The sequence below is a fragment of the Mugil cephalus genome, chromosome 19 (assembly GCF_022458985.1).
Source record: "Mugil cephalus isolate CIBA_MC_2020 chromosome 19, CIBA_Mcephalus_1.1, whole genome shotgun sequence".
In the NCBI taxonomy this organism is placed as follows: Eukaryota; Metazoa; Chordata; class Actinopteri; order Mugiliformes; family Mugilidae; genus Mugil; species Mugil cephalus.
The window spans coordinates 17,122,510-17,266,688 of NC_061788.1; the positions used below are offsets into that span (position 1 = coordinate 17,122,510).

Sequence of the window (144,179 nt, forward strand, 5' to 3'; positions counted from 1 at the left end):
CATGAATTGAAGTGAGGTGAGAAAATTACATTGACTGCAACATTTCACCGATATTCATAATGTGTGCACTGTAAGAGAAATGGACAGAACATAACACTGAGACTAATCAGGACTAATCAGCAGGAAGGTGTCCAGGTTGCACTTATTTTCTTAAAAAATTGCATTTAAAGGATAGTTAAATCTTAACTTGATCTTAATTAATTCTTTGCTCTAAATAAACAAAGAAAATATCTGAAGTCTCATTATTTATAGATTATGCTGTTATATTACTGGTCCGGCTCGCTTGAGATTATATTGGCTTGTATGTGGCCCACAAACTAAAATGAGTTTGACACCCCTGACCTAAAATGACTGAAACCATCCTTGACACCTGCTTCGGCTTCTCTTTCTAGGAGCTGTTCCGCCATCCACCTTTATACTGTCTATGGCTTTTACAGTCATCTGAATTTTTGCTGCCTTTTCAGTTTTTTTTTTTCTGGACTATCAGTTCCAGTTACGCTCAATTGTTAATTGTCAAAACATCTAAAAAGAGACACATTTACACCATTAACCACTGAAACGAAGATTGCGTTACAGCGCAAAAATAGTGAGAAAGGTTACATGTTAATTCTGTTTTTAAACGGAGACTGGTCATTCCAGGTCAGACATGGTACAATGTGCGAAAAGAAAATGCCAAAGGGAACAAGAAAAGAGCTCTATTTGACCATCCATGGAAGGCAGCCATTGTGGATACATTTTCCTCCAGCTGGGTACCGACTGTGGTGGGAAATGGAAAAGCTGGTGTAGGTTGTATGAGGAGAAGACCTTTTATGTCCCCTGGGAGCTCCATCACTTATAGTGGACATAGGCCTAAATATGCCATAGAAATCTTTGCCTGCTTTTAAGAGAGGGGGCAGGTTGAGAGAGGTAAAAGGAGCGTGTGGGTGTATAAGATTGTATCTCAGGGTTTTGCGTGTGTTATGTCACCATCCTAGAGTGTCTCAAACAGTCTCCACTCTCCTCCAGTGGAGAGTTTTCAGCCCCACACCACCATTACACCAAAGGTCACTGAGAATCAGGGACTGCATACTTACCAAGCCTCCAGTCCTGCAATCAACCACAAGCCACAGGCCTTGTCACACAGACTGAGACAAGGTGGGGTGTGTGCAATCAGCTGAAAGAGGCTGACCCTTCAGCCATGCCAGACCTTTTTTTAACCTTTCAGATAAGGTGTGCCTTTGCTGAGGAAAAGCTGGTGCCCTTCCAAAGCACAGCAAATTGGTGTATTTTGATATGATGCTGATCACAGCATTTTCTGTTCATATGAAACACACAGAAAACGAGTATATTTTAAGACAATAAAGCACACACAGGTCACAATAACATCTGCTGAATTGCCTTCTTTATCAAAGAAACTCTTGTTAATTACACAGGACCTTTACTAATGGTCACCTTTTAATGTCCTATGGATAAATACAGTATAATTGCCTTATGCTTGCGTTGACTTTACTCCAGAGGGGGTGTGATCACTGGAGGAGAAAAGTAAAAGATAGCAAGACCTCAAGTCCTGAAAACCGCCGTGAGCTGGACTGGGAGCGGGCCTGTCATGTTCCCCCAAGGCGGTGACGGCGTGATGTGTGCATCTGTAGTGACAGGAGGCTGAAGCAAACAGATCTCTCATCTCTGTGACACTCACGGTTCTCCCTTTGCCATGGGTATTTGGTTCACCCCCAACAAGTCGGCTGCACCCGTCAAGTTTTGCTTCCTGCTTGTTAGTACGCCATCCCCATCTCCTAAAAGTTGGTAAAATAAAACATAGGTTATCTGGTAGCTGTCTTTGAATTTTTATTTGTTTAGAGTTTCTTTGTCCTGTTTATTATTTTGGTGGCTCACTCAGCACTTCAGTTGAAGGAGAGCCATATTTACAGGACGGCCATTGGCAATGCAATGGGGTTTACTGCAATTTTTATGTCAATGCTGACTGAATTTTGCTCCAAGAAGTACCTTTTTTTTGTTTGTATTGATGTCGAGGTGTATTCCAGCTGCAGTAACACAAAACAGAAAAGGCGAAGACTCCTGTAGGTCAGCAAAAACAAGACTTTCAGATAATGTTTAGTTGCTCTGTAAAGTGTATGTCAAGATGAGCATGTCAAGTTTGGGTGTATTCAGAAAATATTATGGATTCGCTTACTTAGTCAAATGAAGCACATCATTAGGGTTACAAACTGAATAATTTATCATATCAAACTCATGACTGTGCAGATCTGTAGCCACAACAAAAAAAGGGGGGGAAATAAAGTATGGTCAGCAGTGCACATTAAGCACCTTGGGAGTTGAAGTCCACTTCTGTGCTTAAGTCACAAACCAGCATGGAAACCTCTTGCATGTAAGACGTACACCGTAAAACTTTAGTTTGGTTTAGTTTATTGCATGTTATTACACATGGTGTAATCTGGCTGAAGGAACGCCAACCCCTGTTTGTAGCCTTAAACCATCCCAGGTGTCATTTAACTGCCTAAACTGACATGTGAAAAGCTGGCAGTGGCATGCTGTTTCGATTCCATTAGACCGTACAGCTGCATGATTTGCTGTGTGATATTTGAGAATGATCCCGCTAGGTGCAATGACGACGGCGCAATTGCTGTTTGCTCCATGGCATGCCTAAAGTCCCAAGCTGGGAAGTTGTTTTTCCTGCGTTGTGACTTTTAAGACTTAAAAGCGGTGTCAGGCTGCCATTAGAGTTCAACATGCAGCTTGCAAGTAACAACACTGTATTATCTAGCGTGGTTAAGGTTCAAGCGGAGGTTACTTGCGGCAGCCTTGTTTCTGGAAATGTGATGCGGGCAATTTGCATACCAAACTTTTTATAAGTAGAATTAATCTTTTTTTGATCCCTCATGGGAAAATTGTTTCTTTACACTGGACCCATCCATTCATTTACACAGTAAGGTATACACTCAGAGCACTGAGCTGCCAATTGCGTAGTACCTGGGGATGCTAGATGCTTGCCCGGGGCACCTAAGTCAGGAACACAGTGGGATGTGAACCTGTGACTCATCGCTCCCCTGTTTGCTGACTGTCCTAGTTACGTTCTTGATCCAGCGGCGCATAAATTTAAACTTTAGAATAATTCCGGCACCATCCATATGCGCTGTTAATATAAGAACATTTTTTGCTCAGTATTCCTCCCACTTTTACTGGGTGTGTTAAGGAGTTGCATATGTCAAACGAGTGCCTTCTCTGGCTAAACTGCTTAGTTCCTTAAGCTCGGTGAAAAGCACGCATGGGACTAACAGCAAAGCCGTGTTTCCGGTAAGCAGACCACTGATGAGCCCGAAGCACCGTCTCAACATGTTATCAAAAAACACCAGCGTATTGAGCACAATGGATGACGGCAATCTCCTCACCCACTGGTATTGTCACAGTGATCAAAGGCCACAATGTTAGACACACTGTGGCCTGTGTTTCCTTGTTCTTTTTGGTGCTCTTTGTCAATGGTGTTGCTATTTTGAGGAAACCCCAGTCAGGCTAACCACAGGCTGTCAAGGCCTGTTGCAGTGTGATTTCGTCCTCTTTCTTTGAACCTTGTGATTGCAGTCCCGCAGGTGGTGAAAGGTCTAGATTACACTCATTACTGTGAATTTGTTTGGGTGAGTGATCGTTGCGACTTGTCGGTTACAGTGCAGTCCAGCAGAAAGTGTGTGTGTGTGTGTGTGTGTGCGTGTATATTTCTTTTTTCTGTGGACATCTTACCATTACTGACATTTTGGCACTGTTTTCTTGGGGAAATCACAGATGGCAAGGATGCTAGCAGGCAAAAAATGCTTTGAAATGAGCACTATGGATTTCCTATAAAACATAACAAAAAAAAAGTTCTTGTAAAATCCTGCAGAGGGAACAGGAACAACTACAACTGACCTGATGAGACATTTATTTTAACAGCAGTATTTTCAGGATGAATGATCAGCAAATCCTGATTCTATTATTTTGTTTAATATATATATATTCTATTTTATTTTTGGCCGAACCAGAGGAGAATGTCGTCTCTAGAAAAACATTGGACTGCTGCAGTTCCATCGTTACTGTGTTCGCATGCTGGTTAGTGCCCTCTTATAATTAGAGAACCTTTTACTGCAACCTCACGAACAATATTGTAATGGAGTGGGTAACATTTGCTGAGCTGTTGTTGTTTTATGTTCAGTTCTGTTGTTGTTCCATTAGTTGACATTGTTTCCGCAGCTGGAGAGTGTTTTTCCATGCGCCTAAAGACAGTAAATTCACCATGCGAGAGATGTTAGATATGAGAATTGTATTATTATTTTTATTTTTTAATCTGAGACAGAGCTGCATTGTTTGTTTATTATTATGTTTATTTTGCTAGCGTAGGCTTCGTTCGGCAGTTGCGTGTGTTCAGGTTGCAGTAAACTCGCAGAGAATTTCTCGTAGCTTCAGTTTTCTGAGATATTTTAAAATGAACAGGACACTAAAAACTCCCATCTTTAGATGTTTATTTCTGATATCATCATCAAAATTTTTACAAAACATTTTCTGACAATAATATACTCAAAGAAGAGCCATATTTTTGCGCTTGGACCAGGTCTCCACAAAAATGCTTTAGGTCTGAATACAGTAAAAATAACCCAAATAAGAAAATAAAATTAAAAAAAATCAACAACAAACCAACTACCAAAGAAAACAATGCAGCGCATATTTACACCCTACAGAAAAATGGTGCTCTCTGCAGGTACAGTAGTTGATGAGAAGGAGACAGCGGGGATCCCGTGGTTTATGTGTGGAAAGCTTTAAAAAAAAATAAAAATAAATAAAAAAATAACAAAAAGAGGCGGCAACAGAAAATGTAGGGGAAGTGCTTGAGCCTGTGCTTTGAACAAAGGCTAATTCAGATATTGCTTTCTGTCTGTTTCCCTCTGATTCCTCCATCGCCGCGCTCTCCGAGTCATCAGCAGGAGACGAACGCGGCCCCATTTACATAAAACCCTTCCTTTCTTCGGTGCTCACATTAAATCCAATTAGGGCCGTAAACGGGCTTGGTCAGACAAACGAAAAAGTGTGTTTCCCTGACAGAGGTTAATGATCACGCGTTCTCTCACTGTGTCCCCTCTGACATGAGCAATGGCAGAAAAACAGAGTCAGGACAATGCGGGTCAGGGGTTAAAGACTTCCTGCTAATGTGAAACAGCATGGAACAATAACAATCAATGGGGACTGGGCTGGCCTGAACATCAGTAATGGTGACATTGGTTCAGAGGAGGTAGAGGAGTAGGTACTGCTATAGATGCGCGGGCGCACACACACTTACGCACGGGGGCCACCTGGGTACATGCGGGTTAGCTACAATAACTCACTAGCAATGCTTCCAGTCTCTCTTTAGCACGACAGTGGCATTAATTCTTACCATTTTCAGTCAGTGCACGCACTGATGACGCACTAAACTCAAATTGGAAAGTGGCAGATGAAGAGCTTTTTCTACTAAGCCCATCCTTACCCATATGTGCTGACTGGTATGAAGGAGTCATGACTGCAAGGGCTTTCCCCGGGCGCTGCCTGCTGGAGAGACACAGATGTATAGCGAAGGGAAGAAAAGCTGCAAATCCACGTCTGGCTTGGAATTAATTCTTCACATCTATTTATCAGGTAATGGATTAGAACCTACTGAACTGTCACAGATGGCCTTGGGTGAACTGGAATGGATGGCAGTGTCAAAACCTGCAGTACTTTATAATCATTTATCAAGGAACGGGTGTGTGTATATATTTTTTTTCTTGCCTGTGAATGCATTTATGCATGATTGCTTCTGCAGTTAAAGACAAGTCAACAGTGGATTCTGGGTGCAAACTATAATTTTGTTTCAAATAAAGAGTATATTTGTATGAGTGCATGCATAGTACATACAGTTCAGAAGATGCAAGTAAGTTTTCAGTTTAACCTGTGTGCCGTACGTGACTCTACAGACTATCTGTGTTAGCCAGAGCTTGGCTGAGCTGTGTGTCATTTCTTACAGTGAAAATTAAGTTGCCGGGGACATACAGGGTTCTAACAAAGCTTTCATTTTAAGATTTAAAATGTCCTCGCGCCTACCCATTTGTCCTTTACGGTTGCACAGCATCTCTGTCTCCTTGCCCCTATTCTCCAAAGAGATGCACATTTAGCTTTTCCTTTAAGCATAAACACTAAAATATGAAAGTTTTCGCTGCAGTTCTTCAGACCTTTATTCACCCCACCCGAAGCAAAAAGCAAAATAGGAGAAAAGAGAAGAAACGTTCCCAGCGGGTACTTGAGCCCAAACTCAAAGAGTGTGGAGGGGTGGTTGGGGATCACGGGGTATACAAAACCATAAACAAACATAGTGGAGGGGGAAAATCAAGCCTGTTGGCATTGCGGGGCTAGCGCAGACGGTCCTGAAGTTCAGCTCGAACATGCATCATTAGCATGCAGCGCTTGTGCTTCCAGCTCTCTGATGGCAAAGGAAATGGACAAAAGACAAAATAACTACTGGCAGCAGGGTTCAGACATTCTGCTGAACACATCTGATCTCATCAGGGAGGTAGTCATGATAAATCAATAGATTACTAGTAACTGACTTAATTGTGAACATACGGAGACTTTATTATCATTTCCCAATTACACATGAAGGGCAAAGTAGCTGTGATTTGTGTTCAGGCTGAATTGAACTGTTATCATTGCTCTGGAAACCTGAAGTAATTACCATCTATGGGATGCTGGGCTTTAGCAGGAGACTATTAAAGGGAAAGTCTGTCCCTGGAGTGGATGCCCAACGCAAGACTCTTTCTCTGTTTAACGGCCTACTGTGCCAGAGGACTTTAAGGTGAGGCAAGAGCCGGAATGGGTCGGCAAACAAAGATGCCTTTTAAAAAACGCATAGTCGTCCATGGCGCTAGCTGTTGGTTCTAGGGCACTCAAGACAGGAAATGACTCCAGTACTGTTTGTCTCCGGTTCAGCGCTCCTCCCTAACCGGGCATAGTTTCCCGAAATAGCATGCGGACAGAAATAGAACATCATTAAACAGGTTCACCCGAGTCACCGAGCGGCAGACATGAAATTCAGGCCAAGGAGTTATCAGGGGGTGATACAGAGCAAGGCAAGACAATACATGGATAGAATTGAGAGAGCTCCCATTATAAAGACATTGGCACAGCTGCTATTACAAAGTAAACTCCACCAGCACTATTAAGCAACTGTACTGAACGAATCCACTGCTTATTATTATGTTCTTTTTTTTTTTCAATGCAATGTTCTGTACATGAAGGGGACCAAACCCTTCTTAGTTGTGATACAATGGAGACTTTTGGGTCACTTGTTGTTTTTGGGTCTGGTTTTTGGTAAAACACTTAACAAAATAATGGCACGTCAAAAAGAAACCCTCCACACGTTTAACTCTTGGTATAAAGAACAGCACACCGCTACTTCTTCTTCCCCGAGCAGACCTTGAAATGGCAGAAATACTTGAACGAGAGGAGCGGATGGGGCTGTAACTGACAACAAATCATGCAAACGCCACCTGCGAGACGAGCTCTCGAACACGTCTGAGTTCAGAACAGAAAATATGGATCTCTGTGAGGTTTGGCTCCTGACGTTGGCTATATCATAATAACAGGGCTCCCAATCTCCCCCCTCTCTTTATGTGATTAAGTAAAATGATCGGGTTTGACAAATAACCTCGGTAACATAATCTGTGTTTCAATGGCAGAGTAGTGATGGGAGCATATAGAAAAATATTTATCATTGAAACAACAAGAGCGTTACAGTAGGAACTTCCTCACCGAGTCATCTTGGTAATATATTCCCACTGGAAAGTGAATAAGGCTTCTCTTCTGTTCACAAGCAGTTTGTGTGTCAGAAGAAGTGAAGTTCATATTTTTTTTTCTTCTTCTTCTTCTTTAAAGACTCATTATTTACACGATAAATAAGTTCTATTTGATTTTGTCCTTTGATTAGTCTTATAGAATGTCTTGACATCATCTTTGAACACTCAAAAAACTGTCTTTTGTTTCAAGCCGGAAAGATAACAAAAAAAAACAAAAAAGCCAAAAAAAGTTCTCTTATCTTGAGGATATGCCCACTTTTGTGGGGGGAATTTTGGCCCCATCGCAGTTTCATCTGTGGACCAATCAGTCGCTCTGCGGGAGGACCGAGCACAGCTTCCACAACTCCCCGGAATACATGACCACTGACATGTAGAAACTGACCTTGGTGCACTGCTTGGATTTAGCCATAGATGATATTTGACAGGCCATCGCGGGCCCTATCTGAAGTCCTCAGTAGCTCCACGAGTCAGTAAGTAGCAGTGCTTAACACCGTAGCCAAAGTGTTGCTGGGTGCAATAAAGTCCAGTGCTGCAGGCACACTTTCCGGAGGGGGTGGGGAAGGAGATGCCAGGCAATATTCCCAGTACAGTCCATGGGATCATATGCAGGTCGAAGAGGAGTCAACGTGCTGGTTCGACATGTCCCCACTAGGCACCGTTGTTCTCTGTAGCTGTGGGGGAGACAGCAGCACATGGCTTGAGCTTTGCCAACCCAGCAACATGGTGCTCTTCAAATAGTCCAGTGAGATGAAAGTCAAACATTGACTCGACCATGCTTCAAATGACCGTTTGGGGCAGTGAGAGTGGTTTGACCTTCAGTAAAGTAGACCTCTTCGGTAATATGTACAACACTTTTCATTCAAATGTACTTATTTTCACATGAATTCCCCATAATTTCCCCCTTTTAAAGCATAGTGAATCATACAGCTGGGATATAATGTTATACAGTACTTTCTTGTTCTGCCGTTTAAAGGGGCCTCTGTCTGTTTCAGAAATTCATGGAGCACTCTGTTTATGCCACTGTCATGTTGTTCATAGTATAACTAAGATCATGGACAACAACTGACCTGATGTTGGGAGGATCAGGCTAGATACATTATATTATGATGCATATCTCCTTTAAAATTTCAGTTATATTACCCCCCTTGTAGGTAACGCTTGAGTACTTTGCTAATCTGTGAGGAAAGTCCCAGTTCATATGAAAATACCATCGCGTTTGATGGTAATTGTAAATGTGAGCTGGCAGAGGCTAGTTTAGTAGCAACAGCTGACATTTTTAAAAAAAAAAAAAGAAAAAGAAAAAAAATCCACTTACATAAAATAGCTTATGTGCATTAAAGAAAAATATTAGTAAACTCTTTGGTTTAACATGCACATTAATGGAATTAAGTACAACATCTAAAGAAACAAAAGAATCCATGTGTAATTGTTCCTCTTTATGAAATAATATACTGTATGTTCACCCTTTGCTGACAACAGATGAGTAGAAATGTGAATAATAATCACAGTAAGAAGCCTCCTGCTTGGCACGTGATGTCTACCTCCATCTCTTAGATCTCTTATGTTACTGCTCCCACGGTTTGTGATCCAGAACTTGTGTTTATTGCACTTTCCCTTTTGACTCAGCTCGCTGCGAAAAGGTGCCCCAGACCAGATTTGGAAACAAGGTAATAGTTTTTGTCATATGCTGAATTACGTCCCATGAGTCGGTTGGTAATGTTTTTTTTTTTTTTTTTTTTTGTTTTGTTTTTTTGTTTTTGTTTTTTTTTTCTGTGAGGTGCTTTGGAAAAGAAAAACAAAATGGTCAGCAAGGTGTGTCTCACCCTACTGTACACTGGTGAGACTGTGTGTTGTCAAATCCCTCCAGGCATAATTTGAAAATTTCATCCTCCAGTTCATGTATTCATGTTGTAAAAACAAGGCCCCACTGAGTAACCAGCTCGCCTGCCCCTTCATTTCAAAGTCACGGCGAATCAGAGACCCTTGCCCCCGCTTCAAACAACCGAGGCTCGCTAGCGTCCAAATTTGAGTGTGCCGGTGCGCTCAGCGGGAGGAAAGGGGCCGCTGCTGGGACCTTCGGTCGGTGGTCTTAGGGGTGGTGGAGGAGAGCGAGGCCCTGGTACAGGGGCGCCCATGCTGACGGCAGAGGGCACGGCAGGCAGCGCCACTGTCTGTATAGTGCCCCTATCGCATGGCCCCAGGTCCTCCAGGCCTTCCAGGCCCTGTGGGGGTCCTTCATAGCCCATGTTGAGCCGCAGGGGTTGATGGGCCTGGCAGTAGTCAACAATCGGCTGTTCATAGCGGTAGAAGGTCAGGGCACCCATCTGGTGAGGGACCTGTTTGAGAGGACAGAGAGCAAGGAGGGAGGCAGACAGACAAACAGGGCGAGGCAGGGGATGAGAGTGTGGTAGGAGACACAAGGATTGAAGAAGGGTGAAAGAAAGGAGGGAACAAAAAGGAAACAAGATTAAAACCAAAATAGCCATAAGGTTCACATCGAGCTGTGTATGTCTATGTATAATAACCCTAAAATTTAAAGGATTTTCTGGCCATGCTGATGTTTTTGTGAATCAAGTCGTTTGGATATCGACTGCTTTTTGACCCTAAATGGACGGATGCGAGCCAAAAATCCATTTGTGGCATTCAAAGCATTAAAAACGTGCAACACGTCTTTCCAGAAATACTGCCCTGATTACTCGTTTGAATGAAACGATGCTTAATTTTCCCAGTGCACTCAGAAATGTGGAGAAATTACATTTTTAACAGAATTTGTGTTACTCTGAGCCCACGGCTCGGTTAGTTTGGCTAGCCGTAATCATCCTCATATGGTGACCACCTGAGCCCCCACTTGCCCAAAAGCCGAATTGGTGCAAAGATTCTTTGAAATACGTGCTTCTACATGTTGTGTAGAAGTCTCAGGTCTCTTCCCGCCCACGACATGTACCGTAATGCTCATCGTGACTGGCAGAAAAAACTGAGGCACGTATGCATGTGTAGATAGGTGTGAATTTCACACAAACCTCAACCTTTTGTACAAGAGCTGGAGCATAATCCCATGCTCTCTCTCACTCTCTCTGCTGCTATGTCACTCGTGTCATAGCCAGGAGAACTCATCACATCTGGTCCATGTGTCTGGCTTTGCGTCCCCCTCCACAGACATTAAAACGGTGCCAAACAAACAGATGAGACTCTTGTAACACTCTGTCACAACACTTATTCGCCAATTAAAAGATTTCTAACAGGCCGTGAAAACAGCGGGGTAAGGTGGCAGCTGACCTGGATTAAACACCACAGCCTGGCAGAGAGACAGCCCATCGGATGTGTGTGCGCGGGCGACAAGGAACACTCGGCAACTACAGTTATGACACCAACACGGGAGACATAAATAATACAGCCGCAGACTCTTGAGGAAGCAGAGCAAGTGTCACAACTGCACTATATCGCATGCTCGTCCTTGACATTTTATTTTTAACCTTCACTCGTGATTGGGACCGGATCTTGAGAACAAGATCTCAGCCAGGGCTTGGAAGAAAAATGTCATTTACATACCATATCGCACATATTTCCTTCTTACTCCTAGTGGTATCCAGCTTTTAGCAGATAGTAGTGGTTATAGGTTGGTGCTACCATTCTATACAGTGAAAGCAAGTTGGATTCCATTTTTATTTCGCCAAAGTACTAAAATCTGTCAAATTGTATCCAAAAGGAAGACTTAACAATAAGAGTCAGTGGTACGAGCAACTTTGAAAAATGTGTCTCAAATATCCTTGTAGCTGTTTTTTTTTTTACCCTTATCACATAAAGAAATTCTGAAAAGGGAAACCATATTTGAGGTAACAAGAGAATTTAGGACAGAGATTTTAAAAAAAGACGGCCGACTGTGTCAATTAAATGCAGATATATGCTGGCGGAGGGAGGTGCATGTGTGCGTGCGTGCGAGCCAGCATAGATTTCAAAGTCAAATAGAAATGGTCCAGGCAAACTCAGCTTGGCAGTTCAGGAATTACCCTGCACCACAGGCCTAAGATAAAGCCACTCTGAAAGCATTAACACCATCTCTGTTTTAGATAAAGAAAAATAGCGTTATTTGCAGCCTCAAGCTTTAGAGTAACACTCTTTCATGATGTAGTGCAGCATTACAGTTGAGCTTACTGCACAAAGTTCTAGTCATGTATTCACATTAAAAGGCTTCTGAGAGCTGGCTCGTCTGGTCCGCTGGTAATGAAGTTAGTGGGATTTATATTTTTCACAAACCACCTTTCAGTCTTCCAACCCAGCTTTCCTTTCAGCCACGCCCGTGCACCTCCACTAACGCCACCCTTTCTAGTTTCTATACCTCCTTCCTCCTTAAATGGACTCCATTAAGCGAGGCTGACTCATTACATTATGGGCACTCAGTGGATTACTCCCCTCATTCCCCTTTCAGTTTAAACCCTTCACCAACCCTACTGCCCCCGCTGCCACCGCCACCACCTCATCTCCCGTCGCACACCTCAGTTCACTTCAGCTCTGCTTAACGCTCCCCGCACGCTTTCAATGAATTAATTAACCAATATTAACTCCTAACCGTTTAGGTGGGTTCTATCAAATTGTCAGGGCATAAATCTGTCCTTGTGTGGGTGTGAGTGCACACTTTTGTACATCCGCGCCTGTCTGTTCCATCTGTTTGTGTCGCCAGACAGAACAGTGTTAAAAGTTTCCGTATACAACGATCATGTTTCCCCCTGCTACTTTTCCTTTCTTTTTCATTCAGTGGTTACGAAGGATTGAAAGACTGCTTCCCAAATGATCTCAGACCTTACGTGGGAATGAACACAACATCAAAATGCCAGTTTGTTGCGATTCATCCAATAAGGGCCATTTTACCCATGATCCACTACTGACATCCTGTCCTACCTTCCAGGGACAATTAAAATGGTTTGACCCCTGACTGACAACAAATCACATCTAAATTATAATTAGTAGCTTTGAGGTTTGAAGATCTGCAAGTCATGATCACTCTATATATACCACAGGTCATATCATTATGTCCCTGTTAACACGAAAGCACCATGATATTTAGAAGGCAAAACAATTAGCCTGGCATTTATGAATTATGGATTTCAATGTAAGACACACGGCAAGACGGCACTAGCAATTGTCCTCTTTCTGACATCAAACATAAGAGTGATAAAGGGTTTATAGAAGCTTTTTCATTATTTTTGCCCATCGCCGGTCAAATTCAGGTTATATTATGGACAGCTGGCATTATATTGAAAGGTCACCAGTCTCGCATTGACGGATCTGGTTCCACAGTGCTGTGTCATAGCTGGAGCAATGGCCTGGCAGTTCTCATTATCAGTTTATTATGTGGGAAAAGGAAGTAGGTTGTTTTGTATTTCTTTAAACCAGTCACAATGTCCTTGGACAGCGCTGGGCCCAGCATGCAGCGGGCATGCCCTTGCAATGCAGCATCAAGTGAAATATTTGTGTTATTGGTAGGCAAACGCTGTCATTAAAATGACTGGTTCCCGCAAAGAGGAAACAAAATCAGTGAAAGCCGTGGGTGGGCTGTGTGAAACAAATATGATCTGATGTTCGATGCCCTAGGGTCGAAGTTGCCTATCCTTTGGATCCGGAGAAGCTCACTGGACTCATTAAAACCACAGATCTGAAACAGATCTGGACATTGGTCAAGTCAATAAGCGTGGCATGCTACTGCCAGAGGAAAAAGAAAATCATTCCAAATGACAATGTCATGTCAGGAAACATACAAACATATTCTTTGTAGAACTTCACAACTAAAGGAACCAAGCGGCTTACTGCACAATCCAAATAGTCTTTGAAATCTGCCAGTTTCTACCTGAAAAGCTACCTGAGGCTGTTTCTCGTAGCAAAGGGAATTGACAGGCTTTATCCCAACTGTCTACATCCAGTGAGTCAGATTAAAAGGTCACTGCTAACCGCATGGAAATGGATATATGCCCAGGTGTGATTGCTTCCAGGTCCGGGATCTCCATAGAAAACTCTACAGAGAGTCTGGTGTATGATACCCTTGTTTGGTGCAGTTGCCACCTTCATTGTATAGTGTATACGGTGCCTCCTAACTGTCAGAATGTATCAGTATAGAGGAACAAAAATTACTCTCAACCCCCAGTGCTGCGCTGCGCTGCTGGGGGATTTTTTGCTTCTTTGGATCTATGCCACCATCACCTGCTTGTATTTCAGTTGACAACACCTGGCACCCTGCCTCTTGGTGGATCTGGATCTCTGTGCTGGAGGTCAGCTCAATGTGTTCAGGCTTACAAAGGCTTTGGCATGGGGACATTTAGCCAGTGACTTCAGTGTCACCTTTGCATGACCCGCTGTTTATTTAATTTGAGTGGTACCACTTTGAAATGTCACTATATTTTTTACCACAGTCAGAGACTTGATTGAACATTTGCAAAAAATGTTTGCAAAAACATTTCCTTCTACATTACTCTCACAAGAGCTCCGATTGGTAAAACGACTCATCAGTCACTCTTAAAAAGTGAATTTGTGGGGATTGTTTTTTTTTTGTTTGTTTTTTTAGCGCCCCTTAGAACTTTTGTTTCTTTTTGCATCTGTGCTTTTATGAGCAGCTAAGGAGGCAGTAACAGTGCCACAGGCAGACAATGCTAATGCCTCCCTGGGCTTTAGTAGCATTACGGTTCAAAAGTCTTACGCTTTCCTAGCCAAACACTTTGATCCTCTCAAGTCACTGTATTGTGGCACAGAGAAGCATGGCAAAGTGAAGAGGAGGTGCAAAAGACTCCCACTAAAATGATGCTCTGGCTTTACTCTTTCTTCTATTGAATTTCAGCTTCTTCTCATTATTTTTGTTTCCATAAATCCTCGAACTGTGTTGGGATTTTTCAGTTATTGTATCTGTCTCTGTAAATGATTTTTTCTTTTCTTTTGTTTTTTTGTTTTCTTTTGCTTTTTGTCTACCTGTTTAAATAGTGCTCAAATTAAGATTTAAAGCACCGCAATTTGTAGAATTACTGAAAAGCATCATCGCCCTCTTCTTTGTCTCGTCCTTATCCCTTAAGCCTCCTTTGTACAAGTCTGGAAGTATATTTGCCACAACAGATTTTTAGCAATATTTATAGCTGGCCGTGATGCACATTTGATGTGAATGTTCAGTGTATATGCTGGATCTGTTTCAGTGCTCTACAGTACTGTGTAACTGCACTACTTACTTATATGAGAAATGGAATATTATTCTCAGCTGCAGTAACTGCAAATTGAATATGTGATCAGAGAGTAATGCTGCAGATAAAATATAATGAAGGCTGGAATAATGAGTCGGCACAGTTACCGTGTTATGCTACTCTCATCACATTGGCTTCAATCCAGTTCTAACCTCATTAAGTCCATGCTTAATGTTGCAGGGGCAGTAGTGTTGGAATTTGTAGTAGTTGCTGGGGAGTTTGTGGTAATGGTACGGGTATGTAGTCGCATGAAGAGGAATAGTCAAACAAAGGGATTCAATAATCCAGTATTGTTCAGTCAGCACACTGCATTGAGTAATGCAATAAGGAAATATCAATTTAACACTTCATAAATGTGTGTTTTTGTCATGGTGTGTAAATATGTCCATACAATACATGTGCAGGTGTGTTGATGGGTCCACGGGTCCAACTGTTACGCTCTGAACACCGTGACTGTGTGAAATAACACACCTGCAAATGAACTCCTCAATTACTTGAAATAGCTAAACCGTAATCATGTGGTCTCCATGACCCTTTGCGCGTGTTCAAGGCAGCGTGTGTGCACGTAGTTGTCAGTATGCGCGGCAGCACCTAGGTGTCCGTGCGTCGCCGTGTGTTCGAACACGTGCTGCTCCGGCGTCAAGTGCGGGGGTAGTTGGTGTCAGCGCAGATGTTGCTAGGTGGGCGTCAATTGACACAGGGCCCACCAGTCAGGTTCTTTTTTTTTTTTTTTTTTTCATACAGTCAGGTTTTCAGCAGAGCAGTGTGCATGGACGTGTCTGAGGAGGTGTGAAGCTAAACACCATCAGTTTGTTTTCAGACAGCACATCCCGAGAGGAAGACTTCCCAGCTGCATGCGTGAGCGCTGTGTGTGTGTGCCTGTCAGTGTAACAGACTCTTCTGTGTGTGTGTGTGTGTGTGTGTGTGTGTGTGTGTGTGTGTGTGTGTGTGTGTGTGTGTGTGTGTTTTTTAATAGTGCAGATCAGTGGTGTTAACATCTGGGATAATTAACATAATCAAAGGCTGCTCAAAAAAAAGAATCCCCACAATAACATCCATTAGTTTTGTGACAGCAAAATAAGTGTTTTTTTTTGCACTTAAAGGAGGAATCTCTTTCAGTTCTTTTTGTTTTCAGGTTTTTCAAACAAAAAAGCCCAGTTAACTGTTAGTAGAAAGCAGTGATATACGTAGGTTAGAGTACACTCACTTCACACAAGCTACTGCAGTTGACAGGGTTGGTTTGGAAACCTATTTTACCATATATTTGGAGTAAGTAAATGCAATATCCACCCACCGGCACTGGACAGCTTAGCGCAGTCTGAGCCGTACGCTAACTGCGCTAAATAAGGCCGCTTTAAAGGGACCCACAGCTCAAGCATTGTTGAATAATTAATATGAATATTTGAAAGGGGCGCTTGTTGATTGGACAGTGTAGGAGAAATACCTCCCTCCCTCCCAACCCAGAAAAACATTTTGGTCAAAAGAAATTCGACAGTAAGCGGATAGAAATGGTGAAAATAGCATCTGAAGTTGTCTGTTTTTGGATTGCGTGGTGTGTCAGCACACCGTGCTGGTGATCCTTGGGTTTGTAATCTGTCAAACAGATTTTCATGATCTCACACAGATGCGTTCTGTTGCGTTTACCCAAAAAATCTATTAAAAAAACAATGCAATTTTCAACACTCTTCTGTGTTCTCTTGAGACTCTGTGTGCTTGGTACAGAAAACCATCTTTAAAGAGATAAAATGAAATTTCGGAATGGTTTGATCATTTTTTTTTTTCACAAAAATTACATTCCTCATATTTCATTCCATTTCTACAAAATGTGTCGCTTTGCAGAAGTTCCAAATGTCGTTTTTACTGCCTGAAGATCAATGTCTATTCCCTGAGTTTTAAGGCCTCTCAGGACTAGTTTTAAAGTCATAAAGGGTCAGTACACTTCAGAGGCAGAATGTTAAACCTTCACATTCCCTCATAGAGCTGTGCGAGAAAATGAGCCCACATGTCCACATTTTAAACCAATTCATTTTCTAAACAAGCCGTTAGCCTCCCACTAATTCCTTAATGACTGGAGGTCCCTTTATGTGCAGTGACTCTTGATTACAGGTCTGACACCACACACACACACACACACACACACACACACACACACTAACAAATACATACTGTGCTGGTTTAGAGGGTGGAAAAAAGTGAGGGAGAAACCTAGGGAAAGACAGAGCAGGAGAGAGCAGGATCGAGGGCCCCTTCACGCACCAGTGAATGCCCACTGTCGGCTCATCACAACCTCCTCCCACGCTACGGTACGTACAGTACAGGATCTTCGGCAGACCACAGCAAATGGGCCATGAAATGTTACTCAATGCCCAACACGTTCCTCAACCTGGTTGCTTTCACACACACATTCAGCACAATACACAATTACAACAACTAATTAAGAGGGGGTGGGGAGTGAGGGAGGGGTCTCTGCAACAATGCAAATGAGACAGAATGCTTGCAGCTCACTGATGCTTTTTAGAGTCTCATCACTTCTGTCAATGCAGATTAGGACTGCAACTAACAGTTATTGGCGCTGTTAATTAGTTCTTCAGTCATCAAAAAAGATTGGTAATAAGATTGTATCCTAAAGTAGAATAGGTAGGAGAACCTAGCACATTCACATGCCAATATAGTCCAATCCCACATTTAGCCAAGTCGTAGTAGCGCATATGAATCACTTCCACGTAGAGGTCTGCATCTCATCACTAGTCTCATGTAACAATAGCACTAACAAGCCTTCTAGGAATAGGACAAACTTCCAGGCTCTCTAGACATCCTTTGACTCTGGTCAGACCTGATTATTTGAATGCTTCCTGAGGGATCGCGATGTAACCAGATGAAAATATGTCCTTGAGACCTGAGATTTTAAATTCGTCACACGTGAATCTCAAGAGGAAATCGCATTTTCACAGTAGAATGTTGTAACAGCTGCTCTCTCTAACAGTTCGCTACCTGTTGCTCTATCGGAAACGCTAACAGTGCGGTTTGTTGCGTGTGCATCGCGGCATGGGGACTTGGGGACACAACGCTAATTTTCAGTCAAGCTGTATAGCCTTTCTCACTCATTTATTTCATCTTTAAGAGTGTTTTTATGTGCAACTAAGCTACTGTGACCAAGCAATTTCCCTTTAAAGTCTCTCTAAGTCTAATTCTAACCTGTTAACCTGCTTAAGCTCCCATAGACACAGTAATCTCACTGCTGTGCTGTTCATAGTGGTGATTTAAAAATCTCAGGTGATAAAAGTGAATTAAGACACAGGTTATTGTTGAGTGACTTAACACCACATGGCTACTTTTCATACATCACTGACACCCCCACCATTAAAGTCCCCCATCCTTAAAGACTGAACAGAACTAAAGAAGCTACTCGGATGAGTGATATAAATGCTATTTGGATTACCATGACTTGGATGACTGAGAATCTTCACAGACAACATATCAACACATTTTATGTGTAGAAATTACAGTGTCCAATTTTACTACTACATGGGAAAAATATTCTTGGCTCTTAAAACTAATGAGACAACAACACCCATGCACTTTTATTTTCAGACATTGACAACAGTGTTTGTTTGTTTGTTTTGTTTTTTTCAAATCAGAATGAGTCAGAACTCCTGTGGTCCTTAATATGACTCAGGATCCATTGCTGCTACCAACTTTTTAGACCAAACCTATGCTCTCTGTTGTGGCCTAATGTAGAGGTGAGTTGTGCAGAATTTAATAACTTTTGTAGTATTTTTTGCTTTGGTTAATTCAATTGCAAGTTAGCACTCTGATAAAAAACAAAAAACAAACAAACAAACAAAAAAAAACAAAACATGGGCCTTTTCATAGTCATCTTCCGGAATTCAAACATGCCAGAGAGCGCTGAATGAACTCCCATCCTTAAAGTCCTGCGGGGCTGGTCAATGAAACCACACAGGAGACCACTGGCTAATAAGACAGGATCTGTATGCCCCACTACTACTGGACTATGGCTGTGAAGGAGAATGGAAAGTATACTGAAAAAGAAATGTGCTACATTTTATAAAACTGGTGATTTCAATTGAAGTCATCAATCACCCCTGTTATAATGGGCACAAATTAAACATTATTCTCATAATCAGAATAATTTCACTTATTTACTGCCAAGGATTCAGAAAAGGAAGACTTCCAAGTAAATCCAAAAAGACAGCCCATCACTGAAATTAAATCTGGGTGGTGTAATATAACATAACCCCATAGCCGGAACTCCTAAAACCATCTATGGCATTTTAGTTTTATGTCATCAATATACATGCAAATGATTGGAGTCAGGACACGCTGATGTTATTTCATGGCCTAACAAACAACCCTCATATGCTTTGAGCTCCATTTTATGCAGTAAATCTCCTGCACCTACTGAAGACTGCCCAAATGCATATTAAGAAGGCAGAATGGCGGGTTGTGTCAAAGGAGAACAATTTGTAGTTTAATTTCAGCTGTCCTATAATGAATTCAGAGTTCCCAAATCCCTTGCCTGGTGCTGTCTTGCACTATGTGCTGCTTCCAGTCATGGCGGCGCTGGCAGTGTGCCTGAGTAATGAGCATGACCCAACATAAACGCTGTGTGGCCAGCTTGGCTCTACACTGGGAGCGTCAGTCGCACTTTAATCAGGGATATTGGGGAGGAGTATGCCTGGGAAAGCAGGACGAAGCTTTTAAAGACCTGACTAATAAGACATGTCAAAGGGAGCTGGGCAGCAGCCAGAACTGATATGCAGACCTTCCCTATCTGCTTCCCATCCGGCCTCACCACGCTCAGCCTCTACGGCATTTGGAAACAGAGGGCCTTTTAATAAAGCTGCATATCCACTGGTGCAAACAAACAACTCAAAGCGTCTTGTGGCCTCCATGGTTAAAAGTTTTCTCTATTTCTCTCTTGGCTCTCCTTAAATATATATTTTCACCGTTCTCTGTATGTTTTAAAAGTTCAGATGAGGTCACTTAATTTTCCTGACTTCTCGAACACTCCGTGTCGGGTTTGAAAAATCAATACATTCTGTTTATGTTTCTGAGATGTGTGAAGAGATAGTTTGTTTTAATTATTGCTTGGCAAAATACTCCTTCTCGCTCACTAATCAGTCTCTGGACGATTGCATAAATAAGAGGGAATAGCAACGAGGGCGCTCCTTTGATTGAGTAGGTATTTGATTAGAGGGAAAGACGGTAAATAAATGAGGACAGAGAGAGAGAAGAGGTATAAGGAGATGTACACTTTGTTCATTTCAGTCTGTTCTACTATACAGTATCAAACAAACTGTATAGTAGTATGCTAAATAAAACAAGATGTATTATAGGATGGACAGGACCATCAGATATACAGTGTAATGTTGAATGCTGCAAGAAACCAAACCATTTACAGTCAAGACTGTAGAAATAATTTGCTGGTGTAATACTCCAAACGATATCTATATTTGGCATATAAATACAACCATTAACCCTTATGTACCCTCGATCGCTGTATACTTTATATACTGTGTGTAATCTCACTACAGTTTTTGGTACGCATGTGCGCAGACACCCAGACATCCTTCCGAGCCACAATCACAACCCTAAGTTAAATTAAAGCGATAACAATAAAATAAAACAAAATAATTATTTGGCAGTAATTATGATAGATTGTGGAGGGTTGAATTGATGAGGGGGCGTAGGTTTTCATCTGAAAAGGTAATTAGCCACAGGGCTTTAAGTAATCGCGCGAAAATCCAGGTCGTTACAGGCAGTCCCCGAGGGCACAGTTTTGCATACACTCGCAGCGGAGCGAATCCCTCGAGAAAAGCGCTTCACAGAGAAAACTTTGACCTGACAGTTCCTTTGAGGCTACAGCATCTCTAGAATTTTAATACGAGGCTGCACAGTTGGAAGTGAAATGCGTAATTCAGATAACTTGTGGCAAATTACTTATTTGATCATGTTACCATCGTTTCACGAGGGCTGCAGTCTGGTGCCTGTTTCACCCATTTACTTTGATAGGAGACGTGTAATTCTATATCGAAGACTATAAATATATCTCTGTCTATGTTTGTAATGTTATTATTAGAATAAAATGACGTGACTTTCATTGTGTTCCATCAATCATTTGTTTTGTGAGGAAGGAGAAAAGAGACTGAAAGGGATGGGGAGGGAGTGGAGATCAGTCTTACTCGCCGTTATTGCTGCAGTGGATTGTTACTCTTGCTCTGCTTTCCTCGTTCCCTCCAACTGTTGCAGAAATTTAATTATGGCTGACTGCAGTCTACTCCTATCACTGGTTCTACGGCCCCTCTGTGCATGTAAGCCTTCTTTCAAAGAGGGGGAAGTTGAGGGAAGGAGTTTTTCCCTTATCTCAATTGAGGGCCAGACAATAAATCAGGTGTCAAACTTGTGAAGCTCCCTGAGAAAAACTGGACTTCACATGACTCTTCCCTGTTGTAGCTAGACACATTACATAATTAACAATGTAAGTGTGCACAGCAGCCTGTGCTGCTCCTTATGGTGCATGTTCTGAGTGAAAGCCATCTTCAAATGCACTGTCAGAATCAGAAATCTCTGAATTGATTTCTAAATCACTCTCATACTGGGAGACAGCTTCCTCTTCCACCTCACAGTATGCCTGGCTCTCCTCAGCTCTTATACCCTCTGACATCTAAATCTTTTGGTCATACTCAGGGTGGATGATTCTTGACTGTGATGTTGTGGTATTTATCATTTTGCCCCACCCCCTTGATGTATAGGTGCGTGTTATATAGTGCAAGAAAATGTTTGACGTGTTTGACAAAGAGTGCGGGAAAGTGAGAGCAGACATCACAGAAAATAATCTAAGGCAACTCAATTTCAGGTAGAAAAAAATATGTAATTGTCCTAGTATATTGTAACTCTTGTGTGTCATCATAGCTTGTAAACGGCAGTTAGCATATCTCACTGGACTATTTTTATGGATGAAGAACATACACTAAAAAAAATACACCACTCTCCGAGACTGAGTGTTGTTTTAAAAGGTTGACTCCAACTGATGGGACTACATTCACCGACTCACTGGATGGACGATTTGACCAGAGGAGGACATAGAGGGCACCAAATCTGTCTGTCTTTATCAAGTGAAGCCTCAACGATATTACGAAGAAGTAAGTGGAACCACTGTGAAGGGTAAAGCAGCAAATGCAACTTCTGCTTGGACACCCCTGAAACATGCAAGTAATGCTGCGTTAGCGTGGTTAGCAGTAACAAGTAACAGTAACAATCCCTCAAATAATGATTAATTTGATGTAATTGTCATGGCCATTTATATGGACCACGATTTAGGCTAACCCGTATCTTTTTCCAGACTGAAACTGAAGATGCATGACATATTAATCTGATCTGATGAGCAGTGTGCACATTGACGATTGAAAGAAAGGATTGGACTGAGACAATCAACAAAGCCAAACAAAAGTTGTCTATGGCTGGCAGTGGCTGGTATGTGATAAAACTTCAAGTTAGTGTTTTTGATTTTTTGGTTTTGGCACCAAGAGACACAGAAAGACAGCATTTTCATAGTGGAAAGTGACAGTGTTTGCCTCAAGCGTCCCTCTGTTTTGCCTCCAGCTAACATTGTGACGTCACAGTGACGTAGGCCATGAAGAGGTCTGTTGGTACTGGTAAATGCTGCATCAAGTTAACAACTAATGAGATCTCTGAGGATGATGAATTCTACATTTGTACCCGCTCACAGACAATAGCTCATATGGGCTGACTTTAACACCGACCAGGCATTATGATGTTGACCTTGCATTGTCAAAACATGGTCAAACTTTTGGACCTGGCACCTATATCTGTGGGATGCACTGAAACAAGCCTGATCCACAGAGACCCAAAGGCCCCCACTAATAAGATTCTGTTGCCAGACATGACAGGACACCCTTAAATGTCCATTCTCTGATCAGTCACAACTGTTTTGAAGGCAGACACACAGCAAATCAATGTGTTGCCTCATCCAGTGGCATGACAACAGTCAAACTGCGTGTAATACAACACCTCCGTCAAGAACGTCTCCTTTCAACATGCCCTGTTGATTGCCGCTTGAAGCAAAGCCAAGCATTTGGCAGAACAGCCATTCAGATTGTTTAATGAAGACAAAAACCAACATGTTTCCTTGGAGAGTTAACCGTGTTCTCTGACTCATAATGCACGCTGAAAACAGAGCAAAACATGATACTGTGAGCAGAGACAAGCAAACTCTGGATGAGAAGACTGATGGCACCGTTGTAGTTTGTGAGCTGCCTGTTCAGCAAATGGTAATTATAACCGCCTCAATCCTCAAATCCCAGATAAATATTTCATCAGGTGGCTCTTGGTAATTGCCATTGTAATGGATCAACAATATTCATTTTGCCTTTAGTGAAATTACTGCATCGCCCCTATCAGCAAGCCCTCCTCCTTACAGTTCTTCATGAGTGCACGTACATATGGCAGCAAAAACTTGCATTCATGCCCTGTACATGTACTATGCCTACATGAACACACCGACACAATGAACAAGGGCACTTGCAATGCTTGTGAAAAAATATACATTTACAGATCCATTATTTCAAAAGCAGACAATTACACATTTGATATTTTTAGAATTTCGATTAGAGTAAATGCATATTTAAATGAAAATGCCAACAAAATAAACATCCTTTGACTAAATATTCAGACGCACAATGCAGGATTTTCATTCAAATAATACAAGTATGATCCTGATGACATTTTCAGATTGACATCATTTTGTTTTTCCTGAAAATGTAAATCCTTGCCCTCATGCAGACTGGGACAGGTAGGTAAATGGTGTATCAATAGATATTGTACAAAGTAATGCACAATGTACAAGCATAAATAAACTCTCCCCCACACATTTTTACTTGATGTAAGAGTTACACTCTCAGATGCAAAGCATAAAATGACTCTTGTACCACCTGAGGAGTCTGGGCCAAGGGCACTGCAGGATCTCAGAGCACTTCTGTTAACAGATGAGGTTACACAACCAGAATAGGGTGATCCAGAGGGAATCCAAACCTGACAGACTTTTTTTCACAGCAAAATACCCCCATCTGGTGCACTTTGACCAGAACGTCTGTCCAAGCCTACAGCGATATGTTTCCATGCACTGTCAGGCTGTCACTGCCAAGTGCTTCTCTTCCCTCATTTGTACCTTCCTCTGTCATCTTGTCTTTTTTCTTGCTCTGTTCGGGGCGCACAGCTGAACCAGAGGTGCAGTAAAAACATTGGTAAAAAAAAAAAAAAAAGTTTGCGAAGCTTTAAAGATGAAGCACATGCTTAGCATCTTGTTGTCATCTACTGCAGAATAACACGTTTTGGATTAGAAATGTGTTACGTATCAGTATTGTATTGTATTGTAAGGGCCTCTTATATCCAAGATAATGCAAGGGAAGAAATGGGCCTAATTGTAGTTGTTAGTTTTTATAGCTGCATTGTGGGTTTGAGGTTCATCTCACAAATATTTAACCTAACACATTTCCTCATGCTTTAAAATTAACTAGTTTTGAGTTGAAAGCATAGTTTCATGTTGAGACAAACAGATGTGGTGATTTCATTTTTCCCAACTTAAGAAATTGGGGCCAAACCTGACAAGCCTGTCCTCCAGTGACTGTAGCTGACTAATGAGGTGACAGAGAGCTGACACACCAGACATATTGCTAAGAAACCAAAAGAAACACATTTCTTAATGGTTCTAGTTGTTCACAACTTGTTTGTTGGGAAACAATGTGTGGTTGAGCTGCAGAGCGTAGTCCTTTTTACCTTCCAGCCAAGTCAAGTGTCAGTCCAACTAGTGCTCCTTAATCCCGCTTGCTTATGGGAGTAGTTGTCATGCAAATAAACCAAAAAATGGCCATTTATTCATTTGAACTTCTAATTCCTCCTACAGATTTATGCACTGTAACTTCAAATGTTTTCTGATAGGGAGCTGTGTTTGCTGACATTTTCAGAAAGGGTTGAGGTGCATGTGAAGTTGATATATTGTGACATATAGTTGCATAGAGTTTCCTTCATAACTTTGTGCCTGAGGAAAATAAAATTTTTCCCAGTGGGCTTGTTATTTCATCATGGCTTTCCAACATCATGTCACAAACTGTTAAAACGGCAATTGTAACTTGCCACTTGCCACACTTGTAACAGTGTGTAGAGGCCACCGAGGCTAACAACTTATGGATAAGGTTGACACTTCAACGGCAAGGATTTTATGTACATGACTTCCCATGTCATAATCACAAGCTCATGAGCGCCATTTGAAGGCATCAAAATGTTGTGCTCACCACTTAGTGATAGGGGCAGGTACTGGCGTAGGATTGAGGCTATGAAATATTGTACTGACACCACAAAATGACAGCATGGTTCAAGACTTGTTCTGTTAATCACATGCCATTAGAGCAGACCACAACATTCAAGTGTGTTTCTGAATTACTCAAAATGACACGTCAATGATTAGCAGATCCCCCAACTAAAAACAGAGACAAACCAAGCTTGATCTGTATCCTGGCATGTACCTCAACAGAATGTAAAGCTTTGTGCAGAGCAAATCGATGGGAACGGCATTCATAACAAAACAGCCGACAAAGGTGGCAGAAATCTGGAGCTAAGTATTAAAAACCCCAGGGAACCCTCGCAGACTCGCTTATCTCTCTGCAGCGGCATCATAGACAGATTCTTCTGTGTATGGGTGGAGAGAAATAAAGAAATTCATTAATACGGTGAGCTCCGTCTCAGGGCATGATGGTACTGTACTTGAATACTAATACACAGCTTCATTCCTTATTGAGACTTAAAAACTTAAACGACTCTCGCAGGTGAGAGATAAGAAACTGCTCACATAGGAACATTCAGAAACATCCCATTAAGTTTCATATAGTCTTAACGCTAAGTAGAAGTCTTTGTAAGGGAAGCTACAACTTTGGGCTCAACCTGAGCTTGCTGGCTTAAGAGAAAGGCATTGGGCTTCAAAGTGTGGCAATCACACTGAGACGCAAATTGATGAGAAACATGCGATATAGACACCTTACATTAAGAAACAGAACAGTGTCGTTGGGAATATATGAATAAAAATCAGTTGCTATGAACAAAAATGACAGGATTAGTCAGTACCAGATCCTACATGTGCTCTATATTGTACATAAAAAAAAAAACATAAACCAAATCCAGAACTAAAACTGATAAGTTCTCCAGCAGTGTGAGTGTGAGAATTCCACAGTCATCACACTGTCTGGCAGTTACAGCCTGCCAACATGGATTAAACCTGATATAGAAAAAAAAACAAAAAAACAAAAACAGACTGAAGTGAAACAGAGGTATGCACTAAGGAGTTACAAAGGTCCGCTCTGTGATGTGAAAGCTCCAAAGACAATCTGCTCCAGAAAATATCATCAGCTGGACAGAATGTGTCAGATTCCTGGTAGATGTGCCTCTGCATTTGAATCAGCACCCTTATCAAATGACAGATACCGACTGTATGTGATGTGTAGCACACTGGTGTACATGACAAGCAGCCTACTGATGATGTTAAGAGTCTTATCCTATCTAAAACCCTCAAAAATGCAGCACACTCTGCCACACGGAGAGATCAAAAAGGAAACAATGGATCAGGGAAGCTTCCTTCAGCCTTCTTCATGCATGTTAGTGCAGACATGAAAGCCGCTGCAAGGTTTCTGCATTTATGCTGCATTTTTCCAGGGTAATTGCCATTTCTTTCTTACTTTTATAGTCCTGACAGCCCGCCTAAGCTAAATGACAGCCTAGAGGTAACTGAATTACAGGGAGACGAGGGAGCCAAGAATCACCTTCCTCTGACTCGATTGCTAAGTGGTCTGACAGTGTGGCCATGTCCCGGGCATTGACACAACCCCGTTTCCATGGCGATTTCTCCAGGCACATATCAAAAAGTTATTTGCGCAAATTGATTGAGATCTTCTTCATTTCTTTTTAATTCCCTTCCATAATAAAATAATTATTTTGTCGTCACCACACAACACACAAACTTTGGATACCACTTTTTTATTATTATTATTATTGTTCATAATGAAAGATGACACTGATGTTATTGTTACTGGCACATGTTGTACATTGACTTTCATTTCATTTCATTGCAGTTTCATTTTAATATTCAGTTATTTTATTATTCTTGTTAATGTTGTGTATATCGACTATTTCCAATTTAATTTTAAATGTATTTTTCATTTATTTATATTTTTTATCTAACTATGTATGGTATAATACTTTTTTTTTTCATTCTTTTTATTCAGTCATTTGTGCCTGAGAAATGCCATTTTGAACAAGAGAATCTAGTGCCCTGGAGTAACTGTCATTGTTACACTGTTAATGCAGATTAATGCAAAGTTTTGTAAATGTCCCAATTTCACTGTGGCATTTTTGGAGATCAGGGAGTTTAATATGAGACATTAGGTCTTCACATTACCCGCAATATTTGGCTCTGTGTATGAGGCATTTGAACTGACATGGTCTGCATTTATCTGTATGCTGTTCAAACAATGCATTTTATATTTCTGATCAAGGTGATACTGATTAGAGAATGTTGCTTATATCTTCTTCATGTGTATATCTACACATGAAGGAAAGGGAGAGAAACAGAAAACACATTAAATGACACAGTGTCTGTGACACAGCGTAGCTAACATTCGAAACTTGAATCCATCCATAGTAGTATACAGTGAGCTTAAGGAAGTATAACTGTATGTTACTGCATCATATCAGTAGTGGAACAGTCAATGTGTAGTACAGTAGATATTTGACTCTAGCTCAGGGGTGTCAAACTCATATTGGTTCGGGAGCCACATACAGCCCAGTCTCAGGTGGACCCGACAAGTAAGATAATAGCATAATAACCTATAACTAAGGACAACTCCAGATCGTTTAGTGCAAAGAAGTAAATGAGGACAATGTTTACATTTATTTTTATTGAAGAATTGTAGACGATGTAATTTTTGCACTTTCATGCTGCAGGCCTGTTTAAACCCTCTGGTGGGCCACTTTTGGTGCCCGGGCTGTATGTTTGATACCTGTGTTCTAGATAATTCCACCATTGGTTCCAACAGGTTTTGGCTGCTCCTCTCTACTTGAGTACCGCACTGTGTGTTAAAGTCTACCGTAAATGTCCTGTCTGTGACAAGAAGGCTAACACCACAACTTTCCACAGAGCACTAGCCATCTTATGAAGACATAACTGTTAAAAGTGGTTTGATATAGTGTCTATGGCTAATACCGTTCAGTCAGTTGTTAGCTTGATGAAGTGTTTACCAGGGACTGACAAAGCAACACTAGCTTTCTTTATTATTTTTAAGACTAAAACTATGTTAACTGACATAGCCAAGTGGGATGGGATGTTGTATGTCTGGATGTTGGGCCATGGTTCTTTGCACTAGGGGGATAATGAACTGCGAGATAGACTTTATGCAGCAGCAGCTTCTGCAGTGTACTGTGAGGTGGGAGCTGAACCAAATGATGCATGTCTCTACCTTGGTCATCAAGTGTGGATGATGACCGAAAGAACAGGATCACAAATGCAAGTGGAAATGAGTTTCCTTCACAGCAGAGATACACTCTGAAATTAAGTTCAGAAATCTGTGAGAGGCACAGATTAGATTGCTCCGCCACACTGACAGGAGCCCATTGATGTGGTGTGGGAACTTGATATATGCCACTTAAGTGGATCTGCCAGGCTGGATCAACTGCGTATAGGCCCAGAGTTTACCCAGGTGTCTCTGGAAGGAATCTCGCAGCTGACCTGAGAGTAGTTCAGGAAGTAGCTGGAAGCAAGGAGGTTTCTGCTCTCCTGCTGATGTTACTGAAGCCCTGAATCCACTTTGCAGCGTGGGGAATTAATTAATGAACAAACAATGACTTTGTGTCATATTTCAAAAACAATTTATTCCCTGCTATCGGTTCTTAACGGAGGAAATGGTGCAATGGCGATGTCATGGGGGGGTCATCAGCTGGGGACCGTGAATGAAGCTAGCAGGTCAATAATTGTCGAGATATTTCAGTGTAATCCGATGGTTTACAGATTGACATTATGACCCATAAAGCCTCACACTTGATGATTCATTTGGGAGGAAGGAACAAGCATATGCATAAATCCCATCACATAACTAATTTGTGCCTCTCGGCCTTACCGTTTGCGATGAAATATTAATGTTAGCAACGGATGTCTTCCATTGTTTGTGTAGTCTGTTGTTATTTCTAAAGCGCTGCATGGACAAAAGTGTCTCTAACAGTTCTACAATGCATCAGCGCTGCCGGGCATATTGGAAAACTGGATTTAAGGTGTACACGTGAGAAGGATCTTTCTGAGTTGCAGTGCAGCTTTTCTCTGTCCTCTGCTTACTGGTGCCATATGGAAGATCTGACTTTTTCATTGTCTATATGTCAAAGTTGATTATCAATTATAGAGGGTTTAAGTTGAAAGGTCACACAGAAACCAGTTCTTCTGGGAAAGATTGCAAAGGAAATTACATCAGCAGTGGTCACGTTTCTTCTCTTTTTTTTTCTTCTTTGTCCATCAACCTGTTGAGTTAATACATAATGAGAGATTTGTGTATTTACAAGAATATTTCAGGTGAACTTGTTCGATTTGGTGTCTGGAGGATTCCCTGCTGTTTTTCCCCCCTTCTATTAGATGGGAAATCACCATAAAATATCACTAAGCTTTGTGTATGTGTCTTCACAAAATCTTAAGCTACATTTAAGTGTCACACTGTCCGCTCTCCATTGGTTGTCAGTATACAACTAAAAGGTTGGCGGTTCGATTCCGCCCTGTCCCGAGTCTGTCTGTTGTGTCAGGCGAAACACTTAACTGCCTTCCGTTTCCGTCAGCCTGGCCCAGGGCAGCTGTGACCACTGAGGTAGTTTACCACCACCAAGATGTGAATGTGTGAGCGAATGAATAATGCATTAAAGTAAAGCATCTTTGAGTGTCTATGATAAAGCGCTATATAAGACCGATGCATCATTATTATTATTATTATTGGTCCCCAGCTCTGTAGCCAGCCCTCCAGACTTTAATTATCCGTCATTTGCTTCGCCTGTATTTATGTAAAACTAACTGTTTGAAAGCAAACGGCTATATTTCAAATGTGGAGCTCCTTTAAGGGACATGTTTCATTATTATTGTTATTATTCTTATTATTATGCGGCACATATATATTTCTAGTGCGGAAGAAAATCAAGCGAAATTATATTAGGAAACCGAGAACATTTGAAGATTAGAAGGGCATGCCAAAAGCGACAACAATGAAATTGAAACTAAAATAGATCAATTTCTTTGTGGCTTTCAGGTAATTTTCTCACTTTCTGCTGTGTTTTTTTCCCTCTTAGTTGACGTCTGAATAAGCTCCTTCTTGTCTCATATAAACATAGTTCAAATCCTCCGCGCTTAATGAAAGCTTTATTGTACATCCCCGGGAACGTCACAGTATATACTAAATATGCAAAGACCGGCGGCCAAGAAAATCCTCTCTAATATCCAAAACTGTACCTGTGTTTCTGGATTACAGTAAACCTCCAACGTATGCTTCATGTAACAATTTAGCATGTAAAGGCATCTGGAAACGTGAACGCGAATCAGGACAAGGAGATTCTGTGTAGGTGGAAGAGACTGATACGAAGACTAACACATATAAATGACAACGGAGATGGGGAGCGGGAGAGAACAAGTGTGAACGAGACAAAAAAAAAAGATAAATAGGGAAAGGTGAAGAGAACAAGGGAGGGAGAAATACCCGGAGAAGGAGAAGGGAGAGAGGACACATGAGAGCACAGGCATGCGCCCACTGAGCCGTAGCGCTCATGGCTGGGCTGTGGCACTCATTATTGATGTAGTAGAAAATTTGCGCTGACAGGAAACGAAGCTGCCAGCTGTCCCCCTCCCACACCCTACCCCCATTATGACATTATCTCAGAAGGCTGGCAGACAGCGCTAGTGTATCCTGCCCCCACTCCCAATGTCCAGAGGAGAGGTGGATTGCAAACTTACACATGTATACACACACCAAGGCACCAGACATCCATTCACAGATGGACAGAAAAAAAAAAAAACATTCAGTGAATTCCAGCAGTATTAAGGAGGATGTCCCCACATGACGGTGCCAAACGAACAATACATGTTGAATTAGAACAGATTGTTCTGCAATGCGGGATGTGACATGAAGCCCAGTGAAATACTATTATTAAAATATGAAGCTTAAGAAAGCAGAACAGAACATGCAGAACATAGCAAATTTGCCACATCTAATACGCTTAGTCTACAATACTCCTCCACTGTTCATTGGATCATGCCTTATGCTCGTGGTTGCAACATTGTGACAATACAGAATAATGCACATTGAAAGACAATAAGACCAGGTGTAGAGGAGAAAACTCAAGACAAACCTCCATTTATTTCTTGTTTGGAGCTAGTCGTATGTGCTTCCAAATTTAACAAATCAGATGTTGTTGGGATGAACTGGATGGAACACAGACCTCAAGGATAATTACCTTCACAGTGCATGCCACTTTCATACGAAAGAGACCACTTCTTTGATCCCTCGTAATTCTCATTCCGAAAGCCGAGGCCTTTCTCTTTCTTTTGACTGGGATCTTTCACTCACTTTAACCATGTTAACCTCGGAGATGACAGGTTGGAAAATGCTTGCATGGTCCCCTAGGGATCAAACCATTTTGACATTTAAAAAAAAAAAATCTTGATATGGAGTATGTTGCACATTTTCTACAATGATTACTGGCACTGGAAAATTGAGAGAATGTATGTCTATCATTCTGGCATATGGTATAAGTAATATTAAGGCATCCAAACAACTACAGGCTCACTGCAAATATGCTACCATGATGTTCAGATAAAGCCCGTAACCAATTTCACATAGGTATTCCCTGAAGGTGAAACAGACTGATAAAAAAAGCAGGTTTACATACATTTTAATACTACGTATTGAATACATTGTCCGAGGAAGGAATGATATGCACATAATAACACCACCTTGGATGGAGGGACAGCGCACTATTTGTACATCTCCCTGCCACCTTATGTTTTATGCACATACTAATGAGCTTCCTCACGCCAAGATAGTGGAGGTGATGTGTCTACTTATGGGACGGTCTCATTAAAACAGGAAGAGAATGGACTTTTCTGGTAGTGTCTTGGCAGCTTTTGCTACAGTCCTGCACACACTTATAGGTAGAGCTGACATGCTGCCGAGGAAGAGCCACTCCAATATGTGCCACAACAGACAGCAAATATATTTGAACTTGGCCTGGCAACCAGCAGGCACTGCAGATACCTGCCCCAAGAGTGTGCTAAACTAGTGGACACACTCCCCTCGGGCGCCGAAAGTCTCCACCAAAAAGGACAGATGGAACAGGACTGACATGAGTAAGACCTCCCCCGCACCAGCTTTCCACTTGAACTCTACAAGTGCTACGAAGATTATTCTTGACTTTTCTCCTGTGCAATAAGGCCCAGAAGGCTCATATCCAATTTTTCAGCGTTTCTTGTAAAGAAATTGGGAACAACAGCTTTTGGCCCCTGCTGCATTATTTTTGTGGCTTTGACTGCCACTGAGTCATCACCCAGGGAGATGAGGAAGCAGTTTCTCTCATTAAAATTTCTCACCACATCTACATAGTCATGCAGTGACTCGTCAAAATACATTCAGAGCGCTGAAGTGCTCTTAAGTGCAAAATCTGATCATCTCTGGGCTAGGGAAAGTAGTCACTGACCTATGCAGTGTGAACCCCTCCGATGGTTGCAATACAAGGCTGTCGGCCTTGTTTACAGCACAAGAAACACTGCGACACAAGGTGTCTCTTTACCACATGCCCCACCATGCACACAGACACATACACATGGGTTCCATTCATAAAAAATAAGGTGTGGGTCACTCCAGGTAAAGGTTTAGTTACTTCAGTGTGTTTCTGACAACAATATGACCTTCCTACTATTGTGTAGATCTCCCTTGTGCCTTCAAAACAGTTGTGACTCATCAGAGAATGGACAGGGCCTTCTGAGGGTGTCCTATAGTGTCTGGCAACATAATGTTGTTAGTGGGGGCTTCTGGGACCTATAGATTGATGGGAGGGGCCTTGGTGGATCATCACACAGATACTTGATCAGTTTGGGATGTAGGGGATTTGGGGGCCATGTTTTTTCTTCGTTTTTTTCAGATTTTTTCAGATTTCCTGCTATTAATGAGTGTCTAACGTCTTCATTTATTCAATTCCCAGTGCAGACATGACCAAGGCAGTTACCCAAACCAAATTTGTGTTTTTCCTCCGAGAAACCAATTGACTAATTTAATGTATTTCAAGGTTACCAGAACCATGCTGATGACAGCTTCATATGAGCAACACAACCAGACCATAATTTCTAGTGCTGCCTGCCAATGGTTTCCCATGTTACATTGCCTGATCAAGGTAAATGCCACATTAGATGTACTGCAAGTGCACAAAATGGCGATTGGGGGTCATGTTTGTTCAGGAAATAGATACAGTCTTTCAATGTGGTCTTTCAGCCACCAGCATGAGTATATTAACGCTTTGCTTCTAATGGGATGTTGCCGCCCCTCACCCCAACAAAAGAAAAAGAAGAAAAATAGCCAATTGATCAGCAAGGCTTTCAGATCTCTTGTATAAAGAACTATTTCTTACTTTTCTCACTTTTTTTCACCCTGCGACTGGGGTTTCACATGGACTGTTTTCGACTCCCTTTCACCCCCACGTTGCACAAGAGTGCATTCTGGAGGTCCAATGAATAAAAATGCCATGTCAACGAGGAAAGAAGAAAGAAAATCTCCACTCGGAGCTGTCAGTGATTTTCGCTTCTTGCCTTTACTATGGAAAGCTAGTAAAAAGTTCACCTTCCTCACATAAATTGGCTGGGAGATTTATTTCTCCCCTGACATTCTCCCTGGAGATGCCACTGGGAACCTGGGTATCTGCTCTTTGGAGGGAGATGACAGGGCTATTGTTAGGGGCGGCGGTAGTCGAAAGCTATTCTCTTGCCTCATCCCCTCTGCCCCTTTTTCTATTTCTCTTTTTCTCTTGTTCTCTTTCTTCCTCCTCGTGAAACCTGTCAAAATGCAGTGACAGCCACTTAAAAGGCAAAGGCCAAGGCTCACATCTGTCTATTTCACCTTATTAATTTCAATATCATTCTGCTTTATCAAATTCAAAATCCACTGAGACAATCCAGCCAAGTCATTGGTGTCGAGAAAGAATCTGCATTATGACAGATGGTAAGTGTGACACTCCCAGGGGTTTCAAACTAATCTGAATAGTAATGCTCTTGCTCTGTGTAACGCCAGCAGCCTTCTTTATGTTCGCTAAGAATAGTGATATATATAGATGAAATGTGAGAGGAAGAACCATATGTAGCATTATAACTATAATTTAGGAATGCAGAGAGATAAGTGCCAGGCTTTCACTGACTGGCTATTGTAATCAACAATCTGGCTGACCGGGTTCAATCTGCGACCGTGACTCCTTCAAGGCAGCAGAGGCCTCTGGGAAGACGGCGTGGGCGTCAAGGCAAGTGGGACTCGTGGGCCTTCACCATCAGGGCCAGATTAGGGGAGTGTGACAGGGCAGACCCCTAATCCATCATCCGGGAGATTACAGGAACATGACACAGCGTGCCACCAAATCCCTTTAATCATCTAAATGTTCCATTCTCAGTCAGTGGTACTTTTAAAATAACAATAAGAGCTCAGGGGAGAGGAGCTGTGGCAGGATATGTTCTCCCCAGGCCTTCCTGGCTTGCCTTATGACACTCACAAGCAGCTTAGGTTTCAGTAATATGGAAGAGCTACTCTGTGTGGGGCAAGTCAATTAAGCCAGACTTGTGTTTTTACAAGAAGGGATGTTAAAGAGACAGAGGCTACAGGGATGAGGCGACGATGCTTGTCTTTGATGTCCCATGGGCTCTTACAAATCCCTCTGTTGCGAGAAAGGGCAATTAGTCTGAAGAAGCGGATGTGTCATGTGAGTCAATCTTATTACACCCTGAGAAAACAGACTATCTCAATCATTCTCCTGCAAGAAAAGATAAGGTTTATGTGTTACTTCAAAGCGGGGCAATGCATTCCCCGTGATGTGAAGGGAAACAGGAAGAAACACAGACAAAGGCCAAGAGAGACTTAAGTTTTCAATCATGAATAATAAAACACTGTTAACATTTAAATGTGTACAAGCTACGGCCGCCATGTTTCTTGGAGCTTGAATTGTTTATTTCCTGCACAAATTTTGTGCAGCGGTGGTCAGGGTGCATGACGATCAGGCAAACAAGTATTGAACGTGCCACAATTTTTCTCAGTAAATGTATTTCTAAAGGTGCTATTGACATGCAATTCACACCAGATGTAGGTAACAGAAGTTCATAACTTAAGTTAGGTGTAAAAATGTGAAATGACACGGGGGAGAAAAGGTTTGAACACATGAAGAAAGTGAGGCGCAAACAGGAGTGGGAAGCCAAGACACGAACTGAAATCTATCACTAATTAGAAAGCAGTCCTGCTCCTTGTCAGTGCAAACTAATATCAGCTGGTTCAGTTCCAACTGATGGCCTATAAAAAGGTGTCTCATTACCAAGGTGTCTCACAAGGAACCAGTCATGATGAGTAAAAGTGAAGAGCTCTCCCAAGACCTTCATTACCTTATTGTTGCAAAACAAGATTTCTGACAGAGGAGTGAAAATAATTGTTGCAAGAGTTGTCCAAGAGCCAGGGGCCATTTGTAGAGAGCTTCAGAAAGACATGGAATAAGCAGGTACAATTCTTTCAAAGGAGACAATAACTAACGCACTCTCAGCTGCTGTGGCCTGTATGCACACTACCCACACAAAACTGGTGAAGAAAAAACATGCTGAAGCTCGTTTAAAGTTTGCTGCACAACATTTAAAACAATCTCACATCCCAAGAGAATGTAGTCTAGTCAGATGAGACCAAAACTTAAATTTTGGAAGCTGGGACACACGGCAAACAACAAGTTTGGAGGTGGGAACCAACTAAGACATTGTCAATTTAAAAAACAAAACAAAAAGAGAATGAGAAAATACAGCTGGCCCTTCAGGCAGCTCTATTTTTCAGCTGAATCCAAATCTTGAAAAATTGAATCTACAGAAATAATTATTGATCAGACTTCCCTGTGCTGCCCACAGAACCTTCAAGATATGAAGACTGGGTGGAAGAATGGGTTGAAATCACACCTGAGCAATGCATGTCACTGACTTGTCCATACAGGAGCCGTCTTGAGGCAATCATTACCAATACAGGCTTTTGGACAATGTATTAAATACATTTCTCTAAGCATGATCAATACTCCTTCTCTGTCATTCCATTTTATTACACGTAATCTGATTTATGGATATTTATGATTTGATTTATTTTGCTTGTGCGGACCACTTGGGCTGTCACTGGTGAAAATGTCATGTCAATATCACCTTGAAAAATATATTTACCCGCTATATTCCAAAAGGTTACCAAGGAAACCAGAGCCTAGAATGTGCACAAGTAGCCAACGGCCATCTACAAAGCCATGGGCGATGACACAATCATGGGACGTGAGGGCTTGCATACACCCATTTGCGTCCACAGTCATTTGTGTTTTCAGGTTTAGGCAACAAAATCAAGTTGGTCATTGGTCTTTTTAGCAAATATATTTGTGCCGCTGACTGAAGCATGTATAATTCATATGTTAACTGCATTAGCCTGATTCTTTTCCGTTTTTTTTTTTCTTTTTCTTTTCTTTTAGACTTCCAAGAAAGAGGGAGAGAAAAAAAGAATCTAAATGAACTGGGTCCCAGTACCCTTGCTGCAGGACATGTGGTTCAGCACTGAACCATGGCAACCTCCCCAGTGCCTCGTCCATGGATTCAGGCTGTCTGTTTAATTGCAAAGCCATTGACTTAAAACTAGTTTAATGTCCCTTTTCAATAAATGGTGGCCTCAGAGTAGCTATCCAACTATGGGCTTATCCGCAGCCATCATCTGTAGAACATAAATTTGATCTATGCTCCCCAGCAGCCAAAAGTAAATTGTCAAAAATGAATAAACCAAATACTCTAATGGAATCATGAAATATTGTATAGTTTTAATCATAATTCAGTCCCTTTATCATATGCTATTATCTTAAGTGAAGTATTAAGTGATGAATGTGTCGACGGTAAATACTGTTACAATGCCTTTATGGAGTTATCACTCTACATCTAGGTTTTTCCAAATATTGCACTCACTGCGAGGATCCTAATTCTTTTGCATTAACATATGAAACCCTCCTGTATATTGAAATGATTCTCTCCTCTATATGTGCAGTAGTTTGATATACAGAATCCTGTCTACCTACGTTTCAGCACTATTTTTTCAGTGTGTACCTCAGTCAGTAATGAACTCCAGGCACAGTCTTTCACAGGCTCATCTCTAATTCCACACCCACAATCCACTCAGCTCTGCTACGAATAATATGAATGATGTATTTGTAAAGCAGTGGGGTGCTGTCATAAGGTTAGTCAAATTAACTGCTAATGTTTGAATATTATTACTTGTACAGCATTTCCTGTGATTTCTCTTTTTCCCCTGCCTTTAGTGAACAGACAACACCAATAATGCTTCATTTGTGTTAATTAAATGAATGAATAAATAATAATTACCATTTCTGACTCCAACATCAACATGTCTGAATATGTTTTCTGGCCATTTGGCCAAAAAAATGTTAACTGAAATAACACAATGGTGACTGAGCCTATTGAAAGGCAATATTGTGTATGCATTATTGCAAATTGAGTGTCTGTGGCGATTTTTGACAGAAAATAATGCTGTATTAAGTTACTGAGGAAATCATTATAAATCACACCTGGAAATAAATGCGTCTGAATGGTTAGCAGATGCTGGCCAATCTCCCGAGATTGCTGCTATTGCAAACACATCGTTTCCTACTCCTGAAGCATTTAACTGGCAAAACATAACTTTTTATTGTGAAGTATCCATAACAAATGCCATGTGTTTGGGGTGGGGTGAGGTCGTGCCTGGAAGCTTTCTCCCTCTCATGCAATATGCAGCATATAATCCGTATCAAGGATCCTCCAAGAATTATGAGAAAGAGGTGATTTAATGGCTAATCTTTTTCTTAACTGCCCATGATACTGATATGTATATTTACTTTTTTCATTCAAGCTGACCTATGAGAAACTAGTGCATCAAGAGGTTAAAACTGCATTTCCCATCAGTAAAAGTGCTATTCAGGTACGAGACGACACCATTTATTTAGTGTGAAAACACACAGGTCTGCATTTTTGTAAATAAATGGACACCATTTATTTAGTCTGAAAATACACATGTTTGGGACCTCACAAAACAAAACCAAAAAAAAAGGTAGTGAGCCCCCTCCTCAACATGTCTACCTTTTGGCATATTTAGCAATGATAACCATAACCTCTTAAAGCCTACGAAAGCCATAGAGTTAATTAACAATGCTCCACCTGGACTTGGGGGATAGTGGACATACGTACAGGTTTGCTTGGGACCTCCGGGAACCTAGGAAAACCACTGACAACACAACGGTTACAGTATTGGTAGACAGTCAGCTACACACTCATAGTGACACACACATACACACACACACTGTCCACGTAGACAAGCTGGAACCAGCTCAGAGTGCAGTCCTGTTCATGAATGGCCAAACACTTCTCTGCAGCTGTGATGCAGGAAAATAGCACATTGACCTTTACTGCTTTTTCTGAGTAACAGAAGAAAGTCCTAAAGCCAATGCGTGATACGGTAGCTTCAATATGAGAAGGCAAAAAGAAAGCAATGACAGTGCAGACTAGTTAGTATTCCATGTTGGCAGACTGACTGTTTACTGGAAGGATAATTTTTCAATCAAGTCTGGCTCTAATCATCAAAAATGTGAACACCATCAGGCATCCATAAAAAGTTTTGTTCTTGGGAATATATCTTCTTCTTTAATATCATAAAATGACATGACTGATTGCCAGTTTTTAACATTAAACCTAAATTGCAGTATTAACAATTAACAGTTGGGGACTTTGGTATCCACTGGTTACAAATCATTTCCATTGCAGATCTCGTCAAACTTGAAATAAAACTGTACAACCGCCGCTTTGAACATCTTTGGCTGAGTCACTGCTCGTGACGGGCTAAATTTGCCGCGCAGACAATCAACTTGACACCGCAAATGACTTCACATTCTGACACACACACAAATCAATAACCCCTACGTAAATCTTTAAGTAGGATGTTAAAAGAAAATCAAAGGCAGAAATAAAGAAATCAGAGTCGACCTTTTTTCTTTTTCTTCTTAGTGGCGCAAAGCTGCTTCCATGAGAGTAACTACGTTCATCTTGATCTTCGATATATTATATTGTTATTGTGAGATACATTTAAGACTTGACAACAACTGGTTTGACAGCTGCTGACTTATTTTTTCACCTTTTTGACAGTTGGGCATTTTATTCATTTTTTTTCCAGGCACACTCAGAAATGTTAGATTTCTTGGTTCTATTCTAGGTCATCTGTAGAAATATATATATATATATATATATATATATATATATATATATATTCTACTGTGAAGAAAGTACTGTAAAAGTCAATTTCTTTATTTTTCCAGCAGAGCACGTGTTTCGTGTCCAGCCGCAAGTCAGGTTTTCTTGACGTACTTGCTTGGAACTGTCGGCGGGGACCAACATACATGCTGCCGCTGCTGCTTCCGGGAGCGCCAGCGTGAAAGGAGAAATGCACACTCCACCGTGCTGCATACACTCGTTTCCCAGGAAGCCGATGCTCTCAGCTGCATAATTAACCAAATGACACATCCATGCTGTGACGCATCATTGTTTTACTGTGAACTTTTGAGTCATATGTCACGAGGCGTGAAAACGGCACCCAGTCAGTTCCGGCTGCCGAGATTTTGTGCCTCTATTCTCACGTCAGTGGCAAGTTGTGAACTTTTTACAGAAAAAAAAATAAATAAATAAATAAACACAGATGAGATGGTAGTGAAAAAAATGCCTGTGTATTGTTACTTTAACATTTCCACATCTAGTGTGCGAAAGCTGTGTCACACTTAACTGACGAGACGGTCGGCTTTTAGTTTCAAAACACTGTACTCTCAAAATTAACTGCTGAGGTCTGAGGAATAAGGCATCTAGAGAGGTGTGTGTCTGTCTGTCTGTGTGTGTGTGGTGGGGGTGGGACAAAAGAGAAAACGAATTAAATAGGACTTGTGATAGACCAGAACTGCGCTTTAAAAGCTGCCTGAAATGTATCTGACGTTGATATACAATAGTCTAATTTGTGGGAGCTTTTATTTATTTATCTTTTGCTTTCATTTTTTTTAACCACATGCAATATATATATAACTAGATTTGGTTTTCAGGCTGAGAAATCAGAGGAGAGCAGCAGGGGAAAAGAAATTAAATGCGTCTTGCTCTTGAGGCACAAGCGTTGCCACAGTTGGTGGAGGAGAACAAAGTGCGGGCGCTGAAGCACCCTGACCTGCCGACGGAGCCTCGCATGCGAGGGCTGTGATAACGGCTGCGTCCGTCTGCCCTCTCTGGGCCAAGCTGGGGGTCGGTTTTTGGATGGCTTTAAAGCCAAAGCACGTTTGTCACTGTTCCCTTTCCCCCCTCAATGCTGCTGGACAATGTGGTTATGTAGGCACATGTTAGAGCGTGGAAGTGAGAGGGGAGGAGAGCGAGATGCAGACAGAAGGAGCAGGAAAGTGAAAACAATCAAGAAAGGAAGTTGGAGATGCGCACTTAGCCCTATGGACGATTTAATCGACAAATATGCTGTACAGCTAGGAGCAACGGCAGCTAAACAAATGCAGAAATATGGTGTATATGTGTTAATGTCAGTGTGTATATTAATGGCCTGATGGTGGGTTAGCTAACAGGGAATGGCGCGTGTGGTCCCCGCAGTGCCATGTGACGGGGGACAATCTGCACACCTGTGCTCTCATCTGCTCCGCCGTGGGAGGACTGATATTAAGTCATTACTGCAGGCGCTGCCAGCACACTCCAATTGCGTACATGGCTGCCAGGGTGGGTGTATGGCCATTGGATCATGCAGCCTGCCTTTTTCAATAAGCCTGGCCTCCTGAGCAAACAATAAAGAACACAAAACTGCTGTTGTGTGCACTTACAAAATGCACCGGCCCTTTGGTAATGGAAAAGCCAGAGAATGGTATAGGGCTCTATATTATCCCTTTTATTTGTTGTCCATATTTCTTGCACAAATGGGGAAACGGTGGAACCAGGCAGCAGGGATTTATTTACAAAAATGCACACAATATCTTTAAAAGAAAAAAAAAAAAGGCATCTTATTGCAATCACTTGATTTGGACTGAATCGCATTGCAACAAGATGCAATCAGGCTCCTGGATTTTAAAGCTGCGAAGGGTACTTATAGAAGTGGGATCATTATTTGCTGAGTTATGAGAACAGCACATGCCACCCAGAATACTGTAGCAGTCGCAAAGGAAATGCCACCCACTTAGTGCAAAAGAAGAACAAAAAAAATTGTTGCTCTCAAGCAATGCGGCGTGTGTTAACCGCACAAAACAGTGCACTGGGAGGCACACTCCACCGCTGCAGAAAAAGAAGAAAAAAAACAACAACTCTGCAACACAGCAAGCAATATATGCTGCCTTCAGGCTGAAGATTCCAAGGATCATGATGACGCCACTACAATGCCATACCTCTTCTCTCAGATAGATTATTCCTCTGAGACGCAATCGCATTTTGTTTCAAAAAATGTTTCGAACGAGTTCAAGATGTCGGAATTGTTTCCAGCGGAGATAGTGAGGTTTATTTGTGAGCAATGACAGGCCTGTACCATTCACGGTGAAGGTTTCAAAGTAAGCATGCAGGAAAACATTCATGCAAACAACCCTACTGCCTCCATCCCTCCTTTGGAGAGATTCACCTTGGGTTTGCAATAATTGTGCTTCCTGTTTCCACGAGCTAACCTCTGGCCATTCCTTTGGTTTATTCATGAGATGAATGTGGGCTTGGAAGAGGGATGGAAAAAAAACACAAGACATGAGATGGAGGAAGAATTCCTAATAGATATAATAAAAAAAAAGTAAACACAATCTCCTACAATTTGACTATCAATCAGGCCAGCATGTCTCTGGGAGACGGGGCCTAATTACGGCCCAAATGAACATTGACTGTTTTCTAATGGAATTATTTAGACAGCCTGTGTTTGTATACGCCGGCAACTCATTTGCTATTCCCACTCATTAAGACTGCACATTACACTTCGGTGGTCTTTGGCAAATAAGATTTTCTTTTTCGAAGTTCAGAAGCGAGATCAACCTCAGAGAGGACTCAGCCCGTCACTGCTCTGAGTGGCTCGGCAGGAGTGGCTACTGTTAGCAGCAGCCTGATGAGTTAGGCCGAGGATGTCTGAGACCGTCTAGAAAATAAATTTTAAAAAATAGTGAAACATCCCCAGACAAGTGGGTTTTTGTGATGCTTCACGTAACAGGGCTCGAGCCTCTGAGGGTGAAGTGAAACAGTGGTCAGAAATCCTCTAAAAATAGGAGCCGAGCGCGAGTCTGGGAGGTCTGTCGGCGGGAGAGAACGGCAAGTAAGCTGTCTGAACATTAACGAGCTGAGTGGGAGTTGCAATCTGTGAACTTCTGCCGCCGCCGCCGTAAATTGTGCTTAGAACCGAACCTGAAGGAACGTGTTTTGCGTGTGTGCATAAATGACGAGGAGAGGAGGAAAAGGCGAACGCAGTATCCAAGGCCTTGTTTGTGCTCCAGGAGTCCTCGGGCCATTGCTGCCGACTGAGCACATCCATTGTGCATACAGTAACTTTGCTCTGCAAAAATGACCTCCATTTGAGTTATTTGAGGAGCAGTGGTATAGTTCAAGGTGGCTCGAGGCCATGCTCCAGTTAGTCTTTTGGGAGCCTTGCTCTCGTAGCTGCAGCTCAGGGTGTTGCGTATGTGGGCTGAAGAGACACTACACAGTGCCGCGACACGGCATCCTCGCTAGGAATCGGCGGGGCTTTTGTGAAGCTTGATGAAAGTCATCATTAAAGTTGCATAATGCCTCTTGACTGCCAACGACAATAACTTATGACATCTGTCTCAGTGTTTCATGTTGGCTGTCACAAGCAGTTAAGAGCCAGTTCTTGCGGTAATCACTGCGAAGATGGATTACTGGGGATTTTGGAAGCCACTCCTACATTGTTTGCTGTCACATGGCAGGAAGACTTTAAATGTTATGAATAGGAAGGTGACACCGTCAGCTTAGCGAGATACTAATGATGGCAGAGGGTGCTAATACATTTTTGAGCAGGCTATTTTCACACATTTCCAGCTGAGGTGTACACGTTTTATCGGCATTTTTAGCATATTTTCGGTTTGTTTATTGCTGCTTGTGAAACAGATGGAGCAAAAGAACAACTGTTCCCGTCGCCTGATGGCGATTACGTTTAAATGGGACCAAACATTGATGTCCGTCTGCTCGGTGCGGTCTCAGGTTAAGAAGAAAGCCTGGATATTCAGGGATGATTGGGGAGGGGAAACATATGCAGAAAAGACTTTGCTATAGGGAACGGTACATCTATTTACAGCAGCAATGCCTTGGAGATGGAGGGGGAAGAGATTGGGAGCGTGAGGGCTTCAGGAGAGATTTGTACAACGTATAAGGAAAACAAAGTGAACGCCGAACGTGGAGCTTCAAAGGTTGATTTTCAAAAAAATAATTCTATTAATATATTGTATTCTGAAGGACAAGTTAAAAAAAATAATAAATAAAAAGCAGCAAAGTGGACCACATGATGAAGCCAATTACACCAATACTATCACTTTTTACTGAAATGATGATGTTAATTAAACAGACGGCAGCGAATCATATAGCTATCAGTGATAATAAGGTGGCTTTAAAAATATGGTTAGCGGAATTCATATGCAGATAAAGCACGCGAGAGGCACTTAGTTAAATCATTGACACTCGATGAAGAAAAGGCCTGTAGCTCACTGACCGAAATACAAATCATTCGGCCTCCCCTGGAAATAATTAAGTACTGTCACATCCATGAAGATGAATGGTACATTATGACGCTGGCAGGGTTATGGCCTGAGAGAGCAGCGTCTGCCCGCGTGTTTTTCTCCCAGAATCCATGGCTTCTCTCAAATTCCTTGCTCTCCGTGTACTGGTTTTACAGGCCCTTATGTTTCATTTTAGCACCTTTCAGATGTGTCGGACCGAGTGTTGTTGATACAGTGGAGTTGTCCTCTTCTGTTAGCCACACACCCTCTTAACACACATGGCTTGGCAAATTGGGTTCGGGGGGCTGTCCGCGATTTCGCTATGTCGCACAGATAAGAACCGGAACAATCGCAGCTTCTAGCATTTCCAATCTTGCACCCAAATGGCCCGGGCTCTTTCGTGAAGCACCTATGCGAGAGGTGCCCCTCCAAGAATTTTGCAGGATGTCTTATTCAGAATCCATCAGCGAGTAATATCCCAGTGCAACTACTGTATATCTGATAACTGACGGTGCACAACCCCTGACTTCCTCCTCCATTTCCTGAGAGGAAACCTTCAGAGGGAGCATTGCAGTGCTGATAAAACTCACACAGCCCCTTTATTTGCCCGGTTAAAGATTGCCAGAGCAAAGAAGCGCCGTGTACGCTGATGGCTTCTCCGGCACTGTAGCAGATGTGAGATTTCTTTGCACACCTGCAGGGCAGGCCGGATGCTGTGTTTTGTTTTTTTTTTGTTTTCTTTTTCTTTTTTCTTACAGAAGCATGGGTGAAAATAATGGGCTGGGATCCATCTCGCTGCCACGTTTTCATGACCAGAAAAACTCACTTTTTACACACCTGAGAGTGCCACAGCCAAGTGTAAAATTCACAGCATCGCGGTGCCAAAACACAGCCAGCGAGATACAGGAGCATATTCTTTTTTTGCGTGCCGTGCTTTCAAGTACACAAAGCGGCATGAACATTAACAAATTTAATATGCATCCACTTGAATTGTCATCGTCGCCTACTGCTGTTTACCATTTTACAGAGGTCTCTTGCAGAATAGATGGCAGTCGTCCGTGTGCATAGAGCAGAGGAACCAATTTTAGATGAAAACCCACACAGGGCATGGAGGTTTCTATTTTTTTCTGTGGGCTACATTTTCCTTTGACATCTTAAAAGCCATTAGTTCAGCAATGCACACCAATGCTGTACACAATAGGACTTGGAATGCTGCCTTTTAGACATTATATGGGGACACGGAACGGAGTGGTGGCATAGAGGGATGCACATAAAAGACTACAAAACAGAAATATAGTAATTCAGAGTGGGGCGATTGGAGCACAAAGTTAAAAAAAAAAAAAAGAAAAAGAAAAGAAGAAGTGAATCTTTACAATTACAGAATCTTCAGAGACTTGTCCTAGCCAGACAAATCCATTAAGCTTTAATAAAAAAAAGAACACAGCCCAGGCAATACACTTCATGGAGTCTTTGAACCATTGCACACATCACTTTGTTAAACCATAAAAAAAGTACATTGACTCCTTTATAATCTTTCAATTGAAACGTTTATCAAAAAGAAAATGTTACGTGTCAAATGTGGACACATTTGCCTGCTCCCAAAACACAAACCTGAACCCAAAACCTTTTGAGTTTTGACACCTGCTGTGTTGTAAAATCAAAGTGTAAATGGTTGGAGCTAAAGGTATCATTTCTTCTGCTCCTGTACAACACCAAATGACTGCCATGTTTGTAGAACGACCTTCAGCAGCATTATCTCAAAACATCCGTCATTACGGCCAGTCAGATGTCACCCATTCCTTTGACTGACCTACTTAGGAGCTGCATTATCAGCCGCTCTGAAGTATCCTGCACTGTCTACAAAATTCACTTCCCTTTTGAGGTTTTTCTTTTTGCTCTCAGACTTTCAAATAAATAATCTTCTGTTAACTCCCCGACACTCCGTTTCTTCCCGTCTCTTTTTTTGTGTCTTTGTGAACAGATGCCCCAGATAAGGATGCATTTCTTGTTCCACTTACTGATACCGGGTAAGTCAGCGCGGCGTGAAAAGCTTCGCCTCTAAGGTTTCAAAACAAGAGTTGCAAAATCTCAATTTTTGTCAAATCGAACCAGACGGAATTTCAGCTGAGAACCATTGCAATTACACTCATGTCATAACTGAGGGTCATTACAGGAATTTGTCTGCAACATTTTAAGCCCAAACTGCAGACTGATAACAAGTCTTTTATTGAGCTTTGCAGACAATTTCCAGTGACCAGCTCCAAATGGGCTCAATTATCCTGGATTGTTCTTTTTCTGGTGAAAGAGGCATAAAGTAAAAGGATTTCGAAGTGTAGACAGTATTTAAAGATGCACAACAACAACTTTCATGCAAAGTACATCAGTGAACACTACATAAAACAATGGGTACAGAACACATTTGGATTCAGGGCATGCACAACGCAGCATCCAGCAACGTTTACCAGCATTGACCAGGCGGCATCGTTTGATCAGGTCTTAATGACACTTAACGCAATCGCTTCAAGACAGCCCTGCTTATTAACAGCAGAACAGATGTTTTACCAAAGTGATCTCGCACTTTTAATTAGCCATTGATACTAAATGCATTAGCAGCCGTAAACAGTGCAGTGTGAAATACAGCTTGCATGCAAGGGGGAGTCACGGAACTGAAAGGTGGGGATGAGTAAAGGAAGACCATCAATGGCGGTTGTTAGGAGAGCAGAAATTGTGGGGTGCTGTCACAAACAGTGATTTGACCATATACTCGCTCTGTCATCCGCGGGTTGAGTTGCAGTTAAGAGGATTTATAGCCGAATCTGCAGCGCGGAAACATCTGGTGGTTTATCTATGGAGTGGGCCCCATGCTGGGCCTAAGGAGAACATCTCGAGGAAGGAAACAATCTCCATCTCTTTCCCCATATGACGCTTCTTAACAGCACAATATTGCACCAGCCGTTATTCATTCAAACAGGTGCACTCATGAGCCCAGTGCGAAACTCAAGAGTACAGATGGCTGCAGTTGGGAGAATAAAATACAAGTATCATTAACTGCAGGATTGGAAACCTATATCTCAGCGAAAAACAATTTCAGAAGCCCATGACACTACGAGGAGCAATACACTCAAAACAATCAATTTACACTTGAGAATTATTGACTGTTCTTATGCTTGACACTGGGACTTTATTCTAACCGCAGCGCATTCTGGGCAATGTCTGCTGCAGCTATAATACCAGTCCATCTAAAGCAGCACGCGCCAGCTCCCATGAAAGCAATTCTCAACACCATACACAATCCCCTTCTCTGACTGATCCCCTCTTCACTACTACAGGAGTGTGTGCATCATGCTCTAAGCACATGTGCGCACGCAAACCAAGGGGGCACAGGTCTGATTGCCTTTTGTCCAGCGCTGAAAGGCTGGCCACCTCGATCGTGCTCACCTTCAATGAGGTTCATTACGGCAGCCGTGCAGCCACCCAGCTACCTGCTTAACTTTAAAGACACAGATCTGTCTTTGTACCTCCACTGGTGGATCTACTGCACTAGTAAGTGCCCTTGTGCTGCCCTGTCACACCACGGAAAGGCCTGGTTGTTTCTATTTTTACCCCCAAGGCCACATCCTCAAGTAACATCCCAACAATAGCCAATCCTCCTCCCACTCTGAACCTCTTGAGCCCGGTGTCCGTAAATTATACATGGCCGACGCAAACCACTCGCCTACTTTAACAGTGGCGGCGATGAATCCCTTGTTAGAGATTACTGTGGCACGTAACAACCCTTGAGCAGCCCGGTTTAGAGGGTTTAACAAGTTTAAATGAGTGCACTGGGACGGTTAAGAAACGAGAGGACGGGGGGTCGGCGGTGGGATGGGACGGGGAAGGGCGGGCGGTCTGAGTTTTCATGTCTGAATTTAAAAACGTGATGATGCATCATGAGCCTTTATAAACTCATAAACGCTCCCGCTCGCATCGCAGGCAGTAAAGGCAGAGCGACAGGGGAAGGACAGTAAATGCGGCACAAACAGACTGCGGGGCCGTGCTTGTCTCAGTGTAAAAGCAGACATAATAGAAAGCTTTTAAAAGGAAATGTCCCCACTTAAACTTTAATCTACCCAGGCATCCTATTAACCAGATCTAGTAATGACCCAAACGGCGTAATGCACATCCTAAAATCGCAGCATGAACTGGGTTCACTCAGTGGTCGGTGGTCATCACAGTATTTATTTTTTTTTTTCTGCCTGCTCACAGGGATTAGAATACTTAAACTTGACTGACAGAAAAGAAATGCGGATTTGAATTTGCATTTTCTCATGCGGCGTAAACAGACAACATACCTTGACGATCCAGCAAAGTCTCACTGTTTTTTTTTTTTCTTCTGTCTTCTTAATACACACGCAAAACGCACACACAAGCGCAAAGATACCTGCCGTCCTTTTCAGAGTTATTTTAAGCAAATATTAAGGGATTTTTTTTTCTAAGAAAACCGCGCTCGCTCACGGGCTCATTTCCCAACAGGAGTGTGAAAAAAATTAGCCTCCTCTCGTAGTCTCGCCGTCACATCCTTTAAACTGAAACTCGCACAAATATTCACGGGTGCAAATTTATTTGTGCGTGCCATTTAAACTGAGGTCACCAATGTGTACGCGCAGGAAAAAACAAAACAAAAAAAAAAATCGATATATTCAATTTAGATATGATGCATTGATTTTGGTTCAAACTGTTCAAAAAATACAGTTCAATACTACAGACGCTCATAAAAATATAGGCCGCAACGGCACGGTTACGCATGCTGCTTTTCGATCATTGTCATTGCCTAAACAGCTGGGGTGGACGCCATGTTAACATGAAGCGCAAGCCTGCGTAATATTGGACAAAAACATAGCTGGAGTCTAGGTGTGTACGTGCTTGAACCGCATGTGTCTTACTCTCCACCAGAGTGAAGGAAAATGCGGACTGCATCTTTGTGTGTGTGTGTGTGTGTGTGTGTGTATTTGATGGAGACAGTGATTGTATTTTCCTTTCTCCTGTCCCCTCAGGAGGTGACATGTTTGGTATTGTAATTCCACTCTCATTTCCTACGTTGCAGCGGCGACTGCAGGCTTGTCACTCAGGAGCAGCAGAGAATAGGCCTGTCAATCAGTCAAGGAGCCATTACCAGAGTAGCGCCGGAAAAGGCTGCGTTTGTCCCGCTCCTTGTTAGCACTAAATTTAGTATAATAACTAAATTTTAACACTTAGTCCGTGTGCGCAGACTATGATTAGCGGAATGGGCTACTGCGAGGAAATAATTGTTGGTAGAAAACAGAGCCTAATGGAAAAAAGGAAAAAAAAAACATGAAAAGGGTTTCTTATATTGTCTTTGTCCAAAGACAGTAGGGCACAGAGAGCGGGTTATGTTAAACTGCAGAGGAGCTTTGGGAGTATAAATAAAATGTAGAAACCTTGTGACTCAACAAGCTTTCAGGTTTTCTGGAGGACAAAAAAAAACTGCCCCAACACAGCTAAAGTGAACACACGGCTGCAGAGCTAGAACAAGGCTGCTTTTTGAAAAAGGAGAAGCAATGAGAGAGGACGTAAGTGATGCGGGGCGACGCGAGCAGGGCGCGGCGCCTGACAGGTAGAGTGGGAGGCGGCACAGTGCATCTGCACCCGCTGTGTGCCTTTTAAACAGAGAAAGGCTCTAACCAGAACACCATCCATCACGCAGTCAGTCACAAGTGTGACATGACAGGCGAAACCGTTCCCTGTCAAGGCAGCAAAATAGTAGGGACGAGCACGGGGCAGGGATGAGCTGAAGCCAAAATAATAGAATATGAGGAAAGGGAAATGATGATTGAAAGGAGCGGGGGTTGCTTGGAGGAGGCACGGGTGCAGGCAATCAGAACCCGGGTGTTTGCAGTGATCTGGAGAAATAGGAATGATTACCTCAGATGTGAGCGTCAGTTCTAAGTGTCTTAATTTATTTTTTTTTACCCCTTTACGCCACTTTAGCTTGTTGATTTTCATGAATCATTCAGCCCTTCGCTTGTTTTTTTCTATTTGTACAATTCACCACCAAAGACAAATTTTGAAACAAGCTTCTGTTGAAGGTCAGACATCCACTAACAGATCAAGCCTTTTCTTCCCTTTGTTTCCGACATGGTGGGAGATCTAAACTATTTACGCCCAGCTGTGTCTCCACGCTGATTTTGTGCATCTAAAACGTGCTGACCATTCTGTCTGAACGCCCATTAAGTGCCACTATGTCCTGATTTAGTCACACAGTCGTACAGCATTAAAGCAGAACAACCAGAGTCAATCTAATGGCGGGTGTTTAGAATCCCCCGACGTAAACCAATACGAACCTGGGAGAGAGTAATCGCTCCGCCCTGTGAGGCGGTTTGGGTTGCGCGTTGGAAACGAAGCACACGGGCGAAAAGTGTTTATTGCTCAGAAGGCCCCAACGATTATGATTTCGGCGCTACGGAGACGTTGCAAGACGAATGCAAGCTTCTGCATGCGCCAGACTGAATGAGGCCACATGTGTTCTGAAGCCCCAGTTTGTTTGTTTTGCGCTGTAAAGCACAAACATGCCGCTGTTGGGTTGAGAGAGGAAGGAGGAAAAAACAAAAAAAAAAGCAGGAATCAAGTGAGTATCTCGCAGGAGCTTGGGGGAATATAGTACAAACTACCCCTCTTGAGGAGAAGCCTCACGAGCCATTAGGTTGAAGAACTGCAAAACACTTAACCCTTTCATAGGCCGGATCTCATTCATCGCCCCCATCAGGTTTTTGTATTCATCTCCATCCCTGCTTCCCTTCCTTCACATCATCTCTCTGGAGGGTTAGTCCCTCCTCTTTTTCTCCTTTGTATGCTCTTTTCTGCTCTCTCTTTCACCCCACTCCTCCCCCCCTCCCACCTTTCTCTTAGTCACTGTATCTCCATCTCTCCATCTACCCTTCTCCACTCTTTCTGGCGCTCAGTGTAGAGGGCTTCACTGGGGACCAGTTATCGATTGAACTGAGTCAGCTATGTCCGCTTTAATTCATTAAACTCCGGCTGTCAATGCCCATTGGGCAATTCCAATAATGTAAAGGGGCGAGCCTGGGCCTATACGTGTTGGATTTTTGCATAGGTGTATAGATGAAAGCAGTACCTCCATGTACTGTAAAAAAAGAAAAAAAAAACAAAGGGCTCTGCTGCTTCCCTGTCTTTCATCAGACAAAAAAAAATGAAAGAAAAATCCAATAATATCTTAGTATGACTTAAGGGGATAACAATAATTAAATTGAAGCAATGCCTTCAGTATTTTACAATGTTTTATGCATGGCTCTGCTTACATGCGAGTATGGCAATTCACACGCTTAGCTGTGCCTTGGATGGATGAAAACAAATTATTCTTTGGTGTCAGACATGCACAACCAAACACCGAAGCCTGGAAATTAACTTCAGCTGAAAATGAGCCTTTATCCAGTGAATTATTATGCTAACCTGTCAGTGTTTTATGAAGGGGCTTTACATTTTTTGCCTGAAAGGAAATGGAAAGGGGAAGAAGAAGCGCAGAACAACAACATAAAGAGCTCAGCAAAGCTAATCAGGGCAGATTTATCTTCAATCAGGACATTGCTCTGTTTCATCTCTCCCATGCTAAAAAGGGCGAGCGCTATCACGGCCACTCTTATCCCCCTCACATGCTGCTCTCCCCACTGCGCGAAAAGGAATCTCGAGAAAATAGAAACAGAGCCGCGCTCATGCAATCGCATTACACACTTGTCAGCTTAAAAGGTCAACATATTAGAAATGCAGTTCTCAAGTTGTTCTAAACTAAGTTGATCCAGTCGAGTCACTGCGCTAGCCCTGCGCTCGCCGAGGAAAACCTATGATATGGAGATGTTCTGCATTTTCAAGGAGCAGCTGATGACATTTAATGTATGTCCCTGCTGCTTGGTCAAAGAGGGAGCGGGGGGAGGAAAAAAAAAAAAGGAGGGAACTACAGCTGGGCCGGGATCCATGCTGACACGCTTGAGATGCATTTTGAAACAGGATGTTGCAGAGAGTAACAAGTGTGACAGCAGCAATCCGGTGAGGGGGGGGGGGGGGGGTTGCAGCATGTTGGCGCGTCCACCGCTGCCACACTTCAGATCAATAGCAGAAGCAGGCACAGTATGTGCGAACATTATGTGCGACTCTCCTTTCATCTGCATCGGTCAATACGAGGCAGTGTTCACACGTCCGCACGCCGCTCCACACTAGAGCCCGCTTTTGTCCGAAGTGCCACCTCTGCATGTGACACACAGCGCGCTGCAGTCGATGGCTGACGTGCGGCGTGCACCGATGCGAGGCCCGTGCTGTGTTTCAGCGCCACCGTGCTCTCGATTCTTTTGCTCCCAGTCCTCTTTGTGCCAGTGGGTTCCGTGCCTGACATGTGAGAATGTGAAAGCTTTCTTGTATTCACGCGGCCCACCCCTGCTGCTCTTGTGCGGACAGTAATGGCATTACAATGTGGATTTGGCTGTCCGTGATCTCTGCCAGCCTTTTAATTTACCGCGTGTGGATTTACTTGTGAAGTAATTTCCTAGTGTGCCTCTATATCTTTACAAAATGTAGGCATGGAGTTGTTTTATTTTTTTTTGTGTTCTGTGTACACTGTGTTCACACGTACCTCCAAATGATTTGTGCCTCCCCCTACCTCTGTATGCTTTGTACGCATGTGGCCGAAGATGTGTGAATGTGTGTGTGTCCAGCTTCCCCAGGGGATGAAGCAGTGGTATTCAGCAGCCCTTATTAAAATGCCAGTCGAGCCTAACAGAGTTGGGGAAGACACAGGCGGCTGTCCTTGATTTTTCTCATCATCCTCCAACCTCAGCAGGCACACATTCACAGGCACCCAAACTTCTCACATGCTGCCCAACCCCCCAGCCCCCAACCTTCACTTCACAGCAGGCCGAGACCTAATGAACTCTGTTGTTTTCTCTGCACCCCATCTCTCCTTTGCTCTCTTTGTCATTGTCTCTCCCAGACTACAAAACAAGGAGGTGAAAAGCCCGTCAGGAGAAATGAACGGCTCCACTAAGAGTCACCATGTATGTGATTGGCTACTGTGACTCTTACGTTTCCAATTCAGGTGATAAGTGACACATTTGAAATAAATGAAACACATTCACTACTTTTCTGTCCTCACATAGCCAGGTACTCCTTTTTTTTATCAGAATGTGATTTCATTACGGTGCATGTTTCAACTGATTTTCAACCAAAACTTACTCTGCACGCAACTGGATAGGCCTACAATCAACCAGAGCCATTTGGCTGTGAGTAAATTCACGTGTATGACTGTGTTGCAGCTACTCCATCACCTCATGAAGGCCGCCCAAATGATTTGTTTGTCCTGATCGAGCATACTCAGTTCCCAGCTCGGTGGTTCCAGGCCAACTTTCCACCACAATTAAATAAGTAGCATCTATCTATTATTTCTATTTATTTGCCAAAAGATTTGTTTGCATTTGCACTGATGAATGCAAATAGTGTCACTTGTGCATTTAAAAAACTGAAATTTGCAGCATTTACATTCGCAAATATGTGTTGGAGCCAGCAACTTATCTACTGGAACTCATTTTGATTAACTGGAACCCTCGCTGATCATCAAAATCCATTCGGCTTCTTGTATCTACCATTCAGGCAGATTTCTTTAGACTTTTTTTTATATTAATTTCACTAGATTGTGCTTGAAAGTTCTACTGATTTCTACTAAAAAATAACATTTTGCAAAAAGTAATGTCAATAATGTGAGCTCTCATGACATATCTCAGTAATTACTGGAGTTGAATAATAATAATTGTCTGCAACGGGGACAAATAACAATTATTATAAGGATTGTAATGTTGTTTCTTTCCGAAACCCTCTTGTTGATGATGAGGTCAAAAAGCTAACTCGAGAAGATAAAGCCAAAGGACTGAGTGACTGTGACTGTGTGTAATACATAAACTCACTAAGTCACAGTTTTAGAGTAAGCATGATGACATTTAATCAATTGATTTCCATCCACGATCACGAGTCGTTTTTATTTATTTATTTTTTGTAACACAAGGCACAACTTTAAAATGAATGTTCTGCATTGGCAGTGTCTTTCATCTGTTCAGCTTTCATCTTTTAAAGGCAGTCCGGTCTCATTTTCAAGCTCACTTGAATTGTTTCGACGGACATGTATGCACTGCCTGTTCTTTGCTTTAAATTGTTTTGGTGGTTTGTAGGAGACTGGTTCATTTCCAATGCAGAACCAGACATTCTCATTTTACTTTTACACTTGAGTATGTTTTTTTTTTTTGTTTTTGTTTTGTTTTGTGTTGCTCTTTTCTTTTGCTTTTACTTGCTGCTTGGCCGGGTTTAGGAAAATATCATAGTCTAGCTTAAAAAGCACACTTTCAAATATGTGGTGCCAGTACAAAAGATAGGCCTACTGCCATATTAAATGCTTCTAAAGTCATGTTCTGTTGAAGGAAAAAAATTTAAAAAATGGGAGGAAAAATGTCAAAACTCTTTAATTAAATACACTGACTGCATTATTTCACAAACTCCTGTGAGACTGGGCTGTGTTTGGCGTCAGTAAGAGAAAAATTGTTCAATAATAAACATGTTAACATTGCCATTATTATTATTACTTTTTTTGGAAATGTTCCAAAAGACAGTAAGGAATAAAATATCATTGCTCACATTTGTTTGTGTATAAGCAACAAGCAGCAGTGGGAAGATAGAACTGTTGGACTGATATTTATCCAGATACGGTGGACAACCAAGCTGAGACCGTTTCATGAGTCATATTTAACAAAAAGGTTTTTGCAGTCTGGTATTTAGTTTTTCCCTGTGGGCATGGTGACTGTTTGCTTTTAGGCCGTCTATGTGAAGGAGTCTGGGTTCCTAGTGTTGTTTATGCTGTACATGAATCCTCAGCAGCCAAGATTCTTCAACAACTCAAACTCATAATTTCCTGTTGCCAACAAAAATGCGTCAAGGACTTCACCAATTGCCTTTGCACTATTATCCGTTGAATCCAGGGAAGTACCAGAAGTAAACAAGCCCCACTTACAGTGTTGAATTTGTTTGGCTCTCAGACAAAGTTTGGAAAAAAAAAAAGAAATAAGTGAGAAATCTACAACTCTTCCACTCTTGAAGAATGGCCCTGTCTGAGACACATCACACAGTTTCACCAGTTGCACAGAAGACAAAAATGTTCGTCCTAAGTGGCTCAAGAACATTAAGCGAAAGGGTTTGGATCCATAAAACAACAGCACAGTAATCAGTTTCTATTCACCTCACATTGACTAGCATGCGGCTGCCTGTCTCGACATGGTGAAGCAGATAATGTCAGCAAGGTTAACACTGTTTAGCGAGCTAGACTCTCTAGAGGCTGCGATAGTCGTACAGAATAAATTAACTCGATCCACTAACTGTGGCGTTATTGTGAAAAATTACACTAGTTGTTCTAACTAGGGCGACTTAATGAGCACAAAATAAACTGCGTTCAGTGAGCACCAGAAACAGAACGTTGTCCGGCAGCTCTGAGTTTGGTGGGAATGTTTTTAACCAGGAAGAAATGAGGTGTTATGTGAAACTAATTATTAGATTAAGATAAAACTTTATGTACTGCTGGGTCATTGGAGAGCAATAAAATCACTGAAATCGGTCAGTCAAGTAATATTACAGATAATATTAAGGTGGGCAATGCTGCAAAATGCATCTTTTGCATTTAGACCTAAATAAGAACTACTTCTTCACTTGAAGGTGTCAAATTTTCCACCATTAGCACTAAAGATATAATGCATGTCTAACATTATGTTAACCTGCTGCTCATATAGGTACCTTTCTTTCTAAGTAAGAGGAGCCACTACCTGACGTCATCAATCCTAGGTTCTGTCAACGAGTGGTGCCAGATGTGAAATAAAGAAATATTGTACTGTCGCTTTAAAATAACCATGACCCAAACTATCATGTGCTAAAACAACCCAGGAATAAACAAAGAGGTTTGGCCATTTCAATGAAACAACTGATTTATTTAAACACACCAACCCACCCGCTAAATTGCACCTCTTTGCACGACCACAGCATTGACACGGTTTTCTTACTGGTGTCCGTGTCAATGCTGCTGGACTCCTTTGTTCCTCTTAGTCCGAACTTGTTGCGGTGCCAGCGCAGCTGCGCGGACAAAGATGAGCCGAGCGCTGCCGGTGTGATTGACAGCGAGGAGGAGGCAACCAGGTATGAGCTGATCGATAATTATTGCATATCTGGGAACACTGTGAGGGCCCTCAGGCAAAGACGTACGTGTGTCATCTCCCCAGTTTATAGTGATATCCATCATGGTGGATGGAAGGAGGGTCGAAAAATACACCCCCTTAAACCTATGAGCTTTTAGGGTGATTTATGGCTGCCGCTGCAAAGTATGCCAAAGGGTTGCCATCTGAGGGTCCATTTCATTTTCTTCACGATGCCCAAAACAGTTGCTTGGTTTGCCTGTCAAGTCACTGTCGAGCTCAAGTCGCTATGACGTGTCAGTGCATTTGATGGCTGAACACACATATTGGCCAAAGGACACACATCTACGGCTATAACACTGCACCAGTACACTGTGCTGGTATTCTACACCATATCAAATGAAGGACGTAACTGTATTCAGCCACTAGGAAGCCTGCTCTGGCTCCTTCACACTTTGCATAATACTGCATTCACTTTATCTCTATTTGTCACTCACTTATACAGAGGGAGACAAATACCTTTAAAGTAGCACATCCTCTCACAGAGGGCTCACCTTCATAGCCTAATGAGCATGTTGAAATTCAATGAATTTTAATTTGGTGTTATATTAGGACAAGGGATAAAAGGGGGGGTGGGGGGGATTTATTAGGAGGTAAATTGAAAGGGAAGGGCCCCGCTTCTTGGTTTCTTGCATGTTCTCCGTGAGAAGGATGAGAAAGAAAGAATAATAATAAAAAAAAACAATTAGCTTTGAAGCTATAATCTCCATCTTCATGGCTAGAGAAGTACTTAAATGGGTATTGAAAAAATATCTTCCTTGCTCAAGCCTTCTGCCCTCTAATAAGCCACAGTGTCCCAGGGAAAAGGGTACGCATGAACAGCAGACAGAGAGGAAAAAAAAGAAAAAGAGTGGGAAAACGATCACAAAGCAGACGGCAGGGTTTTGACGGTGTTGATGTTTTGCCTTCTCCCCCTGCAGGGTTATCTTCTTGAAAGGATGTTTTCTGAGGAAGAAACAAGGTCACATAGACTACAATAGAGTGAATTTGACAGGAAACAATTTGCTGTTCCTTTCTTAAATTTACCACACGAAAAAAAGTTGACTTTAATTTGAGTGATTTCTGCGTTCAAGACTATTTCTACGACTGTTCTTTGTGTTTCCTTTCCAGCAGTGTCTCACATTCCAGTAGTTGTGCTCACATCAGTTCCCGGGGGACGTTCGCGTGTGTGTGAAGACGCTGTTTACACACAGGCATGAGATACACATGCAAACCCACCTTCACCTCTACACCCATACGCTCCCAGGGTGAACTTGTGCACAACAGCATAGATATAATTAATAACTGCCCTAGTAATTTTACTCTGCTACTGTGCCCGCCTGAAACACCACTCCACCAATGTGGAATCAAACCACAGGCTGGCCCAGGCTGGGAGTAAGGCAATTTTAGAAAACACCTCACTTTACCTCTACATGGCAGCACTGCTCTGTGGTATCCCTGTTAGGTTATGTGTCACAAGTGATTTTTACACCGCAGAGAATATCAAGCCACAACTGCATCGAGGCCAGGCTGCAGGTAGCAGTCTGCCAGGCGCTATAAAGCATGCCTTTGTCATTGGAGGTGTCGGCATGAATTGTCACCTGTGAGCCGCATCCATCATGTGGAACTATCATCCGGAGTCAGTGTCTCATCTCCTCCTGAAGCCAACTTCCTGTGCTGTGTTACGGCTTTTTTTTTTTTTTTTTAAGAATGGAGAGGAAATCCAAATGCGGGCAAAATGTACACAGGCGCGCACAGGAAATTCCACAACAACTAAAAAAGAAAAGGAAAAGCTCCATCCATTTTTCTTTTATGTATTAAAAAAACTGTGCTCACAGTGAATCTGCTGAACCAACTGAACTCTGCATCTTCATGGTGCATTTTAGCTCAGTGTTTCAGTTTTATAGAACATATGTCTTGTGATTTAAGTCATCAGGACTTTCAATAATCAAATCAAATCAAATCAAACTTTATTTAAAAGCACAAAACATTTCAAAAAAAAGAAGACATCTCAAATGGCTGTGGTTTGCTAACTTGTTAGCCACCATAGTAGTTTTATATGTGGCATCATTTACTGATGTTGTATACTGACCAGGCATAACATTATAACCACTGAGAGGGGAAGTTAATAACATTGATCATCTTGTGACAATTCAATGTTCCGCTTGGAAACTTTTGGACAACCTGGCCTCCAAATTCACTAGATCCCAAACTGATGAAGAAGGCCCATGTTCATTCTCTGACTCTTCTTTAAAGTACTGTAGCAGCAGTTAAGTTCTCTGCATTCATGACGGCATCAGAATCAAAACTCCCGAAATAGCTAAAACCGCAGACACTTTGGGACTTCAGCAGGTGCACTTATTTTGCTGCAAGTGCAATAAATTAAAACCACGGCTGCACATGCACACGTTCCTTAGCATTCTTCATACCTTGTCACTTAAACAGCAAATGGGTTAGTTTACCAAAAAACTACAGTTACAACTGCACGCCTTTAAACAAACTTTTTCTTGCCCTCGGTGGAAACTAGCGGAGACGCTGGTATTTGCAGCGGCAAGTGAGAAAATTAACTTTCTTCCTAAGCGAGTTTACCTGATTTTGCTGTTTTATTTTTAGTAGGAACTGTGTGTTTTTGGTTAATGCTAAGTGCTGTAAAAAAGTCCTCAGTCTCTCGGCATGGCAGCCTCAGAGCAAATCAAAGACTCAAATTGCACCTTGAGCTCAAGTTTAAGATGATCCTAGAATTGTCTATTTAATTTGCATATATTTAAAATGTCAGCGATGGGAACAGCTTAAAACTCTTAATAAAAGAGGGGATTATAGATAGATGCAGTAAGTCCTCATCATCAAGAGGTACATATACAACTAAACGTGACATAACATGTTACATAGTAGTGAAGACATCCATTGCAAATAATTGATAACTATCAGCTTGTATGATAGGCTACGAAGAAAATAATCACACTGCTCAAAACAATTAGTGTCCCCTTGTGCCCATAAAAACAATTATTTCTCCGAGCTGTCTCTTTTTTCTTCCTCTCCAGCAGCAGAAATCTGTTTCTGTGGCAACTCGATTCCAAAGCATCAGCGCTGAATGCCAGACGTCACTGGATAAATGAAGGTTATGTAAGTCTGATGCCCAGAAATGATTGCAAATGGAAGGCTGCCTGGTGGGCAGAAACCAGGAAACATTTAAAACTGGAGAAACAGCAGAGCAGCTAGAATGACACAGGACAAAAAACAAAAAACTGAAAGAAAAAACATGGACATCGCTTCAATGTGACACACTCACCTAAGGAGAACCACACAGCTCTAGCTAACTCTGCACCCAGATTTGATTTATCTCAATAAGAGGGGGGGCTGTGCCTCAGTGACATCAAACTCCACCCGTTTCTCATCCTCCTTCCTCCCCAGCAGTCCTCCCACACATTGTGCACCCCCCCCACACACACACACACACCTCCTTGCCCTGCTTGCTCCTCACCCACTAGTAAACATTTCATCACCCCTCAAGGAGAGCCATAAAACACGGTCCCTGCTCGGCAGATGATGCGGCAGGAATCCACCTGCACGTGGGCATTAAAGGGAAACACTGGATGCAAGTCGTGGACATTTGGGGACAAAATATTGTGTGCATGCCTTTAATTTAAAAAGAAATGCTGGGTGTTCCCTGGGGTGAAAGAGAAGAAGAGTTGGCAAAAGAAAAGGAAAGAGAGAGAGAGGGATGGAAATGTTATGTGGTTTTCTTGTTGCCTAGATACAGAGGAAAGGATGGTCATCTCATCTTACTGTTAGGTATCTGGTGCTTAAACTGAAATGTATTATAAAACAGGATCCTTTCACATAAACACCACTGGCATCAGCTGTGAAATCACCCGCATGCTTGTTTGAGTCTCCATTAAAGATGGCATGATGCAGCATTTTGTCATAAACACACAGCTGCGTATGGCTACAGTATGTCGCCGTGCCGGCTTCTTCTTCAACGAAATGGAATGTAAGACGCTTGTACGGATTAGTGCAACTTCCCCAAACAAACAATCCAATTTTCCTCCCAAAAACTCTCAATGGTGCACATTTGGAGTGGGAGTCTTCCTGCACGGCGCTCTCACTCGTGTGTGAAGTGCTGATTTCTTGCCGCTGAGCCCAGAGGAGAAAGGAGCTCATTATGAACGCTGAAAGATTTACGAGCTATTACAGAACAACTCCAACTGTTCATTTACTTAGATGTGCTTTTATTTGTTTACTTCTGTATTAAAGCATGGATTAAGTGATTAAAACGAAACATAATGAAGGTTGTTGTTCCTCTCGGTGGGGGGAAGATGACTTCCTGTGTACCTCGGTACAAGGAAGCAGGATGTGAAGTCAGCACGACAGCTTTATGGTCGCGAGTAAAGCTTTACCGAGAAAGGGAAATCATGTGCTAAGCCGTTAAATTAGCATCTAAAGTGGACGGTCTTAATTTCTCGCTGTCAGGCGGAAATGTCAACAGTGATGAGGCACAAGGAACCTCCAGACGTGACTCCTTACCTAGCTTGCTTTGAATTCTATGTCATTCGTTTAAATTCTCGCCGAACCGTTCCCAAGCATCTGCTTTATAAGTGGGGAAAGAATTAACGTTTGTCATTCGCTGGGCTACCATTAGAGTTTTGATAAATTGCTTTTTGAGTGTCCAGAGGAAATGTCCGTTTTCATTTAACCTGATTGTTTCTCAGTCGCGCTTAAAGAAACCTTCTAACTGGTCTCGTGGGACGGCTGATGAAGAGATGCGAGCTGATTGAAGACGTTTCAAATCACACAGGACTGATTTAATGGAAACTGGGTAAAGCTTATAGAGTTAATGCTGCTTTGGGGTGAATCAAAAAATTTCCATTGCACATTGTCAAGGGATATGCAGTGTAATGTTTTAGTAAAATAATAGTTATTGCAAAGCTACCACTGGCCTTGTTTATATGTTCCATCAACTCGATTGAACGGATCAGTTCTGTTGAAAATATAACAGAAGGAGAATTATTCCCCAGCTTTATTGATTATTAAATATAAATTTGTCTGACAAAAAATATGAGTTCCATTTTATATCTTTGAACGGTGAATTGACTTGTATTTAGCCCACTCAAACTACTGAGCCGTCCTTCAGACTTGTTTTGCTACCGCCATGTTTTCATCTCTCCCAGAAACTCTTCACAGAAACTGAGTTTTACCCCTTGTGGAGCAAGCATGCACTAAAAGAATAGAGTGATCGATGGGACTGGGAATTTGGCATGGTTATTAGGTGCTAATGTTTGTGGTAGAACAAAAGAATACCCCATGACACCAGCTCGCTCAGAACAGACTGGCCCGATCAGAAATAATTTTCAATTGGAGTGAGGGAAACCTTTATTAATATGTTTAATAACCAGAAATCACTCCACAAATGCTATCTCCATTCTTAGATTACAACACAGCAAAAAAGGAACATAGCAACATCCATTGGTTTAGTGTATATATTGCAGGTTTCAGACCATATTCAGGATTTTTTGCTGACAGACATTTTTGCTGGCTTCACTTGGCAGCTTTGCCAAGTTGCTACTTCACCACAGTGCTAAATATTTGTTCACACGCTGTACTTGAGGCACACGCGCAGAGGTCATTGTGGAACACCCCGGACAGCAGCGGTTTGAGGTGATCTGGCTTCTACAACGACGCACCTGGATACTGCACAAAGCTTCGTCCATGTCGGCCGGCTCACCTGTAGGGGGGGATCTCTGTTCAACCAGTTCAATCCAACTTTCATTAAACATTGAGCACTGAACATTGAACATTATACTTGTTTGTTTCCTCAATTATGCAACTGAAATGGCACCAAATCATTTTCTCATTAGAGTCTCTGTTATGAGTCAGAGTGTGGTTGTCGACCAAGACACAAATATAAAATAATAGAGGTCGATAGTGACTTGTAAAGAGTCCAAATGTGATAATGACAATAAGCTGGGCAATTTGAAGCACATGTGCATAACAAATCTGATTTCTAATCATATTTTTTTCTTTATTTTAGCTTTGTTTCATTTATATTTAAGATTTATTATCTCTCATTTCAGTTTGCTTTTCAACCAGTATTATTTTATCATGTTTTTGGCTTAATGTCAGGGGCAAACGGGTATTCCCATACAGATGCAACAATGTATGAAGGTATCTGGCTCACAACCATGCAAGCATTCCATTCTCAATAAACACAATGTAGACAGGTATCAGGCATAACATCATGGTCACTGACAGGAGAAGTGCACAACAGCATCAGAAGGCCCATGTCCTTTCTCTGATGATGGTCATAGTGTTGAGTATCAATGCCTCCTGATGCTCGTTGTGCTGTGACAATTACCATCAAATTAACAAAGTTGTCATATTCTGTTTTTTTTTTTTTTTTTTTTTTTTTAGTTTTTCATGTAAGTACACCATGCTTGCACGTGCTTTATATTTCATTGAAGGTTTTGGACCTTTGGGAAACACTGTAATAGACTGGGTGTACTATAGAAAATTTAATTAACACATTTTAAACATGTACCAGACAAGAATGAATTAAAGGACAGCTCGATGTTGTGAGACAAGAAACAAGGAACTGGCGGATCAGACAGGGCACAAACAAGAACCCAGTTTAGCTAGATCATCCGTTTAACTAGCTAGAAGAAAATTAAGGAGTAGGTGTTGCTGTAATTCCTAATGAAAGGCTGTGCACGCCCAAACTTAAGTAGATGACTATTGTAGGTTATAGTTGAAACAAGAAGTCAGTTTGGAGACTTTGACAGACAAATGTCAACACCCATGGCAACATGCAGTATGGGGTGTTTCTCCGTGATCTCACTTTTGGCATCTGTATGAGTACAGTGTTGTTATTTCCAGTGGGAATAGTGGTCATCTCAGAAACTAAGATCCACAGGAAAAAGAAAGATGGAGGAGGTGGAAAATGGCTGGGGAGCAAGAGGAGAAGAGGAAGGGCGGGTAGAGAGAAATGTTATAACTCAGACCTGCTCTCTGGGGTAAGGTCTCTAAATTACAGTGAGATGTGGACAGCTTGTCAATGCTGAGGCCTTAGCAAGAGCTGTAGAGCAACACCACACATACCACACATTTATTATAAGTCTGCCTATCTATCTATCTATCTATCTATCTATCTATCTATCTATCTATCTATCTATCTATCTATCTATCTATCTATCTATCTATCTATCTATCTATCTATCTATCTATCTATCTATCTATCTATCTATCTATCTAGACTTTGCTGACTTAAGCATCTGAAAACTGAAGCATGCATGCAGCTAAGACCCACAGACGGCTACTGAAGCAGAAAATTGGATGGCCATCCAAATTCCACACAGGCTACTTTCGTCTTTGCAAATACGTGGTCTTACCACATTAGCAAAGCCCCCCCTGCCTCTCAACTTGGTAGTTACAATGACAAGTGGCTTGTATAAGAGTTGACTGGGACATTTTCATGGTTCAACAAGCCACCCATCTACGCAATTAATCTCCCCCAGCCTCAGTTAAATCAGATGTATTCATTTGTCTTGCAGTTTCCAGGTGGACCGCACGGAAACATTCCGCCGAAACACGCATCTCCCCGCGGAATCAATTTCAAACGCGACCGTCTCCGTGCGGGTTCGTTGAACGCCCCCTCCCCCACTCCCCCCCATTCAGCAGGCTTACATCAAATCAATAAGATGACCTCAGCGCATTCATTGTGTATCTGCTTGCAAATTAAAATGGATATTAGATTTGGGATCAGATATTGTTTATCAGCATTGCTCAGGAGGATATTTACTATTAAGTTTGTTTAAAAAGTTGCTGCATAAAGCATAAGAAGGAGACAGCCCTGGAGCTCATCAGAAAATGAGTCACTTTTTATAAAAATGTTATAGTGGAAAGAAAACACATGTGATTATTTTATTTATCTTTACTTTTTGAGTCAGAAGTGTCATTTTACAAGAGGATGAAATGGACATTGAGTTTATGTCAACTAAAAGATAACATCATAATGCACATGTCTCTGTTCTAAGCCTAGAATAGGTTTTGTGCACTGTGGCACTTTCTCTATAGTGTACACCTGCGGCAGTAACGGTCTCTTTTGTATTTGGGCACTCTAAGGCCTCTGTCTTCGCTTCCAGTGCATGTTCAACGTGCAATATCTATTATTTACTAATCATAGTCTTGTCAAAAAAAGCCCTCCTAGTCCAATGTAGTAGACTGAAGCAAATAATTGGAACACATAATTTAATACATGGCTGATTCTGCTACTGTGTTCAAAAAGACCAGCAGGCCCTGCTGTTTTGCTGCAGGTGTACATCTCTGTTTGTTCAATAATTCAGCGGGTGAAATGCTTTATTTAGTCGAACCCATGAGCTCTGTCTAATTCTAATCTCTGCTTTGGAGCATGGAGGCAATATTCATGGCAGCGAAGAAAACTCCCCATGTCCAGCCTAGTGGGGATGTCGACTCACAACGTCCACATTCGCATCGGTGGAAAAGATAAGCCGAGCTCATATCTCTCCCACAGACTGCATAAATATGGATACGGAACTGCTCATCAGAAATGAAGCCTAAGCCAGTAGAGCTCCCCCTGGTGAATGGCTGCAATACAGGTCATAATCTTCACCTCCTCCGTGGACAAACCAAAACAGTAAAATGCACATCAAGTTAATTTCTTTCAAGGTTGATTTCAGTCATTATAAAATAATTCATTAGATGGATATAATGTTGATACAACATGCCAATTTTTTGGATAACTTTCATATTAGTTACTTATTTCACACGATGACAACCACCAGTTGGCAGTTGCTAAATGCTCTGTAACAAGGTCCGGTGCGACCATGAGTGGTGAAAACTATTTCTAAAAATAAGTACAGTGTATAGTGATTTTCTTCTAACTGGTGGAGGTAGGCAGAGTGTAGTATTAATTAAATGAGATGTGAGTGAGTCTGGCGGAAGTGTGGCATGGCTCCAGTCTTGGTCCATACTGAACCGGCTCTGGCTCCGAAAGGCACAAGATGGCGCCGCCCGTATCCCTGTGAGAATAACGTCAGTTTGGCCAATGCAAAGAAATGGGGACACGACGTCCGTATTTATACAGTCTGTGGTCTCCTCGCGTGAAAAACCTTCCAGTCCTATTCATCATTTCCAGGATTTGCAGAGAAAAAATGGGGTGCTACAAGCCTGCCGTTTCTTCCGGAGCCAGCCATCAAGCTAGAAGACAGTCAATTAGCCTGGCACCCCCCCCCCCCCCCCCCCCCCCCCCTCGGCTGGCTCCTAGTTCCCTCAGTGTCAATCTGTGTAGATAGCTGTCAGTCACACTGAGAGCCAATGGAGAAAAAACGTCCAGAAGAATCCCAGAATCCCATAATATCCTCACAGTGGTTTCAGGTGGTATGAATGATTGTAGATGTTGAATTAGAGCGTCTGGTCTTAGGCCCGTTGGCTCTTTGCCTCAGCCAGTCGCCGCCATTCTAGGGCCGTCTGTCTGCTCCTGTGCTCATTTACAGTCAGCTTGTGTTGTTTTTTATGCGATCCATTTTCTCCAGCCCTGCCACAGGCATCTGCAAGTCTCTCTGCTTGGCGTCCAGCTGCCTCTGAGAGGAGGAGTTGGAGATGGATACCTGCTGAGTCGAGCAAAGCTGCTCCATCACGGGCCTGATGCACCATAAAGGACCACAAAGGACGCCCAGAACCTATAGCAGCCTCTCAGGGGATCAGACTCTGTTGTTTTGACTAACAAGAAAGGACGGGATGGAAAATTTCAAAGTCTAAAAAGTTGGAAACAGCCTTACTTGGCAGTGCCTTTCTTTGATGAAGTTTTCGGCTTTAGGAAAAAGAGTGTTGCAGATGAAACATGTTTGATCCTGAACAAAGTGAAAACTAGTTTTAGTTGTGTTGGATGCAAATGGAAAAAAAAAAAGAGAGAAAAAAATGTATTTTAATGAAAGCATTTTTAAATGGACATTTTCTTTTCCAACAGCAATGTTTTAAAGCTATGAAATCGAATGTTGAAGTTTCCTAACTCAGTGTTGCCCTGTTCTGTGTGTTAGTTCTTTTAAGAACTGAATTTATTGAACTGCTCTAGAATCAAACCTTAAATGAGCTACTTGTTCACAAGTTCACAAGGTCAGGAGTGTAGCCTCTTGAGCAGGAGAAAATGTTGTTCATTCACTTCTGCCACCAATTTTTTTTTTCCCTTAAAGCACTGGGACTCTCATTGGGAGCCCGCAAATCAGTCCCTGAATGTAATTTAAGTGATTCATGTCCTTGGACACAAACTGGCCTTTTTTTGTTATACAGAGTACACCTCAAAACTAGTATTTGAATTGGCACTCTACCATTTATTTTTGTTCCTGCACCACACATTCCTAACAGATGTATCCAAACCCAACGTATAACCTTTCTCCTAAACCGAACCGAAGCGGTGAGTAAAAAGTTTTAATAAATGTCGCCACCTACACAGTGTATGGAGGCTGAACCCATGACTCGCTCATATCAGTTTTATGTCTATGTAATAGATGTATGCAACATTCCAGCAAGAAAAAAAAAAAAAAAAAAAAAGAAATGCTGTATTAAGTTACTGCTAATGCAATCACTATAAGTAGAGATATCTGTCATCATGACAGACGGTGGGTACAGAGATCCCTGCTTGAGCAAAACAGAACATTTCCCACAGCCGGAGCTTCGCATTAAATGTATTTTACCGCAATGTTGCCTTTCAATATGAAGTTGTCACCGCAAATGCAATATGCTTGTCACCGCTATGACTATAACAACAATGTTATTTTTTTGTCATTTCTGACACTTCTCAATGAGGTAACCGACTGTTTTCGCTGTCCCCAACTGTTGACAGCAGAAAATCAGATGATCAAAGAACGATGGATAAAAGTCTGATTAAAAACTGATGTGTCAGTGTGAAGACAACTATAGCTTGTTGGACGATTAATACATAACAAATTAAAAGTCTAGTGGACTTTTATCGGTGTGATGATGTGTCACAAAAAAAAAGTGTTGAATTGTATCATGTGTATGGTAAATCTAACCTTAAGCCTAGCACCGCAACCTTGTTTTATAACACAATGTGAATACATGCATTACAGTTGCATTGAAATTCAGTGCTATGCCACACACATTTCTCCAATTATATTTGCCTACTACTCAGTATATGCAATATACTTAAACACTGAAATATGTTCAAACATGCAGTATGTGCCTTCTTACATGACTGCGGTAAACTTGAAGCCACTCTTTCGCTCTCAGGCCGGCTCTTCCATGGATCTATTAATAATACATTGCCTCAGCCAATATTTGACAAGAAATAGATTGGTGTTGGGCACAGTCTAAGGTGTCATCCCAATTTGTGTGAGCTGTGCTCTCACTGAAGTCATGTGGCCAATCCAAGTGTCAGTAGTAGATTCAGAATTTCGCCGTGTTGGGTTGTCATTGTTGGTAGGTGGTGTGGCCTGTTAGAATACTAATTAAAACCCTGCCCACACCCTCCTCCCTCAATGAGTCTTTTTTTAAAAGAAATAATATCCAGGGATGTATTCGCTTTCCATGAACGAACATGGAAGAAATTCTAAAGCACCTAGGGAAGGAGAGAAGAGGAGAACGAGGAGGATGAAGGAATATGAGGCACATCGCAGACGAAAGAAGGCCAAGCAAACTCTCACGAACTCTTCCAAGCATTTGAGCACCTATTCCCCAGGAGAGAGGCTTAATACCTCCCGCACAGTTACACAGAATACACCTGAGGGATAACGGCACCACTGAAGCTGTGAGGGAGCAGAGTGGCGTGTTGACGCACAGCTGGTGATATTAGGGAAAAGGGATGGATGAGAGCCGATTGATGCCTAGAAGTGGGGGTCATTAAATACGCCCAAATTACAAGCTCCCAGCCAGGGATAAAAGCTACGAGGCTTTTTTTTCTGTTGTTCTGTATGCTCCCTGTTCCTAGAGTATATATATTTCCCTGCAGAATGAATTCAGACAACACCATCTATGAAACAAGTTGTCAAATTAGAATCCTCCAGGAATTTAAAAACTAGACTCTTGTTTTGTTGCACAGCAAGTCCTCGAGTGCCAAAGCTTCCCGTTTGCTGTTTTCATCAATCGATATTGGTACAAGTTTCCCTTTGCAGCTTCGTCAGGAAAGGCCAACTGCTGTATATAAAATTTAATTTTAACCATTCCTTCACAGCACCACCACAGACTGATTTAAATTGGGTCATGAATGCCCTTAGTGACTTGTAAAGGAATCCGTGAGTGATGGATTACTGTGTATCCTGTTGGAAGTGCTTATCCCACTCAAAACCCACTTTTTTTTAACTCACAAGCTAGGCGGCAGTGTATTGGCAAACACATTTTGTGATTGGTTAGGAGCCAGAGGAGTTTTGTTTAAATATCTACCATAGGCGTTTCAGGTTGGTAAATGATCCCAGCATGTGGAATATACATGTTGATGGAATTTCCTCCGCCAGGTGGATAGGGGAGATGCTCCTTACACGAGAACAATTTACCAGGGGGCTCGTTAGACTCACATCAAGTCTGAGCCTGTCATAACAGAGCAGTGTAAAACCTCTGCGGCGCCAGGGGCCTGGGGCCTACACTGCTCACCTCACACCTTGCTAATGGCCATCTGTGGTCATTATAGCCCACCAATGAGTCATCCCCACGCAGCTGAATACAGCCCCTGCTCCTCCAGGGCCATCTCAGTGTGTTTCCCGACAACACTGCAGCCTCCGCTGCCGTTGTTGTTGCTGCTTACTGCGGTTGTTGTTATTGATATTTATTCTCTCGTTTCAGCCCCCTCAAAAACACCACACTGACCCACCAGTGTGCCTGCAGGCATGCGCGGCGTTGTTTATCTGCCAGCAAGATGGGCGAGATACACACACACACACACACGCACGCACGCCAAATATGGACTCTCTAATGGAAGATCCTCTCGCGCTGTTTCTCCTCCAAGAGTATATCCTTTTCATTCTGGTTCAATCCCCTGCTCTTATTCCACATCTCTTCTGTTCAGCTCCTTCAATTTCTCTGTTTCTCTGCCCCCTCTCTAGAATATCAGCCGATGTCTGGGTCCAGCTGGATTAGATCACTCTGGGTAAACCCATAGCGGTGTTCCATCAGCCCTTAGAATGGTGGGACGTTTCATCAAAAAACTCATTCCTCATGTGAGAACTAATGCACTGTGGATGAAGTTCGAGCTGCGCCAGGGCCAGGATATGTGGATGCAGCCACTGCTGCCCCCAGATAAAGCCCCAGCAGCAAAATAAAAAGCACAACCCATAAAGGGATGCAGGGTGAAATTTATCAGCCTGCAACCCAGACCAGTGGTGACTTTATCTATTTGTGTGCCGGGGCAGACAGCTACATCCCGGCAATGTATGTCTACATGTCTTGCTGTGTGAGGATGCATTTAAATGAGTGTTTTTTTAGTGTGTATTCTGTCCATGGATGATAGCACCCAATCACATCTTAACATCAGTACGTGCACATGCATTCTTTTCATTAAGGTTAGTTCTTTTCATCGACTGCGGCACGCCGGCTGATGAGTTTGAGAAGCAGCGGCACGTGCTATGCTTCCTCCCCACTAGTGGGCAGCCCCCTGCGAGCTTCTAAAAAACGCTAACATCCTGTGGTTTCAAAAATTACACCACCCATCAGGACATAGAGTGAAGAGGAATACCAATGAGGGAAGGGAGAGAGAGAGAGGGAGCGAGAGAGGCAGAGCTGCCACACCAGCATGGACTCTCATTTATATGTGCGTGGTCAAAGCCTTGTCCTGTGCGAGGAGCCAATTCCAAAGGATGAACCACTCATAGCCAATGGAATATAACAGCTATTCCATACAAACACAATTACACACTATTCAGCTGTAGGAGGTGGCTAAGGCAAAAGACCCCCATGAAGAGAAAACTGGATGTCACATTAAATTTGACGGACAGAACTATTTTTTTAATCTCATTTACTCCGGCACAGATTTCTCATTCTAGCCCCTAAATTGACAATTGTGGCATATGGCCATTTTTTTTTGCAGCTGAAGATATGAGCTGACACCGTACGCAGGTTGACTGCGAGGATATATCCTGTCACTCATCCAGGTTCACAGGGGCAGTATTTTCTGTTTCAGAGGGGAGGAGTGGAGGAAACCCGGAAGAATGATGAGGCAGCAATCATACAGAACGTCCATCTGGCCCTGCCAGCTTCAAGCGGCAGGGCCTTTTGGGAGCGTGAAAGACTCAGCTGAAGTCTTCTTAGACAGGCCATTATCTGGACTAGATTTCCTAACCTTCAGGGCAGCGCTGTGATAGTTTCGTCCCGAGGGGAGATAGGAAAGATAGACAGAAACAGAGGCATAAAAACTAAAAAAAGAGGGAGAAATGAGAAATCTGCATCCCTCCTTGGCAGAGGCTATAGAGCGGAGAAGTCCTGTGTTTTCATTGATAAATGGCTGCGGAGAGAGTGAGTGGGCATTGTGCCTCACTCTATCATCCAAACAACAGTATCTCTCTCAGGGAGTCCTTCCGTTTCCAAGCCACCCCTACTGGCTGTGGCTTTGGACAGATCTGCCAAGCCTTCTCGCCTGTGGCAGCCAAACACAGAATTATCCATTGCTCGCATGCTCTTTCCCTCATTTCCTTCCCTTCTTCCACTTTCCTATGTCTCTCCTTAGGTGGAATGAAGCCACTGACAGACAGATGGGCAGATGGGGATCGACAGTGTTCCCCGGGCCGAAAGCTAATTGGGAGAGACTGGGAAAGGATTTGGAACCGCTGAATGGTCCTGACATGATGAGAAAATCAATGCACACTTCCAGTGCATTTGCATCATGCTGAACTGAGAGACCACAGTCTGAGGGCCGTCTCTGCTGGGAGTCATTAAGAGTTTTGTTTCAACTCTGACCCCTCGACAACACAACTCAAGGTTGATTGAATCAAGCATGGTTGGCCGCCTGGGAGACGGAGAGGCGGTACAGTTTTAGTGCAGTTCTTATGACAGCCAAGTGCACTTCCACACTTGCTGTGGCTCACTGTGCACCTCGCCACACTGACCAAAAGAACATGACTTGAGTTGTAAGGAACAACTCTGATATCATACTCTACATGAAGCCTTTAAATTACCCAAGCCTCTTGTTAGGCTTGTTTAAGATATTAGAAGTCCATTTACCAGATCTTACACAGTACCAGTAAAATGGTCTGTGTGCTGTGAGACGCTGCCGCTGTTGTTTTTCCTCACACATTTATCACAGCTTCTGATCTGTGTGTTGGAATCAGAAAGACACAAGAAGTATTGCTTGTGTGGAGCTGATGTCAGAAATAGTAAAAGCTGCCTTAACGCTGGTATAGGAAGTGCCGTAAGTGGGCGGGTACTCTGCAGTGCCTTCAGGCGTAGTGGGAGTTGTACTTCTCACAAATAGTTTGCACCCTATCCTGTTGACTTACATTGGAACTTAGACTAGATTATCCAGGGTGCACTCAGTGTCACTAGTTCTTTCCTCTTCCCGCTGACATTAAGTGACACTCACTTTTAGATCCCCAAAGGTAAAATGTCACGTTCTTAACTTGATATTGGTTAAGCAGAAGAATGAGGATATGTAATTCTCTCTTGGTTCTTGATTCTCGTTTGTGAAGCCACTCCAACATTATTGAAGACCAGGATGGAGCTGGATGGTGACATCCACACTCTCTTTCAACACACCAGGTGAAGAGTCATATGATCATATGGACATCAATGGGAAACACAGATTTATTTATTTATTTATTTTAAAGTCAGAGGAATAACATCATAAACTTGACTGTCGCATTGGTTAAATTTCACATACGTAATAAAGTTTTAATGTTATTGCCTCTGGATTTGAGAACAAAAGCAAACACTACACTGAAACTAGTTCCACCTCCTAGGACAAATAAAGCCATGAAAACAATCAATGTATTGAGCTCCTTTAACATATTCCACTAAATTGTGATTGTGAGAAATGCGATCGTGCATTGCTTCTCACGACATTATCGAACTGCACGTTCTTATATGGAACACTAAATCCATGTGTGCCCGGGTTTTCATTTTTATCAAAGCTTCATAAATCAGTACGTGTATTGAATGAATGAGTAAACTAAGCGGTATGGGCACGTAAGGTCCATACAATCAATAAAGTGATGCTCCTCCAAAAAGAAATCTATATGTGCACTGATTACAATAGAAACAGATTAACAAAGTGGCAGCAGCAAAAACAAGACAAAATCAACTGATTGATCTTGGGAATGAGCTGCTGCTCAGGCTTTGTAAAAAAAAAAAAAAAAAAGGGAGGGGGGTTCCTGGCAGAGAACACCAGCAACTTAATTGAAAGTACAGTTTTTCCATCAGCGTCCAACAAGTTGGACTGTCCAGCAAATTACCTTCTCTTGGGGACTAGTGTGTTAATGTCTTGATGCAAGTAAATCCAACTACACTTTGTCAGAATGTGAATGAAACTCAGGCCGTGCATTATCTTTTTTTTTTTTTTCCCAAATGCAGGATTTTTTAACTGGGCATACGCGATGTATAATGATATAAGTCAGGTTTTGGGAGAATTCTTTGGACACATATGGAATATGAATAATTATAATAAATTAGGGCTTTTAATGTAGTCTACAGTCAACAAACGCATGCTAAAAACAAGCCCACATTTCTGGTCAGAGGGAGGCCCTTAAACCTGATGAAAGTTATTCATTCATTAGACATGTCATTACCGTAGTAGGAATAGAGTCGCTGGTGGAATAAAAGGAGAAAAAAATATATTGTGTGCATTCAGATGTATTTGTGAGAACCATATGAGTGCGTACCCTCATTTCTCAATTTGTTCCCATCATCCTGTTTTCCACAGAGACTGCACTCAAAACTAAAGTGTCTCTGAGGAGGTTAAACTATGTGATGCCATTCATCACTAGATTCATACCATTAAATTTACCATTATTTGATTGCCTCACTGACATTCAGAAATATTATTTACTATTGAAAATAAACATATATGCGTATGTGTGTTGTCCAAGAAATTACTCTGACACAAACGCAATATATCGACGTAGCACATAATAATTTGCTTCACTGAAGGTGAAACGGGCCTCTGTTGCAGTGGCTGCCCAAAGTAAACGCATCTTAAAAACAATATCTGCTACCGCCGGCCTGCTCACGCCTTGAGAAGGAGGACCAGGTGGGAATGGGGAGTTTGAATCCGTGCACCAGAAAAAGGCCCACCTGCAGCTTCTAAAATGAGAGATGGTAGAACATAACGTAGACGCACTGCCTCAAAATCCCTACAGGGGACTGTCTCTCCCTGCGTGGAACAGATTGGCCTCATCATTTTCACGCAGCGTGACAATGGAAAAGTGGCCTCTGATTTTGCCAGAACTCCTCTTTCTATATCAGGTCTGATTGTGCATCTCAACAATACGTGTCACACCTGAATCAGTCTCATCATGCTGAACCAGCCTCCTACTAATGGAAAAGCCTCACACAAATGCTCATCCTATTTAAAGGGTTTTTACTGACCTTTTCTGATATTTTGCTCACACAAAGAAAGTAAATACAGTAAAAGTGCATCTGAAAGGAAGTCAGCCTGTCAGATAATTTGGTCTGGAGTCGCACCGTTGGTTACTGAATTTCTTTTTTTTTTCCTCCAAAATTTGGCTCTGATAGATTGTAGAACTAACCAACTGCACACAGAGATAATTTTTTTCTGTATCAGTTGAAACTCCCCATAATGAAATCTTATGTTTCCAGACATGCATTCTCACGAGAATTACAACAAATGGCGAATACATTTTTTCCTATTAAGTTCACATTTTTATATATATTTTTTTTTCTGAACTGGCCACACTGTCTATACTGGTAGATGCCGGTCAAGGTGAATGAGAAACCGTTTTATTCGCAAATGGTTTAGGGAGTTCATTTTTAACCCTGTTTTAACACTTATTAGCCCTTCATAGGCCACTCATTGAACTTTAATGAAATTTAAAATTTTCAACCCCAGCCTTTTATTGCAGGTCATCCCAATACTTTTGTGAAATTTTTGAATTTTCATGTAGAAACCAAGATTAATTTACCATATATGTTCCCTTGCCCTTATGTTGTAAACAAATGTGAACTGTAGTGATGATGCAGACACTTTTACACTGAACATTATCGCATTAGACAACATTAGGACACTTTGTGGTACCTAATAAATTAGTGACGCTCAGTGTTCATGTAGAGGAGGGCCTTCCAGATCATATTTCACAATGATTTGACCAATGTTTCCTTGATCTTTGCTGATTGGCTGAATGAAAACCACATGCTCCTAAACCTCCCTGAGAGGCACAGGGATGCAATTTAAAACGTAGTTCTTTGCCTCATAAAGGGTAAAACCACTCAAATGAACTGAATCACTGCTGTGTCGCAGTATTCCACAGCGCCACATCCCCGTTCACAGGGCTGATACATTTCATCCTGAGGATTTTATAGATAGCGAGGGGTTAACTTCCTAAACCTGATGGGATGTTGCTATCTCTTGGACAGCCATGTGATCTTAACCCGTGCGCTCTTGTGTTCCGTTGGACAAACAGAATCTTCGGAGCCTTTTTATTTCCCAGCACTCACCCAGGACATTTGGAAAAACTCGAAGATGTGAGAACGACAACTTGATTGTTTTGACTTTAGCCAAGATGTTAAATACAGATGTAAGACATTAGAAGCGTCGCAGCACAACAGACTATAAATTTACTCTCGCTGCCAGAGTTTTATGTAGAACAAGCCGGATGATGATCAAAAGGCGCAGCTTGATATGAGCAGAATTAAACAGCGGCATGGAGATAAAAGATGCAACATTATTCTCACAGCAGGGACAGATCAAGTGTCCCTCTCATTTATGCTCAGTGTAGGACGACAATGTGCCTGCTTAAAGACCTTATCCCATGCAGCTCAACAAATCCCTAGTTGTCATGGAAACATCCGCTGCCCTGGTGGCACTGCCCTCATTGTGACAGGCACTCCTTTACAACGACAGGTGAAATGAAAAACAGCCAATTCTAATTCTCCACCAGTCAGCCATTATATATGAACTCTGCTCTCCACCTCTCTATCTCTCATCCGTTTCCCAGTCTTTTATTTCCTCGTTCCCATCTCGGGGAGACAAACCTGCCTGTCTGTCTGCAGTTCGCTCAAAGAAACCCCAATGCAAACTCAGAGAAGCTGTTTATAGTGCACAGACAGCTTCCTCCTGGGGTTCCGGTGTCCCAGAAAGCCTTGCAAATGCAGTGGGTGATTAGCTTTCTGAGATCTCTCTTTATTTTCTTCCTCCATCTTCTGCCCCCCATCACTCCAACCTCAAATGTGTGAACGTTAATCATTTGTGTGAAGTTATTCATTTGACACTTCTATATGGATTACCTTCCATCTCTGTAGGGAACATTTAAAGGGGTAACACGTGAGTGCCCTGCAGGTACTGTATAGGGAGAATAACAGTCAGGATGACACGTGAAGACTATAACATGATCTTTATTTCTACAGTTACTGATCTTGTGTGAGCATGCACTCACTTGCCAGATCATTTGGCACATCAGTGACAACAAATGCATTCTAATATAACGGTTCTGCACAAAGTCTTAGCTTTATGAAGGACTTCATGACTGAAAGAGCTGTTGATTCAGCTGTGTTTTCATTTTGGAGCTGGTAGTTTCCAGTAGAAGTGAATTGCCTTATTGTGTACTGACACATGTTTATATGATTTTGGCTACCCCACTGAGTTAATTATGGTCTAACAGTACCGCAGACACGAACTGAATATCGTTACAAGCATGAAGGGGGATTGAGTGCACGAATAATGCCTGATATTATTTTTTACCTGTCATCTGCGTACCTAATGAACTGGCTATACGTATGCACCGCGATACAAGCTGCACGCTTATAAAAACTGAACACTACTACAGAAGAAAGTTACAAAGTCTATGGAAGGTAGTACAGTTGTAAGTCGTCTCCCACCCACTCACTCACATGTTCTGAATATATTTTGAGGAATTCTAGCTTCCTATCGAGCACAGGGGAAAACAAGCCCTGTATTTGCAAGCGGGATTGCAGGTTTCTCTTCACGTGAAAGAAGCACAGCTGCCTCTTCTTGACTCCGTTCAGCTGTGGCACATCTGAGGCTCAATCTGAACCGGGACTTAAATAATCGAGTGTTTATTACCACCACAAAAGGCCAGTTTTCACTAAGCGTTGATGCGGTATATCTATTTAATTTTGCAACTGTGGTATAGTAATGTCGTAATTAAAGCGTAAAGCTTATATGTGTATTGTTGCTAAATCCAAATAAAGTTGATATCGTTTTTTATGAAGTGCGAATTGATTTCACCATGCAGGTCATGTTCCTGGAAAGAAGTATGGTGAAGCAAGAATTATACAGATCAAGCCTTAAGTGGATCAGTTCACCCTGGAAAGCCCACTGTTAGTCACTGCAAGGGAAGTGTTTACTGCTCAAGTGTCTTCTTGTGGGTATTAACCAAACCCCGTACAGAAAGTAGGCCATGCAAATGATGCCGAGCAAGCCCTGGGAAAGGCGGTGCTATAGAAATAAAAACCCACAAAGGAATAAATGGGCCACAATATACATATATATATATATATATATATATATATACATATATATATATATATATATATATATATACATATATATATATATATATATATACATATACATATATATCTATATATACACATACAAAGCCAGTGAATCACAACCTCAAACAACACAAATGTGGAAGGAAAGTAACTGTAAACTGGAGGGAATGAAACACATTAGTGCTTGCTTGCTCAAGGGCCGCGATGGTTAAGTGTAGAAGCAAGTCACTTCATATACTCTACATAGATATGAGTGCAGAACCTTAAAGGCTCTGAGATCTTAGGACAACACAGCCTTGGAGTAACCTCAGATGACAGGGAAAGAGTACGGAATTACACTCAGGCTTGCCAAGCTGTTACACAGAAACCTTAAAAAAAGCTAACAACTCTGGCTTGTGTGTCGGCCACAATCTCCCTATCCACGGGTTTCCCAAAGCCGGAGCTGCGCAGCAAGCTCTAACTCAGACAAAGATAAACTACACAGCTGAAAATGTTCATGTCGCAACTGTAAACCTTTACTATCCCACCTAAAACCTAAGGAAACGCCATGCTATCGGAAACAACTCCAAGAGTCTCTTTTATCTCAGTGTCCTCCGCTATACAGAGAAATTATCCAGGTCACCGTCCAGAAAAGTTAAGTCCCACCTAAGGGGCTGCAAAGACCCTCAAACTCTGGTAGAGGACTGAACCAGACACACCACAGACAGACACGATTTTTTTTTTTCTCGTAACAGAAGGGGGTGACAATGAAAGACAGTGAGAAGGGAAAAACTGGCAAGTGTCCCGTGGAAGTGCATCGGGGACGCAAGATGACCTTCATACACAAATAGTCCATCCTTGCAGGCAAAAAAAAAAACAGGAAAAGATGGAGAACCTTCTCTTAACTTATCCCATTAAACTTCACTGGCAGTACGGCGGGTCACTTCCAGGTCTTTTGGGTAACTATCACTTCCTGTTTCATCACCTTTCTTTTTTCTTTGTGGCATAAATGTATGGAGAGAAATAGCCCTAAAAATGCATGAATGCTTGTGCTTGTGCTTCTGTCGAGTGCATTGTCATTCTTAAAGAGTCAGTCACTACCATGTTGTTTAGGTTAATGCCATCGTGTTGGTGTTGTACCATACTGGATTTGCAGTTACCCTGCAAGTAGAAATATTGTGTGGCACTCCTGACACTCCTTAGTTAAATATTTTACGACATTCTTAGATCCGTTTTGGTCTCCACCAACTCCTGAGCAAACTCTCCGCCTACTTCATACGACTGACTAACTTTCACTTTGTGCACAGCAGGCAGTGAATTTGTTAGCTGGAAATTCAGAAAAGCAGAAAGAAAAAAAACAGTAAGCCAAAAGGGGCTAAACTGCAGTTGACCTGCGGTTGTTCAATCAATTTGTAGCTAACGCACCGCTACTTAAACTTCCAACTGAAATAAATTACCTGAATATATTTCAGCTTAATAAAACCGTTACGTTTGGTTTCAATTTCGTTTGAAGTCTAGAATATGTCGTCTTGGATGCGAGGAAGACAAGAAAACCCTGATGAGTTAATCATGCAGCCCATTATAAAACCAGCATGGTGCATGAGAATGAACAGTTAGTCATGATCGGTATTCACAGTGCAGACGTTCTGAATGGTCATGGCCACCGAATGACGGTGGAGTGGAATAACAGCCTCATTATTCCAGGCACAGAGTGAGTGGGCTGGGCCTCGTCGCCCGGCATCATTAAAGTCGGCATCTTTGAGCGCCTGGTTACTCTCACAGCCATGCCGGAGGGATGCATCCAGCGCCTCCTGTGCCAGCGTGTGCAGATTACTGCCATGATCTGCAAGCGGGAGGTGCAGCGCTCTGGGTTTTTGCGCCTTCCAGGTACAGAGTGACCACCTGCATTGTGAGACACTGTGTATCTCTGAAGACAATACAGTGCAGCTGGTCTCTGCTGCCCACAGCTGGGCTTTTGTTTGGTCCTCTAGTGGCAGCACAGGCAACAGCAGAGAAAGCCATAGCTTTGCCTGAGCTGCCCTCTGCAGCAGCATGTGCTTGTTTATCATCCCGGAACACATTGACACCGTTCGGTCATACCTGGAAAGTTGGCAAACCAGACACAGCAGCAGGGGAGAACAGGTAAAACATATAAAGACAAAAAAAAAAAGGATTGAGGGAAGAGAAGGGAGAGCATAACAAGAAGACAGGGAGAGCACCGGAGGGAAAGGCAGCATCAGAAGATTGGTGAGTGCGTCATGGACGGGAGAGGGACTAATTAAGGAAGGCTGGATTAATTAGGCTTCCAGTCTGCCTGCCTCTCATACTCCCACTGAGCTCCATGCCAGCACAGGCCCCAAACTGACTCCCATAAGCCAGCCTTTCTATTGTTCTGCGCATTTTCCATTCATTCATTGGAATGCATGTTTTCCCCAGTGCAGGATTTAAAACCACGCTGTATTGAAAAAATTACAGCAAAACACCCTCAAAAGGACAGACATAATCTCACCATTGTAGATTGTGCTTTCCAGGGTGCGTGAATTGCGCCGCAAGGACCATTTGGTTAATGATGATTAAATTACCAACAAGGTGACAGATTCTCTCGTTTAGAGATATGGGCTTTCATTTATAATGCACTTATCATTATGGTACGTTCGCAGGGTGTGAAATGACTGACAAATACTACTTGGAAATTTAAATGTTATTTTCCACAAAACAGCACAGAAATAATTTGTTTCTTGGTTTTAAACACACTCGAAACCATCTTGTTAACCCAATAATTAAGTCTCAGCCCAATTTGTTTCTTGCTTCACATAAGAATCAACTTTCTTTTTATTGCGAGAAAATTGATTATTTTTTTCCCACATTTTCTACGCAAGTAAACTGCTTTCCTTTGCACAGAAATCCTTATGCTACCATCACAGGCCATATCATGAACAACATCATTTACAGTATTGACACAAGTCACTTGAAATACTTTCTTCAAAATGTTATTTTCACAAAACTAAAAAAAAATAATAATAATGATAATAATCTTCAAGTCAATTTGGACCAATATACAAACCACTCCCCAAAACAATTCAGGGATTAACAAGAAATTTGCAAAATGAAGCAAATAAATAAATAAATTTGGTATAATTGACATTTATTGTTAAATATGCAAGCTGGTTATGAACAGGCTTTAATTTAATTAATTAATTTATTATTTTTACACATTTTTAAAAGAAACTTTAAAACTCAATTCTCAATTATACATTAAAAAAAATAACTGAAGGTTCTGCACGGTGCATGAGGTCAAAGTGAGTGCATATTTTGTGCCGAAATTGCATTCCTACACAAGTGAATTGCTTTCCTTTGTGATGCAGTTATTAAGTTTTGTGACGCACGGGATATGTGAAGGTAGCATAAAGTATGGACAAAAAGGACTTGAAAATCTTTCTCTAAAAAGGCTCTTTTAACAAAACGAGTAGAAAAAAACTGTCTAAACTAATTAAGTAGAATATTGTACTAGCAATACTTATCTTTTGAAAGCATTCCAAACAAGATTCAATATGTATTATTTTACACACTACACTTAAATTGTCAGTTGCATATAAAAATAACTGTGGGTTCTGCAGGGTGCATGGGAATGAAGTGAATATGAGTGCATATTTGATATAGAAATTGCATTCCTTCCTAAGTAAATTTCATTCCTTTGTGATGCGTTCATTAAGTTTTGCAGCACGCTGTGTGACCAGTGAAAGTAGAATAAAGTATTAATAAATACTACTTGAAAATCCTTCTTTAAAATGTTATTTTCCCCAAACTAGAAGAAAAATAACCCAGCCAAGGCTTTTAAAATCAACATGGAAACCTGTTTCCAAAAAAAATAAGTCTGAAATGTAAAACAAAAGACTAATTAAGTAGAATAATGTACTTGAATTGAGAAAACAATACTTAATTTTTCGAAAGTATCACAAGCAAGTTGATTAGGCAACAATTCAATATCCCCATTTTAAAATAAACTACAACCAAATTGTCAATTCCATAAAAAAATAACTGGAGGGTTCTGCTGGGTGCATGGGAATGAAGTCAAAATGAGGGCATATTTGGTGCAGAAATTGCTTTCCTTCGCAAGTAAATGCAATACAGTTATTAAGTTTTGCAGTGCGAGCTGTGAAGGAAGCATAAACTATTGACATAAGCTACTTGAAAATCGTTTGTTAAAATGTTATTTTCACTAAACAAGAAGAAAAAAAAAAAAAAACAGGCAAGGCATTTAACACCAACATAGACACCTGTATCCAAAGCACCAATTCATGAATTAACGAGAAATAAATGCCTGCACTGTGAGGAAAAAAACTATACTGTATTAGAATTAAGAAAAAAACGAGATTGCATTCCTACACAAGCAATTTGCTTTCACAGTTGCATTTAGCTGAGAAGTAATTGCTGGTTAGATTATATTGAGAGGAGTTTTTGAGTGATTAAGGCACCGCATGCATGAACTGAGTCAGCAGGACTTGCAGAGAGGGATGAGGAGGAGGAGGAGGAGGAGGAGGAGGAGGAGGAGGAGGAGGTGGGCAGAGTCTAGGGTTCATCTCCAGTTTGTGGTCAGGTTCTGGCAGCAGCAAAAACCTTGGTTAAGTTTAGGGAAGATTGTGGTTTTTGATTAAATGGAAAATAAAACCATTGTTTTTGGCAATTGTGAACTTTTACATGACTTTTCTCTAACCAACCAGGTACCGGCCGTAAAGCTGAGGGAAAAGCAGTGAGATGCAGCTTCATTCAACAAACTATTTAAGCCAGTTAGATTTCAAACCTAAGAAGTTTTCACATGGCTACCTCAAGTTATATCACCGCCTCTGCTTTGTAATCACCCATCTCTTGTCCGGATCAAATTAATTCAACACCAGGTCTCCATCGTCAAGAGGGTAAAATGGGTGAAGAGGAGTCTTAAGGCAAAGCTTTTCTGACATATACTGTTTTTAGATTCTCAACGACTCTTCTCCATCCTCTGCGTGATGAAAATGAAGTGAGAAGCCTTAGCAGGAGATGAGTGCTCAGTCTTCATCTGAGTCTTTCTAAAAACAGCCCGAGAGAGATGCTTACATCTGCTGCGGTGCGAATGAAGCAGCCACAAACAAGAGAGCCGACACCCGCTGAAATCAGCGTGGAAATCATTTTAAACTGATGCTTTGCATTTACCAAAATGCAACTTTTCCCGCAGCCCGCAGAATTCCCCGCCCCTTGAAGTGGATGACAAAGACAGTCCCTTGAAGCCAGAACGTAATTAAAACCTGCCTTTGGCTCTCCTTCACCTCACATCCTTGGCTGCTACTAGTGTTGGAATATGATGGGATGAATATTTATTGTGGTTCCCCAGCTCTGAAGGGCTGCGTGGAGAGGCTGGAGAAAAACAAAGTGGGGAAAAAGATGGCGCCGCCATTTCTAGCCTGATTGACGCTCGGGCTTGCGGCAAGTAATTCATTCTGAGAGGGAGGCACAAGTGCCCCGCTCCTTCTCCCAGCACAAGTTTATGATAATCCTAATAAATTATGATGCGCTGCACAGACATTAAAAACTCTGATTGGCACTAAATCAAACAGGCTGCGCCTCTCGGGTCAGAGAGAGCTGAGAGAGTGACTGTGCGTGCGCTCCGCTCTCCCTTCCAACTATCAATTTTTCTCTGTCCTTAAATCCTACATCTCCCCGTGTCCACCTACCCGGTTCTCTCTCCTCTGTCTTCTTGGTTCAACTAGTAATTTTCCATTGCTTTCCCGTGCCCTTTTCTCTTGCACACCTTTCTTTACAGCTGACTTGATAAATCTGGGTGACAGTGTAAAATTCTAAGTTCCACTGAAAAGATCCTCAGTCCAGAGTCCATGCTACTGTCCCTGTTTTTGTCGCGATTCCCCCCTTTCCGTCCTCTCTGCAGGTGATTTAATTTGCCGTTGAATGCATAATCAGACTGACACCCACTACGTAATCTTGCTCGAGCACTCATGCGCACCCCGCGGATTATCCTACCTTCATCAACTATAGCAGTCACAGGTCCAGAACATCAATTTGTTGACGCAAATCTGGTCAGCCTGATGTTGATTACTGTCCTGCACTGGGCCCTTATTATGAGGAAATTGAAAACAAAAATCTCCACCTGCCTTGATTAAAAAGAGTGGACAAACAAATCTGCTTAACTGTTTAATTTGTGGGTAGTTCATCGCGTTAGGAGGCAGCACATTGGTAAAGGTTAGAGTCTTCTCGGGAGAGGAGGGAGCTGATCAGATGTGCTTGCTGAAGAAGTGGAAGAGCCGATAGATCAGAATCGAGTCAAAGCAGAGCGTCTGACGCGTCTAAAATGTTCTCTCCCTCCGCACTGATTGTGAGGGAACGCGCGTCCATGCAAATGCCCAAGTTACACGACGAGAGCACAGACAGAATCATATTCAGTGATGAATGTTGTAATTCTGAAGGCGGCGACCCCATCCATTCGCAGACACACTGGCTGGTTAATGCTTATAATATGTGGCAAACTAGCAGCAAGGCCCATATCTCAAAGGCAGCCTTTAAGGCAAGATGAATGAATGAAAAAAAAAAAGTAATCTTTAGTGAATTCTCCTCACGCATTAAATGAGCCTGAGGATGAAAAAGCGGAAGAGTTAGAAAATGGAATATAACAAAGCAGTTACGGCTTCAACTGTTAATTACTTTCTTTACTGATTTATCAGATCATTCTAATTTTCCCACCAAGACTTCGAAACCCAAACATATTTAGATTATTATAGATTCTCACATTAAACACTAGGTCTGAAAAGTGAATACTGTGCAGAATTACAATACCCTTGACTTTTACTTGTTGCTGCCTTAAAAAAAGTCTTTGGCTTCCATTAAGTGAATATTTTTTATCAATCCTTCTTATTTCACTACATAAACTGATTTCTCGTTGACTTCTTCATCACTGTGCTGGTGGTCGTTATTCTATATAGTCCTGAAATAAAGGGTCTGACTTGATCGACGCGTCTGGTGATTTACAAACTGTCTTCAGGTTCTCAGTCAGATCCACCTCCCACTCCTCCACACCACCATCCTCTTAACCAAATACAGTCACCTGTGCTCCAAAAATGCTAAACAGGAGGCTTCACAATGGCACTCTGCTATTGGCAGTACCTCTTAACTCACCGAGGATGCGTCCAGCCTTCACAGCTGTGACATTATGAATGATTGAATGATCTTCCTTTTTCTGTTTTTTCTATTCATGAACAAGAACTGACTTCTACCTGCACTATTTAGAGCTCATACAGCGATCCCTGTCTTCTGCTACATGAGTCATTATGAGGGTAATAGCTGGCAACACAGGATTCAATATCTAGGATATCATGAAATGCAATTATTTTATTCTTTCTATGTACACAAAACCGACTAAACCTCCTGGATGACATATGATTTGCTAATAAGTAATGCAATTTACATGCACTTAGACATCGCTTTGACTGGGTTTATAATATACGCTAAAGCCTTAGTCCCCTAACTGCCACGGATGGAAAACATAAAAAAAGATGGAACAGAAAGATATTTTATTTTTTATTTCATTTATTCTTCCTGACACCCATGCTGCCAATAATGCATCTTGCTAACATGTTGGTCAGATATTGGACCAATTTTATCTCGTTGTTGCTGTGTGTGAGGCTCAAAGTTAATGTAGCAGTGAGCTTCTGGTTTCAGGCAGTGGCGAGATGTTTGATGTGGTTTGTACTGATCTAGCTTGGCGTGCTGATTCCCCAAACCCCTGTTTGACTGAAATAAATCTTTTAAAGGCAACAGTATACATGTTGAATGCAGGGGATTTTGGAGGAGGTAAATGAGGAAGCAGAGCTCTTTATATCCATATAATTAAATGCATAAACAGCAGCAATGACACCAAGTAATATAATATGCCAGAGTTCCGTGGCAATTTACAACAATGCAAGTATGTGTCCCATTTAATTGTGTTATTATGGACTATTTTATTGCCAGTGGAAAAAGGTGAAGTACTACATGTCAATATGTGTAACAGACACAAGACTCAGGTGGGATTTGGACTCTCCTTCATTTCATCATTTTATGATCATCATTATCTGTGATCATTTTTCCATTTGAAATGCCATTCAACGGATACAGAGCAGGGTTCCCGGTCCCTAAGTAGCCTCACTAGCTTCATGGCACAATCAATCCCCAACGTATCCATTGTCAGTTTTGTCAATATGGTGCCTTTATTACCTTGCTAATCCAATCAATGAGAGGAGCCATTAAATTTTACTGTTAAAGATGCTTCAAATAATATGATATTTGTTGCGTGGGTCATATTGTCCTGTAAGGCAGCTTCTGCTTAAGAATAGTCTGTGTGTTGGAGAGCAGGGACACTACAGCCATTTTTTGTTTCTTTCGCTTTTTTCTGCCTTACCCCTTCTCTTTCCACCAGTGTCTTGAGATGTCATTGTGTTTGTGTTGGAAACACCACGCAAGAAGAAAAAAATTGACTTATTCCTGGAGCATGTGTTTATATTATGTTCTTTGCAGCTTGGACGTGTGAGGCCAGAATACTAAAGTGAATCTGTGGGAGAGCAGAAGCCATCAATCACGAGAGGTGCACATTTTCCTGCGGTAGAAGACAACCCCGCGTCAGGCTTGTGCAGCGAGGCCACAGTGTGGGATGCTAGAGGTTGACAGAGACAGGTAATTAACTAAAAATAATATGTGCTTGACACAGCACAGAGCAGCAGCTTTAAAAGGAATAGGAGATTCAACGGAACGAAAACCTCCGAGAATAGCCTAGCTGGGGAGATGAAGGTTACTTTGAATGCCGCCACGAGTGGATGCGGCACATGCAGGAAGCCTGCTCAGACACCTATATATGTTATATAAATATACTGTATGTACACAGTACAAAAGACCTGGCTGCACATCACAGCAGGATCAGAAATCTGATGTCTGATGGCTTTTGCTACAGTGTTGCAGTGTTTGATAGTCTAGTGTAAGATGTAGAGTGAACTGAATCAGAAAGGCTAAATCATGTGCCCCAGTTTGAATGTTTTTTCCATCACATATGAAGATTAAATGAAAATGCCGTGATTTCACCCATATAGCAGTTTTCAAGCTCGTTTGCAGTTTCTCCAGGTGTGGCCATCTTGGCAGTGCTTGATGCCACCTAACTCAAAAATAAAAATGGTCAAAGACATGAAGCATAAGCAGAGCCGAGGTGGTACGTGTGACATCTAGATTTATAGCACCCACCTGTCACCCAAACTAAGCATGCCTTAAATTATGCATAACCTTAAGCCGTTATATAAATCTTTGCTCCCTTTGCAGTTGTCGTGAATATGGAAATTAATTTTTAGGACCAAAGTGTTTTTTTTGTTTGTTTGGTCTTTTTTTGAACCATGTAGTTGGTGGTTTATGGGTACTGAAGCACTTCCAGCTCGAGCCTCAAGTGGCCATTTGAGGAACTGCAGTTTTGGTCACTTTCACGTTTACTTTCTATCTATTATTACCATCATCATCACCATTCTAATAAACAAGGACTCTGTCATCTTAATTAAAGAGGCTGCAGTGTTATGTACACCACCTCTATTAGTCTAGCAGGCAGTTCAGTTGCACACTAATGTTCTCATCTCAGTAGAAAAGTTCTTTTTGTCCAGGTCACGTTATTAATCAAACAAGTTTGATCAAAAGTGCCCTATAATTCTAGGACACTACCCTCAGTCCATAAAAGTTTTGATATCACCACTAAGGACAACTTGCCAATCTTCAAGATCCCTGCCTCAGACTTATTATCTTATCGTCCTCTTATCTTCCTTTTTCTTTAAAAAGAAAAAAAAAAAGCTTTCATCCATCACCAATCAGAGTATGGACAGCTGTCTGTGGACAAAGGCCTATGTGTCTTTGTGGACGGATGTCTGCCAATCTTGCCGTGGAGTCTGGATGACTGCCTGATTCCTCTGGCTCTCTAACTGCTTCTCTTGTCTGCCTGTCGACTGCTCCATCATGTTGAACGTGCTCCTCTGCCAGGTTCCCTTGCGTACCTGTCTTACTCCACTTCAAGTCCGAGTACCAGTCTGTCCCTCCTGCCTGTTGAATTTGCTGGACAGGATGACCTTAATACTGTCACTACCAATAAAAGCACAAACATCTCCTTGGCTCTATGGGAGGGGGTGCATTTACTTGAAGTTCATACAGTTTCATAAGCATATTGCATACTATAGCATACAGTATAGTATATTCTGCACTCCATATGCATAACTGCAATTTCTGAAATAGTGACTCAATGTATTCAGCTATAAAACTAACAATAAATAAAAATAACCTTAGGATGGTCTCCCAATACAAAACAAACTGCATGATTGCTGTGTTACTTTGCTCCATGTTTATTCAGTATCTCCATCTGCCTTTTAACATCTAATCACATTCCGTTGCATGTGCGGACAGTGACCCTATGTATAAGGATGACATTAAAGTCCTGAGTCCTGAGATGTACAATTTCACATCCTAACAGGTGTTAGAAATCCACCAGGAGATTCAGCTGTCAATCAAGCGGTGTTTGCACCCCCACATACAGTCCTGAGCAGAATTCTAATCAGTTAAGTGGAAATAGGGGATGTAGCAAGGATACACTGGAGTGTTGACCTTAAGATCAGGTCCCAAGACGATCCAGACAATACTTATGAACAGGAAGCCTGTTAACTGGATTTTTTGAAACCCAGATATTACCACTTAGGAGCCGCAGATCACAAAGAAGACAAAAATCTATGGAGGCATGGATCTGTGTGATCTCTTTGACTCTTTGTCCACCCACACACAACCCCAAAGACAATGCCACGCTTTCTTTTAGTCTGCTTTTAATTACAGTAGTTAGTTCATTAGGAGCTACAGAATCACATAACAGCTCTTTCTAGAAGTAATGAATTAAGACTTTAGTTACTTGAGAGTTACGGTCTTTCATTCCAAGTGAGATCTTTGACAGGCCCCATGAAACCTATTAAAACCAAATATAAAATTGACTTTGGAAAGCTAAAATATTTCCATCTGACAGCGGCGTTATGCAAGGATGACAGACTAATTATACTTGACTCATTGTCAATTCAATAAATAGCACATCACTTTCGGGTCAGAGCAAATGCGTCTGCACAACTTCAGCAGAAGTGCTTCACTCAGTCATGAGTGTTTTCTAAGATGAGGGAAAGTGATTAAAGATGCCCATCACAGCTATGGCTTGGTCACCTTTTGCTTCTTAATTTTATGGCCTTTAGTCTTCAACAGATGTACCACTGTAGGTGCTTAACAGTGTACTTCGATATCGGTCCACTGATGACTCATCTTCATCTTCCCTCACACTCCCTGATTTACAAGTATTTAATTTTGGTGACTAATGGCCATGGTGGCAGTCAGGCTGTTAAACCTTACTGAAAATGATAATATAGCTAATGAGTAAAAATGAGTGCTCCACTAGGCTGGATCCATGCTAATGTCCTCTAACCTTCCTTTTAGCCTGTTTAGAGCAATAAATATTAGAAATAAAACAACAAAAGAAAAGTAAATTAGTTGCTTGGCATAGCAGAAATTTTTAAAAGCAACCGGAAATCGCTATATACATATATATATATATATGTGTGTGTGTATGTGTTAATTTAATTTTTTTTCTTTGTAATTGTTTTTCTTATGGTGCAAATAAATAAATAATATAATATATAATAAATAATAACATGTGAAGAAAAAGTCTCATTCAGTCATGTCTTATTTGTCTGTTAAAAAAAAAAAAAAAAAAATCAGTAAAAAAAACACAGATTTTGATGTTACTTCCTTAAACCTGTGAGGTTTGACAGATAAAATGGGATCCTCATCTGAAAATTACTTTTAAATTTTTCTTTCTTTAGTTAGCTATTCATCACTTTGAAATAAAAATATTAAAAGTTAAATCTATTTCATGTGTGTTTCTTCACTGTATGATACAACAGGCCTTTGTGTCAATTTACTGAGTTTGGGTGGACTACTCCAAAATTTATGAAGAAAAAAATACTAAATACTAAATTTCCCTCTAATATATAATATACTGTGACAGACTAGATTATAAAACTGTATATTTGGTGTTATATCTCTGTATTATTTTAATGAACGCAATGAACGCAATATAATTTAACAGTGCACAAAATGCATTATGACCGAAAGCAATGGGTTAGGCTTTCACAGAAGTATTAGTAAAAGTACGTTCCGTGCAAATTTTTCAAAATTTAACAAATAAATAGCTTGGAAGGTCACAATGCCAAAACAGTTACAATGATTTTGATTGAAACTATCTACATTGATAATCCAGCAGAGGGCAGTTAGCTCTTGTGATCTTTACGATTCAGCCATCTATACGAGAGACAATTCAATGGCTATAAAGCATCATAATCATCATAGTGAAAAAAGGCTGCACACTCTCTCTAAGGATAGTTTCTGTTATTACATGATTAATGTTTCGGTGTAGAATTGCTGCAGGAAGACAGATGCTAGTTCAGAGCTTTGGGAACATCTTTTAATTGCTACCGCTGCAAGTAAATACAGTCACATGTGGGTAGACAGCCAAACTTAGACCACTCTGGGATGCGGCCCTAATATAATCTCAAACATGCCGCATTTGTTCTCTATCAGCTATGGAGAACAAATTCATAAACACAGGAATGAGGATGTCATTCAGCTTTCATCATCTATATGGGGGGACTCAATGGAAGGAGTAGCGGTGTAGAGCGGCAGTCCTTCATTAGTAGGTAGTGAAACAAGTGTGAGGTAGTAAAACAGACAAGAGACCTCTGTAAAACAAATGAGCAAAGCTTTGAAAAATGGCTTTGAAAGTGAACATACCAGCAAGGGGAAAATAATAATAATTGCCGAGCCAGTACGTACAAAGCAAGTACATCAGATTCAAACTGCAGAAGATTTTAAGATGAATATCACGGAGAGAAGAACAGATAACAGGGGCAGTGCATCAGAAAGCTTAGCATTAATGATGTACTTGGCTTGCTTTGTGAAAACGGTGAGGAAAAGAAAGGAGTCTTGCTTCTTTTCCAGGTAATGTAATTGCTATATTGGCGATCTAACACCCTCATTAAGCATGGATCAAACAGCAGTGCAGAAAGCAGCGGCATGGAACCAGAGTGTGAAACAGACAGGATTAGCGGATGAGAGAGATGTTCTCCCGCGCGCAGCACATGTTTGAAGTCTCCCACATGGCTAACTGTCGGCTGAAGACACTAGCGTCGAGAAGTTCAGCCTCCCCACTGAATTACAGATAGCTTACTTGCCCTTGGCTAGCCTCCCAATGTTTGTGTTGATTTTTTTTTCTAAGCAATTAACAATCTGACACCATGACCTTGGACTGTAAAGAGAGGGAGAGACAAAGGGAGAGAGGAAATCTGACTCAAACCTTATGAAACAGCTACTAATGTACACGTTGCAGGACAAATGACTACAGTTATATATATATATATTCACCCTTGAGCTTTGACGTTCTTACATCTTAAGAAATAAATTTGCTGTGTGTGAGACAAAGAGGAGCCTGAGGTGACATTCAAAAGCACCGCATCCTTAATCAGGTATCTTTAGGTAATTTTAGACCACAACACACATGAAAGGTGAATAAAAATCCCTGAATAATTGTCATGAATGGTAAAAACAAGCTCAAACTGTTTTTCCAATATATTTTTTTCTTTTTGTCTTTTTTTGTTTGTTTGTTCTTTGTACCTGTTCTAAACAAACTGATACTGTAAAATTTTAATTTGAGTCCAGTGTGGTGGTGCCTTACTTTTAGGACAGCCTCAACTGGTCATTCAAGGAACTGCAGACTTCCTGTTTCAGTCCCAGAGGTTGCCAGTTGATCTTCACAAAAACTGCCACGAAACAACTTGAGTAATTACAGGCATTTGATGTGCTTCACCATACAAATAACCACCACTAAGTCACTTTTTATGCTGTGTAATCATGAATGCCGGTGATAATTCCATAATTCTCTCCACTATAAACAGCACCATCTGCTGAGTTTGTTCAATAAGGTGCCGTTTCTAATCAGGAACATGTAATTATGTCACTTAGGAGGTTTCAGTTTGCTTTTAGAACCTCAAGACAGTGCTTACAAGCAAATGTGTGTGCGAAGCCTGCCAATGAGAAAGACTTTTAAACGTAAGGGGCTTAAGGATCCCAGACCCAATATTGTCAGGTTTCAGGAAGACACTGAGCTGAAGAGCTACATATAAAAGTTTCAGTATGAAACATTTTTTTTTTATCTGAATCATGCAAATAAATTACAGTGGATTCACAGAATAATAATAAATGTATATAGAATCCTCATAAAAAGTTGAAACAAGGGCAGCTTCTTCTGTTCATTTCACCAGTCAATAGGGTGTTGTGTGGAAAAAGTTCAAGCAGCCAGTACAGATAATTAAAACATGTTCGTTAATGATGTGTTATTTTTAATTAATGTTTCAGTCGGTAAATGTCAGCTAGGTATGAAAGATTCACATCAATATCCCACCGGCCCCAAGGTGAGATCTTAACGCAGTCTATCGGACAAATAATGATATTTTTGTTTAAGGAACTGAATATGAGTCGGTGTGCATTCTGCAATGTTTGCTTATGAATGGCTCAGATGATTCATCGATTGAATGTAATGAGTGTATACAAATCTGTAGGCCGGCAAGGAACATTCAGTGACATTCAGGAATTTTGCTGTTTTAAATCCAGGACAAGAAGGACTAAAAAGAGATGTCTCTGTGTTGTAGTGAGACATTACAATGACAGCAATTAGAAAAACTTCAGGATCTCTAAAAAAAGTTCTCTGAAGACTACCAGTCAAAAGTTTGGACACTCCTTCTCACTGAATAGAATGAGCAGGTGTGTCCAAACTTCTGGTTTGTAGTGTACGTTCAAAAGAAGCAGGTGGCGTGTAATTGTTTCAAGGGTCAGATGAGTCTGGGCTCCTTAAAAAGAGGAGCAACATTAAATAATTCAGAGACAGCCATATGTAGCGTGACATTATAGTAAGTGGATGATTGTAGTTGGGAAAAGGTCAGCAGCAGTATCAGAAGAAGGGATGAGGAGGTGGAGTCAAAAGGGTATGTAACAGTCCTGCTGGAAGAAATGAGTTTCAGAGCTTGCTTATAAACGGAAGGCGTAGCATAAGATGGCAGCTCATCCTAGCTTATAATAAAAAGCCTTATCAAAGCGTATTTGAGGCACTTTGTGTTCCCAGATATCTGCATAGTTCACTTAGCTTTTACACTTCCTAGAGACTTGAACAAAATGTAGTGAGGTTATAAATTAGGTTGGACAATAAAAATGACAAGGGACACAAAAAATAATGTCCTCATGTATGACAAAGGTGAAATCACATACAAAGCTTTTGTGAAATAATTGTCAATATCAGGAGTACAGCTGGAATGGAGTGGATCAAAGGAAGATGTAAAATGACCTGACTGAAATAATCCTGAAGTGACGCAGGAAAATGAGGATTGCACCATCTTCAGGCTGTTTGCCAAAAAAACGCCGCCCGGCTCGCATTCAAGTGGACCCAAGAGATGATAAAGGACAGCCATGTGAAGAGGTGCAGGGTTCCTATGTTCTGATGGCACAGAATCCAAATGAAATAAATTTCAAGAGTGCCACAGGAGGAATAAGCAATTCCCGTTCAGGAGGTACAGGCAGACCTAAGCTGCTATGTCCTCGAGCCTGAACAGAGGAAGTGAGGCTGTGAGGTGGGCAGAGTGCAGCAGGTGCTGCCGCATTCTGCCAAGTGATTTATGTCTATACGAAGGCGACAAAATGTAGAAACAAGATGGGAGCACATTCTGAGATGAACTCAGGACTTTGCGGACTCCTGACTGATAGTTCCTGTCTCCCAACAACAGTGTTTTAAGATGAGGCAGAAGGACAGATAAGGCCGAAGAGAATGCACTTTCAAGGATATCTAAAATAAATGTGGAACAGGCAGAGAATACAAAAGAAAGCTTGTAGAAACAGAACGTCTAATGTGACAAGAATCAGCATAATGCTGGGTTTTCATTCACTTTTCCTTCAATGCTTATACAGATAGTGAAAACAATGTTTGTGAAATATGGCTACATCAATACAGGCTTAGCTGTACAAGAAAAAAAAATTTAATACTTTTGGCGGTAGCTATCAGGAGAATTTAATTAGAAGATTGCAGACGTACATAGGAAGGAATGAAACAGTGGAAGCCTTGAATGGAAAAGAAAACAACCACACTAATCACAAGGTGCATAACGAAGGTCTTATACCACTAATATAACGTCTCATCCACATCTTGAGAAACATTTACGCTCAATGCTATGTCACTCTGAGACCTTCTAAATTGATTTAATTTTCTTTTAGATCATACATTTGAGCACATTAAGAAAGCACCTCACAGCTCTTAAAATGAAACATCTAATCTGACCTTGGTGTGCTGTCTTCTTTAAGGAGGCATTGAGGAACCTGCTGATTTAGTAGCTTATCAGGATATGAGTCTGGTAATTTGGATTCCGTTATGGAACTGTGTTTCGGCTAAACAAATTCAACTACTCAGATGATTTTGATGACTATGTCACTGTTATTCTTCTGTCCAACACTGCATAAAGCCCACCCAAATGATTGGATTGGACCAGCAGAGCTTTCCCTGGAGCATGGAGAGACTCCAGACCAACATTCTGGCTCAAAAAGGTCTGTCTTGCTTCCAGGCTGGGTTCATGGTTCACCAGAACAGAAGTTTATATTGGGAGCTGAAGTACTGTAAAAATATTTTAATGTTCTTATTACCTTTTGTGTAGAAAATTTCTCACTTAACAGTCCCCTTTATTACGCTCATTGGAGTATTTACTTGATCTATTGTTGATCCCTTATTCCTACTTATTTGTTAAATATTCCGCCGTATGATTGCATCAGCATTTAATCATACTATTTCAAGGACTATTTATTTCCCAAGCTGTTCCGGTCTGTTGGATCCGTGATGCTGATTTGGCCCATGCCCTTCTCAGAATTGTTAATTCCAAATGAAAGAGTGGACGAGATTGCCAAGTGCAGTTAAGTCAAGATGAAGGGCTAATGATAATAAATGCAACGATTTCAGCGCTGCATGATTTACTGTGGAGGTGGAAGGCACCTTTCATATATCACAACTCCCAGACCGTACTGTACAGGTCTGATAATAGACAATTCACCCAAACTCACTTTAATCAGAGAATAAAGTTTAGAATATTTTTTGGAAAATTAAAATGTGTCATTTGGTGTGGCAGTTACCTCTTCCACCCCCCACCCCCCTCCAAAAAAAGTCCCTCTCAAAATGTAATTACTAAAAAGAAGTCACTAAAGTAACATATAATTTGTTATAAACACAGTCATGTTTTAATGCCCAATTAAAAAGGGTAAGTATTAAAACGTGACAATTTCCCATACTCACATTTAACGCAAGTATCATTATACCTTTTTTTTCTCAGCTGCCTCTTGCTGTGTGCTTTGCAAATTAATTAGCTAATGATTTAAATTATAGGGTGCAGCCACAAGCACATGAACACCTGTACAGGCTGATGAAATCCATAACAACCCTGTGAATTTTCTGAAATATTCGCTCTGTGAAGTTTATGTTTTTGGTGGGGCACAGTTAAAAAGTCAGTGCGTCTCTGCAATACATTTTATACACCTTTGCATTGTTCTTGTACTGGAAAAATACTGCATTTTACTCATTTTCTTTTTATCAAAGCCTCTTAAATGCTAAGAGTGACGCCAGCCTGTGTTTATGACCTCGTTTTTGATCTGATAATAAGATGTCATTGCAGACATATCATAATAATTGCACACAGCATCGCGTGTTGGGTTGAAGACACAATAGAAGTGTCAAAATGAGGCCATGTGAAAACCATATAATTTTAATGGAAGTTGCCTGACATTGTATGGAATGATATCCAACTGCTTAAAAAGAACAGACGTGTGTATTCTTCCTCCACATTGTCGCTGATAACAAAATATTGCAACTGAAAACTCACATTCGATGTAAGGCAACAGCGTAATGTAAAAGGAGCCACTCAAAACCTGCATGGGGGAGGACACGGAAAACAACAGCAACAGCTGTGATTTGTTCTCCCCTCCTACAATAAAACTAGTGAGAGCTACCTGCAAGTATTACATATTACCGGCTGACCTGCCTCCAGGAAAGCCAGACAGTCACTAACAGAAATGGAAAAATATATGGTGGATCAAGCCCACCTCTTCTGTGCTGAAGCCTCAGCATTTACAGTCATTCCTCCAGAGAGAACCAGACAGAAATTTATTCCACGGAAATGCATGAAAATTGCAAAATTAGAGTATCATGTGATGTTGATTTGAAAATATGCAGCGAGCTTAACCAAAATATGTCTAACACGTATTCAGTGAGAATTTTATACAGCACACGATCATCCAAGCCCGTCCTTGGCCTCTGTTTCAAATGGGTTGGGTAACCAGTGATAAGGAATTCATTTTTATAGAAGCTTTGCTTTGCATTTACTTGGATAACTTGTGGAGACTCTGCAGAATAACAATGTTTAACCAAGAGTGGTACAGTATGTCAGGTACATAAAAGTGCAGTAACTGAAAGCAGAGGAGAAAATGGTATTCCCATATCGTTGTATTCTATAAATACCGTTTTGAAGAAATTCACTTGCCTGTGTACAAAACCTTTCAAAGGAATCCCACTCCTTTCGGGACAATCAAAGACTCTCTCTCTCCCTCTGTCTTTCTCGCTCTAACTCCTTGTGTGTGTGTGTGTGTGTGTGTGTGTGTGTGTGTGTGTGTGTGTGTGTGTGTGTGTGTGTGTGTGTGTGTACTTGTGAGATTGTGTCAAAAGTAGTTTTTCCTTCCCCGTGTGAATTGAAGTGTGAATAACCAGTGAAAGTATGCATTATAGTTTAAGCGTGACTAATCAATTAAGCAAGTGTGCAAACAAGTGAGTAACTTCAGCAAGTCAGCAGGAAAGGAAGTGCTTTCAGGGACTACGAGATTAAGTATTTTGCAACAACTATCTTGAGTCATGCCTATGCCAAGAAAAACGTGAAGTATTCGACTCAGGGGGAGCTCTGTTCAGTGACAAGAGTCTCTATTAGCATTCACAACCAGTGTCCAAAAGTGTATCTTCCCTTCATTCAGCTCTTCTCCCCACACAATACTGCTCATCAAAAACTGAATAGCTGTAGAGCAAACACACGAAGGAGAAAGTGTGCGGTGTGCAAGCAACAAAAAGTCAAAGTACCTGAACAAACACAAATCGCAAACAGTGTCAGTTAATCTCAAGATTATGCAGAACATAATCTGTAATCAGCCTCATTTATGTGTATTTCCTCACAATTCTGTGGGAAGACAAACATTTGCTTCTCAGCAGAGACTATGGTTTAAGCGAATATACAAACACCCATTTGGAAACAAGGAGATATCTTGTTAAACACAAAGGGATGCTAAACAACCTTTACTTAGGTCAGAAGTAACCCATGGGTACACAGGATTTGCGTAACCTGCTGTTAGGCTAGGTATTGAAGTAGAAGACTATCAAAGCAGTATAAATAATTACCTCTGAGTTTTGTTTAGGAGGAGTGGCGGTGGTGTGGGTCATACCTCGCATTCTCTGGAGCCTGAGATGGTATACGTGCAGGGTCCGGTCCCGTTGACAAGCACATCCATGGCCTCAGAATTGGTGGGCTTGTAGTCCACATAGTACTCCTGCAGGGGAGAGCTCAGGGTGCGCTCCGTCTCTCTAGCTTTCTTGCGACGTTTACGGGCTGCTGCTGAATGCTCCTGCAACTGCTTGACACTGCTAGGATAGCGCTTCCAAGATACGTAGATTACCAACAGGATCATAGCAACAGACAGAAAAAGGGCAACACTTCCAGCCACAATCTTATGGAAAGAGACAGGCTCCAAGTCTGGTTCTGGGGGAAGTGCCACAGGTGGGGTAACCGCTAATGACGTGGGACCCCTAAGAGGTCCCTCGCCTCTCTTTCCCGAACCAGTAGGAGAAGCCAGAATGGCTGGGTGACGCTCAGTCTGCACGGGGATACTGGATGGGTTTGGAGGAATACTCACTGTAAGTGTTGTCGCTGGGTTTGACTGACAAACACCAAAAGCTTCAATAGCATCCATAACTTTCTCACCCTGGGCTTTCTTGGGGGAGGCACAAATCATGGTGGTCTCCTTCGCCCCTCTAAAGTTTCTCAGCCAGGCCACTAGAGGACAGATGGCAGGGCCACAGTCCCATACATTCCCAGCTAAGCTAATCATAGTCAAAGAGATCCAGGCATCAACCACCTCCTGGGAAACGTTGGTCAGCTTGTTGGAGTCCAGGTTGAGGGTCTGCAGGTTGGGTAAGCATTGGTAAACTACAGCATCTACTTCTGTCAGTTCATTCCCTGACAGATCCAGTTTCTGGATGGAGGCCCAGGTCCATGTCAGGCCCTGGCTCATTGAGCGAATGCGATTCCACTGAAGGTAAAGAGCCCGCAGATTGTAGAGGCGAGGAAAGTGGGAGAAATTGATCTTTGAGAACTGGTTATGCTCCAGATGCAGCTCAGTGAGTTTGACAAGGCCTGAAAATGCATTCCGAGTGATGCTGCGCAGACGATTATAACCTAGATCAAGAAACTCAAGATTTCTGCAATCTTGGAACAGGCGCATAGGGATAGTTTTTAGAGAGTTTGACCGTATGTGCAGGCTGAGAAGCTTCCGTAGGCCCTGGAATTGCCCAGGCTGCAAGGCTTGCAGTTTATTGTACGACAGGTCGAGATTACGCAAATTTGGGACTGGGTGGAATGTGGTGTTGTGGAGTGATGTGATCTTGTTGGAACTCAGGATCAGTTCTTTAAGCCTGCGGACCCCCTGGAAGGCCATTCCATCTACGGAGGCAATGTAATTATGGTCCAAGTAGAGCCAGATGAGGTGGTTTAGCCCCACAAACTGGCCTGCACGAAGACTGGCAAGGCTGTTGTACCGTAAGGACAAGCCCTCACAGCCTCCTGAGAGGTTCTTCGGGACATCACGAAAGGCGCTCGACTCACAGTACACAATCTTTCCATCACAGCGACAACTCTTGGGGCATGGGCGCTCACTCAGAGATGGATTTGCCGCCAGCCACACCTGCATCAGGAGTTGGACCACTAGCCAGCGACGCCGCAGAGCAGAGCCTGTAGTGATGGAAAGGGGAAAGGGGAAGCAAAAGGAAATGGAGAAAATAGTTAGATAATCACAAACTTAAAAACTAGCTAAACCTAGTAAATATTAATTTTGAGGTTATACACATACAAATGCATTCCCTGCTAGTATCCAACACCTCTTTGCAATGAATCCGAAATATAGCGTGCAGCACATGCCCTACTTTGGTTTTCGTAAAACTTGAAAATAGAAGATATATTTAAACACACCTCGACATGACTTATTGCCCAAGAAGAGATGAGGCAGAGCAGTCTTGGTAATATTATTTAGGACTTCCAAAGAGACCCTGAGGCAAGCATCATGTATCTGTGTTTTAAAATGTAGATGCTCTTCTTGTATTAGCAGCAATATTGATGCGGAGAGGGGAATGTTCAAATTGTGTGTTATGATTTAAGGATCAGTGTATGATGAGTATCTATGAGTGTCTATCTTCACTTGATGTTTAGATGTCAAAACCTCTAGAGCAGGGTCTTTAAACTACATTTCCCATTAGAGGTGTCAGCGATATGTCAGTTGCAGTAGTTCAATAGTTTCTCCCCATACCATTACTGATTTTTTTTCTTTCTTTTTTTTTACTCATGTTCCACTGTGCTATTTTCCAGAGATTGGGTGTGTCCTACACTTACCTTTCCCATACATAACGCTTATATCTTATATTCGAGGCTGTCAGATTCCTCCATTATGTCTCATAAACAGTCCCTGATTTTACAGTTCCATGTCCTCTAAACTGACACAATAAACATGTAATTGACTTAGTTTTATTTCCACTTTGCCTGCACAGTTTCACATTCACCCTCCTTAAGCGTCCCTGTTTACATATATAGTTTTATCATGTTGCAAAATTTCTGGGGAGATTGGGATTGACAGTAATTGATGAACTGCCAGAACTGGCACATTACATCCTACATTATCTGCTCTCACTCACCAAGCACTTTGATATGAACACCTGCATACTTGTAACTATTTATCCAATTATCCAATCAGTCAATCGCGTGGATACAAGTCACACAAGTCAGGTTGTATCCAAGCAATTTTGACCAGGGCATGATTGTTGACTTGTTTGTGTATTTCTGGAAACGCTCATTTACTGTCATTTTCAAGCACAGTCAAACATGAAAAGAAAAAGAAAAAAAAATGCTCAAAAAAAATCCAGTAAGCAGTATCTCTCTGGGCAAAAATGCCATGTCATGTTGATGAGACTGAAGGAGGACAACCTGCAACTCTTGAGCAGGAGAGCATCTCAGAATGTAGAATCAACCTTGAGGTGGATCGTCTCAGCAGCAAAAACAAAAAAACAAAACAAAACAAAAAAAAAAACTCTTTGATTAGGCACGCTTTTATTTATGCTAGCCAGGCAAAGAAATGTGACAGTGCACTGTGCGCACACAGTTGAAAATGTCACGTGTGCATATAGACCTTGATTTTTGCTGAGGCTGCAGATGTTACGGTCAGAAATGGGTCCATGGATCCAACCTAGTGTCAAACTGGGTCCAGAGTGTTGATGGTGGTCTAATGGAGAGGGCAATGCCTTCACAGAGCACTCTGGACCCTTTAATATCAATGATTCATCATTTGAATGGCCTGCATTATCCATATATTGTTGCTGACCATGTGTATGGTCTCCAACAATGTACAAGTGAGGCTGCAGCCCAGTGCTCCATCTGTATGCACTACAGTGTAAACAAATGGATGGGTCAAAATGCAGAGATGGAATTTCCCCATGAGGGATCACTAAGGAAATAATAATAATAATAATAATAATAATAATAATAATAATAATATAATTATTATTATGCCCGTATGCCAACAATTTGTCTCCCTGTAACAGCCACTTCCAAGAGAATAATGTACCATACAAGATGAAGACCTCAGTTTCCAACAGACTTGGTCACCAAAAAAACACTACAACAGGTCATCAGAACAGCACAAAGAAATCATCATTGCCCTCTGCCCTCACTCCATGGCATCGCAGCTGCAGGCTATTTCTCAAGAGCAAGGAGCAAGGAAGAAGCAAGGAACATGAGAAGGCCTCTTTTCATCCTGGCCACCACCAGTTTGACCTCCTGCCCTCTGGGAGGTGATACGTGGCCATAAAAACTAGTAGTACTTAACTATTGACTGGTTTCTTTTCCAAAGCCATCCAGTGCCTCCCACTCAACCATATAACACCTCCTTAATATTAAAATTCTTGTGCAATATATTTGATTTTTATTATGGTGTTGATCTGTGTATTTACAGTTTATATGTATTTTGTTTCTTTGTAGAGCACTGCAGTGATGGGAATTTATAATTTCGTTGTATCCAAGCATGCCATCACAATAGAAGCTTTTTAAAATTTGATGTAATATATTAATATTCACTATTATTATATACGTTTTTCTCATTTCATCTTCTACTGCTTAATCCTCACTAGGGTCGTGGGGGTTGCTGGCGCCTATCCCTGTATACATTTTTATATTATTAAATTTGCTTTTATGTTAACTTTTATTAGCTTTAAGTGGTCTAAAAAAATGTTTTATTATCTTCTGTTAAAGCACACCACTTGAAGCTAATTACATGATGTTAGGTGCTTAGGTTGATGCCATTTGAGGTGCATGTTTCCAGTAACTATAATACTTACAGTCAAAGGAGAAGCAAAGCAACTTCCAATTTGCCCTATCATATCTTTTTCTGTACTTATATTCAGTCCATCCCTAAGCAATCAATGCAGCAACTGCAGAAGTACAAAAGTCACGAAAAGCAGCCTCCACAGAACAAATTAGCATTCAAGAGCCGATGGTTTGTATATACTGTCTCGGAGGCGTTTCAATTTAGACCCCAGCCATTTAATGTTTAACCAGACCAAAAGCAGTACAGATTCAGTGTGAATCATCACTTCGGCTTTACACAGGTCTAAATAAATGAATAAAAATGGCTGTATGCCCTATGGAATTACACAACTCCTCTCTGGTGCAGAACACGGCTACGTGAATGCCAAGTGCAGCTACGGAGAACAGCTCCACGGGCGCAATGGAGATCTCTTCACTTTAAAAGTAAAGTGGTCAGTAGTGTCTTGTGATATCGCTCCTTGTTCTGAGGTGAGACAGAGTTGTTTCCATTAAAATCGTTTCCCTTCACAGAGCCACTAATGATCTGTCATTAAGATACATTGATTTCCCCTTGAGGAGGTGGTATGAGGGGATACACTACTTGTGTGTTTCTCAAGGCAATATCATCAAGTATGGAGTTTATTACTATCATTACCGTGAGATAAGATTAATACGTCCGGATAGAAGTGGTCCAGGCTTTAATTAGCTTACAACATGTAAAATGTGTCGGCAGGAGCCATTCAGAATCCACTGACTCATTAGAATGAATGTGCTCCATGTTGTTGTGTTGGACTGATCGTAAACTTCTGCTTGAAATGTGGAATATGCAGATTTTTCAGAGTATTTGGTGCATATGAGGGGCTTAAGGGGTACTTTCAATTTCGTAGTATCTCTGCAATCTTTGAAGGATTTGTCAGAAATAAGTGCCTGACATACAGTGGCTGAGGGGCTTCAAACAGCATATGGTATCCAACATAGCCATTTCGCTCCTTGCCAAGCATCTGCTGATCCCATATGGGTATTGCATGTGTATTTGTCTGTGTCTAAGAGTGCGATGGAGAGAAACACACTTACTGTTTGTTTTCACAGGAATCTTTCATCATTCTTTACAGATGGAGGGAGCAGTGGAACTGTGCAGATAATTTGTGCTGGCTATTGATTACACCAGCCGATGCATCAATCACGTTTCTTCATCTTGGATGCCACTGTTGTGATACTTAAGCATAAATATTGCTGAGAGGGTAAAAGATGGCGATCGCAAGATGCGGCGCTTCTGAATGAGGCCCGGCCGGTTTTCGCTTAAGCTGATTTGTCAACAGGCCCATGCCTCTGAGGCCGACAATAAAATAAACAGGTAGCGAAAACGGATGAATACTGATGTAGAAGAATGCGCATGTGTAATGTTCCGTGTATGATCAAAGCAGTTTTAACAGACAACACTTTTGACTGGGGAACAGCGCGTGTGTGCTGTTAAACATGAATGCATGCATTCTAAAATTCATTTGACTCGTATCCCGTGAGGATGTAGAAACAACCCCCTATTGCTTTTATTTCCCATGTGCATAATAGGCTTGCATTATTCGAAGTGACTCTGCCATCTCTTACAGATTGAGGCTGCCTCACAAAACACCTCTCTCCCCTTACTGACACGATATGTGGTTTAATGAGAGCTCCATGCGCTAATGCCTCTGTAAGCCATTTCCGTCCCCACTACTCCTCTAATCTCATTCACAAAGGAGCACAAGTCAGCCTCTGAGGTGTCACTCAAGAGGTTTGTGTCTCTATTACCTCTCACCATTACCGTTCTCCTGCTGTATCTGCTAAGATGAACAGTTTCTCCTCTATTCTCCATCGCATTGAAAATGTGCTACTTTTTCATGTCCTTGAATCCTGTAGCCATTGTGGATGTTTCTTTTCTTTTTTTTTTTTTTTTTTTTTTTTTAATATAATATGAAGTCCATTTTTTAATGCATGTGGTCAAAGCCATCTCCCCGGCCCTTCCATTTCACCTTCTTGACATCCATTTTCACCCGTCTTTTCCTGTTTCTGTCCTTCGCACTCATATCCTCCTTTTATGGAGAATGGTGGCCTTGGCTTACTTTTCAGTTTTCAGCATCTGACATATGGATCTATTCTTGCCATTTTTCTTTGTCACTCTGCGCAGCCATCACTCTTAACTGTAATGCAGATGGATAAGTCATAGCTAAAGTTTGCTAAAGGCATGTGTGCGATGCTTAGTTATGTAGCAGACAGTGCTGCTGTCCTCAGCACGAGAAGATCGCTATTTCTGCCTCTCAACCCTAACACATAGAGAGAGTAAGTGCACTTTACTGCTGACCTAAAATAAAACCAAATGTAGCTTAATAACTTGGCAAATGGACTCACTAACTGGTGCACTTTGAGTGCACACAAGTGGCTCATTGCTATTTGCTGCCTGTCATTGACAAAACTGTTACCGGCCTCAGTCTTGACTGCACACAGAGGCTGGACAGCCGCCTAACACACAAGGAAGGACGTCCCTGAATCAGCCTAAGCCATCCTATTAGTCTCCAATTATCTTTGAGATGATAGCAAGGCCTGCCAAGTCAGACCCATTTCAACAGTGGCCGGAAAACATTGTGTCCTGGTGTGCCTGTCTTGTATTTGTTACGCTGATTAGGTAGAAAAGCACTGTAGGGAGGGTTTTCATGAATGCCGTCCACCCACGAATAAACTCTGCTTTGTTTTTACCTTTGTGTCTGATTTTTGATTTCCCTCGGCGGCAACAGTTCCATGAATGTGGACCGTGAATTAATAATCATCCCTTCCGCCTCTCTGTACAACAACGGAGTGAATACATGCGCTCGTCAACAAAGCATTACCGGGAAACAGCTTATCCTTTGTTTATCACAATGTTTATTATGAAAATGTACGTGGAACATAGCTAATGGGAGTTCTTTCCAAGGTTCAAAACTATTTGGACAGTGACTTCGCTGGATATTTCGCTCTAAATGGGATGTTTGGCCTCTTCTGATCAAGCAATTGTATTTCCATCAACCCTAAACATGCACAAAAACCTAAATACCTTAATAAAAAAACGGTAATGAAAATGCCTACATTTCGGAAAACCTGTCAAATATTGCTAAAACATTTTGACGCTCTCATGAGGTGGTTTTCCAGAGGTATTTATATAAAAGTGTATCTCAAAAGTGAATTGGAAACACTTCTGTCCCATTTCCGCATCACTGCGTCACTGGAGATGACGCAGGGGGTCATGTGACATTTTCATTTAAAGTACATCTTTTTGAAATCTTGCATGGCGAGAAACGGTCCACAAACACTAGAAAACTCCAAATGGTTCTGCAAAGGTTTCCCGGGGATGTAGACTGGGTTTCAGATTTACTTTTAGAATTAGGTTCAGGTAAGAGTTGGGTTTGGCATTCAGCTGTGCAAGCTTTTGAGTTGGAGGTTGAGGAATCAAAAGTTGTTTTGAGTGCAATCTTTGAAACCAATTTAAATTGTGTTTTGTGGAACAGTTACGGCAGTCCTTCATTTTGTGGCGCACATAAACACTGGCAGCGTTACTGTGAACTGTTTCAGACTGCAATCTTAAACAAGATGCGTGAAATGGATGGCAAGTCAAGAGTTCTTCATAAGCCACTGATTGGTTTTCTAATATAGGCAAATGTACATAAAAGAAAAAACGACATTGCTTTTGCCCTCATGGAGCCCGTTGACCCAAACTGTTCACCCGCTTCACGTGACATTTCAAGAACACTGCCTGCTGGAGGCTGCTGGGCTGGCAGAAAGTCATCTGTTGCCCGCATTGTGATGCTCTGAACTCACATACAATAGATGAAAATGTGACCCTGACTTTTAAGAAACGAACATAGAAGTCGTTTTACTTTTTCTCTAAACAAATTTTCCCACGGAATGCAATCTCCAAATTTGTCTTACAGCTCTGCAACTGCATATGTGGTTGTGGCTTTTTTACTATCCCTGCCCCACTGTTCCCTCTCTGAAAGGCAGATCTCTAAGGATATGGTCCGTGAAAGCTAAATGCGTTGCATGCTGCTAATGAAGAGCATCTCAGTCAGCTACACTGGCGGGTAACTGAGACTGCAGCGCCATGTAATTATCAGATAATTGTGGGCACAAGCATCACGCCATGCCAGGTTGAAAAGTTGCCGATTTTAGGTTTTAGCACCTGGTTCGAAGGCACGTGTGCTTGCGAGTCTAAGTCAAAAATCCCTGCGCCTCCGGTGTTCAGAACTTTCTGACATGCTCTGCGATAAAACACCGATTTCTATTATTAAACAAGAAGTGCACTTCAAATGCATCTGAGCTCATACAGCCTGCACCATACGGCTGTTGTGTGCTGTTGTAGTTGATATTGATGTGGTGTAGTAACCCTCCGTGGCAGCCTCACAATTAATGGCACAGCACCACCGGTCAACTTGGTCATCTGTATACTAGTTAAGAATGGCTGAGAAGACAAGTAATGTCAGAGCAAGGGAACAAGCAAAAATATATCTGTACATGAATGGGAGGGGTGGGGAGTGGGGGGTATAAAAAAAAGGAGCAGACAGTTAAATACTAAGAGAGGGACAAACTGAAAGAAGGGAGGGCGGTGAGGAGGTGGTTGGGGTGAGTTATGAGTGGGTAACTGCGCGCAGGCGTACGTGAAACAGAGCAGGAAAATGGTAAATTCTAATTAGAAGTGTGGACAAAATGGGAAATCGTGCATGCGCACAGATCGTGCGTTATTGAATGGGGTGAGGGGGTACACCGACGACGGACACACACAAACACACACACAAAGACACACACGCACACACACACACACACGCACACACATATACGGAGCATGGGTACATAGGCGCACAGTTTCATGCGCGATTTGGAGAGTGGTTCTCGATAGCAGGTGCAGAAAACGAAGGGTTGCTTGAATTAAAATCAGTCTTTTATAAAAAAAATAAATAAATAAATAAATAAATAAAGCGTGCAAGACTGGTGCCTTCTACCCACAAGAGTTTTGAGGAGGCGTTAGTACCGGGCTGCAAATGGACAATAGGCTTCGTGCGTACAGATAGGGCACCAACAACAACAACAACAACAAAAAAACAAGAAAGACTGATTATGCGGGGCCACGCTTTATAAAGTTGACTGGCTTCCAACATTTACCGTGATTAGCATTCCGATCCATGTCAATGTACCAGCCACTCTAACTAGTCAAGAAAACAATGGATAGTCCTCAGTCATACAAACGGGCTTTTTGTTTTTTATTTATTTATTTATTTTTGCTTTGCTGGCCATTTCTGAATGGGATATTTTAACTGCAGAGTCTTAAAAATAAAAAATAAAATCATATAATAATATACAATGAGAATCTTCAGTCACTAATAAACCGTACCTCCAGGACATGGAGGAAAAACACATTGCAGCTCTGCGACTAACAGGCAGCAGCGCAGGTTTCAGCCACATTCCACAAGCATCTCGAACCACTTAATAAAAGAAATCAAAAGGCTTACAATATGCATTTGAATAGACGTTCTTTTTTTCTCCACCCCCGATGCAAACATTTGATTCGGAGCGGATGCCTGCTCGGGCGAAACAAGCCCTTATTTGTGTATTATGAGAAAACGAGGACAAGTCGATTAGATTTTTTTCTTTGCAGCAACCTACGTTATGAACACGATGGAAACATAAATAAACTTACCCATATCCGCTTATCTTTTAGCTCCAGCCTACAGGTTTTAATGGCTTCTTGTGCGCGACATCCGAGTCCGCATGACGCGCTCACCACAGACAGGTATCGTCCTAATCCACTAGCCCGGTCTCTCCGCGCAGCCGCTGACTCCAAAGCGCACCTGCCCTTTACTCTCCCGGACCTGGATGTGGTGCTATCCGGTTTAGTTCTGCATCTATAGCCGTGCAAGTGAACCGGCGCGAATGTCATTTACGTCCAACTCCAGGTTAATAAGCTTATAAATCCGGACTGAGAACTCTCTATCCATATCTTCGCGGCGAAGGATCGCTCTCTTTTTTTTTCAAGTTACAGCCAAAAACAGTACTGCAGTAGGCGCAGGCATTAACGAAGCCACATCCAAGTAAGTCATGTCAGTCTTACATGCGCGTAGAGATTCCTCGAAAATCCAATCTCAGAACTTCACAAACGCGATGGCATGAAGCAATAAAACGAGGCGTTATTTTCCAACGAGGTAAAGCAGCCCATGGGTTCCCAGTAAATCTCTGCGTCTCTGCTCTAAAGGATGCTCAGTCGGATCCGCGCATGGCGCACAGAGGAAAGTAGCGGTATGTTATCCCCAAGTCTCTGCCAAACGCTGTCAGCGACTGTCACGGGACAGTCAGATATTCAAATATCCAATTTATCTTTTTGTTCGTCCCAACGTTCTTTTCCTTCCCGTTGTTGCTCGGTTTGAAATACAGCCTGGCGTTGCTGTTAATCGCGCTTGCATGTCAAAGCAACTTTGTCAGGCAGAATCGGAATGCCCTCTTCTGGTGAGACCACGATTCAGGAGCCTGTCCAAGAGTGGATCATGTGTTAAAAACGTTACGGTGGCAGGAAGGCTGCCACAGACAAAACGGAATGAATCATCACAGTAATTCACTAAATCAAATATCACAAGAGAGCCTTTCATTTTAAACCACGCTGTTTATTTCAATGAGAAATATTATTTAGCATAGTTCACGTTATGAAAACGTTATGAAAGGATATGCGTTTTTACTTAGTGAATTATGAGTTTGTGTGTGCTAATGACGTTAGATGCTCGGGCTAAGGCACTTTGAACAGATTAATGTATTTGTTGGGCTTGTAGGCCTTTTTGTTTGTGATTTAAACATGTATAATAGGATCTATTCTTTAGCCACATGATGTGAACCAATGCACGTTTCTGCGGGACGCTGTCCATGGTGCTGAAATTTGACTGGCTGGAATAAACCCCTTCTCAACCAAAAGTCACAGACACGATTCTACTTAACATTCATCATTAACTTGTATCGGTGATTCAATGGCAGTCAATTGACAGTTGCCTCCCTCTACACAACCCCAGCTGTCCTTTTAAAGCTTGGGTGTATTTACAGAAGAAACACACAGCTGAATTTTTATTGTGAATTGCATCAGCTCTGGTTACTAATCTATGCTGCAACTTTCTTCAACTACATTTAACCGTATTCTTACATGGACAACTTCAGTGGCTTCAAAAAGCATATCTATCTATCTGTATGTCTGTCTATCTGTCTGTCTGTCTGTAAAGTAGGCCTACAGTGCATTTAATTTTCACAAAGAAAATTGGCGGTATTTTCTCTACGCATAAATAGCCCACAGTAATAAATGCTATTAGACATTTTAACTTTAAATTAAAAATGACACTCCAAACTGTAGTTTAACTGAGTTTTATTGCACCTTATTTACTATCTGCACTGTGTGAGCATATTATATTGTACTGTCTGGCTCAGTGCATGCTGAGACACTGTCTACTGAGTTTTGTATTGTCTGCTTACGTTGCACACTTGTACTTTGTAGAAATGTTTTTGTTGTTTTGTTTTTGTTGCAGGTTGTTACATGTTGTACCGTGAACCTGGAGGAACAATGTTTTAATTTGATTTTGGACTACATGTACCTATATATGGTTGGACTGACAACAGGAAACCTCTTGGCTTGAATTGAAACACCACGCACTGTTGATCTCTTAATAGTACCATCCTTATAGTAAAGCATGATGGTGGCAGCATCCTGCTATGGGGGATCTTATCAGCACCAATCATTGGGGGACCAGTAGGAAGGTATTTGAAGACAACTTCCTCCAAAGTGGAGCGATCTGAGACTCCCATGACATACAGCAAAGACAAAAAGGGAGCGGCATCAGGACAAGCGTGTCTCAGAGTGTCCTTGATTGCCTCAGCTAAAGCCCAGACTTAAAGAGTTAGAAAATGTCTGTGGATGAACACACCCCCAAACTTCCCATAATCTGCCAGAAAGAATGGGATGAACTGCCCAAATCCAGGTGTGCAAAGTCTTGCAGAGCCTCAAAAGTGTAATTGCTGCCAAAGAATCTTTTATGGTGAGCTGAACTAAAGATTTAGACAGTTTTGTAGATTTGAGTTTTTAAAAACCATGTCCCCATTTTGACATTTTAGGTCATTGCAGTATGAAATTCATTAAAAAAATTAATTCTTTTTTTTTTTTAAAGGAATTATCTTGTGAATAAATTGGTTTATGAATCTCTAATTGCAAGTTTACTTAGATAGATGTAGCATTGATACTTACTTTCTCACAATTTCTGTAATTAAACAGAAAAATCTCTGCATATCACGTATGCACATTACTATGCAGTAGTCATGTGATCAAAGGTACAACCACCTGGACCAGTTACAAAACTACAATACCACAACATTTAACACTGATTTCCAGTGACGTTTTGATACCACCAATTTTTAAATTATTTTTTAAAAATAGTTTATGTTTACACACAAAAAAAAGAAAAGAAAAAAAAAACAGTTTTTGAGTTTGTTTTAGCATTGCACATTAGAAAGCTTTCCCAGAAGTGTTGCAATCTAGTACAGGGGTTTTATTCCCTGCAGCATCTCTTGCACTCATGCTCAGCTAATTACTGGTAGTGTATGACTGCCACTAAAAAGCCCTCCTCTGAGGATCTCATTGCGCTAGCAAACACAAAAGAGTCCTCTGAATCAATGTTGCTAACTGTGTCTGTTATATAAATGTGAATGTGGTCTGCACCCTTGACAATCCTCATAATTAACAGACTTTGATGACACCTTCCCACTGAGTATTCCTTGTGCTATCCAGCCATCTCTGTGGTGTTGGTTACCTGTTTTCAGAGACCCTCTAAAAATGATTCAGACATTCTCCAACACCCTCTTAAAATTAAGTATCTTGCACAGTTGCTCAGGCTCTGTATCTGCTCCCATGCAATTTGGCTGATGACTCTCCGCTTCTGGATTCTGTTCAACAAGCAGGGGCCATTCTGCTGACGGCGCTGAAACAATTAATACTCTGTGAAGTTATGGAGATATAGACGATGCCAGCCCACTGGCTACAGCAGTGATTTCTCCTCACAAGAAATATAACCGAACAGTTTAGGCTCACCTTTTCACTCCAGCAGTGAGCCGCTTGTTGGTCTAAGTGTCTACCATAGAAGAAAATAGAGCATCCTCAGACAGAAAAAAACAAATCTCTGCTCTCATGTGAAATGATCATCTGTATTGACAACATACTACTAACTGTAGCCATTCAATGTCAGGAGCAATTGTGTCGTCCTGGAGCAAAATATAGTTATAAAGTAATATTTACGAAAACATTCTTCCCTGTGTGGCACTGTATTTGTTGCCCGGCAACATCCACATGCTGAACAATCATCCAGGTCGCAAATGTTGAGGCCTTCACCAATTTCAATAGCGCTGCTTTCTGAGCTCTCTCAGAGCCTACTGAAAGAGACAAATGGAACAGAAATCCCGTACATGCTTAAAAAAAACACATATTTATGTCATAGATATTTTTTTTTTTTTACATCCCACAATACGACACGGAGGGTGGTGAATGCAACAGACAAAAATAAATAATTTGCTAATAAACTATTACTAGCATATGGCATATGTGTGTATACTGTTTATATGCTTGGAATGTTTAACACATTGCATTATAAATCCAATAAATGAGAGAATGCATGGCTCAGAGAATGAAAACAGACGTTTCTGTGTTGCCTGAAAGCACTTTGTAAGCTTATAAGTAGATATGCTGGGAGCAGAACAGAACAGAAGTAAGTAAACAGGCTTATCTATCCTGCTTATTTTTACTGACAAAAGGCCATTATGACAAATAAGAATTCAATATTAAATGTTAAAAATCATGTTCGCGAGTAACAAAGCTCCAGGATAAATGAATGATATAGAACAAGTGAGGTGAAAACAATAGAGAGATAGATTAAACGGCCGCGGATGGTACGATGACCAACCACCACAGCTGCATAAATGCACGGCCTTCACTGGCGCATGTGTTCAGCCTAAGTGATTCTGACAAGGAGAGATATTTCCAGCCTATCTTCACGATAAGAGACAGCTCCTTTCTGTCCTTCCCATGTTCACATTAGACTGGGACTTGTTCTCTCTAGTGTTCTTTTCTTTTTCCATTTCCTCTGATCTTAAGCCTGGCAGAATCATCTTAACGTGCCTCAAGGCAATTTTCAACCTGACACTGAATTCCAGAGTTCACCTATGAATGTGAATCATTGGGCAAATACCCAGGGACCATTTAAATGGTGAACACTGAGCCACGCGGAAAAACGAAATAAAAAGAAAAATATTTTACCCCTTTGATTTTTCTTTTCTTAGAAGAACATTTTTTGGTACAAATAATGTTGTGATGCCAAGGTAAGGAACAGCAGATGTGGTAGTTGTAAATCTCTGTTTTCGCAGGTCGCTTCCATTAACCTTTACCCCAAGCTGGCTTCCAATCTGGAGAGCTGTTTTTGCACATTGCGGCTCAGATTGCAGCTGAGGTGTTTGGGCTGGGATGTACATGATACCAGACAAAATGTAAAGTGCTTCAAGCATGTTAAACAAGCTGGATAAAGGACTTCTATTTGTATTGGGAGCACGGGGGAGAAGTAGCATTCCAGTCTGGTTTCACATGGCCTAAGGACAAGTAATTATTCTATATCCTTGAAAGCTATTGGCACTGAATTTTAGGCACATGGATGCATTTTATTCTAGATTTCAGGTAGCTTTGATGAATATTTTACTTCCAATCCATTAGCAGGATTGGCAGGACTGTCATTGACACTGTGAGGCATTTTCAGGATGAGCATAAGGTTGCCTTTTGAGGCAAATGGATTCTTGCAAGATCACAAGTTCACATGACGATCCATTTCCCAGGCTTCGAGCTATTCCCTTGTGGCTGACCCACAGCGGTGTGCGGCAGTCATTATCTTGTGAGTAACTGTCGGCAAAAATGGCCTTGTTTTACAAATGTTGTTGGTCACTTCTAATCTCTGTGTTAATAGCACAAGGAAACCAATGTAAGAAAATAGAAAATGTGGCACGCTAAGTGGTGATTTTCGCACAACTCTAGTTGACGTTCATGAAGTTGTTCCTCTATTTAAAAATGAACTATTGAAACAGACACATGTGATTGGTTTATGTGGCACTACATCATTAGAGCTCTGAAAATAATTGGGGTCAGCTTAACTTGGAGAACGTCATGTTACGGCAGAGACATGCTTCATTGAGTAAAAATATCTCTTTCAAGGACGGCAAGAATTATCAAGGACAGAAGGGAAGGTAGCTAGAAAGCTAGCTACCGTCTCTGCTTGCTAGCTGTCAAAATGCCCCCTCAAACCGTGAGATTTTCTTACGAATGGGATTGCCTGAAGTTGGCCTGTGACAAGCAAAGGTTTCACCCTATCACTTAGGGCAGGGGTGTCAAACTCATTTTAGTTTGGATACTACATAGAGCCTGGATCTATAGTCAGCTGATAAACCGTACCTTTACGAGTTAGCTTAGCTCAGTAGGTGGATGTGGGGAAAGACCCTCGCCTCTCACCACTGGAAGATTAGCACTTTGTGCCATTGGAATAGCGAATGCCTATTTTTTTTTTCTTCATGGACTGAATACAACACAAAAAAATCCACTGCTTGGTTGTTTACAGTCATCTGCAAATATTAGCTGCCAGGTAATAAGCATTGTAACTACTTTTCGAATTCGGGAATATGAATTGAGTAATTAATTGAGCAAATTTTGAGTAGATAGCAGTTCATTGTGATGTTTCAATTTCCTCAGAATAATTATTTTGTTGTTAACATCATGAGTAACCAATAATGGGGCTGTGTAACTTGATTGTGAGTTATACAAGCCTATACTTACAGACCCCCCCACACACAATTCACGATCTGTAATTACAGAGCCATAAATTGCGAGCACAATCATATGGTCTTCAGAGTCTACTTTTCTTTTAACGAGACGAAAGCTTTTATTGAATTTATGCCAAGAAATTCGGAAACATTTATTATTGTAAATTAATTTGCATAAGCATGGTAACACAGTTGCTCATGATGCAGAAGACAATTTCATGTCACTGTGCCAGGCATGACAACAGCGGAGACGAGAAATTTTGCTTATTAGACACGCTGCGTGTCTTTTGTAGCGTGCCTTTCGTACGTCCGCGTTCCTTAGCGTATTTTGTTTCCCCCGATTCCAAGCCTGCTTCATGTGTTTTGTCTTGGCAAAGATGTGAGGGATAAGAGGTGGGCATCTGTGTATGGCGGTGCCTTGCCATCTGTCAACTGCCCATGGGGTCTCTGTGGACATAAGCTCACATGGGTAGAACATGGGCAGGCAGAGAGCCTCCAGTTTAGTTCAGGAGATGTTCAGCACAGAGAGCAAAGGGAATACAGGAAAAGTTAGAAAGTAAAAGCAGCGCTCAAGGTACCAGAATTAAGATCTTGGAGAAATTAAAATGTCAAAATTATGTGTTCTTGTTTCATATTATCAGACACTATGGAAATGCTTATTGTACAGTGTTGCATAATGATTTCCATGGCTACTGAATTCTCTGTACCATATTTTACTTACGACAATGTGGGGTCTGAAGTAAAGACACGGGGGATGTCTGCTAATGCTCTTGCGAGGAGGAGGAATTTACATAATGCGAGATGATAAGGATCTATAAACCCAGCGGATCAATGAGGTCCAATTACAGGCCACTGGAGTTTCTTATCTGCTTCAGTTTAACTTTGTGCTGCCTGTGGTCCTCCACTTTCATTAAACCCTCAATGTGATTAGGCTGACTGATTGGCACGAGTTGAAGATTATCGCAGAATGCAATCGCTGTTCGCCTGCTTACTTTTGTGTTCAAAGGCACGAGAAATGCATCCTCAAGGACACGTTTTATGTCAGAGACAAATAGCATTATGGGTTTCCGTGGAGGTAATACCATTCATCCTCATTGTATCTTGTTATTGTCTATAGTTCTAGCAATGTTAATGAGTTTTTTTTTTTTTTTTTTTTTTTTACTTGTGACCTTTTTTTTTGAATTAACATATGCTACATTATCAGGCTTTTGCTTTCTCCCCATTTTGCAGTTTTTGGGGACCGTTGGGAGGGCTGCAAGCAGCAGGGCCGCACCTTTGTTAAAGTGCATTCACCTGTGAGAGAGTCGGAGCCATCCAAGGTTATAGCTAGGAGGCACAGTGGGAGAAAATAGTCCTTTTTTGTTTTTTGTTTGCATGTACACACAAATACGCATCCCTACAGATTTCCTGAAAAGCCCCAAACACATTTTTTTTCGTACCTCTCTTTCATCCACTGTTGTTATTCTTGGGCTTACGTACTGTAGAGTCATTTGTTTGTTTGATGTTCCCCCTTTCTGACTTTCATATGTGCTGCATGAATAGTATCTGACAGCTGGGGGACGGGGGGGAAAAAAAGTGACGCTTCTCATCCTTTCCACCAACTTTATTGTTGACTTGTGGATTACAGACTCAGTGCGAGCATCTCTTTCGAGCGATGAAGAGGAAGTGGAAAGTGTTTCCTGCACATGGTGTTTATCATGTCATGGTGACACACTGGAGGCACACAGATTAGCTGGGGCTCACAAGAGCACTTCCATGTGACTCAGCGTGTTTGGCCAATTACTCAGCATGCAACCCGCTCCCTTTTCCCGCGTCACACCCACTTTGTGCTACATTCCAATGGTAGCTCGTCTGACTCCCCCCCCACCTCACACGCCCACCCCCCCATCCCATTCTCTCTCCCCTCATTCCTCTATTTTTGGCATCAGACATTCTGGGCACGTAGGCCTCAGCACAATGTAAATTATTCAGCCTGGCTTGCCAGAGGCTGGGAGCGAATCATAAATCGCAGATGGTCTCGGGCTATTTCATACGGGTGACTGTGGTTAAACACCAATGCACAGAATCATTTTCAAACCCACACAAATATAAGGTTTCATTACTTGTAGCTCAGTGTGAGAGTATTTGATTTTTCAATGTGGCCTTTCTGTCGTATTCAAATCGTCAGTGTGTGTGCGCTTGTAGCCGGTGACATGTGCAGCGCCTCCCATTTCTGGCGCAGCTTCAAAGAAGATTTCCGCAGAGGTTGATTAACTATCAATGAATGCAGAAGGTTACAGTTTGTTTTTGTTTGTTTTTTTCAATTGACTGTGTGTAGCTAAAATGAATTCCTTTATTGTTGATGCCCACAATCCTGTATAAGTGCACAGGTGCAATTCTCGATCAGTGCCCTCTGTACAGTAAATAACATCAATTACAAACAGGAGAGTCATTTAAAAGCATGTAAAAACGTAATATAAGGTGGAGGGTTAATGTGCATTTTTTTGTTTGTTTGTTTGGTAAATGTGCAATCGCTGAACTGACGAAATACTGTGCAGAAGTATCGTGCGATATTGACCGGTGGTATTGTGCCATATTATGCGGTAGTAGATGTGCAGGGTTATGCAGCAAAGCATATTTCATTGGCTGTCATTAGTTATTGTTGTATTGTGACAGCTCTGACTGGAGCACTTACTTTGGACTGATTAAGTCAATTTATGGCTCTTGGAAACAAACTGTCCCTGAGCCTCAAGCCCTGTGCCTGAAAGGCTCTGTAGTGTATTTTCCCTTCAAGAATGAAAAGTTCGTGCTCCTCCTCGACAGCATTTCCTCACATGCCCGTTTTTTTTTTCTACTTCCACCTCTTTGTATGGAAGAAACTGTGAAGGAAAAGACATGAGCAGTTGTAAAAATCTTGAAATAGACTCTTCGTACTTGGAGTAAAGTGCCTATTAAAAGCTTTTTGCATGATGAAAATTTCAGCATTTATTCTGCAGGCAAGTGTTAATGGGAACAAAAGATATGTCCTAGTATTCACTTGAATTCATGTATTTCTTTCCAGCAATTCAACATATCAACCACAAGTTGGCATTTGACTTGCATGAAAAAGGAGAACACCGTTTCCGCTTTAAGCACTTTCATCTGACATTTCGTGACATTTTTGTTTTTCTTTGCTAAAGAATACTTAACCCTCATGTTCAAAGTGTGTTCTTTGCTGCTATCTGATAACCGGTACCTCAGCGCTCTGGCAGATACACCGTAATGAGGCACTGTGAGATGTGTTACAACAGGTGAAACAAACTTTTCTTTGTGTGTTCCAGAGTTCCTGACGTATAACCTGTCAGGCTGATGGCACGGAGCAGCTCTCCTCCTTATGCTCTGCCAGTTGACTTGTTCGACGACGCGAGGAGTGCGCCATGAAAAATGGGCGAACGAAGCCTGCCTGGTGTTGGGCACAGATGCCAGAGCGGGGTGGCGCTCGGCAGGGCAGCTCCATGTTTAGTGAAGCAGTTTGCTGTTTAATTACACACTGTGGGAGTCACCTTGCTCAGACCTCGGTGTTCATGCGCTCAGGCCAAGGGCACATCGCGATGGCTTCTGTGACCTACATGTGGATGGTATGGGAATAGACCACACAGCTGCACAAAGGTACAAGCACACAAACCAGTGTGGCATACTTTAAAGAACAATCTATTGACTTAGTTAATTCTGTGGAGACTACTTTCCCTTTTGTTTAAACCTAAGTTTTACCCTCAACCTCTTTTGAGCAAGCTCTAATATGTCATCACCTGAGACAATGGCAGCAAACAGATGCTAATTCACACATTAATTCAAACATCCATTCGAGTCGTGCTACTTGGTTACTAGCAAATCAGTATTTTAGCTCTAATTTGGTCTCCACCAATCAACTGATGATAAATTAATGATGATAAAACGCTCCACGTAGCTGGGAGTGGCTGCCAACTTGGGTGATGATTATCTGTAGATTAATCACTGCGAGTGTTTGCTTTCCAATTAAATGACCGTGGTCCATTGTTGATAAAAAAGCAGCATTGCGTCTAGTCTGTATTGTGTAATGTTTAATTACATTTTTCTTTCATTCAGACGTATTTTTCACAGAGTTAATTCCCATTCTCGGTTTACACTCTGACATTTTCGTACCACAGCCGTACACACAAGGCTACAATCCAATTTCCAAAGTGATAAAGGTGAAAGGAATGAAAGCAAATCTGTGATTTTGGGAAAAAAAAAAAAAAAAAAAAAAAAAAAAGAAAGAAGGAGAAGAATAAAGAACACCTGGTACAGTTCCATTTCAAAAGCATAAAAGCACCACACATACAGTGTACGACTTGAGGGGAAAATGTTGCCTCTGCTTTCAATAGCATTCTTATTTTTATTTTTTCTATTTACATCATATCACTGTGATGCACTAGGCATTCTTCACACAACCCAGCAATCTTAAATTGATATTGTGAAGTTTGACAAGGATTGTTACATGAATGCTGTTATGGCGAGGCGCCTTTAGGCACAGAGGCTGCAGGCTGTCAAGGCTGCGGGTCACACGGAGCCCATCATTCAAAATCCATTTCATTCCCAGCCTTTACATTGAAAATCTCATACCTGCATGATGACACGGAATTGTGTACAAGTAGAACGACCCTCGGGATGCATTTCATGTGTCAGGGTAAAGCATTTTCAGCGTTTTGTGTTGTGGTTAGATAGTCAAGTGTAGGGCTAACACTTGCATGGAATGGAACAGGCCTACAGCAGAAAATGCACTTCATGACTGCTTATACGTGCTATTCGTGTGAAGTGGGAGTGAGGCATTTCAGCCACCGGAAGGTCTTTGGTAGGGAAGGCACCCCCACCCCATAGCAATGATACTCCTTGATGGCAGCAGCCATCCCCAGCAGGATGCAGCCTGACACTGACGCACACACAAAAACGGTTTAGGAACAACTGAAAAACATGGACAAACAGCAGAAATTGTTGACCTGGCCTCCAAATTCACTACATTCTGAACTGTGGGCTGCATAGGAGAAAGCCTGATCCACAGAGGCCCCTCCTCTATGGGTTATAGGACCCAAAGCCCCCCGCTACACAATATTAGAAAGGTGGTCATAATGTTGTGCGTGATCGGTGTATATGTATTTCCGTTCTACAGTAACAAGATGCTCCAGGTCACAGTCGAGAGCAGTTACTAAATTGTGTTTCTTCTGTTAGACTGACACGAGACAGATCATTAGAAACCAAACTGTGTAGACAGCAAGTAAATGTAACTTAATTCGACTGGAGCAAACATGGAAATCAATTTGGACAAAAACTTAGACGCCACCAAGGGCTTAGCAAACACCATGGAAATGACTGTTAGAATGCTACTAAAGAGTTTGTCAATTCAGTAAAAGTGAATTGTTTCCCCTTTGCATTCAGGGGATGGCCTTGTCCTTTGTCTCTCACGGTCATATGTGTCTCATTTGTTGCGGAGTGTGACCGTGCACTTTGTGACCACTTCTCGCATTTATTTCTCTCCACACGGCATCCATCCCCGTTCATGCTAATTTCCACTAATGATTAGTCAAGGATAAAGAAGCGATGGGCCTTTTCACGCGTTGCTAACAAGTCGAAAGCTTTCACCCCACAAAGATTAAGGCCAGACTCTTTTGTGCACTGTGGAGCGAAGCCCGATAAATCCTCATTGATGCTCTAGCAGTGTAATTATCACAGGACCCAGAGGCAGAGATCAAATCACTGCGCGCTATTGACAGTGTGGCTTGATCCAAACAGGTATGTTAGATGGGGCCACTGGAGGAACCACCGTAGGGTTTATCAGTTTGACTTATCAGTCCTTGATAGCTTTAAAATCTCACACTTCCTCGTTTTTATCAGTCTCTGTAGGGTTTGGGCATGTCCATTGTGGCCAATTGAACCGTATAATTTGTAAATGTGGAGGAGATATGATGTGCACAGCGGTCCACCTGGACATGGTGTGGCAGGAATAAAAAAAAAAAAAAGAAGGAAAAAAAAAAGGATGACAAACAAATGAAACCGTAGGATGAAATGAAACTGAATCAAGTAAATGCTAATGAAGCCATATGTTTAAAGGGGAATATACAGTAGACCTGCTACTGGTAGACAACATTTGAAGCTCTAAATTCTCTCCTGAAGCGTACAGGAAAAAATATTCTATTTATTGGGCAAATAACATTACCACAAGAACACATTCGCACTGGCACGCAATGTGCAATGCAATCTCGTCTATTTTCCTTTAATGCTATAGATTATTGGTAAAAACACAGCTGAAAGGATCTGAATGACTGCCTTCCACACAAATCCCAGTTTGATGGGGTTTGCCGCTGTGGAAGAAGAGGAAAACAAGATAATCTCTGAATGGCATGAAGTCTTGAGGGGTGGGAGAGGCAGGAAAAGATAAACAGCCGGAGTGAAAGAAAAAGCGAGGGAGAGAAAAATCAAAAGAGAGAGATTCAATTCTATCCTCTACTCATTCTTGCCGTGTGTGCTGTGTCTGCTCAGTATGCATTTCCGTGCCTCCAGAAGGACTGGTGTTTGTGTGCGCACACTGATGATTTTGACAGCCAGGCTGTATCAGCAAAAACAAGGCCTATAAATTGCACTGGTTTTAGATGCGCCGTGCAAGTATTGACTGCTAATATCTCGGCTCGGCCTCTGTGGAGTTGCACAAAAAAAAAGAAGAAAAAAAAAAAAAACGGACACACGTGAATATCTGATATGGCTGAGAGACATTGTAATTGTACACATTTCATATATGCACACACAAGCATGGTCGCCTTTCATATCCTACATGTTCTATATGTGCAGTATGTATTCACACACTTACACTGCAGGGCTGCTGATTCTTGATTCTGCTGCATATGAATGAAAGTCTTCCTGTCGCTGAATATGAGAGATCCTTCTTAGCTTTACAACACGTTTAAATATTCACTAATCCTGCACATTCACCAAGGCTCCTCTGACACTGCAAAACAGAAAAAAAAAACCTTGGGGAGTGCATAATAATATGCATGATTGGTAGATTAGTTAAGCCACTTATGCAGTGTTTTAAATGCACGACACAAAAATCAATCATAATTAAAAGTGCAGCGCAACAGCTGTTTAGGTAAAAATGCTTTTTTTTTTTTTTTTTGTGGTCATGAATGACTGGAAATCCTGTTCCATGAACCAAGTGAGGATAAACATGATGTTTGCTCTTGGGGGGGGCATAACATAATTGGGTGCTTATTAAAAGAATGTGTGACCTTTTTGGGCCAATCGGCATGTCACTTTTAACTCAGAAACAGCTGGAAACACTGACTGTATGAAAATATAGATAAACCCAGCTGATGTCTACTATGGGTTTCCTGAAGGGCTGTTCTCAAGCTATTTGTTGTTGCCATTTTGTAACTGGCAACAACTGACCCCATCTAAATACCAGATGAATAATGGGCAAAGTAATTGGTCACTCAGAGTAGCCGTGTCCTAACACTATATAGTTTTATACAAAGAGTTGGCGAGGTGTTGTTACAGATTGAGAAATTAGCTGTTAGTGGCCAATTTTATTTATTTATATGTAGTGGTATGAGGCACCACTGTCTTGAATACTTCCGGTTCACCCTGCCCTCTCTGGCCAATCATTAGTCACACAGAGAGGATAAAAATAGGAGAGGTTTCTCCCCCCTGTCCTCTCGCTTCCTGCCTCGTCGGCCCGCCCACTTCCAGGTTGTCCCCGCTGCTCACCGCATCGGACAGGTAGGCACGCATTAGCATGCCGGTAAAAGTGCACACTTGTTAGTGTCAGTTAATTCAAACATAACCTTTCCGATAGATCCGGCATCCTTGACGCGGTCCTGGCAGGGCACTGGGGTCGCTATCACTGGCGTTTAGGTGAGTTGCGGTGTGCTGCTGCTGCTAATTGTCTTGGCCAGGTGTTGAGCCTCCTCCTTTCTCCACTCCTCTCCCTCTAACAGTGCTGGTTGTTGGTGTTGTGGTGGCTGTCCCCCGCCGCTACGTCGACCCTCTTCACCCCTCTCCCTTTTTGGTAGAGACCGAAACCGACCGGATAAAAGGCCGGTAGTTTGGACGCCAAGCAGAGTAAGACTGGTACTGAATAATTCCGGTTGATTAGCCACGGCTGCCTCGCCACTTCGCTACTGCTACCTTGCTACTGCTACTTCGTTGTTCCTGTTATTTCGCTGCTCCTGACTTTGGGTTCTTGACGGCCGTTTTGGGTCGACCGGCTTCGCGCTGCTGGCCCGGGTTTTCTGCTGCTATTGCACGTGTGGCGGTGCGCGTTCGTGGGTGTGTGGCCACCGCTTGTGCTGGACATTACGAGCCCAGTCCGGACCCCCAGCCCCTAGTTTGGATTGCGTGTGTGCGTGAGTGTTTGCGTGTGTGCGTGAGTGCCCGCGTGTGTGCGTGAGTGCTTACGTGTGTGCGCGTTTTAAATGTAATTCTCAAGGCGTGGTGTAATTTTGTTTATTCATTTATTTATATTTTGTTTCTTTTTCTGATTAATAGTAAAGTTTATTGTGGTTATTTATTTTTTGGTTAAGTGGTTTGCTTTGCTTGAGTAAGGTGTCATTTTGGGAGTTTATTGTAATTATTTACGTTCTATTTGGGGGAAAAACTTCTTAATTTCAGCCCTCAGTTACTTGTCAGAAATGGATTAGTTACGATTACGGTTGAGTAGATATCTCTGGCCAGAGACTTTTTAATCTGTTTGTTAATTTGTTTGATTTTTGATGAATCTAATTGTATTATTCCTTAGTGTATTAATTGATTATTCTTTAATTCGTTTATATTGTGGGATATTGTTTGTTTTCCTTTAATTGTGAGCCCTGTTAACTGTGCTTTATTTTCCCTAGAGCTGGAGGTGGACGGTGGTGGTGGTTCTTCCCCGGGTGGTGTTGGTCCCCTGTGTGTGTGTGTGTGTGTGTGTGTGTGTGGTGGTCCCTGCTTATTTTGTGCGCTCCTCACGTTTTTTTGGTTGTGTGAGTGGGGTGCCCTCCCCCCTTTTCATTTTTATTGTGGACGTCACTCCCCATGTTGGTTCCTCCTCCAGCCGGTAAGCCCCAGCTCGTATCCTTTTTCTCAGTTGGCTCCGTTTTTTTATTATTTTCATTTTGTCCCATGCCTTTTTTATTTTAGAGTGCCAAAATAAAGTTTTTGTATGTGATAATTGAACTCCGTCTCCTATTCTCCCTGATTGAACGAACCTGTGTCCTTTTGTAATAGTTGGTAATTGACCTTTAATACGGGTCCTTGGGCCCTAACCCAAGGTGGCGTTGTCGGTTGTATACAAAAGAGAAAAGAGTTTTGAGACATAACTGAGTAAATTATCCCTCGTGTTGCCACATATATATTTATTTTCTTTTTCTGTAAAGCTCACGATTAAATCATGGGAATCTATGGAGACTGACAATAGCCTGCATATAAACATGGACTATGTATCCACACTCTCTTGCATTGATCAAACTGATGCTTACCAGGAATACAGGCTGTGCCACCTCAAGCCAGATTCAGAGCAGTTTGGTTGGAGAGTGGACCCCCCATGGAACTGTGTTATCATTTAATTAATACTGTGCTCTGCACTGTCTCCACCAGTTACAAAGAAATGGATTGTACACTGTACACTGTACTGTACTTGTTAAGTACACTTGAATGCAGGCTTAACTCTTCAACCCTGGAGGTGGCTGCATGTTTGGGAGACTGAGAGAGGTACAGCTTTTCATTGTGGTCAAATGTTGATCATGTTCCAGATGTACCTTACTTAGTGGTTTTGAAGCTCACTGTGGTATCACTGGCTGCCGCCATCTTGAAACGTTCAAAGCCTTGCACACAACAACAGACATGGCTTTAACTGATGTCCACCACAGATATTTGTGTTGAAGCTTTAGTGAGATCACAAATACAGTAGACAGGAATCTGATCAACAGGCAGATGATTATCTTGGCCAAAAACAAGTGTACAGTCTGAGGCCAAGATACAAGTTGAGTGAACTTTATTAGCTCTGCAATAAAATTTCCATTGTAGGTGAACTCACAGTACATTATACTTTTATGAATTTCATCATAATAACAATGCAATAAGGATAAAAAGATACAGAGCACCTTGTTCTTCATGAGCCAACTTCACTTGTCTAATGACCAGGATAACAAATTTGTCCAGTTGGTTTCAGCTGTGTCACAGGGTAGTCAACAGCCATCAAGACAGTAAATAAAATTAATCTACCTTTAAATGCAATAAGACCTAATCTTTGAGACTGAGCCATGTTAAGCACTTCCAGATCTAATCTATGTTGTGGGGATCACGGAATTCCAAGACGTCCATTAATTCCCATTAATAGGATTTTCACAGGCTTAAGGCTGAGGATGACCTCCTCTTACTGGAGTTGCTTTCCCTCCGCAGTCAGCTGGCCCGTCCAATGAGTGGATGATGTAGCAAGAACACTGCCAAGATGGTTAGTCAGGGGCTTTGCCAGGATCTTAAATTTGTTATTATCAGGCAGAAATACATTCTGGAGTTCATTTTATCAAGTAAATTTGGGGTAATACTGCAGGGTGGTATGATTTATTTTTGAACTTGTGTTCTGATAGGCAATGCATTGGCACAGTATGCAAACAAACTCACTGAGAGCGTTTTGCAAAAGCCCCATTTATCTTTATCCATATAAATTTGTCCTGTGACTCGTGAACATGGGATCTTAAAGTAGGCAAAATACAGTTGCTGCCCTATTTGTGTGCATGCCGTCTTAAAGCTGGCCATTAATTTCCATTAAGTGCTGTCAGCAAGGACCATTAACCAGGCTAGAGAATAATCACCTCCCCAGAGTGGTGACCCCTTTATGGCACAGGTAAGGGTTAACAGAAACAGCCCACCTTCGATGTACCAACACAACACATAACATAGCTAGCATTCTTTAATGGACCGTTTTGTATCAGTAACACCAAAGCAGTAAAATGTGGAAAGATTAAACAAAAAAGGGAAAGGATTAAGATCATCCCTTAAGGGCATATGGTGAGGTTTAGAAGTTCAGACAATGATATTTTCAGACAACTGAAAGGATTCAAGTCCCACAAAGGTTATTATGTTTATGTTATTTTTCAGTATCATTATTTGCACTGGATAAACGTGTCACTGTTGGAATATCCACTTCAGCATATTGGCACATGCTAAAGCTTAATAGTCTGACCTTAATCTACTGAATAAGAGCATTATCGCCTGTATTTCACACTACAGCCGTGATGGCTGGGATTACAGTGAGCATTACGCAAGCGTTTTTATCAAATACATCTTTCATGATTGTGTGCTTCATTGTGGTTTAGCGTAGTGATTTATTTGTATCAGCAATTTGTGATAATGTTGGCAAAATCCTCAAAATCCTGTTTTGTTTTGGATTTTTTGTACATAGTTTGTACAGGCTTTAACAACACCCTCCAAAAAAAAAAAAAAAAAAAAGATTCAGCCTGTGGTTCTTTAGGAACCACCAATTTCTTAGACAATCAGTGTGCACATACAGCACAACCACCAATTTCACTAGAGAACTGGAGATGACAAAGTGCGGCTGAAGCTAAAAACTTAGAACCTAGAAGAAATGTTGATGAAGGAAACAAATGACCAAATGTATCCATGTCCAGCTGACCTTATTCAACGCTTTTTTGGATGATTCCCATGACCTGGATGACTGAGAACCTTCACAGACAAATGTATCCATGCATTTTTGTCCTCTTATCCAAAGCCATGTCCCGGTGGCAGTGGTGGCTAAACATGGCATTCCAGACATTCGCCTTCCTACCAACATTTAATAGTTTATGATGAGGAATCCCAAGCTGTTTTCAGGCCAGATGAGACATGTAATCCCTCCAGAAAATTGTGCATCTACCATATGCCCTCCTCTCCTTTCTCCACTCTGTTCTTGCCTGGTAACCCTTCTAGGAAAGGCACCGTGGAGGCATCCTTATTGGATTCTTGAGTGACCTCAAGTGGATCCTTTCAAGGCAAAGGGCTTTGACTTGAATGTCAGCATATGTTTCGGGGCATAAATTATTTTGAAGAACTCTTGTCATTTGTTGCTTTCTATTAATATATTAATATTTCCTTGTGATTTTGATCTTAACACAATGTAATTTTGATTGACCCCCTGTTTTAAGCCTTAACCCTAGTCATCTGTCATTAAACACCGTAAAATGACACAGGAAAAGTTTAAAATGTGTAGCCAAGGCGTGTAAAATGTACCAGATAGCTATTTAAAGAAAATCTCATGATATCATATGTAAGATATATACGCCAATTTAGCAACTTTACACTTCTGATCTTTCAGTTCAATCAGTCGGTTATAAAAACCCCGTCGTTACCTCTCACTATGGAGGGACTGTAATAACAGTGGAAATATTTATCTTGCGGGTCTGAAACCCTGGTAATCTCCAGCTGAGGTAATAGAAAACTCAGACGGGGGACTGGCTGGGAGCAGAAAAGGTCAGGTCTCTGTGAGAAAAGAGAGTGGCATTTCCCAGTCACACTCTCAAAAAAAAAAAAAAAAAAAGGAAGGAAGAAAACTTCCACCTTTCAATATCTCAAGAGTTATCCCAAAGTGAGAGAATGGAGAACTAGAATGAAGATTCTGGTGATCATGGTTTAAGAAGGTGAACTGCACCTCTTTTTTTCCCCCTAGCATTGCAGCTATTATGCCCCTTGACATTGTAACTGTGGTTACAGACTTTAAAAATAACATTTTTAATATGTTTGAGTGAAAACATGCCGGGGAGATATGGATTAGAGGATTTAAGGTTACATGCCTTTGTGCTATACAAATATACCAACAAATCCTTGAGCTGTGACACAAATAATACGAGCCCTCCTATGTCACTAGATTACTGGACATTAAAGCCTTCTACTTTAGTTGTGCAAATCTCCCTCTAAGTCTTCACGCTGTATAAGCATTCGCGTTTCAGCAGTTACTGCATTTAAACCCTGGGGTCCATCAGTAATTAACGTTTTTTTAAAAATCACAAAAGAAAAATATATGTATATCTGACAGCTCCCAGCGTGAGGGGAAAAACAACACAGAAAGGCATTCTTATAGCATTTAGCGGACGTTCATAAATACAATTAATATTTCCAGATGGCGGAGTGTGGGGCTCATAACAGACGCACTGAGGAATGAGTCAATACATAGAATAGATTGCTGCAAGAAACGTACCGTAGGATGAATTAATCTTAGCACTGCCTCTCATCGGTGCACACGGGAAATAAATACACTGCACCTGCCCAGTCTTCAGTTCGCATCATGCGCAATCAACCGTTTCCACACCTTGCCTGAACTGCAACGAGCTTCTGTAAAGTCTTTGAAAATAAAAGCCGGCGCGGGAGAGAAATCTGAAGAAGCCTGTGGATGCTCGCTGCAGATGTTTCATACCCAAGAGGGTAAACAGTATTTGTAGGGCATGAAATTGATTCAAACCGTTTTGATGGGGGGGGGGGGAAGAGTAATAAAATATCTTGTTGAAATAGAATCGACAATAAGTTCATTTCGGGCTAATTGATAAGAAAATTGGAAAGATATCTGCATTTATATTCAGAAGGCTTTTCCACTGAAGAGGGAAATCGCAGTGGATGGTGAGCGCAGCGATGTTAGGTGATCCTAGCAGGCATCTCACCTTTCAGTCTAAAGACCCAAGACAAGCTGTGTGACACACATATTGTGCAATTTTTCATATAACGCCTTTGGTTTGAGGGGAGGTGACATCTTCTTTAAGTACAGTGAGCTGTCAAGCCCCAGGCTGTGTTTGAGCGGCTGCTGCTTTTCCCTCTCAAAATCCTTTAAATGGGACTGAAACACAGAACCATTTATTTCAGTGAACGCGGCTTTTCTTCTCTTTCCTTCTTCACCCTTTTACGACATTGATGACACCTCTTTTTTACAATTTTAAATGATCATTAAATTTAAACAAAGAGGACAAAAAATGTGGAAAAATTCAAACTTAAGAAAATAAATAAAAAAGATGCCTGTGTTTCTTAGGATAAAACCAGGCCATAAGTATAAAACTGTTTTCTGAATATTTTTTACACTTGAGTTCAACCTTTTTCAATATTTTCAGAAGATTTAGCAGCAGCATTGACTTCAGAGGCCCGGACCACCTCAGGGTGCACCATGTGCTCTCCCCGACCAATCACTTAGTTCTCTCCGCAGCACTCCCTGTGTAATCCCAGATCAAAGGTCTCAAAAAAAAAAAAAAAAAAAAAAAATCAGGACTGATTCTCTTGGGTAAGAGCCACATGACCGATGGGAAGCCGCATTTTACAATTATGCGCCTACAGGTCAGCTTCTTCTGTGTTTGCAAATTGCTTTTGTATTTTTTTTTTGTTCTTTGACCATTTCATTGTTCTCAAAGTGAGAGTGTATAGACGGATCAAAGCACAGTTGCGATAAATATGTAATGACTTAATGCTTCATATTGAACATGTAATACAACAAAAAGAAAAAACAAAACAAGAGAACCATTTGAACAATATTTGCCTAGAATGTTCGGGTTGCCTTATGCTTATTTAATTCCTACCCCTTCCCCATTTAACATTTACTTCTTGTGTTGTTTATTTCCCTTTTCCACATGAACATCAGCATGTATATTTAGATGTATTCAGACCAGCCTTCTTCCCTATACCTGGTGAACACCATGTGTTTGTACCGCTGCTTAAAATTATACATGCGTGGACATTGCTTTAATTTCCCTGTCCCAGCCTGTTCCATAATTTCACTCCACATATAGAAATACTTAATGCTTTTAATGTTGTGCGGACATGAAGATGTTTTAAATTTAGTTCCCCTCTTATGTAGCACTATAATTCTCTGTGACAGTTTGTTTTGTCCATCTTTTAAATGAGATTTCCAACTTATTTTATTTACATGCATTCGTATTTGAGTTTTTCCTTTTACAGTTCCCAGATAACATGAGTTTAGATTTGTTTATATTTAATGACAATTTGTTTCTATCAAGCTTTTTTTTTTAATTTACACATTTCTGTCATGATTACCCCTAGAAGCTACTGTCAATTCTCCCCTGAACAAAAATATACATATCATCAGCAATTAAAATTAATTTTAACATATTAATATTTAATAATATTAGAGACTTTACAAATGTCATTATTTTCAGAATGAACAGCTTTAGACCCAGTACTGACCCCTGGGGGACGCACAAGCAATGTCAAAGCATTGCCCATCTTTACAAATTGCCTTCTGTCCCTTAAGTAACTCTTCACCCAGTGCAAAATTATCCCCATAACTCAATACCTTATTGATTAATAAGTCATGATTGAATTTTCAAGTAGTTTGAACTGTGGTAGAAGAGAAACAGACCTATAATTTGTGAAGCGGTGACTATCCCCAGCTTTATACAGTGGCAAATCTGTAGCTATTTTCATTTTTGTTTGGACATTTACCAGTTTGGAATGATAAGTTACAGGTGTATATTAGTGGTACAGATGTATGATAATGATAAATGTTAGTGGTGTTAAAAATGGAGACACCTGATCAGAAATAAGGTACAAGTATTCTGGTGGTGCTCCGAGCTAAATGCTAGTACCTACAGTGTTACACCAGATGTAGTTAATGGTTTCCCTCCCAAAAGCTGTTCAAAAACTGCCAAAAATATTAGGTTACAATTTAGTTCAGTATTTTGATACCTGATAACTTACACTGGAGTACCCTGTTGTAAAAATCAATGCTGTTGAACCACAGAAATAATCCAGCAAAGTGCTGCAACCAATCATCAGAACTACTCCCATCTGGTTACTATGATGCAATTTGATAGAACTTTTTATTAAGAGGAACAAGTGGTTCACATTCAGAAGAAACATCACCTCCTCTCCATGTTGCTAAACTCTTCATCATTACACGTCTTCCCTTCCCCTTTGTACCTGGTTCTCCTGATTGTTAGCCCCACCCTGATGTATTTCACCTGTTCCTCATTATTCCACTTGTATTTAGCCTCTGTGTTCCCTTCCTTCTTTGCCAGTTTGGCTCAGTTCTTCATGGCAGAAATTCACAAGCTTGCTTCTTGGGTTCTTCATTATTTTGATCTGTGCTTTTTCTGTTTAAAGGAGTCAATTTTTAACCTCTGTCTGGGCCTTGGATTGTGCAACTGAAGTCTTTTTAGCAGTTCCTTGTTACACTTGACTGATCAGCTGTTTCAGCTTCTAAAGAAGACATTGTCTCTGATGGTTGCACGGTTTTTTAAAGTTCCTGTTGTAATCCCCAGGGCAACTAATTTTGTCTTCTATCTCCACCTCTTCAAGGTTCTTCAAAGTTTTGTCTTGTTTACGCTTCCTGACCATTACTGCCCTCATGATTTCCATCTTAAGTCAGTATTGGCATTTGCCACCAAATGTTTGTTTGCTCCAAGCCAGCTGATAGAAAGACACCTAATTCATGTTTAGTTCCAATATCTCAAAGGCTTGCAACAAATCTGCTTGAGAATTATTTGGAACGACCATTAATGTAGGCCAGAGAACAATGCCTTTACCTTTGCAGGTATTGGCTCATAAGTCAAAGTATTGATAAAATGAGAGGGAAACAAAATTTACTGATGAAGGAACCACACCAATGACAGATGATGAGTGATTAGATCACTAAAGTTCATCCTGAAAGATGCTGGAATGACTACAACTAACCCCTCACATAATTGTCAAGTCACTCAACACCACAAATATAAACCCTATGGTGTGGCTAGAAGAACAGGTGCATTATGCTATTCTGTATTTTATAATCCAGCCATGGAACCATTTTTAAATAAGATAAACTTTCTTACAAAGTTGCCACATATGTAATACCTAGCAAATCTTCAGTGTGTTTGTATATGTAACAGAAAGATTGAGGTGTATTTCAATGCTCCAAAAACAACTAAATATTACCCTAAATGTGTTGCCTCCCTATACGTCAAAGTAATGATTTGTTTCAGTGTATGACTAGTAATGGATTTTTATTTGTTTTATTGCTTAAAATGTAAGCAACAGTTGTGTTTTGTGATGAGATGTTTCAGCAAACTCATTTTTGCACTACTACTGCAGTTTGGCTAAATGTGTAAAATTCCCATCTGTGTGGATTTGAACCTTCATACATCAAATGCATCCTACTGTAATGCGACTTTCAGTCAGATTCTTTGTCAGTTCCGGTAGTGGATTAGAGGGTAAATAGAGTGACTAGCTGGTCGACAGTCGAAAGTTGGAAATATGTGAGTGGGTGGAGAGCGGTGGCTGAGCAGACAGCTTCATTTGGTTTCCCAGCAGGTCCTTCTGTGACTCTGAGCAGATGTGCTGCGCAGGAGCTGTATTTCTTAACTCAGAAAAAGTAATGTGACGTCCTCCACAGAAAAGTCCTGAGCTTGCCAAACACACGGGCACACACCAACCGCACATGCACACATAGCACCAGCCGACCACCATCGCTTGTTGTGTTGTAAATCATTGCCTTCTCTCTGGTCTATTAAGATATGGAAGGCTCCACATGGGATTTATACAGTCAATCTATTTTACTAGTCTTTGGTCTCAGTGCTGCCATCAGGTTTGTTCCTTAAGTGCCTTATCAGTTAAATGCAGCTGTGATAGACCATGTGCAGCTGTAACTGTGAATGTGGCTTCAGTATGAATGGAGTATATTTACTGCATATGGTACTGTATATGTGTACATATTTATATGCCAACATCGTATATAATGTCTTTAATGCCAAAACCCATTGTTTATACACATACTTTTACAACTATGGGAGATGAAATGAGACAGACGTGACTCATGATATACTATCTAATTTACTTTGTGCGCTTTCTTTCATGTCACGCCACCTGTGGCGGTAATTTCTACGCCTAAAAATCATCTGTCAACGCCATCATCAAAATATGGGAAAATTTGGTCTAGATTTTGCATCTGATTGCAGAACTAAAACACATTCACTCTTCTTACAAGAATAGAGTATTTGCACTTTTTAAGTACAAGTACTTATATTTGGGTACTCGCCAAAACTGGTAGTAAAAGTATTCGCAAACACAGATAATGCAGTTTTGCCAGCGTGGTATGTACGGCCACAATGCACAGTTTTTTTTGAGTGTGTCTCTCTGAGGAACAGTATGGGGAGGTCCTCACTTCCTTCAAGGCTGTTGAGACTCAGATTGAAGGTAAAGGTTACAATAAAGCTGTGGTCATGTTTAAGGTGAGGGTTAGGCACTTAGCTGAGGTGGTCAGGGAAAGGGGCTAGGGAATGCATTGTCAATTAGTGTCCCCACAAAGAGAGCCATTCATACTTGTGTGTGAAAGTCTGCCTTGCTGGAGTCTCCTTAAAAGGCAGAACGCTGCTATGTTCAAGTGCGCAATAAGCCATAATGAATTTCCAGTGAACCATTCTTGGCAACGCTGACCAAGTTGTAGCTTTTGTTGCTCATGGTGTGAACACATCTAAAGCTGAATTGCTTAAAATGTCTAATTATTTTACATCTACCACATTTGCAACTATCCTCTGACCCCAAAATATCCATGCTGACAGCCAGCTAACCACAGTTCCCACCACATTCCGCCCTTTTTTTTATTTTTTTTTGGTTTTAATGATGGTTGGGAAACCAACAAGTATATGATAGCAATACTAGTTTCACAATAACGACACCCCTGACTGAGAGCAGCAAAGTCTGGAGCAGCAAAGGGAACGAAGTACAACTGTTGCCCTCTCATTCACAGAAAATAACTTTTTGTTTGTTTGTATTTTAACGTTAAAGGACTACTAATGCTAAATGGAAGACAATAGCCTTTTCACCTTTCTTATCCTGTTCGAAACTTGCTATTTTCTGTGATGCATTACACCATAGCTGCAGTAAAAGATTATTACGTGGTCTGGGCAAAGAGCCTATTACACTCTGATGTGCATTAGTGAAACACACAAAAGTAAAAAGGGGAGGGGAAAAAAAGGCACCAAACCAAATCTCATTTCTTGAAAAGCTTTTGTACCATTGTGTATTTGTAGCTCCCACAGGTTCCCACATTAACTGAGTAAATCCAATAGAGAATAAATGAGTACCCAGATTGGTTAGAATTCAAGTTTACTTTAAATAGATTTAAACACCTGGGCATAAATATAACTCTGGAGTTAATGCAGCTGACTTTACAGAATGAGCCTTCATGTCTTTAAATAGTGGCGAGTAAGGTGACAAATGTCAGTGCCAACTGGACTCATTAGAGAGATCAATAGACTTAAAAACTCTGTTCCACATATGAAGTTCCACAGAGTTATCCACTGTTTCTTTAGAAACCTGCACCAGCTCAATATTTTAGTTGATTTCAAATGAAGATGCAGTTATACAGACCACTGTGGACTTTTTTCAGGCATGCCTCAGTGCATTCAGGTGGTGGTGGTGTCGGCGAGTGGGGGAGACTCACAAAATCTTTCACATCAGTGATGCAATAAATAATGTTACCGGTCCTGCTTCTCTCTTCTCGTCCTCCTCTGCTGGCTGCTTTGACCACAGCAGCTTTGCTGAAGCATGACATTACAGTCTGTTGGATAACCACTCTACCCCACTCATACTGGCTCTGGTATTGTTCACTGCTTTTTGGACATCTTGTTCCATCCTTTAACACATTTCAGCACTTTTTGAAGGAAGCAGCTGATATGCATTGTTATTTTCTCTCTCGCTTGCTTTTGCATTTATTTATTTTTTACCAGAACAAAATATGGACATATTGTTAATGCATATCTTGTGTAACTATAAAAGCTCACATAAAAAAAGAACAAAACCTGGGGATGTGACAAGCTAATCCATACATATCAGGGATACAAAGCAATGAACCTTTTCAATGAACTTATATACTTTATAGGGACAATTAATGGATTGCTACTCTAGCAACATAAAAACAAGCATGGACAGATTCCTAGGCCATGCTTTGCAAATATATAGTGCAATGATAACCTGAGAAGATTTATTTATTTATTTATTTTTTTTTCTTCAGCATCAGTCACACTATGGTTTTATGTTGTTGATCATTGCAGGGCACGTGGAAGAAAAAGAACATGCAACATATGACAAAACAATACGTGATATGGGAACGAAGACGAAGGCAACGATCTTTTACGGACGACATGCTCAAGAAACAACGGCATGTAAAGAACATGAGCAAGGAGCAGCAGATGGAAAGATACGTAACACTTTCACAGGCAAAGTCCTGTTTGTAGTTGCAAGGAACTGTCAATATTTGATCCCATACATTTATACACAAGCCTTAGACGTTGGTTTATGTTTATGTTGTGTTCAACTTCTCTTGACTTGGTAAACCACAGTCCTTTTTTTTTTGTATCACCGTGTGAGGATGGAAAGAAAGCAAATGCTAGGTTAATGTATGTGAGCATATGTATCCCACTGTTTCTTTTCCAAATGGGAAATTGGCTGTGGTTAAATATCCATATATGGATGTAATTTAATATAAGCCAAATCCTTTTATTTTTATTTTTTTTTAATTGTTGTCAGAAACCACACCAACACCTCCTCTCTTTTTTTTGACAAGACATGTACAGTGAGTGCACTTGACTCAGTATTAACATCAGTCGTATCAACACAATCGACCCTCCATCTAATCCTGTCTGAGCTGCTGAATCAGTTGCTCCATCCTTCTCTCAAAGTCAGTCTGAACCTTAAGGCCAGTTTATGATTTCTGTGCCGGTGTGTGTGCAGACCACTGCCGACACAGGAAGCTCCCATCCATACTACAATTATAGTTACCTCATGTTCCTGCCTTCTGCATACGTACTTCTTGTAACTGCGTCAGGGTCATTGCTTCTAAAACGAAATACAGCAAAACATCCAGCGGATGTTTCTGAAAGGCTGGATGTGACTTTGCACTTTTTAGCCACAAGAGTTTTACCACAAAATAAATGTAGCACCATGTCCTAAGATATGGCAAATGTTGTGTAATACCCCGAAGGAGCAGTTTGTTGCTTTCCTGTCCCAGAGAGTTAGCAAAGTATTTCTAAAGAATTGCAGTGTGTGTACGGTGTGCTGTTTTGCAGATGTCCTCAGAGGGCTCTGTGCAGATTTGGGAAAATGATGACATTTATGTCTCGCCCTTGGATGTGGACAGCATAAATTGGTTTTTCATTCATTTGCATGTAACCCCAAACTGTCCCCTGTCTCTAACAAACTTTCATAAATTACTGTTACTTCATAAACAGCAACTCAGAATTCCCACCCAGTTCCCAGCCGGCCCACTTCTCCTGCACAGATTTCGCGTTAAACACGCCCATTCATTATGGAAGAGATTCCCTATGAACAATTTATTTTGCTCTCAGTGATCACTGTAGTGACATATATATATATATATATATATATATATATATATATATATATATATATATATTTTTTTTTTAAGTAAAGACACTAACAGTCATGTGGTGGTGATTAGTTCTTAAACTGAGATTTAGTTGAATGTTTGATACTGTTGCATGATTTAAATAAAATAAAAAATAAAAATAATAATAAAAAATACATTGTTTGGACAGTCCTTGGCTGATTCTCTTTTGTCTTCAAATTATTGGCTCATCAAGATTCCCTCAAAGATAACCATGCATAAAAGTGGGATCAGGTGTGGGATCAGATGCTTAGGCTGTGGTTTGGCAACCAAGTCTTTCTTTCTGAGAAAACTACTGCCTGTGGGGAAACCCAGTGCCTGTGTATGCTGGGAGAGATGTTAATTGTTCACTCATTGTGTACGAAAGCTACAGCGGCATTCCTATGATGTGTTAGGACTTGCTCGCCCTGCAAAGACGAGAAGGCAGTTTTGGTGAATACTATGTAGGCTGCTTTAGAAATTTGGAGTTGATACGGTAGGGGAAGCAAAACCATCCATCTACCCACCACAACCTCTTCCTAATGACTTAATGTGTCAGAAAAGCCTGTTGGTATGCTTCACATTGTTTGTACTGTAACCTTTCCAACCTCAACACTTTTACACATATAAATGATAGACCTGGTCAACTGCCAAAGACTCCCAAAACACTGATCCGGTATAACATTATGACCCATGTCATAATATTGTGGAAGTCTCCCTTGCGCCCCATGTGACTCATCAGAGAATGGACATGGGTCTTCTGAGGGTGTCCTGTGGTGTCTGTTAACAGGATGTTGTCAGTGTGGGCCTTTGTGTGCTATGGGTTGAGAGGACGGGCCTCTGTGGATCAGGCTTTTTCCAGTGCATCCCACAGACACTTGATAAGTTTGTGATCTAGTGCATTTGAAGGCCAATAAACATCTTGTGCCGTTCTTCATGAGTTGTTGCTAATTTGTTTGTTTCCCAGCAGAACATTTAATTGTCATGAGATGGTCAATGTTAGTCAGTGGTCATCAATTATTCCAACTACACAGTACACAGCATCGACCCGCAATTCTGAAATGTCCAAAACTGGCTAACAATTCTAGTTACCTTACATGTGTTATAGCTTTGGACTGTGGTAGACCAAAGGGAACTATGTATGGAGCCTGTGAATCAATTGAAGTCAAACGTGTGATGAGCATTTCCCTGAGAACGGTCCGTCACGTTGGAGCCATTGATCACATTCCGCCATGCTACGGAGTCAAACTTGTGCAAGCTCCCATTCCTGTTTTCTCCTCAGATGATAAACTGAGCTGAGGACAAACAAGCGCGGAGCCCAAATCAATAGCTCCATTTACAACATGAAAATTACCTGTAGACCGAGAGAAGGAGAGGGAACAACAAACTGATAATCTTCAGGCTGTCATTCCCCTTGTACAAGGGGAAATCAATCAGCGGTTGAATTTCATGAAATGTGCACCTTGGAAATCACAATCATTTGTCACAATCGGAGCATCCCGAGTGGGACACGATGGTGAACGTGGAAACGGCACGCAGAAAAGGGCACGAAGGGAATTTTTGGTGGGTTAGATTCAGAAAGCACAAACACAAGACCCATTTAAAAAAATAAATAAATAAATAACTTTCCAAAATCTAGGTTAACTCTAGAGTATTTACTTGGATATTTTTATATGCATGACCAGAACATGTGATGATTACAGACTAGAGTAGGTCAATATCTTTACTCCTGCTCCACACCATGCCCCAGTAACGTGCTCCTTTTTCTGTGTTACTTGCATAAATACAGTGATTGTGGATTGTGCACTTCCAAAGTGCAGGTGACCTACAGGTCAATTCAATACTGTGCCTGAACGCCTCCTTTGTAGACCAGAACTGCTGCTTCCCTGCTAACACACTGCTCGAGCTACACATTCTGTCAGAACATGTATTATGACTTTGATGGCTTTTATTTTATTGCATGTATAGATCTGAACCTGTATACGCTGCACAGGCTGTTCACCTTACACTTCCATTTTTTTTTTTGGATAAACTGTAAATCACAGGATTTCCTCACTACAGGATGGGTGCCGTATATCATTATGTGCGTGTGTATGTCATTTTTACATGCAGGGACATAAAACAAAGTACAGAGCTCCTCTTGCTGTGGCTCTCTGTCCCATGACTCAGAAGATGTCCAGTATCAAGAGTGTGGCTCCAGGGGCCAGTGTCATCGACAGAGCTCGAAGAATGGATGTGGCATGCCAGCATCATACACCTCTCATTCATCGCGTTTCACCGCTGTCTCATCCCTTCTTCCCTAGAGATAATGACCATGGCCCTGCCTTGTTCACATGCGTACACACATGTATACACCCACACACAGGAGAGTCAAATGCGTGTCAGGAGGAAGAGGAATCCAGGAGTTGTGACATGCTCTGACTTTTCAAAACGGTTTTGAGATAGATATATATATATATATATATATATATATATATATATATATATATATATATATATATATATCGTCATTAGCATACCAAGCCAGTTCTGCACGTTTCCTCAAGAGACACATGACCGATTTTATGAAACAAATAAATGAATCCTCTGCAGCATCACCCCAAAGACCATAATTGCAGCTTCGGACATTGCCAGCTTGTCAGTGTCTAATTCCGACTAATTCAAACAGCAGAACACCAGTGGAGCTGAGGCAAGTGACTGATGCCTCAGCAAATAGCTGTCAAGATGTTTTAGTTTCTTGCGTTCAGACATAGGCTTAAAATATGTTAAATATGTATATAAATGGAGTGTGTGTGTGTGTGTGTGTGTGTGTATGTGTGTGTGTGTATATATATATTCATCTTTTTCTGTATTCTTGCTCAACTAACATTGAGGAGGGTGGAGCTTATAACCTATACTGCAGCCAGACACTAGGGGGAGCTCTACTTGCTTTTGAGGAGCAGTTCTGCACCTTTATACATACTATGTTAACCTTGACAATGTTTGTCACCTAACCTTAACAAAGTGACCATTTTGACAAAAATTTAAATGTCTTTTTTCCAATTTTTTTTTCTTTCTTTTTTTTTTCTTTTACAACTAACACTTTTGTATGTGGAGTTCATGTGTCCTTTCCCCACCTTTGTCACCCCCACACACCACCTCCTCTCAGTTTGCTGAACAAACTGAGCTTCTCTGACATTCAGCCTTTGTGTGGCCTAGCACTCAGCCTTTGTGTGGCGTTTCTTCTTTTTGTGTGTGTGTGTGTGTGTGTGTGTGTGTGTGTAATAAGGCATGTTTGTGATACCTACTCCTGCTGTGCTCAGAATACCAGGCTGAGGAAACGGTTCACAGAGGCTGTGGATGATAAGATGACATGCAGGCTGCCAAAAAAAATATATATATAGATGACAAGATATGGGATGATGCTGAATAATTGCATACCAAAGAATCTCAGAACCTTGACAAAGCCAGTTTGGTTGCTCTGTCCATCACGACCATGAGAGGTGTTAATGGAACAAGTTTATCAACAATTCGCATATAAAGGAACTCATAATTCAGTTTCTGTTGACAGTACTTTTCTTTTCTCAAAAGCATGCTGCGACGCAATAAATCACTTGAGAAGCATTCTGATAAATTTACCGTAGGTAATTTTGGCCTGACATTTGGAATGGCATTTCGTTATTATGATGTAATTATCCACTGCTCAAGTTATATTGCACTCTTTATGGTGACAAATGTGCTGAAGCAATTCAAAGATGTGCAGAGCTACTTAGTGTATCATACTGGACATATCATATGAGTTTGTGATGCTAATGGTAAAAGGAAGGCTCCCACTCAAAGCTGGGTCTGTAATGCCAAGTCATCAGTGGCTTGGTTTTAATTGATGGCTCCAATGTCTTTCAACTGTGATCCAGAGAATCCTCTTCTCAGTTGTGCATTCCTACGCACATCTGTGTTTCTATGTTTGTTATGTATGGGGCACTTTGTCAATGCTCCTGTTCTTTGTTGAACATTATCCTGTCTTTACTAACCTGGGCCAATTATTGACCAAAGTTTGCTTGTAATACCAGTACAAAAAAAATGGAAACAACACTTTGTATTATTCTGTAGTGTAAAACAAAAAGAGAAAGTTAATATTAGACTTGATCTCCTATATTTATTTATTAATTTTTTTTATTGCAAAGGCCAGTAAAGCCAGGCTTCTGAAGTGATGTCCTGATCAGCTGACTGGGATCTTTGGACACATCTCCAACCTTCTGCCTCTCCTCCCATCGGCAATATCTTCTCACTGATAAAGCTGTAAATCTGGCTCTGCTCCAGTCTTCTGTCAGTCGGACTCATCCCCATTAGTTAACCAATAGCTATATGCATGAATGGAGTGAGCTGTGGAAAAGTCAAACTTGGAGATGGAGGGAAACTGGTGATATGTGAAGAAATGTTGCATATGAGAACAGCTAACAGAACAGCAACTGCAAACCGTGTCTTATCGTTCGCTTAAAAGAGCTGTTCAAAAGGCTGTTTCGTTCACGAACGTCACATCGCTAGTGTCTAAGTTTCAACATCCCAAAGACCTGAATGGCGACAGACCAGTAGCACTAACACCTCATCTGATGAGGATGCTGGAGGCAATGAGGCAATTTTTTTTTTTTTTTTTTTTTTTTTTTTGAGGCTACAATGAAACTTAAAGTACCAAGAAGTACATGGACCCCACATGATCACATACTCAACCCACTTTTATAGGTGGCACCTTTGCTGATATGTTGAGTGAATGCATTCATGATGGGTTGTTCCTGATTGGCCTGAAGTCATGTGACCATATGACCAACTCATCACACATGCTCCATTGGCTCATATGTAGGCATGGATGTATATTGCCTTAATACAGTATTTAAACTGCTTCTTGATGAGCTTATAAAGGGTTTTCAGAATAGTCAAACTAATTCCAACAGTGTACCAAAGACTCCATACTCCTTTGATTTCTCACGTTTGTTTCTTTGCTAGCTAGCTCATCTGATTATTCTAGGCTCATGACCAATAAGTGTGCAGTCGTCGGCAGTGGACGGCTGCAGTGGACTGCAGTGGAATCACCTTTGCATCTAAACAGAAGGGCCAGCGCTGGACCACACTTCATGAACAGCCGGATAAGCTTCTATAGCTGTTGTGATTGCAGTTCAAACATCCCTCAGATCTGTATTCCAGTCTCAACTCAGACGTGGACTCTGCCAGGCAGTGTGATTGATTTTATCTTAAAAAAAAAAAATATGAGGTGGGATTTCTTCAGACTCTAAATGGACAGTCCTGGAGAACAAGGAAAATGAAAGGGGTGAAGTATTATTTATAAGTGTTAGTGTATAGAGTGAGCTGCAAATCCCATGAACACTGCTATGCTTATCCCCCCTCATATTGTTTTATACGGTACCTCTACCATGCCCATGACTCACCAATTCAAAGATCGTCTAACTCTAATACCATTTCCTTTGTGCAGATTTGCATGAATATATCCTCGGTGGCAGGCAGTGAACTTCCCATTCTCGCGCAGTTCATGTTTCACCCACTTACATCCCCATTAAACCTTTTCCCACCTGACGCCCTGTGTCGAGCCGACTTCAAATGTCAAACAAGGTAAACTCTCCTTTGGGAATGAGCAGAACTTCCTTGACAGCGACAGCAAAGTGAGCTTTCTGAGGGAACTGCGCAAAGCTAAATGTCATGATGAATATATAAATATCATCTGACTGCCTTCGTCAGTTCATCAGTCTTCTGTTCCTTTCGCTCGTGTCGAAATAATGATCTTTATTATTTGTTTTCCTCATTGCGCAGCCATATTCAGCTTGTCAGATTAGCCTTAATAAATCCTGCCTTCCCTTGTTTCATATTTTGAGAATTTAAATATAATGTAAATGCAATAAGTGCAAAGTTGTTATTCATTTATGGTTTTTCTTGCTCTGAATTGTGGTTTACTTCCATTTTTCTCACTTTGACATACTTGCAGTGCTTCTATATGCTTGCTTTACATTCTTATCAGACTACTTTTGATCAAATAGGATTTCTTCAACCCGTGCCCATTGCTTCATTGGCTTCATTTGGACGGGGGAGAGCAGCCACAAATCAGCTTTATCCTGTAACTCATCTTTCTCAGCATGCCAGGTAGCCGCTTAAGGGACGCTGTGTGCAAAGCTCTCAAATTTGAATTACAAATGCACTCGCTTGCACTTACACCTCAATTTATAACGTCATATTCAGCCAAACTGCTTTCCCCCGCTGTCGTGCTTAGACCATCTGAAGACTTTTAAACCCCTAAATGGAGAGGGATGGGAGAGTTGATCATGTTTATTAAGTCTGCTTGGCTTCATGTGCGGAGTCGTGCTCTGCAGCAGCCTACAGGAATGGCGTGGCGTGAAGCTGAGTAGATGTGAAATGTGGGCACAAGCTGTGGGCGAGATCCACTTCCTCTGTCTCCATAGAGATGACAGGGAGACAGGAAGGCCCCCTGCACACTAGGCTGCCACTAATTCAAGACGGCAGCCACAGTCAGAGGAGCTGGCATCTAATGATAATGTGTCTGAGGAGGTCATTGCTGGTGACAACAGTGCAAAACATCTGTTTGTAGCTACCATGAGAAATACCTTGTATCATTTTCTGCTTGGTGGAACTTCGTCCGCCACCATCTGTCCATAAAGTAACATTTATCAGTGACATAAATGCTGAAAAAAATGCAGCATCTGCTTAGGAGAGAAGGTAATTTCCCTTTCTTCGCTCTTTATAACAATAGTGTCTTATTGCAGTGGCCTACTGAAAATATCCTCACTTGAAAAACAGTAGCGTAAAACCACAACTGTGCAATTTTAAGATTTCTAGACTATTTTTTTCAGCCGACAATCAGAGTGTATTATCGCAGAAAGCTCCACGACTAATAGACCTTGCAGCTACAACTATTTTCTCAAGATCTCTGAAAAAAAGCAACATTTTTTATTGTGAGAATAATTCCTGTGTTTAGCAGGGGCAGAGGAGAAGTTTTGTTGAAGGGGTCACAATTTCAAACAGAGTCTGAAAGTATTTTCCTCTACACTTTTCCAGCGCTGAAACTCTGTCTTCAAAAGTAGGTGTAATTTTGCCAAACCTCCTGCTATCCCCTCACTTTACAGAGCTACTGAGTGGAGGTGAGAAAGCAGACAGAATTTAAGCATCTCTCCAAAACATCCCGTTCTGTTTTTCAGTGCCGCAGTTCATGCAGTCTCTTTTTGTGTAAAATTGACGGCACCCTCGTGAATATATTTCATGTGACACTCTCCTAAATTGTGTGCCTTCAGCCTAAATTGTGCAATTTTTTTTTTTTTTGCTTTCAGGCAGCGAAGACACGCGTGTGAAGTGGTCATACTGCCAGCAAAACACTTGTAGGGACAACTTTATTAGGCCGATGTGTTTCGGCGCGTGGACTTCGTCAGGCTGAGGCTGCAAAGATGTGACATAGGCGGTGCTCATGGAGTGAAATCAGGGAGGCAGTCTGATGCAGCTCAGCAGACTCGCTTGGACAGGCACAGAGACGGGAACTAGTCACCGTAGTAGCCGAGAAAACAGCAGAGGAAATTGTCGCAGATCAGAGTGTGTTTAAGGTTGAAAAAGGCTGGGTTTCACCCAAAACACATTCTATTGCTAAACCTAATAAACTTGTTTTGTTGCCTAAAAAGAGAATAATATGTCTTTACAAACGCAGTTGTACAACATAGGACATAAATACCAGTCTTCTAATAGTGAGCAGTAAGGTCTGCTATCAGGCATAACATTATGACCACTGACAGGAGAAATGAATAACACTGACCATCTTTGGAGTGGTTTTTCTTTTGAGAACTTTTTGATCAAGTAGTTTGGTTTGCTCTTTTCCTCGTTGCGGTTTTCTCTCCTTCAGGAGTGTTTTTTGTCATTTCAGTATAGTTGGCTTTAGCCGTATCCCTCTCTCTGCGTTTGAGTTCTGTTTCGAGTCCAGTTCTGACATCTGTGGAATGCACTGGCACAACCCATGGGACCCAAAAGCCCTCACTAACATCAGAGAATGGACATGGGCCTTCTGAGGGTGTCTTGTAGTGGCTGGCAACAGGATGATGAGTCACAACTGTTTTGGAGGCACAAGGCAGACATATACATTATCAGGAAGATGGCCGTAGTGTTGTGCTTGATACAATTTATTGTTTGGGGAGTCTCTGACAGTCTTTTACAGTATGTGTGAAAGGGTGTTGCAGCCGGAAGACGTACAGTATAAACAATCCGACTTTTTGACATATCAGGTCATAAGGAGGAGGTTGGAGCGGATAGATGGGTCTTTAACTGTGCTCGTGCATCCTGCCTCCTAGCAACTGTCAGTCTTGCCCTTATCACGGCTCGCCCTATTCAAGAAGAAAACCCCTTTTAACTGAAAAACCCCATCAGAGGTCTTAACTTTTTAAAGAGGGAACAATTTCACACATCAAAGTCTGTTTACAGATCTCGGGTCCACACTGGAAAATGATGTTATAAAGAAATAAAAAAAAAAAGTTTAAAGCCTTTTGTAACTCCAGTGAGAGCTGTGCTAAATCTGATTAATTGCCTCAGATGATGTCGCTTGGGGTTGAAGTATATCAGCGGTGAAGGGAGGTGGGGTGGGGGGGCGGTTCGTGGCTTGATGTTTTAAGCCATCACTATCTGAGCACACTCGCATTGCGCTGCAGATAGCCATACCACATCCTGCATATATATTATTTTTTTCATTTCTGCCTCACCATCATTGTCATTTTTATATATATATATATATATATATATATATATATTTATAAAATCAAATCAAAAAATAATAAATCTAATGTGCCATATCTGGGATAGATCTAAATCAGTTCTGCTGTATACAGTTTACAGGTCAGCAAATATCGTGCACATACTGACTTGACTGAACCGGGACAGATTCAGGAAATGGGGAGACAGAATTCAATCGCATAGCAACTGTTGGGCCCAGAGGCCAAGTGCAGTGTTCAGAGTGGGGACACCCCGCAGTGAACCTGGCTCACTGTAGACCTGAGTTCAGTGATAGCCTGTCTGCCTTTTTATAAATGGGCTTTTCCACTCTCACTTGTGCACTGCCAACTGTTCTCCCTGAGCTCTACTCGTCTTTGTCTCCTGACATCAAAAGGCTGCAGTTCTCTCAATAAGACCAGACCAGTCAGTGTACACGTTGCTTTGATCTTTATGTGATTCCAGCCGGGAATAAAGCCTGGCCCTCGCACTGCCTATCAGCATGTCAGAGAAGTGTATATTTATGTGCTTGACCTTAATAGCTGTGATTGGCTAACCTCCATTTAGTCCACTTCCAGCATCCTGTCAATAAGTCAAGAGTGAAAAGATAATGGTTCGACTGTTCTCGCCCCAAAGAGACCCACCACCAGAATCAGAATATTGCCAAGTATATTTGTACATACAAGGAAATTGTACACACCAGGAATAGCGGGATGGAGAAGCTCTGTGAGCGATGCGTCTTTTTTTTTACAAATCCTTTTAGTTAAAAAGGCGCTTCAACATGAGTCATCGGAGTGCGTGACGGGCTCAGTCGATATCGAGCCAACATCATTCACCTCTAACTGGTGGTGCCCTGTTTGGTGATGCTACTCCTGCTATTAGGCTTGAAGAAATTCAGGGGCACGCTGAGGGGAAGAAATCAAGGGGAGGTGGATGACTTGAGAGGGAAAAAAAGGAAGGGAAATGGAGTTAAGTGAAGAAAAACGTAGGAGAGGATTTTGGCTTTTCTCTGACCGATCCAATAAAACAAAGTAAAAATTCTGAACAGTCTCCACTTGATTCATGTGAAAATGCAAATTTAGGTTGACGGTCTACATTGTTTTCCTATGTCAATTTCTTTTTTTCTTTCTTTTCATCTTTGTTTTCTGGTTTTCAAATGTGCAACTACGTGGGTTTCTTCCCTGTTGTGTGAATGACAGGTTCACCAACTGGCCAGCTAAAGCAATATATGTCTCCTTTCTCATCGATATTTATCACATCCACTGAGCTTTTATACTTCAGTACATAAACTGACCTTTTAGCTGGAGGTGAGTCTGCTGTGTTTTCAGACCGCAGAGTCCTCCAGGCTGCTTTTTAAATCCATTCTTATAAATCTGTGTTTTGTTACTTTTATAGCAAGGTTAAGCCGTCTG

General features: G+C 41.5%; 1 protein-coding gene across 2 annotated transcripts; it reads right to left on the minus strand.

Moving 5' to 3' along the window:
- Positions 1 to 4,470: 4,470 nt before the first annotated feature.
- Positions 4,471 to 107,261, minus strand: LOC124996878 (leucine-rich repeat transmembrane neuronal protein 4). Of its 2 annotated transcripts, none has more exons than XM_047570256.1 (3): positions 106,510 to 107,261; positions 96,634 to 98,195; positions 4,471 to 10,162 (listed from the first exon to the last, which is right to left on the minus strand). In XM_047570256.1, exons 1-3 carry the CDS (start codon positions 106,511 to 106,513, stop codon positions 9,839 to 9,841), a joined length of 1,890 nt encoding a protein of 629 aa, XP_047426212.1. In that variant the 5' UTR covers positions 106,514 to 107,261; the 3' UTR covers positions 4,471 to 9,838. The 2 variants fall into 2 exon arrangements, with proteins under 2 accessions (XP_047426212.1, XP_047426213.1); XM_047570257.1 differs by having other exon boundaries at positions 10,054 to 10,162; positions 96,590 to 98,195.
- Positions 107,262 to 144,179: the final 36,918 nt, after the last annotated feature.

What these genes read in the sequence shown, in the direction of transcription:
- LOC124996878 (XM_047570256.1), bottom strand. An exon ending in CAGGCTCCAGAGAATGCGAG is followed by an intron (nt 10,163 to 96,633) that starts GTATGACCCACA and finishes CCTCTCAAACAG; the next exon opens with GTCCCTCACCAGATGGGTGC.